A 142,969-nucleotide genomic window follows, 5' to 3' on the forward strand; every position below is an offset into this window, starting at 1 on the left:
GGTCCCGTGTGTTGTGTAATGCACGTTAAAGAACCCAGTAACACTTGTCGCTAAGAGGAGGGGGTTTGCCCCGGTGTTTCTGGCAGTGGCAGCAATTATGCGCCGCAGCACCTAGCAAAAAGGTGCTACATAATGGGTCTCATAATGTTCATATACTTCATTTACCTGGCTTTGGTTGCATTCTCCCCCAGCGCTTTGTATCCTCTGGCAAAAAGCGCTATATAAATACAGTTATTATTATATTATATTAAAATCTGAATAATCCAAATTGCACCATTCCCTACTTACAGTGCAGTACACGTGAAGTGTCAGTTTTTAGAGGTAGATAGACGGGTTACTTTGAATATTTCTGATTCTTTTGCACGGCGAGTAGAACTTCATTGCATGTTCCATTCCACTCTGTCAAATTTTCTGTCAAACTCGCTTTTTAACAAAAAAATCTGTCAAAGTTAGCCGAAGATCGGCGGATAATTTAATTCGTTATTACGGATTATTAATTCGTTATTACGGATTACTAATTCGTTATAACGGATTATTAATTCGTTATTACGGATTATTTAATTCGTTATTACGGATTATTTAATTACGGATTACTAATTCGTTATTACGGATTATTAATTCGTTATTACGGATTATTAATTCGTTATTACGGATTATTAATTCGTTATTACGGATTATTAATTCGTTATTACGGATTATTTAATTACGGATTACTAATTCGTTATAACGGATTAATTAATTCGTTATAACGGATTAATTAATTCGTTATTACGGATTATTAATTCGTTATTACGGATTATTAATTCGTTATTACGGATTATTTAATTCGTTATTACGGATTATTTAATTACGGATTACTAATTCGTTATAACGGATTAATTAATTCGTTATTACGGATTATTAATTCGTTATAACGGATTATTTAATTCGTTATTACGGATTATTTAATTCGTTATTACGGATTATTAATTCGTTATTACGGATTACTAATTCGTTATAACGGATTATTCTATTCGTTATTACGGATTATTTAATTCGTTATTACGGATTATTAATTCGTTATTACGGATTATTAATTCGTTATTACGAATTACTCATACGTTCTGAGTCATTACTCGGCAAGTATGGCACAGGAGTGCAAACGTTGTATGCAAAGATAGCGCCGCCTAGCGGCGCTATATACACAGGTCCCTGGTCACTTGTTCTTCACGTGTGAGAACATCAGACCTAATTCGTAATAACGAATTAATAATCCGTAATAACGAATTAAATAGTCCGTTATAACGTATTAATATTCCGTTATAACGTATTAATAATCCGTAATAACGAATTAATAATCCGTAATAACGAATTAATAATCCGTAATAACGAATTACATAATCTGTAACATAATTATATACTTGTAGTGGCGCTAATGGGCTTTCGTAGGCAATAGTACTTACATGGCGTTTCAAATAATTAACAATTCGTTATTATTAACTCGTTATTACGGATTATTCATTCGTTGTTACGGATTATTAATTCGTTATTACGGATTATTTGATTCGTTATTACGCACGAGATAAGAAAATAATTTTGGATGTCCCTTTAGGGGCTCCGTAACTTCATAAAACTCCGTTACTCCGTAAGATGTATCTCATAAAAACGAACTTCGAGAAAATGTATCTCATAAAAACGAACTTCGAGAAAATGTATCTCATAAAAACGAACTTCGACAAAATGTATCTCATAAAAACGAACTTCGAGAAAATATATCTCATAAAAACGAACTTGGACAAAATATATACTTGATGGCACTACAGGGCTTTCGTACTTTCCAACAGCAGCTCATTAAAGTGTCTGACATTTACGCCCAAATTTACGGACTCGCCGACAGCGAAGACCTTTTTTCATTTTCAAAATGTACTTTCGTTTCAAATTCAGCAAATGGTCAGTGAGGGATGCCAAACATAAGCAAGTGAAGATGACGTCATTACACGGCGCCCTCTTGTGTCACGTCTAAAAAGCAAATTTTGGTAAACCCTCCTATGCAAACATACATTTTGTGCCAAGTAGTCCTTTCAGTCCAAATCAATCAAGTGGCTGTTTTCAACAGTTAAGAATTCCCAGCCTACACTGGCGTAGATCCAGGGGGGGGGGGGTGTTTGGGGGTCCAAAAAAAGAAACCCAGCTCTGTCCCAAATTTGTTCCCATAGAAATTCATTAAAAAATGCGAACCCCCTCCCTTCGACACCCAAATTTTGTTTGCTTAGTGATAATGTCCGTTTGCAAAAAAAACGTACAGAGCCAGCTTGGTTAGGGGGCATATGTACATTATTCTGTGTTATAGTGAACATTAACAATCGTTGGATTTCAACAGCACCCCCATTGAAAGTTTTGTATGACCCCCCCCCCCCCCGACCCCCCCCCCCCCCCCCCCCCCCCCCCGAATCAGGTTTGTCAGGTAGCACTAAACATTTTGTCACTAGGTTTTGTCCATGTGGGTGGGCACCTCCAGCTTAACAGGGTTGTGGTGAGATGTTCAAAGTCTTGCAAATGTTTCAGCAGTCGATGCAATTCAGTTAAACTTAAAGCTAGATCAAGAATCTAGTCCTCCAAAAACAATTTACTTCGTCGGGAGAGTTGGACATCTCAAGTGTGCATCGACCAAATGCACTGGTACAGTTTGATCCCAAAACAGGATTTTGTGGTGGACGTTGAAATATCCAAGCAAGATAACTATAGCTGAGTTTTGAATCCTGACAGTTTGGATGCGGTGTTTGAGTGTAGCTAGCTGCCGCTGTCATTGTAACATTGTAAGGTTGTATGTAGACTGCAGCTAGGGGTTCTAGGCCCTTGGTAAATGGCAAATCCTTCCAGGCAGTAGACAGCAATCACACCTCTGGTTATATTATATTAACAGTACGGCCAATGCAGGCAGCTTAAGGTGCAGAACAAGCAAAGGCTTTGTATTCAATAGGAGGGTCTCTTAATGAAAAAGGAGAGGTAACCTAGCCATGCTAGCTGAAAGTCTGTGATTTTTGTTTTCACCCACCGTTAGGTAGTCGTTAAGGTCAGTGACTGGAAGTGATATCACGTCAGATCTGAGAATATCACGAAAAGATAGAAATTATATAATTTTCACCTCTGTGATCACCCTCGGTCCATTGTAATTGGTACTACATGTATTGGATTCCTGTCACCCGAAAATATGAGCAAACTTGGAAGGAAGTGTTCTTTGACTAGTGTTTACACAATCACTCATTTCTTTGCAACTACTGAACCAAATCAAATGCAGTTTTCACCAAAATGTAGCAAAGTAATTGCACTTTATGTTCCTGTTTGATTTTTTCAATTCTGATACTTATTTTTGAAGTTGCAATCAAAGTTAGGGTGTCATTTGTTTTGGGACACCCTGTACAACACAGTTTCCAAAAATGATTAGTTTTGCTAAAAATCCCCACAAAATGTGAACGAAATTATATATTGGGTGTGTGCTGTACGCTGTCAGCCAATCACTCATTAAAGACAATAAACAGATTGAGTTTGCCTAATAAAGACGTTGTCACTGAGGTGAGTACTCCAAACGAAATGAAAACAGGGGTGTGAAATCTCAGCTTTAAAGCTGATTTCAGCTTTTTTTGTTTTGGATTTCAGCTTTTTTCCTTCACTTGCTGTGTACAAAAGTATAGGAGATTTCCAAAGTTCAGCTGTTTTTACACCTTTTTCAGCTGTTTTTAGCTATTTTTATCAGCGGTCACTCACACCCCTGTGAAAAGCACCAGCAATAGTCCCATATCGCCATTATTCCTTTCACCTGGTGTGCTAATCCCAAGCACAGCAGGGCAGCACCAAATATGGGATTGTTGGTGGCAGTTTTTTCATTGGGTATTGTTGATAGAATTTGCATCAAGGTCTGTGAGAGTCAATGGTGGATGACCTGAGAATACAAACCCAATAAATGGGGTAGTGACGTTGGAACGAGGAATGCTGAACTTGAATAGATTCTAAGCACTCTGGCTCGCTGTAGGTAAACTATTGGTGAATATACCATTGTACAATCAACAATATAGTCTGGGTATTCAGTTTATTTCTCATAAACCGATTGTACGTGCTCTGTGGCGAAGCTTAAATTGTCAGAATAACCTCCCTGTGAAATTATTCTTTCTGGCAAGCTGTCATTTTAAAGAAATCAACCAAAGAAGGCCTTTCCAACGTCTTAAGAAGCACCGTTGGAAATTTCCGTTAACTAGTAGTTTGTTTATTCAGCGAAGCGCGTGCAAGCGTTGACACGATGCACACGCGCGCACAGTTGCTATAATTCGTCGGATCGGTGCGCAACATCGCGTGGCTGCAATCAGCTCAGTGAGAACTGTTTCGGACGCTGATTTCAGGCCCAATTCAAAACATGATTCAGCAACTTTTGATTGGAAATCCAGATCCTAGAATGTTGTTTTTCTCGAAATATACAGCTGAAGCTGAGCTGAAACTTCATCAGGTCAGTTGTTCAGCACCTTTCTTTAGATTTTGAGCACTTTTGTTGCTTCAAATGAACAGAATGCGCAAATTATAAATGATGGACTATATCTTTAACCATGTGCAAATTAATTCGTGAGATGTTCATGTACACGTGCAATGTAGGCTGCTAGTGCTGTTAGCCAATCACTCATTACCAAAGAAAAACATGTTTGAGTTTGCCCACGGACCATTGTGGTCCATGGTTTGCCTTTAAATACAGTATTTCTCGCTTAATAGGTGAGTGCTCCAAACGAAATGAAAAGCAGCTGCAATAGTTCCATATCGCCATTACACACATACACTCAACCAGAAAAGAAATCCCCCCAATACTTTTTGTCTCACTCTAAAACTACTGCGCATCTTTTGGTCAAATAATGACAAGTACAGAATTTCATTAGCAATCAGCCATGCTCTTTATATTTGGCACAAAATAGCGATAATGTGTACACAAAGTGTACAAGCAAGTTGAGTGTGAACATTTCGTCTCCAACGCAATCTTCCAACAAAAATTTCATAGAAATAATGTCAAGTTTTGTTGGTTATCTTTTTACCTTTTCCTTTACTGCAGAGTTGTAATGACTCGAGTCAATGACTCGACTCGAGTCCGACTCGAGTCACATTTTTTGGCGACTCGACTCGACTCGAGTCCCGACGGGTAAATGACTCGACTCGACTCGAGTCACTGCGAGCAAATGACTCGACTCGACTCGAGTCCCTCATCAGAATGACTCGACTCGACTCGAGGAAGGCTAATAAGACTCGAGTCCCAAAATAAAAGCAAAACTTACTTGCGAAAAATATTTGCAATGACTTACGCTGCGCCGTTCGCGTTGCCAGTTTTTGTTCACGTCATGTTAATGTTCGCGAATAATGTACGTTTATATACAGCGGCAGTCTGTTTCCTTCCTCCATAATGAAACAACAAACATACACCGTGTCGCGGACTCCCACCTTGTGGTTCTATAGCATGTAATGCTAAACCCGGAACCAGACTTAAAACGCATTTCTCAATCCGTGGTTTCATCATTGGTTTCGGGCGATTTTGAAGTTCTTGGTGGAACGCTGGCTAAATTCATGTCCCGATTTCACACAAAAAAATGGATACGGACGGGCCCACCTTTAAATAATCAGAAACAGTTTTGTATAATGCAATTAGGTTTTAACGTTGTCAGCGATCAGCGAACAACAAAATCTAGACCCGAAGCCAAACCAGTTATAAGACCGAAGTTTCACATCTTCTTATCTGTGACGTGAGCTAACTATGGAAACTGTTGGTTGGGTACCATACAGCATACTTTATGTCTTTGGATTTCCGTAATAGACTGGTGCCTTGTATTCTTTCTCTCTTGTGTTTGTTGCTTTTTATTGTAATTAAGTGTTCAAATATTTGTGACTCGAATTGACTCGAGCTAAATACTTGACTCGACTCGACTCGACTCGACCACACTCTGTGACTCGACTCGACTCGACTCGACCTTGTTGACCTAATGACTCGACTCGACTCGAGTCACTTCTTTAAAATGACTCGACTCGACTCGAGTCACAAAAATCAGTGACTCGTTACAACTCTGATTTACTGAACCTCAAAGAACATGCAAAGTACATTTATGCAGTAAAGGAAATGGTGAACAAATGTTAAGAAATCAATTTCAAGAATTTATTGTTGGAAGAGATGAAAGAGCGTTCGCGGACAAAATGTTCAAACTCAACTTGCAGGTGTACAAAAGTGCAAATTTGTTTCGGTATCATTTGTCATAAGTTGTATAAATGTGTACACATTATCACTGTTTTAGGGCCAAATTAAGAGTATGGCTGGATTGCTAAGGACTTTCTGTACTGATTAGTCGTTATTTGAGCGAAGTGTACAAGCAAGTTGAGTGTGAACATTTCGTCTCCAACGCAATCTTCCAACAAAAATTTCATAAAAATAATGTCAAGTTTTGTTGGTTATCTTTTTACCTTTTCCTTTACTGAACCTCAAAGAACATGCAAAGTACATTTATGCAGTAAAGGAAATGGTGAACAAATGTTAAGAAATCAATTTCAAGAATTTATTGTTGGAAGAGATGAAAGAGCGTTCGCGGACAAAATGTTCAAACTCAACTTGCAGGTGTACAAAAGTGCAAATTTGTTTCGGTATCATTTGTCATAAGTTGTATAAATGTGTACACATTATCACTGTTTTAGGGCCAAATTAAGAGTATGGCTGGATTGCTAAGGACTTTCTGTACTGATTAGTCGTTATTTGAGCGAGAGGTGCCTAGTAGTTCTTGAGTTAAAGACAAACAAACTTGAGGGGGGGACTTTTTTTTTTGGTTGAGTGTATACAAGTTTTACCTGCAGGGTGTGGCACATGTACGTGTATGTTATCCGTAAGGCATACACGTAAGCAGCGGGGCAGCACCAAATATGGGATTGTTTGTGGCAGCTTTTTCATTGGGTATTGTTGACAGAATTTGCATCAAGGTCTGTGAGAGTCAATGGTGGATGACCTGAGAATACAAACCCAATAATTGGGGTAGTGACGTTGGAACTAGGAATGCTGAACTTGTTAATGAATAGATTCTAAGCACTCTGGCTCGCTGTAGGTAAACTATTGGTGAATATACCATTGTACAATCAACAATATAGTCTGGGTATTCAGTTTATTTCTCATAAACCGATTGTACGTGCTCTGTGGCGAAGCTTAAATTGTCAGAATAGCCTCCCTGTGAAATTATTCTTTCTGGCAAGCTGTCATTTTAAAGAAATCAACAAAAGAAGGCCTTTCCAACGTCTTAAAGCTATAGTCCATCATTTGCAGCCATCCGAAAAGTAACTGGCGTAATTATTGTTGAAAAACAAACTTGGTTGAAAGATAGTAAGGGAACTAAACTCCCTGTGAAATTATTCCTTCTGGGAAGCTGTCATTTTGAAGTAATCAACGAAAGAAGGCATTTCCAACGGTGATTCTTAAGAAGCACCGTAGGAAAATTTAAATTAGTAGTTCGTTTTGTTATTCAGCGCAGCGCGCACAAGTATTGGAACAACGCACACGCGCGCGCGGTTGTTATAATTCGTCGGATCAGTGCGCTACGTCGCGTATAGCTGCAATTCAAAACAATTCAAAACATGATTCAGTAACTTTTGATTTGAAATTGAGATCTTAGAATGCTGTTTTTCTCGGAATGTACAGCTGAAACTTAGCTGAAACTTCATCAGGTTATTTGTTCAGTATCCTTCATTAGATTTTGAACCCTTTTGTTGCTTCACACGAACAAAATGCACAAATTACAAATGATGGACTATAGCTTTAAGAAGCACCGTTGGAAATTTCCGTTAACTAGTAGTTTGTTTATTCAGCGAAGCGCGCGCAAGCGTTGACACGATGCACACGCGCGCACAGTTGCTATAATTCGTCGGATCGGTGCGCAACATCGCGTGGCTGCAATCAGCTCAGTGAGAACTGTTTCGGACGCTGAATTCAGGCCCAATTCAAAACATGATTCAACAACTTTTGATTGGAAATCCAGATCCTAGAATGTTGTTTTTCTCGAAATATACAGCTGAAGCTGAGCTGAAACTTCATCAGGTCAGTTGTTCAGCACCTTTCTTTAGATTTTGAGCACTTTTGTTGCTTCAAATGAACAGAATGCGCAAATTATAAATGATGGACTATATCTTGAACCATGTGCAAATTAATTCGTGCGATGTACATGTACACGTGCAATGTAGGCTGCTAATGCTGTGAGCCAATCACTCATTACCAAAGAAAAACATGTTTGAGTTTGCCCACGGACCATTGTGGTCCATGGTTTGCCTTTAAATACAGTATTTCTCGCTTAATAGGTGAGTGCTCCAAACGAAATGAAAAGCAGCTGCAATAGTTCCATATCGCCATTACACACATACACTCAACCAGAAAAAAAATCCCCCAATACTTTTTGTCTTACTCTAAAACTACCGCGCATCTTTTGCTCAAATAATGACAAGTACAGAATTTCATTAGCAATCAGCCATGCTCTTTATTTGGCACAAAATAGCGATAATGTGTACACGAAGTGTACAAGCAAGTTGAGTGTGAACATTTCGTCTCCAAAGTACGAAAGCCCGTTAGTGCCATCGAATGTATAAATTGCTCTTTTGCAAGTATATGTTTGGTGAATCTTGATTTTCGGATGTATATGTTTGTGGAATCTTGTTTTTCGGATGTATATGTTTAGCAAATCTTGTTTTTTGGATGTATATGTTTAGCAAGTCTTGTTTTTTGGATGTATATGTTTGGCGAATCTTGTTTTTTGCAAGTATATGTTTCCCGAGTCTTGTTTTTTGCAAGTATATGTTTCCCGAGTCTTGTTTTTTGCAAGTATAAATTTGGCAAATCTTGTTTTTTGCAAGTATGTTTCGCGAGTCTTGTTTTTGTGAAGTCTATTTTTAGTAACAGTCTTGTTTTTTGCAAGTATATGTTTCCTTTTTGGGTTAGGTTTATCCGTAGCAGAATGAAGAGAAACACTATAGGGAATCATAGAAAAAAAATTGGGTTAAAAGAGTTTTCACAGTTTAAGTAAAGTTATTTTTTGTACCGAGTTTTCTTAACTACACGAAAACAAAGGAATGTCCACACAAGGTATGTAACGTAAACCTGGGTGGGTGTCTGGGTGACTACAAATTTGTATCCTTGTGGAGACACACACACAATAGGTAACAAAACATTGTAAAGGTCTCCACAAGGCAATTTCTATAGATGAATAGGTCTCCACAAGGTTTTCACGAAATAGATATATGGGTTTTACTCAAAAACTAGGAATTTCCAAGGTGGGTTGATACGTCGCAAATGAAAGAGTTTTAGAAAAGGGATATTAAGTCCAAATTTCAGCCCAGGAAACTAATTTTGGTTAAAATAAGAGCATTTTGAAACTTCACTTTCAAAATTGAACACTTTATTACACGAGAACAAAGGAATGTCTCCACAAGGATACAAATTTGAGAGTGGGTGGGTGTGTGTATGTGTCCGGACAAATCTTGTCAGCGCGATAACTTGAGAAATCCTTAACATTATGAACTTCAAAAATCTTGTATTTATTCTGAGATCATAGGGATTAGGGATTAATTCATATAAAACCTACAGAAGACACTAATGCTGTCAATGAACGTTCCCTGTGACCAAGGTACATGTAAGTTGATGTTAAAAGAGTGCTGTTATGTCATGGGAATAGTCACGGCGGGGCATTTGTGTTTGTAAACACACCTGACTTGTTTTAAGTCTGTTATAGCTGCGGTGTGCATCATGAGGGCGCTGTTGTTTGTGATGAAAGTATAGCCATGCCACCAATTAATTCGTTATTACTTCAATTTAGGCCTTAATTGCTACGAAATAATTGCATCACTTCTCGCAAACAACAATATTATCATCAGCAAACGGCATCTTAACCGGAAACTGCGAGTTTTAGGTCTTTTTCGGCGAAAAAGTTACACCGATATTGTAGACGTCGCCACCTTTATTGAAGGAGAGTTGCAAACATCCGGGCAACTGCATGGCTAGGGCCTATAGGGTGCACTGAACTAATTCAAGCGAGAATTTCTACGCCAGCTGATTAGCATAAAAAGTGCCCCCCCCCCCAACAATTTCTTTTGAAAACGGAGACCGTTTGGCTTTAAAAACGGTGGAATTGTTTAAATATACCCAAGGATCAACTCCCTGGTTTTAGGGCTTCCATCTGAGGGCAGGCTTGATAAAATCACGGATGAAAAAATGGGTCCTATTTGCCTGTGAAAGTGGAAGGGTGCCACTTGTAAAATGGCTACATGCAGGCTCGGGAACTATCACTTTTCGGGAGGTGATTTTATTTGGGTGTGAATATTTAAAAATGTAATTGGCTAATGTACGTAAAATTGAAAAGAAATGAAAAGATGAAAGACAAGACAATAATTTAATTTTTGTTTCAGAAACCCCAGTGATGTTGGCTTGCATGTTACTTGGCCCTGAACTTTGTTGATTTTACACTGTTTTCAATGGGGCTTGAATTAGTACAGTGGACCCCTATAGATGAATGCACTTGCGATGCGTTCAGAGTGGTATCATTGTCAAACTCGTTTTTTAACAAAAAGTTAGCCGAAAATCGGTTAAAACGGTCGCCATGAGTACTAGCTAGTACGACTATTCCAAAAATAAAAATAGGGGTGCAACAATTTTGTGTGGGGAGGAGCAGATCGGGTCCCTACATATATACTTCCTAAAAACAAGACTCGCCAAACATGTACTTGCAAAAAACAAGACTCGGAAACATATACTTGCAAAAAACAAGACTCGGGAAATATATACTTGCAAAAAACAAGACTCGGGAAACATATACTTGCAAAAAACAAGACTGTTACTAAAAATAGACTTCACAAAAACAAAACTCGCGAAACATACTTGCAAAAAACAAGATTTGCCAAATTTATACTTGCAAAAAACAAGACTCGGGAAACATATACTTGCTAAAAACAAGACTCAGGAAACATATACTTCAAAAAAACAAGACTGTTACTAAAAATAGACTTCACAAAAACAAGACTCGCGAAACATACTTGCAAAAACAAGACTCAGGAAACATATACTTGCAAAAAACAAGACTGTTACTAAAAATAGACTTCACAAAAACAAGACTCGCGAAACATACTTGCAAAAAACAAGATTTGCCAAATTTATACTTGCAAAAAACAAGACTCGGGAAACATATACTTGCAAAAAACAAGACTCGGGAAACATATACTTGCAAAAAACAAGATTCGCCAAACATATACATCCAAAAAACAAGACTTGCTAAACATCCAAAAAACAAGATTTGCTAAACATATACATCCGAAAAACAAGATTCCACAAACATATACATCCGAAAAACAAGATTCACCAAACATATACTTGCAAAAGAGCAATTTATACATTCGATGGCACTAACGGGCTTTCGTACCAACGCAATCTTCCAACAAAAATTTCATAAAAATAATGTCAAGTTTTGTTGGTTATCTTTTTACCTTTTCCTTTACTGAACCTCAAAGAACATGCAAAGTACATTTATGCAGTAAAGGAAATGGTGAACAAATGTTAAGAAATTAATTTCAAGAATTTTTTGTTGGAAGAGATGAAAGAGCGTTCGAGACAAAATGTTCACACTCAACTTGCAGGTGTACAAAAGTGCAAATTTGTTTTGGTATCATTTGTCATAAGTTGTATAAAATGTGTACACATTATCACTGTTTTAGGGCCAAATTAAGAGTATGGCTGGATTGCTAAGGACTTTCTGTACTGATTAGTCGTTATTTGAGCGAGAGGTGCCTAGTAGTTCTTGAGTTAAAGACAAACAAACTTGAGGGGGGGACTTTTTTTTTTGGTTGAGTGTATACAAGTTTTACCTGCAGGGTGTGGCACATGTACGTGTATGTTATCCGTAAGGCATACATGTAAGCAGCGGGCCAGCACCAAATATGGGATTGTTTGTGGCAGCTTTTTCATTGGGTATTGTTGATAGAATTTGCATCAAGGTCTGTGAGAGTCAATGGTGGATGACCTCAGAATACAAACCCAATAAATGGGGTAGTGACGTTGGAACGAGGAATGCTGATCTTGAATAGATTCTAAGCACTCTGGCTCGCTGTAGGTAAACTATTGGTGAATATACCATTGTACAATCAACAATATAGTCTGGGTATTCAGTTTATTTCTCATAAACCTATTGTACGTGCTCTGTGGCGAAGCTTAAATTGTCAGAATAACCTAGGGGTCAGCCTAATTTAAATATCTACGTGTGCACCAATAGGGTGCTATGTTCAGTGTGACCATAAGTGTGAGCAGGAGAAATAGGCCAATCAAACTACAGGGTGGCACAGCACAGACGCATGGCAACCAATGAGATATCAGAACCATGAGGCCATTGCCTGTCATCATCTACATACGTGTTTGAGGTCAGGTCTCCAGTCTATCCCTAGGTTTGCTAAAGAAAGTGAACTAGTTACAATTTTTGTGGGACCCGGAACCCATAGGGGGTCTGACAATGGACCGATCCAGTAAGCCCCTCCCACTGCGCACGTGGGCAAATTAACACGTGCTCCTCTCCAATGCCACACTGCATTTTCCTGCCGCGCGCATCTTACGCGCGTGCACGCATGTCGGACTTTTGTGCACGCATGTCGGACATAAATCGCGGCTGTGATTGGTCAGAACACCATGGGGCGGTGCTTACTGGATCGGTCCATTGCCCAATTCTGCCCATCCCTCGGAGTGTGACGTCAGCGGGACTATAAATAGGGGCTGGGCGGAAGTGGTTCTATCATTTGCGCACCTTCGCCCTTGAGAGTAACATGGATTCTGTTCTTGTCGATCCTGCACTGCACCTTTTTAGTATTGCAATCTTTGATTTGGTTTCTGGAAGAGTTTAGCATTGCTTGTTTGTGAGGCAAGCCACAGTTGTGTGTGTAGTGCTGTATACAGGGGAGGAGTTTCTGTAGGTGAGTAGCCATTCTTTCTTTTTGTGTGTGGAATCATTTAGTGACAATTCATGTAGGACTGCTGTTGCAGGGTCAGAAATGGGGTACAACGTTTGAGTGCAGTTTCCAGCTATTGGACGAGGGTTTGATTCGCCTTTGGATTTGGTACCAGTTACCAGTCACTTCAGATGACATCATAGCTAGTCGTATGCTGGTGTCCTGCATGAAGTCACCGTGACAAATTGGCAAAGGGTTTCAGGTTTAAAGTGTGATCGTGTATGGTACGAGAACTTGTAGATTAATGTGAAGTTTCAATTCAAATGCTGAGATGTTTGTTGTCACATGGGGTTGAACTCCTGTCAGCAGTATGACAGTCGAGTCCACCGGAGTTGCGTCCAAGCAGATCGAGTCCAATTCCAGTCTAGTCTCTTTTCAAGAAGTCAAGCTATTAAAGTCGAAGTTTTATGATTGAGTCCAAGCTAAATCCAAGCCTAGGCATGAAAACACATTCAGACCACATCACATACTATGAGCAGTGTTCAAGGGACAACATGTACATGTACAGCATAGGCATAGCCAGCAGGGGGGTAAGGGTTTTTTTTACCTACCCCCCCCCCCAATATTTTCTAAAGACTGCCCTTTTCCATTCAAATGCCTTTTTTAAACAGCGCTTACCCCCCCCCCCAATATTTTGTAAAGAGTGCCCGTTTTTAAACAAGTGCCCTTGAAAAGGCTACCCTGCTGAAATGAAAGCAGTATACTTCAAAAGATGTTACTCTATTCTGTAATTAGGACTTGTTTGATAAAAAAAGGTTTTACGCAAAACGGGATGTTTGACAACTTTCAAATTGTAGTTTGTTAGTTGCATGTATGCCCCGTTGCTCAAAAGGCAGTGAAGCAGTTCCAATTTTCGTGGTAAATACCGACCCACAGGGGGTCTGACAATTGCCCAGTTCTACTTTAATATCTCTCTGAGCATGATGTCAGTTTCTTTAAATTTCACCCATTCCTGTGACGTTTAAAACCGGCTGGGAAGATAAGTTTTAAACGGAATGCACATTTTCTTTGTTTTGATCATAATTGAACCACAGCTGGCCCTGCGTTGATGATGTGAATGTAAGCAATGTCATTTGTGACTGTTGGCAAGGGATGGATGGCCTTTTTTCCCTTGGCCCCCACTTACACATTTTTTTGTGAACACAATGGAGACATTGTGCTGTGGAATTCTCTCAATCCATCTCTTAAAAAGGTGTCAAATGTATCATTGTTCAAACGCAAATATAAAACCAAATTAATTAACAAATATGTGGTAGAATAATCTCTTTTTGTAAGACCAAATAATTTTAGTTTTATTTCGTATTACTAGCTCTGTACCAATATTTTTTGTTATTTAACTCCTATCGTTGTACTTGTACTTGTAATTAATTGTAACTGTAATTGTAATTGTTCTTTATTACAGAGGGGGTCTCCACTTGACAAGCTTATGCTTTTTGGATACCTCCATCCATCCATACACAATAACTCAAATGTTAAGTAATATTATATGTTCATGTGTGTGTTGGGAAAAACTAAAGATTTGATTGATTTGATTGATTGAGTCTGCCATGCATTTTTATACGGAGATGCTAACATATAGTGGAGTCAAGGCTTAGCAAGTTAATTGGCATGAACAGACGTGGGATACTTTAAGACAGGTTTCTCTTTGCGGCAATAAATCTTATCAACAGGGATGTTCTGGGCCCTGTTGGAATGAAAAAAAATGGGGTACTCTGTGTACTATAATTATATGCATATACCGGTACATGTGTACATGTCATAATAATTGATCAAGCCATCAATTACTATTGTAGGCCCTAATTATTTTACTAATATGAAAGTGAGTTCAGACTCTGCCAAGGATGCTAAGAAGTAATTTCCTGCATCAAGTCTGTTCACCATTTTCTTGTGACCCTACTTGTATTTCCTTTTGTAGACACCAGTGGGGTATATGGGGGGGGGGGGGGGGGGGGCTACATCCTACAACACTTGAGGGTGGGGAGGCGGGTGTGCATGTGGTTGTCCAAAGTTTGATGTGTTGCCATGGTTAATTCCCTTCCAGACAGTTTCTTGTGTTAAATGTACCATCAGCAAATAATGAGTATTGACATTCAGGCTCTGATACGGAGCATGGGGGTTAACTAGGAGAGGGAAAACATGGGCAGGGATGCCCCTCCCTCAACACTGCTGTTTTAGAGGTTTTTGGCACAATGCAGGTTGTAAAAATAGGGTTTAAGTTCCTTCCCACACAAAGTGAACTGTTATATCTTTATATCCAAACAGTAATGGACGTGTGAACTCCGTCGCTGCCACAGTCGGCTACAGAGTAACGCCTTTCATGGGTTAAAGGTGAGTGAACTAATAGACCTGCATGTATTAGACATCATGACGTCACGCTTTGTTTACTTGTGTGCTTTTCTATGGGAGCTTGGTGGCTCTCGTGCCCACCTGGCTTCCATAAGAAAGCACACATGTAGGTAAACAAAGCATGACGTCAAATTTGCGTAGGTAACGCTTGCAACGCGCGTAAAAAAAGGACCGCGTAGCTTTGGCGGGGGGGGGGGGGACTTTTCTGTGACTTTGCTGATCAAACATACATGTACATTCACTCAATACTCGAAGTGCTCCTAGAAAAAAATATCCATGTTAGTTACAGTCGAACGTCCTTGTTTAAAAACAGTCTTATTCAACGTGGTGCAAATTACTGGAACAGGCTTAGTGAGTCTATGAAAAAATCACCATCACAGGCTGTATTTGTCAAAAAACTAGGAAAACAACTTCTTGATGTATATTTATAACTGTACTGTTAATTTTTTTCCTTTTCTAACCTGAGGCTTTGGAGGATTTTTTTTAAAGGGAAATAAAGTCCGAATTTCATAATGTTCAAATTCACTTTTTTCCTTCTATTGGAAAATTTATCGTGCACAATAGATGGTAAATATTTTGAAAATGACCAACTTTTACACTAAAATTGACCAACATCATTCTGGACAATTTAGCTTTACCCAACATTATATTGCCCAACGTTTTTACAGTGTGATAATTATGTGTACTTCTGAAAACTCTTCAAGTTGGTGGGTGTTTGAGACACCCATCAAATTAAAGCTTATTTCATCATCTTTCATTGTCTGTTCACTTTTTGTTCAATTATAACCCGAAAAGTAGTCATGTGGCCCACCGCCATTTTGAAAATGATGCCTGCGCTCCATTGAAAAATAGAGCAAATTTAGGGCCCAAATTCATGCCAATTTCACAAACATACAATCTTACACTCCTGTGCACCGCTTCCAACCATCTTTTCTACAAACCTTAAAGTGCACAGCCGAACAAATTCACAAATAGCAAAGAATTTAAGAATATACAAATTGTGATTTGGCCCGCGTAGGCAATTCTGGGCCTATGTACAGGTGCACCCCTGTGGCCCATCGCCATTTTGAAAAATGATGCCTGCGCTCCATTGCAAAATAGAGCAATTTTAGGACCCAATTTCATGCGAATTTCACTGAAATACGAGCGTACACTCCTGTTCACTGCTTCCACTCATCTTTTCTACAAACCTTCAAGTTCATGGCCCACCAAATGCTCAAACAGAAAAGACTATAAGGGAATACAAATTGTGATGTGGCCTGCGTAGGCAATTTTGGGCCTATTTACAGCCTACAGGTCTGCCGCACCCATCCCGGAAATCACTGCGTATATCGCTATTTTCGGAGGTTTCAGATATACCGCTTCAAAGTTTGGAGAATAGTGCTTTAAAAATTGCCATAAATAGGCATCATTGTTGGAGAAACAGACGATCAATACGTAAGTAAAAGCTGTTTGGTTGAACTGAAAAGTTGAAGATATTGCAGCAGGTTGGGTCCGGAAATTGGGAACGCAATTTGTTGTCTCGCCTGAACTTTGTTCAGGAAAGAGATATGTACATGTACGTATGTGTGCAGTGTGTAACTATGTACAGCATGTATGTACATGTACATGTATATCGTACTTTGGGAAAAGTTTCGTAAAATTTGTCTCATTTCAAAAGTTTAAGTCCAATTGGAACCAAACTTGAATTAAAGATGCAACATGGGAACCAGTTCATATGATGATGGAGTCAAAGGTCATATACCAAGTTCAAAGGTCATCTGGGGTCAAGTTGTAACATAGGCTGAACATGTACAATTGATCTCATTTCAAATGTTGAAGTCTAGTTGGAACCAAACTTGGGTCATAGATGCAACATGGCAACCTCCATACTGATTAGTCACTCTTTAATCCCAAAAGCAGGCGAGACGCATGGTTCGAGAAGCATCTTGTTGATAATATGCCTACACGTAGGAGCCTATGCATGTAAAAAGTGTGCTGAGGCCAAGATTTCGGACGCCGTTTTTTGTTCGCTCTATTTTCCGATTTTATCCTTCTTAAATTATAGGCCAGTTTCATCTGTCACTCTTTCATTGTATGGTTAACCGATAGTATCGGGCACAAAACGTTTTTGTTTTACATATTAGTTCGAACTGTCGAAACTCCTGGTTAGCCGCGTGATAAAACAGCCCGTATCAGGTGTCAATTACCATGAAACAGTGTTAAAAATCGAGTCCTCAAAGCGCTAGCGGAGTACAGAGTTCTCCGAGTACTTATAGGGGCCGACCCACGGTCCCGGGCCTAGTTCAAGTACACTGTGACGAGTCCGAGTCCGAACTCCAAAGCACCAAGTACGTACATTAAAGGCCGAACACTGGGCCGAGTACCTGAGTCCGAGTCTGAGTCCGAGTACAATAGTAAAAAGTACAATAATAAATGAAATAAATAAATACATAAATTACATTAAAAGTACACATCATGCAATCCAATCTTTTTTACCAAGTGGTTAACACTAAGCAACTTTTATTAGTGTAAAAAAAATGTATTAAAAAAGGTAGTATTAAATTCATCAAATCAATGAATGAACTGGCACTGTTTGTTTTCACCATTTCTTAAAAAGAAGAAGTCATGGATAGCTGGGTAGACGCCTGAAGTATTAACAAAATTAACAAAACCAAACAAAAGGCGAGACTTCAATTGCAAGTTGTTGTTTTTTAACACAAATACATGTATTGAAAAAACCGTGAAACGACGAGCCATAAGAAGCATGAGCTTGGCTGGCTCCCGATTCACGAATCCTCAGCGCCACGACTTCGAATGTTAGTAACATTGGGGAGGCGGGAACTAGCCGTAATACAGGACAGCTACCGCGCCATCGTGCCGAGCATGCATTGCGTTCCAGGTTGAGCATATGGAATCGATTAAAAAGAAATTTACTCGTGTACTCCCTAGTACTGGAGTCGAGTACCGAGTACCAAACCATCGAGTCCCTGCAAAAGTCGAGTACAAAGAATCGATACGAGCCAAGTGCAAATAATTTTTGAGTACTGATAGTCGAGTACCGGCCGAGTACTTGTATGTACTCGGTGTGTACTCGAGTACGAGTACGAGTACTCCAACACTGCCATGAATACTTGTGTCAACAAATACCCAGACAGCTTAACCGCCTCACTGCGCGCGGCGGCTTTCAAATTTGAAGTGCTCTGCGCTCTATCTGACGTCCAATTATGTCATGCCAGCTAATTCTATTTTTTAATATTCATGATCCTACGTTTTTAGCCTTTGTTATTGAATTTATTGAATTCTGATAAGTGATAACTACATAGCCATTTGTTTTATCGGTTCTGGACTACATCTCTCTAAAACTTTTTAATGAAAGCCTATTTAAAACGAGATTTTGGTATACGGTGTTCTCCTCGAAAAAGGTGTCACATTATTTTGACGTTTATTTCCCGGGTAAATACTTCATCTTGGACGACAAAAACTGCACAATGCCATCTGTTATACCATGAGGTATTTATTTTTTAACAATTTTGGAACAAGTATATTTAACATAAGGAGTGGTTTTGCTTAAAGCTTTATGATTTCCGTTTTAGATTTCATGGGAAAAACCGACAAAATGGCACAAAACAACATTTGCGATTAATATGTCAACGGGTATAAGGCCCCTACGTCCAACCAATTAAGGTAAGTTCGCTCAGTATATTTTGTACTAGTCTATAGGCGATATTTAAAAAAGGCTCATTTAGGGCACGAAGGGGCATTTTTGAGTAGAAGTTGGTAACCTACCTTTTTTTTTGGAGGGGGGGGTGCTGAATCCGAAAATGATGCATACCAAGCTGAATTTTTAGTGGAAATATGCCTAATTTGCATAGATTGTTAATATCTGTCGTGTAATGTGTTTGTTCCCATATTTGGGTATATATTTTATTATTTTTTGATGAAAGGTTTATTTTGGTGATTCTACTTACACTTTCTTACTTCAAAAACATTTATTTTCTAAAGCACAAAAGTGACTGAATTATGAGGATAGGCCTATAGTAACAATAAAAAATGGCTTTTATATACCCTATTGCGCGCGTATACTTTTCCTCAGATCACCTAGTAGTCTCGCCAAAACGTCCGTATTGATGAGCTTCAAATTCACAAAGTTACTTACTGGCACAGTTACCCTATCAAATCATGGGAAATCATGTGAAAAAAATGATAACATCTTGATACTTAGGCCCAAAAAAGAAAACTGGGGGGGGGGTGAGGTGTTTGTATAGGCTGAAAAATTAGGCGAAGGGTTGCCTAACGTGGAAGACTTAAACAACTTCAAGAAAATCCCCCAAATGATATATATATCAGTTTTGCTTACAATGATTATGTCAACATCAAAAACGTTTTCTTACCAATAATTTTTGGAAATTCCTTGAGCCTGTACAAGTCTCCCACGTTAGGCAACCCTTCATCTACTTTTTAGCCCAATTTACGGACACCTCGTCTTTTCCCCGTTTAAGTTTGCTGGGCTAAATATCAAGATTTTATCATTGTTCACACAAGGTTTTCCATAAGGATTTAATAGGGTAACCGTATACGAGTAAGCAACATAGGGAATTTGAAGTTCATCAATACTGAGGTTTGGCAAGACTTCTTGCTGATATCTGGAGACCAGTGTTGTAGTCGAGGCCACAACCTCCGAGGCCGAGGCCAAGGCCGAGGCCACAACCTCCGAGGCCGAGGCCACAACCGCGAGGCCAAGACAAAGGCCGAGGCCACCACCTCCGAGGCCAAGGCCAAGGCCGAGGCCAGCTATCAAAACACGTAATAAAATATAAATCGCTAAAACAAGGCTAAGATTATGTTGGAGTTTTAACATATTTTTAGTTGAATTCACTGAGTTTTGGAGTGCCTGGCTTACAAATTTACAGCTTGCAATGGGTTTCCTCTTGTAGGGAGTCCGGCAAATTTTATTTTTTAAAGAAAGAAATCTCAAGTTTTGTATCACTGAAAATCAAATTACACAACAAAATCAATGGCGTTTGAATCAGGCTCATAGGTGTTTGCCCTTTGGAGATACAACAATTTAAATGGCCAAATTTTGAGTTTCTATTCTGTAATATTTACATTATTTACTTTTAGCATGTTTTATAAAATCTTATTTTAAAAACCTATCAAAATGCTTAATATCATAGGAATCTCAATTAAATTAACAACAACTTGATTTTTGAATCAGGTTTTTACCACTCATAACCAAAAAGTTACGATCCCCCCGACCTTCGCACTGCCCAGGCGCGCGCCGAGCAAACACCGCGATGCGACCAGACAATGCCAGACGGCCCGCCGTTACGCACGGGCAAAGCATAGTTCCAATCCCGCTCCACACAACGGAATAAGTGTCCACGCATTATCACTGTTAATACCGCGGTACCAGACAAAGTCTGACAACGGCCAATCCCGCTCCAAACAACACGGCAACAGGGAACATGCGTGCATGATATCACTCAGTTCATCAAAATGACCATGAATTCTCGGATCATCCGATTTGAATCCAATGGCTTCGAAGAATTTTAAGATCATGGCAAGAGGTAGGGAGTCCAGCGGTTTTGGCCGTATATCTGTAACCACGCAAAATTAGTCAACCGTGCTTATACATGTAATAAGTATCAACATGGCTCTAAAAATACAAAAAAGTATCCTGGTACCACGAGGAATACTGACTCCTATTAATAAAACATTCATTCAGAACTTTGCATTCATTTGGATGGAAAAACGAATTCTGAGTGCGCTTTCCATATCGACCATTTGCGCCAAACATTACTGTGTGAGCCAGAACTTTCATTTAAATCACCGTGTAAAAATCTACTTGATAAATCGTAACTGTTTTTATCATATCTTTATGAGAAAAAAAATGGTACGGACTAGTACACTCGATCGTACCCAGAGAATTCAGACTTTTACTGAAACAGTGGCCTACGAAAAGAAATGATTAAGCTTGCCGCACCTTGCCGCAAATCATTTTTAAAGGTCGGGGTACAGAGGCGACGAGAAAATTGTGTACAACACTGCAACCAGACTAGTCTACTACCACATGTTAATGTACGCAGATGGGATTGGTGCCAGACTTATGTAGTCTGGCACGCGGTAACAGTTATAACGCTTGCACGCACGTGGAAAGCTGAAGCGCAGGCTAGGCGAAGATGCTACGTGCGTGAGTACGTTCAATATTGCAACCATTTCCAGTTCATTCGTGCGTACATTGTATATGCGTTCGTTTCATGGAACCCACTGCGGCAGAATCTCGAGGGTTTGATACGGTAAAAATTTAAAATTAATTAGAATAGAAAACACCTCAAAATGGGCGAGGCCGGCCTCGAGACCTCCAACACTGCTGGAGACAAGGTAAATGCGCGCAACTTTATAATAATATAGCCATTTTGGATTGTTACTGTGTCCTCATAACTATCCAGTCACTTACATACTTTAGAATTGTATCACCAAAATAACTTTTCAAAAATAAAATAATAAAGAATAATCCCAAATATGGGAACAAATATATTACATGACAGGTATTAAAGATTTATGCAAATTAGGCATGTTTCTACTAAAAATCTAGCTTGGTATCCATCATTTTCGAATTCAGCGCCTCAAAATTAGGTAAAATAAGGGGTCCACGCATAAGTCCGACAGAATCTCATTCCCCAACCAAATAAAGGCCCGTAAGTCCGACGCCACAAAGGTCCGACGCCCCACAGGTCCGACGCCTCATAAGTCCGACGCCTCAAAATAAGAAACATCGTTTGTCCGTTCGGAATTATGAGACGTCGGACTAATGATCGAGGCGTCGGAGCTATGAGGCCGAATCCCTAAATCTAATGCCGCATAAATCCGATGTCTTATAATTTTGAAATTAAGGACGTACGAGGCGTTGGACTTACCATATACTGGGCCCCGAATAAACGTTCGGTGACTGATTTGAGTGACCTCGAAAGATGAAATATCATGTGGGGCTTTTTTTCTGAAATAACCATAGCGCTATATTAAATTTAATATAGCTCTATGGAAACAACTCGAAAACTAAAAGGGACAAATACTTGGTTTACTTTTTGTTACAGACATACAGGAAATCATATGCAGCCCATAGACGTAGCAAAAGGGGCCAAGAGGGGCCATGCCCCCCTCCCCTCGCTGTAATTTTTTTTTTTAAATATGTAATACAAAAATGGTAAAGACATTTTACCAAAAACCGACGCTAATTACGAGTACGAGTATAGGAAATACAAGTATGTGTATTTGGTTTTCCGAAATTCATGTAATGCCTTTTCTTCTCAATAAAAGTCTCAAACTTTTGCTCAATTAATTCAGGTGGAAAGGGGCTAGTGATCTCCTCAGATTGCACTACAGAGCATCATCCAAAATTTCCCGGGGCCCCTTGCCGTATAAAACACGTTCTTGACCAAGTTGAAGACGAAAGAAAAAAGTCTTTATACTGTGTTGCACGAAGTAAAAACAGGCAATATAGACCGGGAGCTAGGTTGGGTCCACCTCTTAAAATGATTCTCAGACTGTTTTGGATCTGCACGCCGTATTTCATGTTCTTATCACGAATTTGGGCATGGTTTGGACAAAAATAATGGGCCTAAGGAGCTCCACTATTGACCAGAATATATACGTGTACATTTGTATACAGTATGTCGCGGGGTCTATTCCAGTTAGGAAAACCCCAATGATATAATTCCAACCGGTTCAGTTCGACAAAATAATCAAAGAAATAAAACTGTTCAGAAATAGGTTTTATTTACAGTTCGAATTAAAAAGGACTTTTAATTCAGTTCACTCAAACACTCTTCAACTTGGAGTCAAAACAAAATCAAAATCAAAAAAAGTGGATATGTAAACACAACTGAAAATACACAGAATATTACAATTATTTATACAATGAAAGAAAAGGATAAGCTGTCAGCAGTTGCGTCTCCCATGGTCTTGTCCAGATCCAGCGATGACCGACGATTCGAATCAAATCACGCCCACGAACGCGCGAGTACTATGGAACGCCAAAGAGGCATTTAATGTGATCATCGAATCGGTGATGCACTTTTACAATCGGTAATGCATATTCACGATCGGTGATGGACTTCTGCGACCGGTGATCAACTTTTACTGGTGATGCATATTCACGAGCGGTGATGGACTTAAGCGATCGGTGATGGACTTTTGCAATCGGTGATGGACTTGCACGACCGGTGATCAACTTTGCAATCGGTGATGGACTTTAGCGATCGGTGATCAACTTTGCAATCGGTGATGGACTTTCGCGATCGGTGATCAACTTTGCAATCGGTGATGGACTTTCGTGATCGGTAATCAACTTAATTTGCAATCGGTGATGGACTTTTGCGACCGTGATCAACGACCGGTGAACCGTCATCGATTGCAAAGTATCACCGATCGCGAAAGTCTATCACCGATTAAATGCCTCTTTGGCGAAACAAGAACGCCAAAGAGGCATTTAATCGGTGATGGACTTTGCGATCGGTGATGGACATTTGCGATCGGTAATGGACTTTCGCGACCGCGTTATCAGTTTTGCAATCGGTTGTTGTGTATTGCGTCCAATCATTGACCCGTTTCACACTGATTTATCAGTTCTTTGCTCCATGATATCACTGACTTGTTATAAGAACTGGAGCAATATTTACAAATTTATATCATTTGTAGATTGTATTAAACTAGATAATGTAACCGATGGAATTTTCGGATCATTTTTTTTTGGCATCAATTAGTGATTTTAGCTGTATAGCCGACTACAGTTATTGACTTGCAGTTAAATTTATGAAGAAATTAGATTTGGTCCCATGGAACAGCATATAAGCTTCCTTTATTACAGTTGAACACAGTTCAGTATTGAAAACTGTTTATGGGTTGAAGACTCATGGGTTGGAGCAATGTTTGAAGAAATGAAGGTTTGATGGAAGATTTGATGAAAGGAAGGTTGTGTACGTAATTGGGGGTGTTGCCAAAATTGGGTGTCTAGGTGTATAAAATAAAAGCATGGATGTGTGTTAACTTGGACACTGTCACACTGGGAATAGGGCTAAAAATATGGTCAATCGAACAGTGCCCTAGCAAGATGAATTATAGTACACTATAGGGACACGTTTTAAATTTGGTCTGGAGTTGGGAGAGGTTGCCTGCGCCTGGAAGAGTGTTGAAGGTCGTCGAGGGATCGGGGACTGAAGTCAAGGGATCTTGCACTAAATTGTACAGACATGGTCTAAGCTAAATAATAAGGGAAAACATATTTTCTAAACCTAGAGATGATTATGGTACAAATTTAAGACAAAACATAAGAAAAGGAAAATAATTCACAACGTCCGCTACAAGCTATCTTATCGTTAATTTATATAATATAACCTGGATGCAGAGTTTTTAATTGCTTATATGTTTAATGTATCAATAGTCAATGGTATGTTTTTCTACAAGAGTTAAGATTATTTTCATTTTCAAAATTTGAAATTATTATTCATTTTTTCCGATTGTGTTCACTGTAAAAAAAAGTTGGGCAAAATCGGTTGCCTACTCTAGTCTTGGTCAAATTCTTCCCCGCCAATAGTTTGACAGTTTTTACCTAATTCAACCCAATATGAGGTAATTTCATGCTGTGTAAATTACCGTTGCCCAACAGTGGTTTATCCAACTTTTATGAGTATTCATTGTATGTCTAAGACCACTGTGGGAAAATCTGTTATTTTGCCCCTCTGACGAGACTACCAAAATTGCGCTCTGTTGTCATGGATCAAAATCGTTCTTAACTCATATTCCACGATAAAGTTGACTGGAAGTTGTTAAGTTTAAAACACCCCCCCCCCCCCCACACACACACACACACACACCCACACACACACCCCGTCGCACACATTTTTGTCACATGACGTTGGTTTTTTTTACTCGGGCTTGGCCTCCTAATATGCGGATAAATCACCTGTTGCTTTGTGTTATTGGCTTATCATTATTTCCTTGTAAACAAAACAAAAGAGAAAGGACTGAGCTCAATTATTGCACTTAACGCGTGGAAATTTGAACTCAACTCTGTGTGGTTGTGTTTACATTCCAAGATCTTATGGTAAAGTAATGTATTCCCTTGCTTGTATGACAGCTGTTGTTGGATTTTTTTCAGTAGCCCAGAAATATTAAACATGTACCCAGAGTCATCAGTATTGTGGCCGAGCTTTCTCAATTGTGGAGTGCAACCAAACAGAAAATACATTCGCTATTCAACCCAAATGGTTACATATTCTTTCACTAATAAATAATGATTCACCGGTGTGCATAGTCTTTTAATTTTCTTTGGGGGGGGGGGGGTACTTACACATCGGAGTTTTCAAAGAAAAATATTTAATAATGTTTTAAAAAAAGCGAAATAAAATTTCCGAATAGGATTACAACCACAACAGTAACCTATGTACCGACAAAATAAGTCTCTGCACATTCGCAATGGCCACATTAATGCATTAATTAGTTTAATAAAATCTACAAATGATGTAAATTTGTAAAAACTACTCCAGTTCTAAAGTTGGTGATATCATAAAGCCATGGTGATATCATGGAGCTAAGAACTGAAAAATCAGTGTGATAAATGCAAATGATTATAACGCAACACACAACTGATTGCAAAACTGATCACACGGTCGCGGAAGTCCATCATGACCGACATGACCGATCGCAAATGTCCATCACCGATCGCAAAGTTGATCACCGATCGCCAAAGTCCATCACCGATTGCAAAGTTGATCACCGATCGCCAAAGTCCATCACCGATCGCAAAGTTGATCACCGATCGCCAAAGTCCATCACCGATTGCAAAGTTGATCACCGATCGCCAAAGTCCATCACCGATCGCAAAGTTGATCACCGATCGCCAAAGTCCATCACCGATTGCAAAGTTGATCACCGATAGCGAAAGTCCATCACCGATCGCAAAGTTGATCACCGATCACAAAAGTCCATCACCGATTGCAAAGTTGATCACCGATCGCAAATGCCCATCACCGATCGCAAAGTTGATCACCGATCGCGAAAGTCCATCACCGATCGCAAAGTTGATCACCGGTCGTGCATGGGTCGTGCAAGTCCATCACCGATTGCAAAAGTCCATCACCGATCGCTAAAGTCCATCACCGTTCGTGAATATGCATCACCAGTAAAAGTTGATCACCGGTCGCAGAAGTCCATCACCGATCGTGAATATGCATCACCGATTGCAAAAGTGCATCACCGATTCGATGATCACATTAAATGCCTCTTTGGCGTTCCATATGGTCTGGACCCTGGACAGATTCTTGCACACAAGATCTACATGTACAAGATAAGAGCAGTGGCTAGAATGTCTCGTGTTTTATAGCTCCATGATATAACGGAGCGGGTGGACCCACACGTGGTCAAGCTAGCTTAAAGTGGCAGGACTGTGACTAGTGACTGTGATAATACGAAAAATGTGTTGACTAAATCATAGGCTAAATACACTTACAGTTAAAGGAGCAAACTAAGAAACTCGAATCTAAAGCAATTATAATCAAACCCAATTCCTACAATGAATGAATTGACATAATTCAGAATTAACACGATCCATACAAGTATCAAACATCTATTAAAACTTCAAGTTATATATGATCTAATCAATTGGAAATGCTCAACCAATCTAAAGATTAAAATAACTATTCAGCAATCAATAAGCAAGAAAAGTTTAAGTAAGTTTCAAAATGTTCAAGCAACCCTATGATGTGAAATCATAAACCAGCATCAACTTGAAAAGTTCAAAGCCATAGGTTGAACATATATCTTCATCAACTTCAATCTTTCTAATTATCATTCAGAAACTTGAACAGTCCAAACATGCCAAATGAAATATAAATGAATCAGATCATACAATATCTTTCACGAAATAAACTGAATCCATGGACCAATGGAAGTGATCCACTAAGATACTTTCATAACAGAAGTCATAAAGATCTATTCAGTAATAGAGCAGAATATTGTAACAAACATCATGAATTGGAATCAGACGCAATCAATAGTACAAGGAAAGAACTCGTTCAAATAAGTTTCATAGTGGAAAATAACTATCGACTCATCATCAAGCAAGGAAGTTGAGAATGAAAAGTAAATATTCTCTGAAAATACTCAAGACAATTAATAGTTCGCTAATGGTCTAATACTGATGATAAATATACTTAAATGAAGACAAATTTGGACAACTTACCTGTGCCAGGAAAATGATGGGTTTACAAATAATGAAAGTGTTCAGCGGTGATTCCAGTCCAGAGCAAGGAGTGATGCCGCACCCGCGCACAAACAACCCATCACTCCAGGCCAGGCTGTTGCCCCCGGCACATTGTCTTACATAATACAAGTGAACCATGCCTGACACAGGGCAGCATGCGTAATTTTTTATTCCTAGGAGGGTTAGGGGCAATGTCATGAATAATTCGTGTTTATCCATGAGAACGGACAATGACATCAACAGCATTGTTGTTAGTTACTCAACTAGTTACAATACATTAAAGCATGTTAAAGAACGGTTGTCGTCGAGCTACCACACAGTAGCCTAGTGGATAGCGAGATGAGCTTATGGATACAAAGATCCCTGGTTCGAATCCACGTCGTCGCTGCTCATTTTCATCAGCTATTTTTCTTCTCCAAATTTATCACTGAGATAATTTTAAATTAAGGGGAAAATAGAACGAGAACCCAAGTCTTGCAATGATTCAAAGGAAAAACTGAATTATTCATGACGTTGCCCCTAACCCTCCTAGGAAAAAAATTACGCGGGCAGCACCACAGAGGGTACATCTAGAAGAAATTTGGTGAGGCAGCATAACCACCTTGGAAACAGTAAACTTGCTCTAGTCATACAACAAAGTGTTAAAATAATGGCAAATTTTTGGGGGGGGGTATAACAAGTATATATAGAAACATATACAAATACATCATTCTTAAGTAACTTTATCCGACTTTTTCCGTTCTTAAGTAGCATTTTTGGTATCAGGATCTCAACACCGTAGGTCCAAAAACGGCGCCTGTGCGCGACATGTTTTAAACTCGAAATTTTGGACACTTGACAATGGTCACCTGACCCCCATCCGACCTAGGGCAACTTAAGAATGGCCATTTTGGAACTACCCCCCGACGGGCAATCGATTGGTACCATCAAACCTTTTGTGCTCAAATTGTGCTAAATTAAACTCAACCTAGCTCCCGGTCTAATACAAAGAGAGAAAAAAACATATACATGTAAGGCAAAAAGAAAAACTTAAAACATGCAATTAACAAAGTCCACTCGACATTTTCAAAGCAGGCAACAAGATGTTCGCTGGTAGGGGCAGATCCAGTGGGGGGTTGCGTGCGGGAACACGCCCCCCCTTTTTTTCCTTCAAAAATAAAAGCAAGATGTATAGAGGAAGAGAGACTCAAAAAGAGAAGAAAGGGAAGGGAGAGACACGATTAATACGGCAGTTTACGTCAGACCGTAGCCTGCTCGGATAAGTTGCACATAACACAACAATCCTTTGTTATTGGGGGTCTGCCATACTTTTAGTTTTACTAAAATTAAAAAGCGACGGGATCAAGAACTGCCGCAAGACAGCGCGTGACGAAACCTATGTTAAATATGTTGTACATCACATGAATATGCACCCAGACCTCTCTAGCATGGATGGCGCGCGGCGGACAATCATTCGGCATGGGCGTCCATCGGGGGGGGGGGGACTTCATCATTTACTGCTTGTTACTTTTCATGCCCCCCCCCTTTGGAAAACCCTGGTTCCACCCCTGGTTGGGGTTTGTAAAGGCCGGTCGGACTTGCCCCCCCCCCTCCCGGTTCCAAATTCCTGGCTACGCCTGAGTGTGATGCAGCCTTTCATTTTATACCATGACCTTTGGCCTTGGATGACCAAGCCTTAAATCACACAGTGGAGCTATAAAAATGATCACACTGACTATTATAGGGAAACTGACTTATTTTTGACAATGATGGGGGCAACCATAATTATGCGTCGTCTGCTGACGGTCTATAAGTAAATGTCATATCGTAATAATTTTATGCAAAAACTGACAAATCTATCGCCACAGTCAATCTTCATATAGGCCCCTATGTTACACCTGAAAATAAATCAAACTTTTCAATTGTTATTAATTTCAGATTGCTTATCATCCCTGTGTACTCTGCGTGTATCACTGCTTTGCACACGAATTCGACTTAAAAGCAAAATGGCGGCCCGCACTCCCGAATTCAAACCGGAAATTATAAAGCTTTTAATCGACATATATGAGTTTAGACAAGCTGTTGACTCAAAACTTGATGCTTTATCTGCATCAGTCGGTGCAGCTGTGCGGGAGGAGATTGAGAAGCACAGGAGAGCTGCTACAGACAATGTTCTTCAAATACTGAGTCTTCAAGTACTTCAAAGCGATCCTGATAGATTGGACCAACGGTATACAGTTGCCCTTGCTGCATACGCAAATGAAGGTTTTCTCCCCCAAGGTACTGTACAAAGCCCGACACGGTCTATAGATCGTTCCCAACGGTTAAGACAATTATACCTTGACCAGCAACATCTGCTGTTTACTCAATTACAAGATGCCTTAGATATGTATAATGTCAAAAGTAATGGAGATGGCGATCTCGTAATAACAGATACAGAAACCACTTTAGAAGTGGCCGAGTTTTGTGATATTTTAGATAAAATCACAATACGTTATTGCAATTACAAAGCACCAACATCAGTAGCAATAGCAATGACTGAACGGCCACAATTACAACAACTGGCCACAAAATGTAAGCTTATCTTGATGGGGCGAATATGCGGAGATTGGTCAAACAGCAATGATCTGTTAGAATCGGAAGACAGCTACAAACAATGGAGAATCCATATGTGGATTTTAGCCTCGTTTGCAGCTTTTCTTGTTGCCCTGGAAATGTATGGTGTAAAGAGTCACTCGTCATTGATTAATAATACATGAAGTCGAAAATAATGTATAAAGCTGCAAAGAGGCAGGTCAATCCGTAATATGCAAGTATAATTTCAGACCAAACGTGACATTATTGATGTAATACCTGGTTAGACGATGGCTTTTCCGTTTGCTTTTTGTCTCGCCTGGACAAATTTTGTTCAGAAAAGAGACGCAATCACTATTATATGTCTGTACTATATATGTATGTATACATGTGGTATTTGGGTTTAAGTTTCAAGGAATTACTCTCATTTCTCAAGTTTGTCTTCGATTTCCATCAAACTCTGGCAATCTGATGCATTTTGGAAGCCTCCGTGTAATTCTGATTCTGAAGGTCACATACTCGGGTCAAATGTCATATCTGAGGTCAAGATGTAATATAGGCTGAAAATGTACAATATTGGTCTCATTTAACAAGTTGAAGTCCAATTGGAACCAAACTTCAATCATAGATGTTTACATGAAAAACTTCATATGATAATGATGTTAAATACCAAGGTCAAAGGTCAGCTGAGGTCAAGTTGTAAAATAGGCTGAAGGGTTAAATTGGTGTCATTCGAATAGTTCAAGTCCAATTCAAACCAACCTTGGGTCATATATGCAACGCAGTAACTTTCATATGATGATGTCAAAGGTCACACACCAAGGTCAAAGGTCAACTGAGGTCAAGTTGTAAAATATGCTGAAAATGTAAAATTGGTCTCATTTTCAAAGTTGAAGTCCATTTGGAACCAAGCTTGGGTCATATATGCAATATGGAACCCTTCATATGATGTTGTCAAAGGTCACATACCAAGGTCAAAGGTCATCTGAGGTCAAGTTGTAAAATAGGGTGAAAACAAGGATAATCGCGAAATCAGGCGAGATGCTGTTCGAGAACCGCCTTGTTCAAACTATTACGGTTACTGTGTTTATAAGCTTACGATTGATCACAATAAGTATCTTTCTCTTGATAAGTGTGGTATAGACAATTTAGCTAATGCATGGTCCAAGTCTTAATTGAAAATATATCAGTTTTTGCTAATTTTTGTACCAATAGGAGCACCTCAAGGCTCTGTGTTTCGGGCCAATTTGGTTTTCATTGTGTATGAATGAATAAACAATATACCGGTATGTTCAAATGTTGCTGATGATATCATTATACTAATATAACAATAACTTTGATAATAATATTTATAACAATAATATTGTTATACAAAATAACGAATGTTTATGAGTGCAATGGAGAGAATATTTTCATGAGTTGAAAGATTGAATGTTCCATTAAACAAGGCAAAGCCGAGTTGAATGGAACATATTCCATCTTTCAACGAATGAAAATATTCTCACCATATTGCACGAATGTAAAACATTCATTATTTGTTTTATATAACATCCAAGTAGATCTGTGTCACCCGATTGGAGGATAAAACTTTAAGAACAAACAAAACTCACAAAATTGTATCATATCCACTAGGCTCCTTTTTTAGCTTGTTCAAGGCTTACAGTTAACGTTCAAAAGTCAAATCATTGACAATAATGAATGTTAACATTGTAAGTTCTTAAAACAATGCGAAAATCATCAAGAAAACTGCATGAACTTCAAAGGCAAGTTTTCTACTCTACTATGAACGCATGCTATGGTCTAAATAGCGCACAGATCGTAAAGCGCCGGGCCGCTGCGCGTTTTAACGTGCGCGCGGCGTGCAATAGATCAAAAGGGATGGGACGAAAATGCACGGTGAATGGAACCAAAAATGCACGGTCATGACGTAGGCCGTATGGTTCGACGGCGCGTTTCCTACAATCCTCCAATCAAATTACAGGGATTTACTTGGGTGTTATATAAATTGTTATATAGTATTTTGCTCATATTCATACCTGGGTCATTCACGATGTAAACTTGAAGAGAACACATATTTGGATAACTAGGTGAAAATTGCTGCCAAAAGCAGATTTTCTTTCTTTTGAAACGCCCTGTAAAAACTGCAGGCTAGAGCACAGTCGGCCACGTTTGACAACGATGCTAATTTGACAAAGCTATTTTCAACCCGGCAACTGACTCATTTATCCACGGTGTACTACATTTGCAGAGCTTTCCTTGCATAAAAATATGCTGACCAAGAAGCCCATTGAATCTAGAGTTTTGTTTATTTGAAAACTGAGGGCAACTTATACCAAGTCTTCTCCTGTGAGTTTCGAGCAGAGTACCGATATACATTTTTAAATTGTAATGTACATCACTATGGGAGGGTATTTCCTAGATACTCACAGTGAGTATTGTTCTGGTTTATATAATCGTTTTGTTAGAGAACTTGTGTTATTTTCAGGACTGAGGTGATTCATTATTGCCCTAAGTACTATGAGTGACGGGTGTTGAGCTGTTTGGGTAGAAATGTAATTATTAGTCTTAGGTGAAGGAAGTGGTTGAGTTGTCAAACGTTTTGTTCTCCCGGTGTGGGTGAGACTTTTTATTATTCTACCATTTTGCCTCCTTTGGGATGAACTAAACGTCCACTCTCAAAACGCTGGTTAATATTTTGTTGGTTAAAAAAGTTGGTTAAAATTATAACCAACGTTGTGTAAAATTGTCCAATTTTGCCCAACGTTTGCCCAACGTTGGGCATATTTCGTTGGTAATTTTTTTTAACCAACCGTTGGGCTGTTCACCTGTTAAGCAACAGTTGGTTAAAAGTAGTCAATTTACCCAACCGTTAAATTCGGGTACATTTAACCAGTATTGGGTAAAAGGACTACTTTTAACCAACTGTTGCTTAACAGGTGAACAGCCCAACGGTTGGTTAAAAAAAAATAACCAACGTTGGGCAAAATATGCCCAACGTTGGGCAAACAATGGGCAAAATTGGACAATTTTACACAACGTTGGTTAGAATTTCAGTAACCAACTTTTTTAACCAACAAAATTTTAACCAGCGTTTTGAGAGTGTTAGGAAAATATTTGGTTTTCTTACTTTCCACGCAAGAAGAGTGTACATTGTCAGCCACTTGTATTGTATACTACATTATACTTATTCTTAACCTTGAGTATAAACCGATTTTACCTGCCGATTTATATCCAATCGTTCAACTTAGTAAAAACTTTTATCTTTAATAAGATCCATGATAATGTGATTTGGATTTCATGACTTGTTTTTATATAAATATAAGATGACTTTACACAAAGTGTTGTGTGTATGTTACAACCACATTTAGAGGTTTTGACACGATCAGAAACCACATTTGTATTGTCAAGGACTTTCTATATTAACCACAAACAATTAATTCCCACCATGTATCATTGTGTTCAACCCAGGTTGCCCACATTTTATGCGTCCATTTTGGCATCGAGATTGGGTGGAAGATATACAAGGTGACCAAACAAAATGCAACCCTAAAACATTTGCCTTTTAAAAAAAGGGATTGGTGGGTTTTTATGTCTTTTGGTATCAGATTAAAGCTGAGAGTTTTTTCTTTCAAATACTGAAAAAAAGGCATGAAAATAGCACCTTGGGTTGCTGAGAATATGCCAATTATGTAAAAGTAGTCATTTTTCATCCTGTACATAAAAAATTACCACAGTAAGGGATTTTATCTGTTCTTATTTGTGCATGTCCTATAATAACAGCATGGCACATAATACTGCATGACAAGAGTACAACTGAATTTGATGGAAAAACCTTTATTTCCAACAGATATACCATCCGTTTAATCCTATTTTAAACCCTTTCAGCATCATAAATATGTCAAAATACTAAAGAAATTGCACAAATGAAGAATAATTGCAGAGCAGGTTTACAGTAAAATGTTTCACAGTTTCACATTTTGTCAGCAACCCAAAGTGCTATTTTCATAAGTTTTTCACTATTAGAAAGAAATATCTCTCAGCTTTAATCTGATACCTGACTCGGCTTTAACCTGATACCCGAAACATAAAAATCCATCGATCTCTATTTTTTTAAGGCAAATGTTTTAGGGTTGCATTTTTTAGGGTGTACACCCTGTCACTGTGCTTGTGTAGAGATCGTGACATAACCATTTCCAGACAAGTTTTGTTGTGGAATGTCATCCTTTACATGATGTGGAGCTGACTTACAAAAAGGGGTTTTTTTCAATGGAATATTGTGTCCACGTACTGTATGTCAGTTTCTATTTAAAGACTTTTTGACGGTTTAATGTATGATCGGTGTATACCTATATGTACATTGTATTTTCCTGTATTACTACATGTATGATTAATCATATGTAGCATTATTGCATTGAGCCCGTTTCAATTTAATGGATTGCATTTAGATATACGTACAAGTATGTAAAAGGTGCGAGTATTGTAAATTACCATGGGCGTCGCGAGGGGGGGGGGGCAAGGGGGGTACTGCCCCTCCCCTGGAAAAGCAACAAAAAAAAAAAAAACAGAGGCGCGAAGACAAAGTGGTGTAAATTTAATGAGTTGGGGGGGGGGGAAATGTCCCTGCCCCCTTCTAAAACTGATAAATACAATATAAATATTAGATGAGTTTACACTAAGTGTTGTGTGTATGTTACAACCATATTTAGATTTTTTGACATGATATCAGAAACCATATTTGTATTGTCAAGGATGTTCGATGTTAACCACAAACAATAATTGATTCCCACCATGTATCATTGTGTTCAACACTGGCTGCCCTCATTTTATGCATCCATTTTGGCATCGAGATTGGGTGGAAGATATACAAGGTGACCAAAAAAATACAACCCTAAAACGTTTGCCTTTAAAAAAGGGATTGGTGGATTTTATGTCTTTTGGTATCAGATTAAAGCTGAGAGCTTTTTCTTTCAAATACTGAAAAAGGCATGAAAATAGCACTTTGGGTTGCTGAGAATATGCCAATTATGTAAAAGTAGTCATTTTTCATCCTGTACATAAAAAAATTACCACAGTAAGGGATTTTAACTGTACTTATTTGTGCATGTCCTATAATAACAGCACAGCACATAATACTGCATGACAAGAGTACAAATGAATTTGATGGAAAAATCTTTTATTTCCAACAGATATCCCATCCTTTTTAGTCCTATTTTAAACCCTTTCAGCATCATAAATGTTAAAATTGCACAAATGAAGAATAATTGCACAGTAGGTTTACAGTAAAATTTTGCACTGTTTGAAGTGCTTGTGTACAGGATGAAAAAATGACTACTTTTACATAATTGGCATTTTGTCAGCAACCCAAAGTGCTATTTTCATAAGTTTTTCACCATTAGAAAGAAATATCTCTCAGCTTTAATCTGATACCCGACTCAGCTTTAAGCTGATACCCGAAACATAAAAATCCATCGATCTCTATTTTTTTAAGGCAAATGTTTTAGGGTAGCATTTTTTTAGGGTGTACACCCTGTCACTGTGCTTGTGTAGAGATCGTGACGTAACCATTTCCAGACAAGTTTTGTTGTGGAATGTCATCTTTTACATGATGTGGAGCCGACTTACAAAAAGTTTTTTCAATGGAATATTGTGTCCATGTGCTGTACATGTATGTCAGTTTCTATTTAAAGACCTTTCTGATGGTTTAATGTATGATCGGTGTATACCTTTAGTGAGTATAATGTACATTGTATTTTCCTGTATTACTACATGTATGATTAATCGTATGTAGCATTATCGCAGTGAACCCGTTTCAATTTAATTGATGATTTAGATATATGTACAAGTATGTAAAAGGTGTTAGTATTGCAAAACACTTAATTATTGGTAATTGTATAAAATCATTTCCAAGTCGCCTTTGTGTTTGTATTATTTGGGACAATTGGGTCGCGTGGTCTTAAAGTAGGTAACCTGTCAGCCTCGACTCCATGGGCGCGTGCGCGTTCCTTACACTAACGCAGGGCATGATGGGAAACAACATGGCGCAGCAAGATCGTACCCATGGGGAACGAGGTTGGGAACCTGTAAATTGAGACCAATTAAATGCGCCCTCAGTTTCCGTACGCCTAAAAGTTTTGCACGCGACTTGCATGTTTTCATGATACACTTTCATTTGTGTGACCATAATGCTTCGCGCGCAAATTGGGCAAGGTCAACTTGTATCAAGTCTACATGTGGGTTTTCGAGCAAAAAGAAAACCAATATAATTTTTCTCAGTAAATTCTCTCGATTTTGTATAGGGAGCATGGCTCCGGCCAGTAGGGCAATCTCCTATAAACTCCCATGAGAAGTTTTCTGGATTATATAATCATTTTATTAGAGAATTTGTGTTATTTTCGGGACAAAGGTGATTTATTATAGTTTGTAGCGTACGTACACGGCCAGCCATGTGCCATCTTTGACCTTCACGTTGTATTGCCGTTCCATACTAGTGTTGTCTTGTAAAGAATAAATTTAAGAGTAGATAGTCATCAAGGGAATTTTGGTGCAGTTTTTGTTTTTATGCTAAAGTACAAAGTACCAGTCGCCACATAGATGCCAACATGAAACAGTTAAGAGAAAATAAGATTTGCACGTGAATCTATTCGGATTAAAATGGTAAAAATTCACCTCGAAATCACTCATTTTCAGAAACTACTTTTAGATGGAAAAAACTACTGAAACTGCTCATCCCTTTTCAAAACAAATCACAATTTAAACGCAAATACCCTAAAAACTGTTTAGTACCAAAAAACTTATTGTGTATTCTGACTTAATGGCACAAAGACAGTGACACAAAATACCTGTTTCATCAAAATGTCAACAAAATAATGTAGTACACAATATCTTAATTAACAACCCTGGTTAGGCAAACCATATGATTTATATAATCCACTTTTCAAAAAGATGGGCCTTCAAAAGGACTTAGTTGAATATTTATAACTTTTAAACGGAGGTCTTATCGCCGGTGATGTTTGAAGCAGCGGCGGCGGAACGGGTTTGAAACTGGGGGGCATTACCAAAAAGGGGCACTTGCTCAGCATTTTTTTTTTTTTTGCACATCCGTGCTGAAAGGTCGACACGTGTTTTTCACCGGACACTTGGCCTCCGTAAAACCAAAGGGGGGGGGGGGGGGGGGGGGGGGGGGGGGGGGGGGGGGTACCATCTTCCAACATAGGGGGAGCTCTTCAAAAATGATGATTATAATTATGCCAACTATGCATTATGTGCCCCTGTGCCCCTTTTCAGGGCGTATTGTATGGGTTTTTTGGGGCTATGTTTTCATATTCCTCGTTTATATCAAAACTATCTATACCATTATTGGGAAATGGTTACCTCTAAGAAATAGACAGATATTTTAAGGGCATTTTTTTTTATCTCGAAGGGGCACTTTTATACTCAAAGCGAGGGGGCACATTTATGGCCGAAAAAGGGGCACTTGGGAAAATCGGGGGGGGGGGGGGCAAATGCCCCCCCCCCCCCCGGTTCCGCCGCCCCTGGTTTGAAGACAATTGTGACGACGATTCTTGAAATTGCATTTTTGGACGAAAGAGGCCGAGGTTCATTGTGTTTAAATGGTGATATTCTTTGAACGGATTGAGCAATTTCAGTATTTTTTTTTCTAAAAGTAGCTTATGAAAGTGGATTTTCCATTTATTATTATATTTGGTGCTACATATTTTTTTTTAATATGAAATACAATTTTTGGGGTTTTGGTTCCGCAATTTTTACTCGTCCTGTTGAGCGACGGCCAATTATATGGTGCCTCCTCGAAGGTGAAAGGGCAATACTGATCTACTTTATATGTGAACAAACAACTGAAATAAGTCAACCAAGTAGGTGAAAATTGCTGTCAATAGTGGATTTTGTTTATTTTCAACCACCCTGTAGCTTTCCTTGACCAATCAAATAGACTTTTATATAGAATGACAGTTTTTTTCCACATCCTTATGTTATGCGATGTTATGCAACTTGTTGATGAGTTTGCCGTTCATTTTTTAGTGGAGCAACTGCTCATTCGTCGACCTATGCTACCTCCATATTAGCGAAATTCCAGCACTTCTCAACATTTTTTTTTTCAGAGAAAAGGTGCGCTTTTAAATCAAGCAGTAAATAACGGTGTCACCATAAAGAATAAACCTGAACCTCATTTTGTTCTGTTCGAGTAATAAGACAATGAGAAGTCCGCGGGAGGACGATTTGCAGAGAGTTCTCATATAGCAAAATTGTTCCCGCAAAATTTCTGTGCTTAATGGTGACCATGGGCGTCGCGAGGGGGGGGGGGGGGCAAGGGGGGCACTTGCCCCCACCCCCCCCCCCCCCCCCCCCCGCCCCCGGAAAAGCAAAAAAAAAAAAAGAGGCGCGAAGACAAAGTGGTGTAAATTTAATGAGTGGGGGGGGAGGCAAAATGTCCCTGCCCCCCTCTAAAACTGATAAATCGAGAATGTGTTGAGAAATACAAGCATTTTTTGGCAAAACAATTTTTTGCCCCCCTCTAGAAAAAAATCCTGGCGACGCCCATGATGGTGACCAGAGGAGGTGACAGACTGAGTGCGCGCAAAGTTCTCCATCATGCCTTGTCGGATCCAGGGAGGGGATACAACTGGGGCCACTTGTTTTATTAGAAGCAGTAAGGTTGTCCGAGTATCACCTGTTGTCTAACGGAGCCCTCTGTCCATATCCATGCAATGTCTGATATATCAAACATGCAAATTTTATGTGACCCCGCCCGTCAGCCAATCAGAGTCGACTTTTGAAGCTGTGACGTCATTTCGATCAAAAATGTGGACTAAACTTTTGATTGGTAGTTGGCTGCCAAGTTTTTGAAATACAACACGAAACGGAAGACCCGATAGAAGGTGCCACTGAATGGTCAGAATCTAGTGGTCAAGACGCGGTGCCATTTTGCAATATTAATTGCCGAATCTGCGCCAGTGGCGCACGACGGGGGGGGGGGGGGGGGGGGGGCTCTCGGGGAGCCTATTTTTAAGTTGTACAATAGGGGTGTAAATGGCACCACCAATGTCAAAATAGTCTATCCCCCCAAACAAAAATTAAAATTTCTATGGCCAAAAATTGTGGGCAACATTTTTTGAAAAAATTCAAACTAATAAAAAAACTTGAAAAAAAAAAATGTGAGCCCTCCCCAAAGCCAAATCCTGGGTGTGCCACTGATCAGCCCAAATACCATAACAGACGGATATTCCATAGACTAGAGTGAAAACACCTTTTGTCTAAAATGTTCAGGAAATAGTTAAAACACTGTGTATCTCCCTCACAAGCCATCAGCTACTTTTAGTTTTACTATTACAATGTGGAAACAGCACATGATATTACTACATGTATACTTAATCCCCTTTCCATTTTTTTTTTTTTATATAAACACTTGTGCCCTATCCCCCCCCCCAAAAAAAATTATTTACCTTTCAACATGTAAGTACATGAACATGGTGAGCCACATAAGGATGTGTGTGAATTGTTTTTATTTTGCTGAAAGAACGCACACCTTTCTTGTAATCCGCGGACAGAAGTTTGAAACGGTGGTTGTGCTTAAAAAAATTCTTAACTTGAAAAGTACATGAGTGATTTGAATGATTCTTGTACTAAAAGAAAGCTTATGAATTCGGCTCACATATCCTAGATTTTGAAAGTGCTACACTAAACTTCACTAAAACAACAGTCCCGACATTGGGTTTTGTTTTTTTTACTCACCCTGAATACTGATTTTTCAAATGATTTGATAAAGCTTGTAACTTTGTTGAATGTGTACGACCCAACGATGCACATCGTTACACATTTTGACATGGAGTGAGGGGCACAAGCTTTTAGTTTTGAGAGGGCTCCTCTCTTCATCATATTTACATTAGATCTTTGCTTTAGCATACACCATGCTCCGTCTCCCTGGCAGTTTTTGGAGGCTGACCTGTGATCAAAGCTCGGCGACCTCCCGGTGGAGTCTTCCGTTTCGTGACAGCGGTTGGTGGCTGCAACCCGATTTCTGTCGATGTTTGAAGGCATTTCTTTGTCCTGATCTTTTGTCTTGCAGCAGGAGTACTATGCTTAGCAAATGAGCTCAAAGCAGAGGCAAGTGCGCTATCTGTGGCAATCGTCTCAAACTTTGACACAAAGCTCTGCAATGGGAGTCTGAATACCTCAGGATCATCCTCCAGCTTCCTACTTAAGGTGTCAAACATGTTCTGCAGCTGCTCTTGGACATCTTGGTCTTGAGTTGGCCTGCTACTTTGCCCACCATTTTGGAATTCCTTCTCAAGGTCAAAAACGGTCTCTTCTCTGGACACTTCCCCATAAACCTTTTTGAACATCTTGTGGTACAATCTGGTAATCAAAAACAAAAATGGTTTAAAAAAGAGGTTAGTTGAAGTTGAAATACAAGTACAGAAAATACCGATAGAAAAACATAAATCTTTCAAATCTGAATCCACAAACACTGGAGCATCTGAGTATCATTGCTGGCTTCTTTTCGTGTTTCTTTTCATTTTCAAAATATAGGATATGAAAGCCCAATTCATAAGCTCTCTTTTAGTACAAGAATTATTCAAATCTCTCATTTACTTTTCAAGTTACGGAATTTTAAACACAACCACCGTTTTAAAGTTCTGTCCACAGATCACAAGAAGGTAAGTGTTCTTTCAGCAAACTGAAAACAAATCACTATAGGATGTGTGTATGAATTGTTTTCGTTTTGCTGAAAGAACACACACTTTTTTTTGGTGATCCGTGGACAGAACTTTAAAGCGGTAGATGTATTTAAAATTCCGTAACTTTAAAAGTACATGAGCGATTTGAATGATTCTTGTACTAAAAGAAAGCTTATGAATTGGGCTTTCATATCCGTGATTTTAAAAGTGCTACATGCAGAACTTCACTGAAACAATAGTCCCGACATTTGGGTTTCATTTGTTTTTTACTCACCCTGTAGTATCACTAACAGCCTGGAGTACCTACCTGTAACAGAACTGAAGATCGGGACACACAGAGCGGTCCGCGGCATAAACATATTGTTCGCCATGCTGCTCTCGAAGATCGCACTTCAGAGCATCCAAAGCTGATGATGGAGAATGTCCACTCTCAAACAGGTCTTTCAGTTTACCGATGGTATCCTCCGACACAGCTCTTCTCCGAAGTGCATCAGCACATGACAGTCCATGACCATGCTGATGAATGTAAACACAAAAGTGAGAACAAGGAAAAAGGAAGGTTGAAAAATAGTTAAATTGAGGCTCAAAAATACCGACCTAAAACATTATGAGCAGGTTGAGAGTCATTGCATAATTATGTCACCAACTCAATCCAACATCATCTGTGGGGGAGCCCGGACCAACAGTGAGCGTCAAAGACTCGGGAAACCGAATAGGGGTGTTGGGACGGTGTGAGACCATCCTCCCCCCAAAAGAAATAAAATTAAACTGTACATGTACATGTACTGTCGCCCCACTTAATGTATGTATTCGCGTTTAGTGGATTCCTCTATCTACTGTCGCACCACCACCCTCTAGTGTCGCCCCACTTACCGATGATCATCACATTTAACAAGTCCTCTTTCTACTGTCGGGCCACCACCCTCTAGTGTCGTCCCACTTACCGATGATCATCACATTTAACAGCTAGAACCATGTAATTACCGTACTCTACACAAATGTCTCTCTTTAACTGCCAGAAATGCAAAATAATTAACATTTCCCTTCTTTTTCAATGAAAATAGACTGCTTTTTCACCCAGCTATTGCATATATATACCTGTCCTATGCTGTGACTTTCTTTGTGGTCCGCATCGCATGGGAGGCGTATGTAGACCCTCTGTTCCCACTTGGGTAACACCCCACTCTCCAGACGAGTGCGGATGGCCTTGCTTATTTTACGTTCTTGCCATGTAGTGCAGCCAGCCTCGACCTTAATAAATGTAAAATGAAAGTATTTGAATAAATCATTTAACTTATATATTTCCTTTGTATTGATCTAAACTTCATAGAATGCCTCATCATGACCCTCGCCTCATGACCCTGGCACTGAATACAAAACCTGTGGCATACAGTAGGCCTCATAACCACTTTATTCTGTGGCACCTGCATTATGAGAGGACTAGATCAAAGCAGTTCTGTAGTATATTATTGTGGATGCTTCTAAAAGACAGCTCGACAAAAGGTATACCTGTTGGTTGGCGTGTAGCCTTTTGCAACAATTGTATTTAGTGGTCACGCAGAACATTCCAGTACACATAGCCGTTACGTACACGTTAACATTATATACATGTACCTTGAACATTGTACACACTATACAAGTAGTGTACTTAGCGTATTTTAACCTTCAAAATGTAGACCCATCACCCAATGCACAAGTTCCTCTTGTGAAATACCAATAGATCTTTTTGCATGTACTGCTAAAGTGAACATGTACAAATGTCGAGAAATGCACAATTGGAAGCTTGGTCATTCAAGACCCATCCTACATTTCTTTTCTGCCAGCAAGTCCATGTAAGCAGCATTTTTTTGTTTTCAACTTTACCTTGTAGTCAACAAATCGAAACACCTCCTTCACAATAATGGCAGCTGGGCAGCCCCTTTTCCTTGAGGCTTGCAGTTTTCTGCAGTGCCTCTTAAAGGGGTGATCTTCCTGTCAGCAAGGGAACCAAAAATACAACAAAAAGCTTGAAAATGGATTATTTAATTCCTCAAATGAAGGTAGCATTAACTCGTAAATCTGTGAAATCTTAGGCACCACATATGTACATTATGCCTTATACAAGCAATGCGAAGCAAAACCTTACCAACTGTCTACACATACTGCACTGGAGTTCATCAATTGTTCAAGTGTCAGCCTCCAGACTGCGCACGGTTTATCCTGTGCATGTATGTGCACGCAGCATTCCGTCTGTGCATTTTTCAAAATTGCTGTTTTCATGTGCCGATTGTGGGCCCATACTAATTCTGACACAGTACCAATGAATGCTTACACTGCTTATTGGTACTTTGAGAGATGCTGTGCCATTAGCTGCCTCTATATTCCTAATGTAGTTAGGAAATGAACAAAAACCGAAAAGAAAGAAAAAAATTGCATCAATGTCAGTTTCGGAATCCTACCTTTTTTTTTAAGCACTTCTCTCGTTCTTCTTGAGCCCTCTTTCTTCTTTTTGCATGTTTGTCCCTCCCAAACATACAAGTCATCTGACTGCGAGAGGCAGTGATGAACGGCACACCATCATTCGGGACGACGTGCTCCTTGACATCCGCAAATCGGATCCGGTGTTGAAGGACTTGGGGAGACAAAACATGGCAACATCAACACGGAGAGGAAGACGCGCGACAGCAGACACGAACACGACAAAATAATTGGGGAATATAGTCTGGTTCCGTGACCGATGATGAATACTAATTAGCAGTCCCTGGGTCAAGTTGCTAAACTACAAAATGGTGTGACTCGAAACACCGGCTGTTTTCAAGTTCACCAGAGGCGGCTGAGAAAATTGCATTTTTTGTCCTGAAGTATTGGCAGAATTTTTCTAAATTAGACATGTTAGGATTGAAGAATGACTGCCAATGACTGCTGGAGTTCAAAATGTCATTTATCAATGTCATACGTTCATGACGTTGTGCGTGCGCTGATCTTCGCTTGACCTCAGCAGGTCAACTCTACGTTCAGCTCGACCATTTGGGATGGAGGGGAGATTGTATGCTTTGCATCGCGAAACAGTACGTCATGATGCGCGGGCGATGTCAGACAGGCCAATCACGAGGCCACGTGCATGATGTGTTAAACACTGCAGATAATGTGGAATCGCACTTACCATCCGGACATGGAGAGACCTCGGCATTTATGGCCTCGTGATTGGCCCATCCCTGGACGCCGCCCGCGCATCATGATGTACCGTTTCGCGATGCAAAGAATAATCTCCCCTCCATCCCAAATGGTCGAGCCGAATGTAGAGTTGACCTGCTGAGGTCATGCCAAGATCAGCGCACGCTCAACGTACGTAAACACAAATTAATGGAAAGATTTCCATATACGAAGTTCACTCAACACTCCGTGTACAAACCCTATGACTATATGAGAGTAGACTGAAAATTTTAAGTGTTTTCTAAGAATTTGCTTGTACTTTCTCACTGTTCATATTGACTTTGATGACATGAAATTGCTGTCTGGGGGCTAGTTAGTCAATACAGAGGAAAATTAGTGAACTTCATATAATTATGGAAATCTTATCCCATGATCCAAATGTCAATCATGGGAAAATTTTTACGCAGTGGCTATTGTTACGGCAGCCGTAACGCATTTCCCATTTTCTATCGTTACGGTAGACTGCAACTTTTATAAAAACATGACAAGAAAATATAAAATTAGAAGGAAAAAAGTGATTTTGAACATTATGAAATTCAGACTTTATTTCCCTTTTAAAAAAAATCCTCCAAAGCCTCAGGTTAGAAAAGGAAAAAAATTCGAGTGCAAAATTGAGATTCGACCCCGCAACTTCGCGGTGCAAAATCGTACCCTCTAATCGACTGAGCTGTCGCACTGTTCGCTTCAATATGTGGAAGCAAATTATTATATACCTGCGTGCGTATCAAAAAGTATCGTAGAGGGCGCTAAACAACGACTGCCGTAACGATAGCCACTTCGAAATATTTAAGATTAGTATTGATCAACATGGTCAACTTTTTGGGTGGACTTGTGTTTCAAAAAGTGGAATTTCAGACACAGGTATTTCGTTTATCAAAGGGCATTTCTAAAAGCCATAGAGTGCTGACTCCCTCAGAAGATACTTCTAAAATTAGAAGGCTTTTCTCCGTTTTAGAAGTACTCAGAAGGCGGCTCTCAGAAGGCTGACGGACGGAGAGAAGCCTTCTGAATCTGAGGCTGCGACTGCGAGGCCTACCTGTATGCGCGTCTGGATCGTGCGAAGCACCGGCGGTGTATTTCTGACTTTTGTCCGCGTTAAATTTGAGCGACTTGGCAATCTCAAACGATTCTTTTACTGACCAGGCTTGTTCTACCGTGGACACCCATCCACACAATTCGGGGTCTGATGCTCCACTTCCATCTTCTGATTGGGGAATGGGTGTCCACTTGCTCGTCCATAACGAAGAAGCACCGTTTTTGGCGTCACCTTCGGCCGCCATATTTTCGCGCGAGTGTGACGACACGTACGTATGGGCGGACGCTTCGCCCCATTTCCACGTCGCCCCATGTCACTTCGCCCCATCCCCACATCGCCCCATCCCCGCTTCGCCCCATCCCCACATCGCCCCATCCCCGCTTCGCCCCCATCCCCACTTCGCCCCATCCCCACTTCGCCCCATCCCCACTTCGCCCCATCCCCACTTCGCCCCATGTAGATTGGTTCCTCCAAGAGTGAAATTAGGATGTCAAAGGCATTGTCGTTCTCAGATAAGTGGGAGACGGGTTGGTATAGCCGGGTCTTTTAGGCCAAAAAAAAAAATATTCGGTCTCTGGTCAGACCACAAAGTTCCGGAATTGACGCGGCCACGCGGCTTTTTTTTTGGGGGGGGGGGGGTTCTTCCTCAAGCTTGGATTGTAGTACAGACAAGGTGGGGTACTATTTTGCTTTTTTGGTGTCCTCATGTACATTGGTGTCCTACATAATTTGCCTTGTTCATTTGGTGGGCTAATTCTTTCCGTTGGTTAGCAATTAGTGTATCTGTTGGAATTGTTTTTCAGCCAATAAAATATATGAGATTTTTTTTACTTTTTACATGTAACGGCTGGGGCGAAGTGGGGATGGGGCAAAGTGGGAATGGGGCGAAGTGGGAATGGGGCGAAGTGGGGATGGGGCGAAGTGGGGATGGGGCGAAGTGGTTAGGGGCGAAGTGACATGGGGCGACGTGGAAATGGGGCGAAGTGTCCGACATCCGTACGTATATGGCTGTGATGACGTCATGATATGCATATTCATTACCCGCTAGTTTGGCATGAAACCAGGAAATGCGTGGCACCAGTACGACTACGAACTTTAATACTGCAAGTGCAAAACAGTGACTAATTTCGAGATAAATCGTAGTACATTGATCCATTGATCATCCATCATGAGGTTGGTATGATGTGTCGTAGGCCCCCCGCCTATGGGCTGAGTAGGCTATGTCCGAATGTTAAAAAGGCGATAAGTTTGGTCCAAGTTACTGCTCGGCTAGCCCCACTAGTGTGGCCGTCGGTATGCTGCGCTGAACCTCAGGGGCTACTGCTCGGGGGTCAGACAAGTCGACCGTTGAGACAACTCGACTCGGGACAACTCGACCGTTGAGACAACTCGACCGTATGTGCGATAAATGGAAAGACAAGTCGACCGTTGAGACAAGTCGCCTCGCATGTTTTTGGGCCTAGTTTCGGGGATAGTACCGGGGATTTTTGACGGCGGCTGATCGCCGTTTGGGAGTGATGACACATGAGGTGTTTTTGTTGCATATAACAGAGCCGATATAGCGCAGCGTGATTGTTTTTGCCGGGCCTGTGCGCCCACTTGCCGCGCCGGTTGACATGCATGCCCGCGTGCCGGGTCGGGCCCGGTCCTCGCGGGCAGGGCGCGCCGGCCCAACGCGACGGCCACCGGATGGGATCGCCCTCTGTGCATCGAGTATGCCCGCGCCGCGCCCGGGACCGGTCCTGCTACAGATTTTTGCAACTTTTTCCGCTCCACGTGTATACATTTCCATTAAGTCGAGCTGTCTCAACGGTCAAATTGTCCCGAGTCGAGTTGTCTCAACGGTCGAGTTGTCTCAACGGTCGAGTTGTCTCAACGGTCGACTTGTCCCGAGTCGAGTTGTCTCAACGGTCGACTTGTCTGACATCCTACTGCTCGGCCTACTCGTTTTTATTAAACCGTACGAAGGAATAAACCATACGTACGAATTACTTACTCCTAGGAGTACGAATTACTTACTCCTACTAGAACTAGTATGAGGCTCCACATAGTGGAGCTACTACGTGGAGCCTCATAGTTCTAGGAGTACGAATTACTAATTCGTATGTACGAATTACTAAACCGTACGTACGAATTACTAAATCATACGTACGATGTACGAATTAATAAATCGTACGTACGAATTTATAAAGGCAGTGGATATTTTGACGGAGACGGCAAACCTTTAGTAAACGTTAGTTTGCCGGATATGCACTGAACATGCGCAGTTACTGTTTTTTGTACTTAAAAACATTTTCCAGTGACAAATTTTAGTCTGGCTCCATGCCAATATTATCGTTGTAATCTCGTATTCACAAGATGGGATTCAGACCATTTTATAATTTCGGACTTTATTTCCCTTTAAAAAAAATCCTCCAAAGCCACAAATCCAAAAAAGAAAATGTAAAATGTTTGAGACATGTTAAAATAATAAAAGAAGAATATTCTTATTTATGTGGGGATGGGAAAAAAAACGTTTAAAATGTGGCGGGGATTGGGATCGAACCCGAGTCATCCCGCTCATTAAAGCCTTTGCTTAGCCACTACACCAAACGTGCTACACAACTTTTGGTGGGAATTTAATACATCTTATTATAATTCAGCCCTATCTTAAAGAGTACAGCGCCCTCTGTTGATATGGATTGCCGCCGGCAAAAATTTATCGTCGCCGCTGCATTTCTCATGGGTGCAGCACGAGGTTTCACACGGCAGTTATGGCATAAACGGCTGACCGTGCAGCTTAGTCTGAGTATCATCCGTTATCCATGGAGCCAACTTTTCTTTATAACGTCTGATATGTCTAGACATGCAGATATATTCAAGCTGCGCTTGATATATTCAAGCAGCTTCATCATCATTAGAGGGACCTAGTTATCCTGTATTTCAGGCAAAAGTCGGACAACCTTCATGCAGAATGAAAACATGATGCGTCCATATTCCTGTAATCTGCTTGAAGTCGTATATGGGTCATGATACATGTACTCGTGGTTTCCGCTGCGCATGCGTCAACTTTACAAATGTGCATCGGTGGCTGTTACCTGTCATTCAGTATCGTTCTGAAGTGTGCCCGCATGCGTGCCATGTTGACCAGAATTGAATGATACAGTGTATATTGCCAGTCACTGCAAAATATCCCCCCGCCTTTCAATTTTTGCATTATTCTTCACAATTCCTTTCTGCAGATGCCTGTCAGGAGGAGTTTTAATTTGATATTTTCAAGACGATGAAAATTTGGTCGGTATAAAGTGGACTCACGAGCTATGTCGCAAACAACAGGTAAATTAAAAAAAATTTGATTTTTTTTTTTAAGGGAATAAATGTGTGCTTTGGAGGTTTTAATCACTCTGTTTAAGACCGCTTGGAGTTTGGGTGCTGATATTTCGGCTCCGGTAACTATCAGCACCCTGACTCCAAGCGGTCTTAAACATAAGCTGCCTCACTGTCAAATTTCTTGCTAGGATCCTGCATTCCCCTAGTCTATGGAATATGCGAGCTGATTCGGCTATTAATTATGCAAAACCACAACCTCGAGATTCTGACCATTCAGCGGGTGCCTTTTATTGGGTTACGGTAACCAGTTGTTGCATTACAAAAAATAATTGCAGCCAAACTGACCAATCAACAGTTTAGTCCACATTTCTGATCGGAATGACGTCACAGTTTCTAAACTCCACTCTGATTGGCTGGATCACGGGGTCGCTTAAAATTTGCATTGCTCACATATATCAGACGTTGGTTATGGAGAGGGCTCCGTTGTGATACTCGGACTAGCATTCCCCCTTCTGATATCTCTATTCAATAAAACAGTCAAGTGATTCTTTGAATTCTCCAACTTTTTAATTTTTCTTTATTTACTGCAGTTGGCAAATTATAAATTGGGCCTATTCACAGTGGACAAATCCTTTTGGTTTAATAGTATTTAGGGATTTGTTCCCATTTTTCTACACAGACGGTAGCGATGTGGTCCTAAAAGAGGGACAATGCATCAAAAAAAGTGGCAATAGGGGACTCTTGGGGAAATATAACTGGCAGAAACGATGGTTTGTTCTAATTCAACGAGACAAGACGGTTACTCTGTATTACTATGAGTAAGTACAATCAAAGCAAATTTTGTATTATGACAGTGTACAATTTTTAAAGAAACTTTACATTAGGGCTGTGCATCGGAACCGGGTCCTCGACTACCAGACCGTTGATGTCAGGAACCGGTCCCAGATTATGGGATCCGGTACCATAACCAACTTCACAAATTACTTAGTAACTTCTCAGACAATGAAAAAGACAGGTTTGGAATGTCATTTGTCGGGAATTTTCAATATGAAAACCAGGCAACATGGGAAAACAAACATATTTCACATTTATGACGCTCAGGTCAGTTGCAGTTTACACCATAAAGCTATAAAGCTCAATGTACACAATTGTGTTTTGCTGTTTTGATGCACAGATGTGGTAGCGTTATCGTGCAGACCTGTATGAACAATCTGAACAGCCACTTCTGAGATTCAAATTTTGGGTTTTTTGGGGTTTTTTCAATCAGGTACCAGTTCTGGTACTTTTATTTCTGTTCAACACATTCTTTTTGTGACTTTTCATGCGGATGACCATGCCTTTTTGTTCAAATCTTTCATCTTTGACAATTTTTCTTGATTTGCCTTTCAAGGAAAAGAGGTGCAAGAGTTCCTAAGGGAGAGATACAACTCAGCAATAAGTGTGAGTGGAGATTTTCCAGTCATGTGAACCTTATGCCAGAGTTGTGAAGTTTACATACATGTATACAAGTTGAAAATTTATTAAAAGAAAAAAAGGTGAATTTATCGAAGAGCTCAGGGAACGCGATTTCTGTTAGCAGAGAAGTCTTAGAATTGACACATGTGATACACATCAAGCTAAGCCTTCTAAATTCTTATACGCTTCCTTGTAAAATTGTGAACCTCAAAATGTCTGAAATTTCTTTCTTTGAGATGAAACGTCTAAACATTGACAACTGTTGTCGAACTTGAAATTTCCAAATGCATGTGCATTAATACGTGAATTTCAAATGTTTATTCTCAAACAGTAATTTCCGACATTTGTTCTGATTCTTAGTATAAGCATTTTGTAAACAGAAACTCGGAATACATGTTCATAGCATCTGCATAAGTATAAACACCGTCATTTTGCTTCGAGAGTTACTCCCATTGTCGAAGGTAGTTTCCGATAAATGACTACATGAATAAAAACTGTTTTTCATGGTAAACATTTTGATCAGATGTGACAAGGGAACCAGAAGGCATAGAGAAGGAGAGACGGAATTGTTTTGAAGTGGGACCCTTTGCGGAAGACGGTACAACAAGGACCTACTACATCTGCTGTGGTAAGACTGCTTGTCACTATAATGTTTTCCCTTCTTGAACAAAACCAGCGATTTCTGGAAACCTTTACGTAACTGTTATGTGCCGTAACTGAAGACCCGTCTTTGCTCCTTTGTGATACACATTAGTAGACACTCTGGACGTATTTGAAACTCCGTTCTTGTGTTGATTGAACACGAGGACTGGGTTTCAAATAATGAGAATCAACAGGTGTATGTTGTTTGCGAACAGGATCTTCACTCCCCCACTTGTTGGGGAGTAGATGAAGATTGTCAAGAACAAAATATGGCCGACTTACCGCAACCTACATAAATATTTTGTGCATAGAATTGAAGTGATTTGTAAAATAAAGTAAAATAGAATGGGATTGTCTTTGCCATTTATTTTTATAGGTGTTCCGGGATTTTAATTCTTTTCATAAGGTGAATAGTTTTCCCTCCTATTCATTTGGCATTTTAACGTGGCGGCTGCCATCTTGAATTTGCAGCTAGCGTACTTTCAGTGTTATAGAATACAAACAATAAACCTGTTCTCAGTGAGCTGTGTTCAAGAGGTCTACAGATTGGTGCAGTTGGAATTATTTTCACCTTTTGCCTCAGTGAACCAGGTTCGCCTCCCACCCAGGTTGACTTGCATTTGAGAATTGTTCAGTCCTTGTCAAATTCCACTTAGAGTTGGTCACAAATTTCCCCCGTTTTGCTCAGTTCCGATTGAGAGTGGATATGATTGGGCCCTTAAAGTCATTCCCATAGTTTGCATATCAAATGTGAGTTTCAGTCAATTTGCAAGGTCAGTTTTTTTTTTCCATTCAGAAACAGAAGATGACAAGCATGAATGGATGGAGGTCCTGGATGCTGCCATAGAGGGCACTACAGCCAAGAAAGCTTTGCTTCGCAAGCAGACGGCCTCCTTTAAAGCCAAGGTACAGTCTTGTAAAATTTAGGTGCATCCATGTTGACGACCACAAGGGTTCAATGGAAATGATTGCAGCAGCTTTTAGCGTGTGTACGACCTTCACATGAACATGGTACATGTACCCTCTGAGTAATGGCTCCTAATGGGCTCCGTGCACACACAAGAGAGGGCACTTTTGAGAGTCCCGTGGACGGGAAACACCATGTGCGCGAACTGGGATAATGTGATGTACTTACAACAAATTTTTTTTCAGAATGTATACAGAATTTTCTGAATGTTTATAATCGGCAATGCATCCGAATGTTTCTCCCAGTGGGAACAAAAGAAATTGACTTAAGTAGGGTTTGTGATCTACTGAGCTATCCAGCCCTATGTTGGCGCAACCTGACAGCTCCCCATTTTGTCATTGTCTTTGTTCAAGAGGCGTTAGTCAGAAGCCATAAATGCGTATGTGCTGTAGCCAGGGATCACGCCAATGTCACAACGCTACCGATATTAGCGATGCTGCAAATCTGGGAGATTCTCTGTGGTTTATTTGGGAAAAAAGTACATGTATATGTAAAGGTTCAATGATCTGTTTCTCTTCAGAAAAGGAAAGACCGGGAGAGTAAGAATTCCCTAATAGCCAAGGAGAACGAAGCCAGACGAGATATGTACTTGAGTGCAGACTGGAGAAAGCAAGTAAGTGTGAGGGTAGGGGCATAGTGTCTTAGAGGGGGGGGGGAGATGCATTGATTGTAATGCACCTATCAATAGGCCGATTCATTAAGCCCCGCCCATTGGACAACCACTCTTGGGCCTCTTCAATATCAGACAACAGCTGAATGTGTCACACGCATGTCGGACTGTTGTATTCGTATGTCGGACATTAGTAACAGTTGTGGTTGGCCAAGTCACCTCAAAATCCAGTTACAAGATCCAAACATATTTGCATGTATTCTCTCTGTTTAAATGTTTAAATGTATACTAGCCACTGGCTCAGAATTTAACAGGTTAGTTGTTGAACACCTTACTTAAGATTTTGAGCAATTTTGTTGCAAATGAAAACAATGCACAGAGACCACATGATCCTGTGTTCCTTTAATAGCAGTCAGTCTCGCCCTTGATCATGAATTTGTTCAAGGATCCATGAGATGAATTTTCTGAGGAACACATTTTGTACAACTTTCTACTACTCTTAAATGTAGAAAAACTATTTGCATCCTGTTTTTTGGTTAATTTTCTTGAAAAATGGACTTCTTTAAAGATTTAAATTTCCCATGCTTTTCTGGACAACTGAGGGTGCTGTTGCTGTGATGTCATTTCGGGAAGACGCTGTTCAGTTTTCTGTTCAAATTGTGAACCAAAAAATTTGCTCATTGAACACATTTATGAGAAAGGTTTGCTGGTGGGCTTACTGCCATGTACTGACACAACAAATCACCAAAGAAAAGAACATTTACGACAGCACAATATCCAAAATTCTGGCAACTCTTGGTGCTGAAATAGCTGTAAACATTGAGGTTTCTGCCTGAAATGACTCACACTTTTGCTCATGGATATGGACATTTGCATTAGCATAAAAAACAAAAAGGCACAAAAAACCTTGAAAATGCAAAACGAAAATTGAAAATTAGGTTAAATGGGACACAAAGATGCGTTTCCAATGATTGCATTAAAAATTACATTGTATGTGCCTTTTTAAAATGTATCTATTTTGATCTAATTAATAGCAATGGGCCAACTTGCTGGCTTTGGCAATCGGCAAGAACTGGAAGAAAGCAGACACCAAAGATGGGGTGACTGTCAGTAGAATGAGCTTCAGTGATCTGCCCCTTGCAGTGATCAAGGTAAGCGAGTAAAAATTAAGTCTGTCCCAAGCCAACATTGCCCATCAGGCTGGCGTTTATCTCCGGTTTCCTTGGCATTAAATGATTGAGAATATTCTATTCCCCCTGGATGGGAAGCTAGTCCATCACAGGTTACTCCCCGGCCCAGCTAATGCTGGTACCCACCCATCAGAGATGATATGGCTTGCCGAAGGTCAGAATCTAGAGATTTAGAGGCGGTTGTCTTGCATAATTAATCAGCGAATCTATTGTTTTGTTTCAGGTCGAGGGTTTGATTAATGCAAGATCCAAGCATGTCTACAGCTTCCTTCAAACAGCTATACAACCCGGTGGAAAGGTAGGTTTAATCATGTGTGTCAAGACACTGATATATTGTAAAAGGTGATATGCCACATTTGCAAGCATCAAATAACAAATTTTAAATGCTTTACTTGACTGTTAGTAAATAATATAGTCTCAAGCATCCTGTGAAATCATGGCACCTGGTTTGCTGTCATTTTCAAAAAAAAAATGAAATTTGTATCTATTTCCAACGATGGTTGGCCAACCATCGTTTTGAAAAAAAAAAACACTTCTGTTTTCAAATACTGCCCCATTTTATCAAAATAAGTTGGTCAGCAGTTTGTTTCAAGTTGGTTACACAAACTTAAACGGGTGCAAGCCAGCTAGTCTGGTTTGCTGATCTCACAATTCCCAGACGTCTATAAATGGCTCCATTTCATTTGAAGCAGGGTCAGGGAACCAGACAAGAAAAACAGCATATTTGAATACAAAACTCTAAACTGGTTACTAGCAAATAAGTATTACAAATATATTTATTAAATATAATAGTTCTGAAATCTTTCTGCATCAATGTCTTGAAATATTTAGTCGTAAATGTGTCAGCCAACAAATTTTAACTAAAAGACCAATTGCTTTTTTTCCACCCTACTCAAAAACATCCACCTTTCGGCAGCTGGATTTCCCGTTCAGAGGCATGGAGGACATCTTGGATGAGTTCACCAGCCCCCCGAGGGGTTCAGTCATGGATTGCTACAAGGAGATCAAGATCCTACCCAACACCAAACCCCGTGGTGTCACCCTGCTACAGGCGGCGGTACCCCTGCAGCTGACCCAGGGGGAATCCTGCGGGATTCTCATCATGTCTGTCAACCACCCAGACAGTCACAAGAGACAGGTATGCTTAATGGCAGGACATCAGAAGGCAATCACAAGCCAATTACAAGTTAATCACAAGTCAATCACGTCAATCACAAGTCCAGCACAATTAAATCACAAATCAATCACAAGTCAATCACAAGCCCATCAAGTCAATCATAAGTCAAGCACAGGCAAATCACAAGTCAATCACAAGTCAATCACAGGTCAAGCTCAAGTCACTCAAAATCCAATCACAATTCAATCACGATGCAACCCCACAATTCCATCGAAACACCGGGGCAAGTCCCTTCTCTTTCAGCATAAGTGTCCTGGGCATTACACAATGCACAGGACCTATAGTTTTACGTCCCATCCAAAAGACACAGGCTTGAAGGAGCCCAGGCAAGCCAACACATGGAATGGTTTCCCATCCAACTACTGACCACAGTCAATGTTGCTTAACTTGACAGTTCTACCACTAGCTCTTCCCTTGAGCTAACTGACTCTTTGCTTTCAGCAGCCATCTTTGAGGTGTGTTTTCACTATTTCAATTCATTCACAATGAAAGCACATGAGGTCCACTCATGCGTACCCCTGCTGAGCAAAAGCACATACCTCTCCGATGGCTGCAGTGCAAAGTGTCTATACAGGGTGGCAGACTAACCCTTTGATTAAAAGGAAGCATAAGCCGTGTCCAAATTACTTGGCGTACGGCTTGACATTACACACATGTCTATGGTAGCGGCTGCAGCCACTTCCTATAGACTCGTGTGTAATTTCTAACCGTAGCCAAGCAATTCGGACACGGCCTTATTCTGCTTGCAAAACAAAATTTGGATTGTCTTCCTCCAAACATCCTCCTTCCAGCAGGACGCAGTCACCTGCAACGTCGGCCTATCTGGTTGCATCATCAAACCGAAACGAAGCCTGCAGACCAACCCGGCACCGACCCATAACCCGCCCCCTGGAGACCAGGAAAGCAGCGCCAGCGAGGATGACGAGGACGACCTCATGTCACCAGGTCGGAGGGTTAGAGGGTCAGAGGTCACGCACCTGACATTACTGGGTCAGATCAACCTGCAGGGGTCGTTGCAGACCATGCTGAAGGGGGCCTACAAGTCGGGCCTGTTGGTGCACGGCATGCGGTCATTCTTCCAGAATCTTACCGAGCATATTAATAGCTATGTCAAGATTGTGGACGTCTGACGGAATGGGGCGAGGTCGGTGAGAAGCTGGCCCAATTTCAAGGCTCTGTTTACTGTTTGAAAAAAAATCCATGCTTACTGTAGCAGAGAATTCTGTGCTAAGGCCAAACACAAAAAGTCTCTGTTTTTTGGTCGGCGCGTGCATCGCCGTAGCCATGCGTGTCTGCAAATTTTTTTATTTTTTTAAATGCCAAACTCACTGGTTTGACTGGAATCCTGCTGCTGCACAATTTTAACATGTTTTTAGATAGGGTTACGATCGAGTATAGGCTTTATGTGGCCTCTCTGGGCTCGAATATATTTTGCACTACATTTAGTCGGGCACCATTTGCAGACGGTGTTGCAATTTTGTAATTGTGTTTCTCGAAGCCAGACTGAGAGAGCGATGGTCGTGTATCTGGAACCTGTAAACGCTGTTTAATTAGCGCAGCATGTAAGGGAGCAGACTGAAGACCAGCCTGGCAGCATATGCACAATGTCGATGTCACTGTTTGGCCTGACGTTACCGTTTTCTCTGACTTTTGTCTTGACTATCCAAATTTCCCAAAGAATGTTCGTGTCTGGTCGATATCATAAGTGGGTGCAGAATTCTCAAGCCTTATGGCCTTACTGAGGTTACCTCAAGCTGCACTCTGAAGGATATTTTTGAGAGTTTTAAGGGGATCGAAGCGTCATCTTGAACATCAGCAGACATTTGAAGAAAAAAAGTTGGGGGGAAAAAAATGCATCGCCACACCACTTTTGGGGCAAGCTCCATACCAAAAACCAGGGACTTTTTTTAGCCTTACTGTAACTGAAAATCTGTGCTAATGGTTACCTTATTTTACAGGTCAGTGATGAATTTTGGCGAGCGCATACATGTACTTTCATCCTGTAACTAAGGATTCTGTGCTGATGAACATCGTTGGAATCTGAAATTATTTTAAATGAAATCAAAGCTTAAAGTGTGATGTTTTAGAAAAAAAAATGCCATTTTGAAAATTGTTAAATGGTTTTCAGGTTTGCCAAATGTTTGCTAATGTCTGTAAATTTTGGAATTTGAATGGAAGAATATAATTTTTCAAGATTTTGTATATTTATAGGCCGACAATGCCCTGTTCGCAAAGCAATAGGTTATATTATAGATATTTTATAATTAAAAATTTAAAAATGAATACATAATATTCTTTCACTGTAATAAAAAAATGGCGAATACTCATGACAATTTCCATTACTGATGTTTTTATGTTGTATGTTTACTAATGTAGTGCAATTCGCAACAAACCATGCATATGTAGTAAAGCATTAAAAAGGAAGCCATAATGTATATTGAAACAGAGGGAATTGTTTTTTAGAAAAGGAACAAGTGCTCAGTATATTTGTTAGATGATTGGGGTTATATTTCTAATAAATTACTTTTTTATGCCCATGTTCATAATATCTTGATACTCCATTTTCAGAGTTTTCAGTATTATATCTATTTTTGTAAGGTGGATTTGCAGGCCTCACGGCAAAACTTTTAAAACCTCTAAAAACTTATATTTCAAATTGGGAGCCCATTTCTTTCTTACAGTAACCTATATAATAAACCTATAAAATCGGATTTGTGGTCTACGGGTAATTCTGCAGGTTGTGGGTTCGAGTCCAGCCTGGGGTCATGGTGCGTGTGCCCTTGGGCAAGGCACTTTGTCACTCATTGTTTCTCTTCTACCAGGAGTAAATGGGTACCTGTGAGGGCAGAGATGGTTATTGTGGTTGATTTAGCTTCCTTGCGCCTAACAAGCAGTATCGAGCTGTATACTCCCCAGGGAGTTAAGAAGGTTTCAGGAGTGTTTGCCCATTGAAACAGGGAAAATAATAATTGTAAAGCGCTTTGACACCCCGTTGCGGCGTGAAAACTCTATTATTATACTATTATTAATGTCAAAATAACACATTGTCAGTATACCTCTCTGAGATTTTATTCTACTTTTTATCTTTTTTTCTGTTGGTGACAAATTGGTTTTAGGTAACTTTATCTAGTGTGGAGAACTTGAGGTAAGCAGTTTGCTGTATATCTGCTACTTCATCCTGAAAAAAATGAACCTTAAAATACCTATTTTATTGTTCAGTCACATGAAAACCTTTTAAAAGCTAAATGTTGATTTTCAAAACCCATTGAGATAAGGGCACTGTGAGGCTTGGATTTGGTAGATTTTTGTCAAGAATACTTTTGGGGGGGGGGGATCAAACTGTAAGAATAAACTGGAAAATAATTTCATTTTTTTTTCTTAATCGGAATTTTGCGATAAACAGATGCAGTTTATATATAATACAGTACTCATGTTTAGATCACAAAGTAGACCAAAAAGAACTACATGTACATATACAGTTATGTAGTATCATTAGTTATATTTTTGTAGTTGCTGACATTTGGATTATTTTTAACTGCATTAAAAAAATTCAATTAAACTGACAAGAAATTGCTGCGTATTTATGAATATCATTGGTTCGTTGCTTTATTGTTTAACTGTACAAAAGAAAGTTTTGAAATGAAGTTTACCTCATTTAGCTATGGGTATAGACCATGTGACATTTGTTTACCAAATTGGATGTTGTGATCACGTGATGCCAACTTTCAGTACGCGATTCTCCGCACTGCATTATCTCTTGAAATATTAATGGTTTAAAAGTGTTGACATATAATACTGTTTAATGTGGAGCAAATAACATGTAACTGAGCTGTCCATGATGGTGGTGCCCAATTTGGCAATGTCTTTGTTCAAGGGCGCTATAGTCAGAAGCAAGGGCGGATCCAGAACACAATTTTTTTTTGGGGGGGGGGGTCCAAAAAAAATTTTTGGTCCCCCCAAAAAGTGGGTCTAAAAAATTACGGCGTGGGGTTCGGGACCCGCTTAAGGGCCCCGAAAAATTTTTGGATTCTAGATGCTCTGTGGTGCGATCTGAGGCAATGTCTGACCACTTTAACCAATTTTTTTTTAGGAAAAGATGGTGGTGTACTCATTGCCTGCCTTTATTGCGATGTCACATTAAAAAAAAAAAAAATTGGTTTCGTTTTGGGGGGGGCCATGGCCCCCTTTGCCCCCCCCCCCCCCTGGATCCGCCCTTGGTCAGAAGTCATAAACCCGCACATGTCTTGTCGTCGGGGATCAATTTATTTGTTCCACTTTAAACAGCCTTTTAAGTTACCCACATTTACCTAAACCAAATACTGCCCTCCTTTTGTGTCGGCCACACTAATAAAAACATGTTAATTCCAATATCCCCACATTTACCTAAACCAGATACTGCCCTCTTGTGTCGGCCACACTTTAAAAAAAAAAGGTTAATTCCAATTTCCCCAGCCCTATCTCGCATTGGACAGGGCTCAAAGTATCCACCCTAGTTGAGTTTGGGGTATTCACAGTCGTCCCCTTGGTACACCTGGATGGGTGAATTGACGGGCCCATTGAACCCAGTCAGCTCCATGTATTCCAACATCTCGTTGTCGTAGAGGGCGTAGTAGGTCTTGACGTCACGGACCAGCACGAAGAGGGCCAGCATCTGGTTGTCTGAGACGACGGAGTAGGTGTACTGGCCGTCGACGACGGGGCCAAGCTTGATAATCCAGTCTGTAAAAGAAAACGAACAGATCAATCCATTGAACACACAAAAATAATTGTTTTCAGAAATTTTGCCGATTTTGCCAACCTCCCGCCCTTCACCTGACCCAAAACTTTTTGATATGCTACTGTCCGCAAGCAATATAACTCATATGAATCATGGATGGTACCTAGGGTTTCTTTAGCAAATGTCTGTGCTTTTTATGAAATTGGTGCCAGATTACTTACAGGGACTATCGCCAGGTACCCCATCTAGCGCCACCCGGAGTTTGCCAGGATCACTCGGGTCAGGGATGAAGGCGTAGCCGTTGATAGAATCCTCAATGCCGTCCCGTGTCTTGTAGTTGTTGAATACAGTCACGTAGGTTTCGTTGATTTTGTTGTCTGCAAAACAATAAGCATTGAATCCAAAGTAAACAAGTCAAGTACAGTTCCAATGAGTCTCGATGTCATCGAACTAGGGGGGGGGATATTGAATACAGGGATGTATGTGAGCTCAGATATTTTTGCGGGAAATTTGAGGGGGGCTGTAAATGCTATTTGCAGTTTCAAAAAAGGGGATAAATTGTGCGACTGCAGGATGATCTTCATCATTGCGAATTATCCTAACAGAAATTGATTGTCCTTCATCAATCAAGACCGAGAATGGACTCATTTTTCCTGTTACGAAAGAGTTCCAAGTCATCGCAAGTCAACACAATGTAATTTGTGATCTGACTTGTGAGCTAACTAGCGATTTGACTGGTTGACTGGTTGACTGACTGACTCCCCGACTGACTGACTGACTTACAAGTTACAACGCTGGTTATGCATTTCTATATTTAGTTTAAATGGGGATTTGATTGATATATTTTTTTACAAAACAGTTTTATGTTTTTATAAATTTATGAAATTTTATATCATGTGTAATCCTTTTTTCGGGGTGGGGGTATGACGAGAAACTTACATGTTGCCGTTGTGCACTCTGCTTGTTGCGAGTCCGCAAATAAATTGGACCAGAAATTGCCGTACACCTGAAATAAAGTACCATAAGTTTGAAACGTTTAAATCAAAATAAAATGATAACCTTTCCTGATGTAACCACACAATGATTGTGCAAACATTCAAAACAAAAAAATGGACAATTTAAAATGCTGTGGATGCCATTATTGCTAACTTGTGCGGTAATGGCATCACGCACTGCAAGTGTGCAACCAAAAAATCATTGACTAATCAAGAAGAAAAAATACATGCGATAGCCACTGAATTTTTTATTTTATTTTTTATATATTATCAACTGAAGTTGGAAAATCTTATGGTGTTAGAAATCACCTCACCTGGTACCACCGACCCGTGTACAGATCCACTTTGACTTCTTTCATCGTGTCCAAAGCACGCGAGTCTGAAACCAGACTCGCCACCAACAAGACACAGAAAAGCAACGTCTTCGTAGCCATCTTTCAAGTTGTCTTGATGTTTGATACAATGGATGCTCCTGATACTTTGCTGTGATTTGGAGAATGTAATTGAACTTATAATTTATGATTGAGACATAACATCGATGGGTGTGTGTGTTCTGTTCACGATGGGGGATTAAAGGTCCAAAGGGGCGCTTTGGTATCTGATAAAGGGCTAGGGGTACAGATTAAGGCGTGTCCATTTGGGAGCTGGGTACATATAATGCATTAGCTTAAGTGATTGTGGTAATTATGGCGCAAACAAAATAACTATTTTTATAATATTTTGCAATGATTCACTAGTAAAAAGTTGTTTACTTGTTTTCAATTGTTCATTAGGCTATCATTAGTTACATAATAGTTAAGATGTTTGGTCACAACAAAATCAAAACAATTTTGGCGACTCATGATTACGATTATCTTTGTGTCATTCAGTACCAACGGTATTTCCGATAACTAAGGGCCTGCTTATCAGGAGTGGCGGTGTTAAAAATAGCAACATGGTAGCCATTGCAAGTCCTGTACCTTAGTTTTAAAAACCTTAATTTTAACACAGCCTTGAGTTGTTGGTTTCAAACCCAACAAATTAGAAATCGGCGCGCTTTCAAAAGTTGAACATTATTATCGAACATTGCAAAAACTTTTTGGGAAGTTTTCATTTGCTTTGGGACTTATTTTTCGTTGAAAAGGATTTTTATTATTTTGAAGAAAAAATATTGTTACGCAAAGATACCTGAGGACACTTGAATTATTCGTTTTGATCATAATAAGCCCGTTATTTGATCAATGTTTTGGTGTGCGTGAGTTACGGTCAGAAAGGCGTTTTCTACAAACCTTTTTAATTGGCAGGCAGTGAGAACGCCTGAACTGCTTGAGGTCTGTTGTTGCCCCCCCCCCTCCTCCACCCCCTTCCATGACCGTACTCAGAAATTGGAGGGGAAATTGAAAACAAAGTGCCCACCCCTCCAGAAAACAAAGTGCCCACCCCTCCAGAAAACGAGGGCCTCAACTGAAAAATGCCCCTGCTTTTGGGGGCCCGAGTTAATAATACGCTATCATTGACATACTGAGTCTCATAGGGATATGTTCCATTGTTTCGAAACATTTTGTTCATCGTTTTGGAGGGTAGGTGGCCTATTGTTTTAATCAGATTCGAACAATTATTAGAAAATTCTTGGTATTTCGCGGTCATCACATGGCGATTTCTCACTGCCTTATGCTTCATAACTGGCCTTTATCCGAATTATAAACCCCATGTTGGTGATAGCAACGCCCAATTCACGTGCAGGATGTCATGGTGCCATGTGACCATAGCGGATGTCGATTTATGGCCATCAAAATTTAAAATATTGTTCTAATGCCGAAATATTACGAGAGGTTTTTGTCGCTGATCTTCAAAGAGATAATGGATCAATTTCGTCGTAAAATCATTAAAATAAGAGAAAGATGGATTTTGTTTTAATTCTTGCTTAAATCGTCACGAATTCAGCGAGGCTGTTTTTGTAACTGTATGGTATGCATAAACATTATTATTAAAATCTAGGCTTCATATCTGAAATAAGATTATGCAGGATTAAGAAGTCCTAATTCGCCCCGTATCTATAAAAAGAGTCCCACCCGGACACCAAGTCAACGACCGAACCCGAAGCGGCCACACCGTCCAGCTCTGCCCGGCAACACCTCGCGTCAATTCACGGTGAATTCGTTCTTGGTATACCAAACACGCCGATCTCCGACCATGTTGTGCTTCATCGTCTTGGCGGCTTTCGTGGCCGGTAGCAACGCCTTGGGAACCGTTCCCGAGCTGGACCCTGGCATGTACATCGGCCGTTGGTATCAGGTAAGAAAAAAAATCTCCCAATGGAGTGGCTCATAGTCATACAATAGGCCCCTTGCATGGTGCGCCCTCGCCGAGGGTTGGTGACATAAATGGAAGTGTCTATTCATGCGTATCGAAGAGGAGCAAAAGATCTGCTCTCGGATGCGACGTCTGACGCAAGGGGTCTATATGAAATTGGATACCGGTACAAAGATAAAAGGGCTCTGCTCCGCAATTCTGGCCGATATGAGTTGGAAACAATTTTGCTGACAAAAAGGGCTTTCTCGATCTCGTGCACATGAAAGGGCAATATCTAGCCTACAAAAAGTCTCAAATTTGTCTTTCGTCTGAAATATGCATGGAAAATAGCTTCAAACTCTTTGATTTATTGGCACGGAGTTTGACAGATAATTATTTTTAGTTAGATTTCGAGTTAAAGAGAATCATCGTCACTACACCAGGTCAATATAAAATGTCGATTGAGTACGTGAATGTCATATTGGATGGATTGCCAGATACACTGTAAATTGAGCTCCATACTTTTCTTTATACAGAGAACGAACATTTTTATTCTCCCATTTCATTCAATGTTTCTTTGCTTATTCATTGATAGATGTACTCGAATGGATGGACGGATCTGTTTTCCAACTTGCCTAATCCCCAGTGCGTTACAGCCGATTGTGAGTTTTCAATTGAACTTAACAATTTGAGAATCTAGTACGAATACTATGATATCTTTTCTTCAGAAACAAAAAAATCAAACTCTCCTATACGTATTCTTAGCAATAACCATAAACCAGTCAATATTGTGTGTATATATCAATTTACCCATACAGTTTAAGCGGAACACAAACGTGATTTTTTTTTCATTAAAATACAACATGAAAGATGATTTCATGGCATATTTCGACAGATCCATGTTTAATTATGTTACAATAAAATGTTGGTAGGAGACGTTCCACCCCTCTACATATACCCGTGGACACATTGAGGATATTCTTATCAATTTTTATTTTTTTTTGACATTTGGGCGGGACAAACCTTTTTTTCTATTTCAGTTTTACATCAATAATGTTTGCCAAATTCATAGAGAATCCAGAAAAATGGAGGATCCAGGTTGCTAAAACTATGCGGACGGACAATAGAAAATGAGGACTTTATGTAATCTCTTCTTCTTCTTTTTTTCTTTCATTCGAACTGGATCGCCAGTTCGAGTGAAACATTGCGTAACTTGGGTAAAACTTCTGGGGCAGCTGGGGGCGCATAATTTTTGTTTCGGGGGCACTGAATGCAAATGATATACATGTATAGTTTTGTTCAAGTCACGATTTTAAACTGAGGGGTGGCATCCGAGGGGTTCGGGTACGCACGGACATCCGCTGGGGGCACGTGCCCCCCGTGACACCACCCCCCGTAGTTACGGCACTGGAGTTGCTTTATGGTTGGCAAGTGTGTTTCTTTCAATTTTCCCCTTGTAGATGGTGTCATCAATGCAACTTATATCACCGTTCTGAACCACAACTACAATCTTGAGGGAGAGGAGGGTGGTATCTCGGGTTACGCCTACGTGCCTGACGTCAGAGAGCCCGGCAAACTCAAAGTGTCGCTAGAAGGAGTGCCAGTCGTCGGAGATTGTAAGTCTCTTCCCCCCCCCCCCCCCCCCCCCACGGGGGGTTGAGCAAATTTTTTTCCGTTGGAAATTTACGGTTAATGAGGCGGTTCTCATAGCCACTTCGCTTTTTATTCGAGAAGAATAATTGAGAAAAAGGTGATTTGAAAATCAAGGTTATTTTTGAATTGCGGTCTTTAAGGCTTTGCTATTTTTTGTTTATTTGATGTCCTCGTGATGAAGCTTAAAAAAGAAAGATAGATGGATTTATTGTTTGAAATTAGGCGGGTTTTTGTTCGCATTTTGCTGCCAAGTTTTCGTTTGTATATGGTGTCTGTCAGTGTCTCTTAGATTTACAACTGTTGGCTCTTTGATTACGGTAACTGGTGTTGCATCCAGTTGTTCAAACTTCCTTCCATCGCTGGTAACCATCTTCATCTCTTTAATCGTGCAGACTGGGTCTTCAAGCTTGGTCCAATCATCAACGGGCAGTACGAGTACAGTCTGATCACCGACGGAGAGGCCACTAGGCAGCTGTTCGTGTTGGCCCGGGACCCGACCGACTTCAACGCCAAATACGACGCAGAGGTGAGTGTTGGTTTTGTCCCAAAATAGAGAACAAGAGTCCAATTCAAAAAGATGCGTACAAAACGTGATAAACAGGAACAAAATGTTAGCTTGTATCAATTTCGTGCAGTGTGTATCGCTTCTGACTGATTTCGGATGATTTTAGGTTAGCACAAAAAAATAGCAAAGCAATATTGGATGCCTAAAAGCCCGTGGCATAAAAGGTACGTGTGGGTGGGTTGGGGGAGGGAAAGAGCTCATTTTCGGAATGGCACTCGGTGTGTTTAAACAATAAAAACTTTACCTCTCCCATTTCGAGAGGGGAGGGGAGGGGGCAGGCATCGAGTGGGGAGAGGGGGAGGCCATTCCCCATTCTCCCTTAGTTAACACACTGTCAGTACCTCCATAAATTTAGAAGAATGCAGGTGCATGCGTTTAACCTGAGGTAGAATTCGATAAATTAGTTACCAACGAAAACGTGTAATTTTGTTGCTTCCATAGGTCCAGGAATACCTGACCCTGGTGGGATTCACAACGGGCCCCAAGAAGTACGAACCCGTACCCCAGGTTCCGGAGTGCAAGTACCTGCCATTGCCATAAAGGAATAAACACCAGCTTCGTCAGTCGTGTTTTTAAACCAGTGTTTGCTTCGTCTTTATTTTATTTCTAAATGTGATCTTCTCATTTTCCTTGTAAATAAACTCTGGAGAGAAAGTCTGAACTTGAGAGAATAAACTTAAAACATTGCATACATGCTCGTTAATTATTTCAATTATTTTCTACATTAACTCTTTTTTTTTTAAGTCAAGGTGGTGGCATTGCCTTAGACACATGTCCCAATGTACTTGTGAAAACGGTTATGTTCTACTTTTTTAACGATCCTTCCAGCGTTTCTTAAGAAACGCGTTTTAGAGCCCAAAATGACGCGGTGCAGAGCCCAAAAGGGCACCGTTCTTCTCGAAAGTGTCCCTTTATGTTTCAATTTTGTTCAAATAAAAGCAATACCATAAGTTAATGTCGTATTTTGCAGTTGTCTTGTTTCTCGTTGTTATGTCTTTACCAGATTTACTCCTCCCGATGAATATTATGTTGTCTTATTTTATTCAAGTGTTTCCTTTGAATTACATGAAATCGTTAATGGTTTCATCGATTTGGTTTCATCTGATAACAGCAAATCTAAAGTCAACAGGGTTATTATGTCCATATCTATATGCATTACACGTGCGAATTGGTGTTTTAAAAATATCAAGAATGCGACCATTTTTGTTTTGGCAATCGGAAGGAATATTGGCAATCGGAAGGAATGTTGAGGAAGAAGACTAAACCCTGGTATACAGTGGCGTCACCAGACTTTTCAGTCTGGGTGGCACAGGGGGGGCACCAACATTTGATTGGGGGGGGGGCACTAAGGTGGATACGGATCGCCGTCCTGGGGGAGGGGTCTAAGGGGAGGGGGTGCCCCCCTCCCCTTTGGAAATTTTTCGCATACGGAGGATGGGCTAGATGCAAAATGGTGCCACATTTGATGCTAAATTCGATCTGAAGATATCTCAAGAAATTGCTATTTTTGAGGTAATGATTTTAACAACGCGCAGAATTTTGCAGAGGATAGGGGGGCACCAGCATTTGATGGGGGGGGCACTCGGGGGGGGGGGGCACTAGGTTTTCCAGGGGGGGCACGTGCCCCCCCCCCTTCCCCCCCTCCCCCCCCCCCCCCCCCCCCCCCCCCCCCCCCCCCCCCCCCCCCCCCCCCCCCCCCCCCCCCCCTTGGCGACGCCACTGCTAGTGGTATATCCTTGGACCAAATTTGTCGATAGTTATATCCTCTGATGAAGGGCATGATGCCCCATGATACTCCCAACCCCACGAAGTCGATCTCTGGACATAACAATTATATTCCACTCCCAACACTGTCATTTTTTTTGCATAGATTGAACAAGATCAATGCCAATCGAAAAACAAAATTCAGGACACTTTTTTCCCCAGCTTTGGGATCCAAAAAAACTGGACAGGCAATCCACCCCTGTTGAACTAATCCTGCATAGATCTGCATCTATAGCATGTCTCCAAACTGGTAAAATAGACCCCTTGCATCAGACGTCAACGTTGAGGGCAGGTCTTCATTCTATGTAATAGGCATGAGTAGACACTTTGCCCTCAGTGAGGGCGCACTGTGCTAGCGGTCTATACACACAATTAAAAGTCACATCCGACCCTCGAACGATTACAAAGTTACCCGCAAAATGTGTCAATCTAACTGCAGTCCACTTTATTTTTCCAGGATTTGAACTTTGGACTAGATTCATTATCTCATATTACAAAACCACAATCAGTTTGTTTGCGTCCTTATGACGGATGACTGAAATGACTGGAATATTACCGTAATCGAGTTTCCTCTTTCGAGATTTCTTCTGGCTATATAAAAAAAAAAACAACTGGGATCACTTCACTTCTTATTCCCAAAACCATCTGTAAACATCTGAGTTTCAGAGAAGTGACTGTTGTAGTTATGTACTTTTTGAGCGTGTTTCTCTTGGCGGTGTTTACCGTGTGCCGCGGGGACATCCCGACCGTCAGTGAGCTCGATCTCAAGGCGTACGTTGGCCGCTGGTATCAGGTAAGCGATGGAGTGGTATATGGCTGATTTGTCGGTCTTTTTGAATAGATTTTTTACTAAGTATAATACATTAAGTAAAAGATCTGATCATAAATACTGCATAAATTCTAATTTTAACATTTGGCATGAGGGTACATTAATTCGGTTCATATTTTGTTTCCAATTTTGACAATCTAATCACTTTGGAAGATGAGGTTTATTTCAAACAAAGGAGATATTTTATTAAGTATAACAGATTAAATGAAAGATCTGAGCTCGATCTCAAGGCGTACGTTGGCCGCTGGTATCAGGTAAGCGATGGAGTGGTATATGGCTGATTTGTCGGTCTTTTTGAATAGATTTTTTACTAAGTATAATACATTAAGTAAAAGATCTGATCATAAATACTGCATAAATTCTAATGTACATTTGGCATGAGGGTACATTTAGTTCATATTTTGTTTCCAATTTAGACAACCTAATCCATTTGAAAGATGAGGTTTATTTTCAAATTCTCTTTTTTGTATGAAACCTATTTAGAATTTGATCAAAAATTTAATGTATTTTTCATTTTCTTGACAGCCCTATCAAAACAGATGGACAAAGATCACCAATTTTGATCTGGATTCTGTATGCACTACAGCAGATTGTAAGCGTCTTTTTGTTATCAATCTGAGAAAAATTAGCTGTATCTTTCTCCTTGCATATTATGTTCCTTCCCTGAAATACGCAAACTTTTAAACTGTAATACTTTTGCAATGCTTTCTAATATTAACCACTCAAAATTTGTCACAGGTTTTTTGGAAAAAAAATCACCTCGCTAAAAAATACCCCAGTATCTAAAAGATTTATAAATAACCGTTGGCGCCTGTCAAGATATAAAATAACGCTGCACTAATATGATTCCAATTTGGTACACCCTCAATAATAACACGGAAAATTGCGTAAGTTTTTTTTCATTGGAGTGATGAACATGTAATGAAATTTTCTTTTGACGGTATGTTCTTAAATTGCAGACAAAATCATCAACCAGACGTTCGTCTCGGTGTACAACGCCGGTCGGGAGGGCTGGCCGGAAGGGAAGCGACGTGACATTGCCGGCTTCGCCTACATCCCAGACCCGTCCAAACCAGGGAGACTGAAGGTAGTGCTGGAGGGAGTACCGGCTGCTGGCGATTGTAAGTTGACATGAAGTTATCGTAAGATTAAATGAAACCTTGTTTTCGTCTCTGGCTCCGGTTTAGGAACATTTTAGGAAACTAACTTGTAGGGGTGAATGTCCGGGAGCTTGAAATATGAAACTTTGAGGCTAATGTTTGGAGAATTCCACTCGTTTTGTGTACATGGATTAGTAAACGATCATGATGCTAGAAATGGAGCCGATATTCAGAAAAGAAGCCGAGGTTTCGAGAACACCTTCTAGGCAAGATAGTTTACTTTGATTCGCATTGTGTCTTGGTATATTTGACATTTGATAAAATGACAATTTAGCAGAATTGTAATTAAATCAGTCGCAAGGCAAGTTTACACAATATAGTCCAATCACAAGTCAAATCACAAATTTAACAGTGGAGAAGAAATGACAAAGTGAAACCTCAGTCGCGTTTTTTAATATCTTTTCATTTGACTTGAGACAGAAACGTTTTTGTAATGACTTCCGAAATCTGCACACTGTAGTGTCTTGTTGGTCAAATTATGCATGTGCCATAAAGTATTTTGACCCAGTGAGTGCATATTTCTGTTCGTTATATTGAACTCTGACTTGACTCGAGACTAGACATTACGGACTGATGCTGTCCACAAGTTCATAGTTTGTTTCAAACAATACACTTATCGAATATTATTTTATTTTTCTCCCTTCAGATCTCATCATCAAGATTGGTCCCATCATCGACGGCCAGTACCAGTACGCCGTGGTCACCAGCAGCGGTGACCGCGCCCTCTACGTCTTGGCCAGGAATCCCATCTCCTTTCTTGACAAGTACGCCGAGGAAGTCTTGAAGTTCCTAGACGAAAACGGGTACCAGGGATTCCTGAAGAAGCCGCAGCCACTGCTGCAGGCTACCAACTGCGGCTATCCGGAGACGAGATAGATTAGGGGTCGGCAACCATAGCCTTTGGGAAGCAGGTCCAAATTTGACATCTTAAATGAAGGAACATAAAATAATGACACTTGAATTTAAGCCCAAATACAGGCTCTGATGGTAACAAGTTGTACAGCTCATATCCAGTTGCATTTCTAAGTGGCTCCTCCCCCTCTGGTCATGATGCCTTTCCACGCCCATCCGATCCCCACTCCAACCCCATGTCTCCAATTTCTTCAAGTTTGACCCTGTAATAGATGCGCCACTACACCGTACAGCCAGATGAGTAAAAAAAAAAAGGAAACCCGAATGTCAGTACCATTTTTGTAATGAAGTTCTGCATGTAGCACTTTCAAAATCTAGGATTTAAAAGCCCATTTAAAAGGCTTTCTAATCATAGTACAAGAATCAGTCACATCACTCTAAACTTTCAAGTTACACATTTTTTTAACACAACCACCGTTTTAAAATAACTGTTCTTTCAGCAAAGTTGTGATCCGAGGACAGAAGTTTAAAACTGTGGTTGTGTTCAAAATTATGTAACTTGAAAAGTACATAATTGATTTGAATGATTCTTGTACTAAAAGAAAGCTTATTAATTTAGCTTTCATATCCTAGATTTTAAGGGTGCTACATGCAGAACTTCATTACAAAAATGGTACTGACATTTAGGCTTCTTTTTTTAGTCACCCTGTGCATACTATTTCTTGCACTATAAAGATCGCTCGGCTACCACCATCATTCCGATCCCATGCATACATCCAATAATGGTTAAGTTTCATTACTTATGGTGGCTGGTACAAAATACATGATGATTCACCATATTTCAATAAATTAAAATACTTCCTTTAGAGTTTATTTCTTACTATAAGAAAATAGTTTTTAATATGCATTATACTTTGTTATTATAAAAGGTATTATAATTATATTATTGGATTGTCGAAGATGAGCAACATAATTTAAGTGTCTTTTCCGTTTGGATGAAGGAGAATAAATGTTGTAATAACTTTATTCCTTGTCGTAGTATTGAATTCTTTAAAAGTTCTGAAATGTGAGCTTAAGACATCGCGAATGACAAAGAATAAAAGAGGAAAGCCACCGGACTAACAAGACAGAGGTTTGGAACCAAATCCTGATATACTATCTTGTAGTGTATTAGTGAAGGCGTTATTGAGATTTATAAAGTAGAAGAACTTTTTTTTAAATTCACACTTGATGAAAAATATTAAGGTCGAAGGCTGGTGTATAACTGTCGGCAAAGGGGGTGTTACCTCCCCCTCCCCCACGCCAGAGACTAGGTTTGCACTCCCACGCCAGTTCCGCCTCCCCCCACCTCCCCCACACCACCACCAACCCCCACCACCCCTACCCCTCCGCTCCCCAGCTAAAAAAAATGGAAAAGGCTAAATCAAGGGATTTTTGTAACGTTTGAAACCCATGGACTATACACTCCGGAAAATGTCTCCCCCCCCCCCCCCCCCCCCCAACAAAAAAATGCCCCTCTGCATCTTAAAATATCAATCTAGGTTTATTTGATGTTTTAAACAAGTTAAGGAAAATAGTTCCACAGATCAGACAATGTATAAGAGGACAATGTATCTAAAGTTGATCAAAGGAACCGGGGAACAAAAGAGTTCAGATATTAGGGTTTTAATTGTAACGTCGAAAACAATTGGATCAAGTTCACTATCGCGTCTGATATAATCGAGCCTTATATGGTCAAAGGGGGCGTGGAATGGAAGCTGCGTGTGTCTTTGTCAATGTCATTTGTGGCTTCCTATTCCACTTCAACTTGTGTGATTGTTGTACATGACCTATGATCAAAGTACATCGGCCGGCTTACAAAACGGGTGAAAAGTTTAATTTCGTTATGTAAAGGCTTTATATAGGTCAAGTTCATTAAGTATTTTGCAGAGACGAATAATATATTATAAATCTTTTAAAAGAACTGAGTCAACTTGAGATTGAAGTATTTTTCTAAAACTTAGGATATTAAAGCCCATTTAAATGGCTTTCTTTTAGTACAAGAATCAGTCAAATCACTCTTGTACTTTCAAGTTAAAGATCTTTTTTAACACAACCACCGTTTTAAAGTAAGTGTTCTTTCAGCAAAGTTGTGATCCGTGGACAGAATTTTAAAACGGTGGTTGTGTTCAAAATTCTGTAACTTAAAAAGTACACTAGTGATTTGAATGATTCTTGTACCAAAACAAAAGATTCTTGTACCAAAAAAAGCCAATTAATTGGGCTTTTATGTGCTAGATTTTGAAAGTGCTACATGCAGAACTTCATGACAAAAATGGTACTGACATTTGGGCTTCTTTTTTTTTTTTTTACTCACCCTGTGCATATACTCATTTCTCGTACTATAAAGATCGCTGGGCTACCCATCATTATTCCGCGGCCATGCATGCATTACTTATACATGTATTTGCTGGTACAAAATAAATGGTGGTTCACCATATTTCAAGAAATTAAAATACTTCCTTAAAGAGTTAATTTCTTACTATAAGAAAATAGGTTTTAATATGCGTTATACTTTTTTATCATAAACGGTATATACTATTGGATTGTCGAAGATCAGCAACCCAATTTAAGTGTAGTTTCCTTTTGGATGAAGAAGAATAAATTGATCTTGATTCCTTGTCGTAGTATTGAATTCTTTAAAAGTTCTGAAATGTGATTTGCGAATGACAAAAAGTAAGAGGCACGGACTAACAAGACAAAGGTTTGGAACCAAATTCTGATATAAATATTTTGAAGTGTAATTGTGAAAGCACTATTGAGATTTATAAAACAGAAGAATTTATCCTTTTTTAAAAATTCACACTTGATGAAAAATATTGAGGTCGAAGTGTGGTGCATAACTGTCGACAAAGGGGGTGTTACCCCCACCCCTAATGCTAGAGACTAGGTTTGCCATTCCCACGCCACGTCTGTCCCCCCCCCCCCCCCCCTCCCCTGCAACCCTCCCCACACCACCACACTCCCCCACCCCAAAAAAATGGAAAAGGCTTAATCAAAGGATTTTTTGTAACGTTTGAAACCCGTTGACTTCACTCCGGAAAATGACTTCCCCCCCCCCAAAAAAAAAGCCCCTCTGCATCTTACACCCTATAAGTTTTGCAAGACATATAATGAAATCATGAAACCTCGTTGACAGGAAAAACAGTTGCAGTTCATTAGGTTTATCACGCGAGAGTAAGACGGCAAGAGGACCGACGTTCAAACCGCCACGTTTTCTTCGTAATGATGGTCCTTTGAGGAGCATTTTAATTCATTTACAGAACAATTGGGTAAATGTCAGCGAGTGCCCCTGAGCTTTTCCTTGGTCAGTGAATGCAGATGCTGACGTCATTGTGAGAGGGGATTCCCCCAAATGTCCTTGCGATCACAAGATTGAGATCTTGTTTATTAAGGTTTCGAAAGAGTGATTTTTGTATGAGCGGGTAGCAAATCTTGGGTTTAGTTATCACCAAATACTTGTTACAACTCGCAAGTAGTTCAAAATGAAAAGGGCTGGCAAAAAGACACGACTTTCTTGTCTCTATATATCCCTTGCAGCATTGATTCTGAAATAAAGTAAAGTTGAAGTAAAAATGAATGAAAGTGGATCTGTTCTTTAAGAAAAACGATATAAAAAATATTAATATAGTTTTATTTGATGTTTTAAACAAGGAAAATATTTCCACAGATCAGACATTGTATAAGAGGACAATGTATCTAAAGTTGATCAAAGGAACCAGGGAACATAAGAGTTCAGATTTTAGGGTTTCGTAACGTCGAAAATAATTGGATCAAGTTCACTATCGCGTCTGATATAATCGAGCCTTATATGGTCAAAGGGGGCGTGGAATGGAAGCTGCGTGTGTCTTTGTCAATGTCATTTGTGGCTTCCTATTCCACTTGAACTTGTGTGCAACCTTTGACCAAAGTACATATCGGCCGGCTTACAAAACGGGTGAAAAGTTTAATTTCGTTATGTAAAGGCTTTATATAGGTCAAGTTCGTCAAGTATTTTGCAGAGACGAATATTATATTTAAAATCTTTTAAAAGAACCGAGTCTGAGATTGAAGTATTTTTCCTTTTTTCCCCCGTTCCATTGTCACAATCGAGCACATAATCTTGGCCTTGCTCCCTCATTGAACAAAACTGACAGGCTGGATGGGCATTTTTTTGGCAAAATGACTTCAAGGAACCCTTTCGAGTAAACACTAAAACTTAGCTAAATTTCTAAACATAATTAAAGAGCCAGTACAATTACCTAATAGCATACTACATGTAATTAAAACACCCCCTCTAGACTAGTCACCGTGAGTTTCGTTTTTGTTTTTCCGTTTTATTCGAGCGAGTTTCCGCTTGTTTATACCGTTCTGACTGCTCGACGAATGTTCTTTTACATCTGGCGTGTTATTTTGACTGCTGCAAAAATTACGTAACAAGATTTAAGCCAGGTCATTTCCCCTGTTATTATATGGTCAGATGATACCTGAACAACAACAATGTAGGTGGTTTTTGTAAGGACCACCTTAAACCAACTTTTACACATAAATAGGCCTTGTGTATTAAATGAATTATGCATACATAATTATATATCAGATTGATTTCCTTTTTTTGTTACAGAAGGCGTATTAACTGTGAGGGGGGGTGGATGGCACTTATAAGGTCCTCATTTTCTTTAAATAAGTATTTTTCGGCTTTGATGTATGTGGGAAAAGGGGTACAGGCCTCGTGCATCCTCCCTCCCCCCCCCCCCCCCCCACCCCCGACCCTCCGTTACGACACTAACATGGGATTGCAATCTTGCCATCGTGTTACTTATCTCGGATTATAAAATCGGCCTTTGACCTTCCATCTTTATAACACTACAGGGAAAACATGTTGATATAAAAGCCTAACGATCATCTTGATTGTTATCACGCCATCCCGGCGGGAAAAACCCGTGGTCTGATCTTCTGAATGAACAAGGCCAACCCTTTGCGGAAAATAATAACTTCATTGCACAATAAACCTTGGTGTTGTATCCAGGCGCTAACACGCACGTGACTGTGTTGTAAGGTTGTAAGGGAAAGGTGAGCCTATTTAAGCGGCATTTCTGCCCATTTTTCTCACAGAATAACTCAAGCCGAGAACCCGTCTGTTCAAGTTTGAGGCAAACAACCACTGCAAGTTTTTCTCCAATTTACGTTAAATTACACTGCACGGTAAGAAATCATGGACGTGCTCTTTGCAGCGGTGCTGGCCTTGTGCCTGGCGGGGCCAAGTCTCGCAGCTCCCGGCTACGCGTCCCCTCCAAAGACGGTTGGCGAGCTGGACCTCAACAGCTACCTCGGAAGATGGTATCAAGTAAGTTAAATTTGTCAGATAAGTTGTATATTAGTAGACCTGGGCTGAATGACTAGCTGCCAGGCATATTTTTGGCATAAATGTATGCTTAATGCCGTTGTAATAATACATGTAGTCAACTGAATATGAACACGATGTTTATTTTTGTTTCTACCAAAAAGATGTTTGCAGATCTGGTAGTGGATTCGACATTTGAGAGAAATGCCTATTGCGTCACTGCCGACTGTGAGTACATATCTATGGTTTTAAATCATACTTTCTGCGTGAAGTAAATTGGAGTTATTGGAATAATAGTGTCAGACTCTGACAAAAATAACAATTATAAACGTTTCAAGAAATGTTCCGTTCGAGATTTCATTGTGCATGATATTGTTAAATACGAAGATTAGTACTGTGTTGTGAAAGTTGGTCGAAGTTGGAACTGTCATAAACTTCAAACGTTCTCTGGATAGAAATTTATTCTTATTAAAAATACCGAATAAATGGCATTCACATTTTTTAATGATAAACAGTGAAGCAACGGCAGTACTGAAATGCATGTTAAAGCTTCTTACATTAATACCACAACTCTTGGAAACCCAAGTGAACTATTAAATCTTCCCAACTCCTTTGCTTCGAAAGACGCGAAACTACAAATACCTGCATACACCATCATAACATGTCTTTCATCAGTTACCTTTGTTTTAATATTCAAAATATCAGATGCTCTGAACCCTAACAAGACCATCTCCGTCTACAACGCGAACACGGTAGGCAGTCCTACCGGAGCAAGGAATGCCATCAAGGGGTACGCCTACGTACCCGACCCCAGTCAGCCAGGCCAACTCTTGGTCAAATTCCCGGTCACTCCCGTCGCCGGCTCGTGTAAGTTTTTACAAATTTGAAATCTGAGTTCATCTTTTATTGTATCTTAAAAAAATTACATCTTTAAGATAAAATACGGCATCAAGAATCTAATTTACATCCATATTTATTGCCAGGACGATTGTAGATGAAATTGAGGAAGTGTGGTCTATATAGTCAGGGTTTGTGACTTGTGATCAGGCGGTCAGAAGTTCGAATCCAGCCGTTGGTCATTTTCCTTGTGTCCTTGTGCAAAACACCTCACCCCAACACACGAGTATTAATGGATCTCGGTATTAACCGTATAGTCTCAGTCAATGTATGCACCGACGAAATGAGTCATTTGTAAATATTTCAAAAATCAAAATGCTACTTCACTTCTCAAGTTGATTTCAGTTGCTGAAATAATGATGTAACTATGTTCTTTTCTGGTTTTCTTCAAACAAAAGCTCGCGGGGGAGGGGGCAATTTAACAGTTCAGTATTCCTCAATCTTTAGTTAATTTTTTATTTGACCACTCTGAAATCCTCGGTTTTTAAAAAGCCTCATTTTTTTCTTCCTCCATGTTTTTTTTAAGACTGGGTAGTCCAGTTAGGTCCCAAGGAGACAACATGGCGCGACTCGGACCCCCAGTACCAGTACTCCATCGTGACCGACTCCCTGCGTGCCACGCTCTTCGTTCTGGCCAGGGACCCCGATGACTTCCGGTCTCGGTTCCAGGCCGACGTGCTCCAATGGCTCAAGTCCAATCAGTTCGATCATTTCTACAACAAGCCTGTCGAGACGGTGCAGACGGACGACTGCAAGTATCCGCCAATGGGCGGTAAAAAAGACAAACTGTAGTGTAATGGGGAAGGATGTGGTACTTCAGTCAAGGGGAAAATGTTTTGGGTTAGAAACTCTTTTAAGAAGGGAAGGCAAGACTGTATAGGATGGAATTAAGCGTTACTTACTGGAAGGCGCTAGCAAACGAATTTAAATTAGTATTGTAGTCTTGAAAGACATGAAAAATATTTCAATGGGACATGTACATGTTATTTACCTATGTTTGAATCAGGAACTTGAGACATATGAATTTGTTTTACTCAGAAATTTCAGAGTCATTAAAAAAAAGATAGGCATAAAAAGTACCCTTGTGGGACGTTTCCAGTATCTGTTCTGTTTGCAGGCTTGCCAACCATGGAGATGATGACGATAGAGGGCGCTGTTTTAAAAATATGATGTTTCATTCATGTAATTATGTGCCTAATATTGTAAATGTGGCATGTAAATGAAAGGGAAATTAATTGGTCATTTTGATTATCAGGTACTTCAAATTTTTAATGATTTGCAATTTCGTTTTGTCCAGCACACTGTAAATACTTCATTCTGAAGATACTTTTTTTGCAAAAGTAAATTTAACAGGTTTTGTAAATTTCAATGTTTCAAATTTCAAACTGTTAAATTATACCCAACAGATTATCAATGAATTGGAATATAATTTTTGAGGAAGGCCTTTTAAAAGTGAAATCAATTGGAAAACAGCTTTGTGAACTTTTGACCACCATACACCATTTTATTCTACCAATTCATAATAAATATCTGTATTTTAAAAAAGAATTGTAAGCATGGTTATTTTATTAGTAAGTCAATTTTTTGCCTGCTTTGGATATTTAATCAACGAATCAAATATTACTTATCCCAAAGAGTTTTTTTTTTTAATCTTAATGCAAATGTTAAACGTTAAATGTAAGGGGAAAAGTGGAAAAGGAAAATAAATATACATTGTATACCATTATTAATTGTTTGCTGGATGCATAAATTGTGTATCTAAAAAATGGATATTTAGCAATATCTTGAAATAATCAATATCTCGAAACAAAACTCTCAAAACTTGGGAAATAAGTTGATCATGCTCATCCCCAAACCACCGCCATTTTTTCAAATAAATAGGCATGGCACAAGATACTTCTGGGGCTTTAAAATGCCTCTTCAGGCCAACTTCTATAAGTAGTGTCAAGTTGGTGTCTTATATAGAGTGTTTTTTTTTACCGAGATGATACACCAGTTAAAATATCTGAAGTTATGCTGACGACTGATGAACAATGGAACGACCAACAGAGGAAAACTGAACAGCGAGTAAAACACAAATCTAGCAACATTTGCTGCTCAAGTAGCTGTGATAGTGCGATGAAATCACTCCTTTCCTCCTTACTACGAAAAATTGCCAAAATATAAAAACCAAAGACCCTGCAATACTTTCCCAACCATTTCAGTTAAGTTCAAGAGTTGCATTAAACCAATATGTAAATACAGAAGGCCCAAGTCAACCAAAATAAAGTTTCGTTTTAGACTGGAAAACATTATGTACTAATTGTCACTTCAATGGAGTCATTTGAATGCCATTCCGAAATTGGTTTTAGTTTATTCAAGGACTTAAAAGAAAAATACAACATTTGCAAACGTCAAAAAATAAAACGACCAAGTTTTTACGAAACACCTTACTAGGATGCTGGTGAATGACAGTGTATTATTATCACCACTGCTCCAAATTTACCATTTTCTTCAGTCCAAATTTTGTTTGCTATTGGTTTCATGTTCATGAATGGGTGCAGGCCAGCTAGACTGGTTCCCTAATACTGTACACTTTTCCGGCATCTGTAAATTGATCCATCTCATCTTCAGTGGAGTCAGGGAACAAGACTACTTGAACATTCTTGTTTTTCTTGGTTTTTCCAGCATTTTCGAAAACAAAACTTCAAACATGTCAGTGTAACAATAATTTGAGTATCATACTAACCCCTCAAATAGTTCATTTCTGAAAATTAAAGCAAAAGCCAATGATGTACATTCCCTTTAAAGGTAATATACAACATTTGCTTTTGCTGTGATTTTCAGAAATGGACTGATTTGGGGGTTAGTATTATATGGAAAATATTGACAAACTGACCAGTTTCAAGTTTTGTGTTCATAGATGCTGGAAAAAAAACAAGACAGAAATGCTCTTTTTGTAGTCTGGTCCCCTAACCCTATTTTTAAAAAAAAAACGCAGTAATTTTTTGACGTTAGGGAACTGTCAGGTCAGGGAACCAGACTAGCTGGCTTGCACTCCTTCAAGGATGTGTAACCGATTGCGAACAAAATATAGACTAACAACATTTGGTGAAATTGGGGCTGTATTTGAAAAAAAAAAGTTTTTTTTCCAAGGATGGTTGGCCAACCATAGCTGGAAATTGATACAAAAATTCCACTTTTCTTGGAAATGACAGCACACCAGGTGCCATAATTTCACAGGAGCTTGAGACTATTACCCACTCACAGTCAAGTAAGGTATTTCATAATAATTTGGTAGTTTTGTTTTTTAATGTTTGCAAATGTATATACCTTTAACCAGGCGTGCAACTGGGAATTTATAGAGAAAAAAACAAGGAAACTCCAAACCACATAAGACTTTGTACAGTGTTTTTCAATTTGTAATGGCATTCATGAGAAGTAAAAAAGGAGGAAATCTGCGGATCCAAGGAAAAGTTGCAAGCCCGTTTAACACAAAAGTAAATTGTGCACATAAGTGCATTTCAAGAATTCCATTTAAAACGTCTATTGCATGGCCCCCTTTAATGTACAGCAGATAAGGATTATCATTTTTCATTTGACTTCTTGGACCGAAAGGAAATGAGAGTAGTACCCCCGTGTGAAGTCCACCATCAGGTCTTGGGTGCACTCTGGTAGCTCACCGGCAATCACACCTGGGACAGAGGGAATGGGAAATATTGAGGAAAGGAAGACAAAAAAATAATGTTTGCCAGAATATCAGCCATTCTATATTGGCATTTATAACACCTCACCCACAATTTCTGTGTCTTGATTGGCCGAGAGCGAGTCACGTGATACTTACTATTTTTGCTATCTTTCTGTGCACGGCCAAAAGTACTATACCTGTAGCAACCAAAGTACTATACCATTAGCAACCAAAGTACTATTTCCACGGCGCGGTATTTGTGTGCAAATGCATGCCGGAGTGCCTGTTGCGCGTTGCGCGTAGCGCGTTTTGTTCCAAAGAGAGCGCGCCACAGATCTGGGTTCAAACATTTCGCGAAGGGGTAGTTTGGAAGAGAGAAATACATTTTCCACCAATTTTGTATTGAAATTGAAGTTTATTTCAACTGTGTTCAGATTTAAATAATTTAATATATTAAAATCAAGCAGAATCTGTGGGTGAAGTGTTATAAAACAAATATTGAATGCTTTATCTCGTGGTGAAGTACAACTAGCCTCCCTGGGTGATCCATGGAGCATTCTATTTTCCCTCGGCTTCGCCTCGGGAAAATAGAATGTCCATGGATCACCTCGGGAGGCTAGTTTTACTACACCACTCGAAGCATTCAATATTTGTATAATAGATACATGTTTTGCTATTTCCCAGGTTTGCAGCATTGCTAATGTTGCTAGCACCATGACTTTGGGCGTGATCCCTGGCTACATGGCATAACGGGCTTAAGGCTTCTTACTAGCGCCCCTTGAGTTGAACAAAGACATTGACACATTGGGGAACCACCAACGTAACGCTGGATAGGTCATTTGGTAGAGCATGAGAAGGGCAATCTGGAGGTCGCAGGTTCAAACCCTGCTCCAGTCAATTTCTTTGTTCAACAAGTGCGTGGGAATATCGAACGCACTGCCAACAATTCTTGACGTTCATGCGAAGACGCTGTGACTTGGTGCAAATACAGAACAAAATAAGGCCAAAAAAAAGAATAGATCTGCTTCCGGTTACCCGACCAACCCTATTTTTAGGCTGCGACCCTAAAAAATTTATCGGCAATTCAAAAAAAACAAAAAAAAAAAAAAAATTGAACAAATACAAATAAAATCTGTCTTTTCTGTCTTCACAAAATACCTCTCAACAACCCTTTTGCATCCAAAATGCTTGTATTTATTTGTTTTCTTACTTACATTCGCTTTTTTCAAAAGAAACCTCCGTTATTACAAATTCGCTTCGCGATATAACTACTTTGCAATTCAATGTCACGCACGGTGACTATAATCAATTGGCGACGACTGGTTCCCGCCACGCCGCGCAGGGGCCAATTTAGAAGACATAATGAAAATGCGGTAACCAGTCCATAGCTAGCTATGTGACCGATAGCGCGCTATCAGTACAGTGCAGGCCACTGTCAACTGGTCGGATTCGACATCGTAAAAATGCCAAGAAAACACTGATGGAGAAAGAACATTTTTGCAAGTTAATTTACAGAATTGATCTAGCTTGTCTGTGTATGTATTTTCTGTGTTCAAGAGTTCATTTTGAGATCGCACTACTCGTATTTGGAGTGATACATGCCGCGTGTTTCCCGAAATTGTTGACCGTAAAAACAGGTCTGTCGGCCCATGGTGGGCCGCTTGTCACACACGCACGCATCACACACCTCGGAGTTTTGGCCAGCTCCCCGCGTCCTGACTAGCGTTGTGCATATGGTGCGAACAGCCTGAATTTTCCATTATTTTTTGAAATTATCGAACGTAAATATATTCAGTTGACAATAATTAAAGGTAGGTTTTACTCACTTTGTTGCCATTTCGTGTATAGCTTTCGTAGTGCAATAGAAATAGTTCAGGCTAAAACTTCGCATATAATTGAATACCCCATTCAATCTGCATAAAAGAAATTGGCAAAAAAAAAAATTTCTGACCGACCGACCCTATTTTTGAAAGGCATGTAATCAGAAGCAGAACTTTTTTTTTTTTTGGCCTAAGCGGTGCGTACCAGGTGCAAAAACACTATGCACATGTGGTGTATCCTCCCCACTTTGAAAGTGGTCATAAAGCGCCCTCTATGTTCATGCATGAGTCCATATACAGGCATTCAGTGTGTTACATTGGCTCTAGTAACAACAAATACCACCCTCTAGAGTACTGGAGTAGATACCATAACCAACCTGGTTTTCCTGAGACCAGTGTGAATGGAGGAACCACGGTCTCCGGAGGCAAGTAAGTATTATCAGCTACGGCACAACAGTCCTTCAGTACACACTTCCTACCCTGTAAAAGACAAAAAAAGATTGTTAGTTTCCGTTGTTTCTTTTTTTTACTCAACGATTCTATTTTCCACCTGTAATCCAGGCCTTGAATTTGGGAATTTTTAGGGCAAGGCCACTTTGGCCTTGAATGGAGCAAAATTATAGAGGGCACCACGGCCAGTCGGGAGGGCACCAAGGCCAAACTAATATCTGCAGAAGGGGCACAGAGGCCGGCTAAAAGAAATGCGCATTTATATTAGCGATCATGTAGTTTAGGGCCCCCCTTTAGTTTCGATCAAATTTGAGCCAAAGGTGTTTTTATCATTCAAAAAAGTACCTTTTCAACCTAAAGCAGACTTCTCTAAGCTTATATTGCACCTGTTTTGTAATTTTGAACACCTTTTGGGGATAGAAATTACGTTTTTTAAAGCAGTTTTATGGTTGGTGACATGCGATCGCCATCTCTATTTTCGTGTTGCGTTTTTTCGTTGTCGTTTTCCCTCCAAATTCCCCTCAAAATTCGAAACCCTTCCCTCTATCTATAACCTACCTGCATGCTCTTAAAGTGGATTAAAAGTTGATTTTGTTCTCTTACGGGAATCAGGCCCATAATTAATACACGATCGCCATTTACAATGTCCGCTTTTGACAATCGGAATTCGGAACGCCATGTGCACGCGTGTTCTGACTATGCCCGGCCCCAAGCTCGTTTGCCTCGTACACGAACATCAATGCGTTCTGTACCGCGCATGCAAGCGCTAAGCACTGGGAAAAAGAAAGGCGGTTGACTGCACCTAAGATCTGCCGTACGTACTCCTGCTGGTATGTGTGTGTACGAATACTGACATATATTTTTGCGGCGGGGGTGTCGCTACTTGAAGTATCGGCACATACAGGAACTGGAGATTCAGTTGTCAGTGTACGTACATACAGAACGTACGTGTGTGTACATGTACATCGTACAGTGGGAATCGACGGCGTATGGCGGGACGGCCACGGCCGGCCGTACTGCGCGCGTGTGATTGATTCAGCGAGATATTAAGACAACTGATTGGGCTGGCATGGCATCGAAATACATTGTCAATTTGTGGAAAAACAACTGGAATCAAGGATTGTAGTGGTTTTAATAGGCTGACGCATGTTTTTGCAAAAAGGGCACGGCGGCCAAGGTAATTATGGGGCAAGGCAAAACTGGCCGTGAAGACAGGGATTTTTTGTGGGGCACCTCGGCCAGTAAGAAGGCAACGACGGCACTGGCCGTCGTGGCCGTCGTTCAATTCAAGCCCTGGTAATCTCCTGAAGTGATTACTCTGATCTATTTCAATCCAAATATCCAATGGGAGACTTTTGAGACGCTTTGCTGCAACAAACACAACTGTCCTTTACAACTGTTTACGTCATGTTTAAGCTAATGTACTCATGTTCAACATGACGACAAACGATAGAAAAGGGCCGGCATTTTTGCTGCCACCAAACGTCTCAAAAGACTCCAATTCTGTGAGATTAGTTTAGAGAAGAAACTCATGGCAAGTGAACTTTAAATCCAGAACCGGAAATTGTTGCATAATCAGAAATTCATTTTAAGTCTTAGAGCAAAGATGTAACATGTGAATGTGGTACTGAACCACAGACTATGAAACTATTGCTAAGCTGCCCTCAACTGGAGCAACCGTGCACAGCTGAAGACTGTACAATATACAATGATAGTGCTAAGCAATGCGTTCAGCTTTGGATGAACCATGTTTAGCCTGTGTGTGGACACGATAAGGAGATCATCACTTACTTTATTCAATCGCTACAGAACAGTTTCTATTTTGAAACCACCTTCAATGTTTATTTTTCTCCCAAATGATACCATGTCAGGCGGAACATTCCACAGGGTATTTGATACCAGTCCACTTTGAGTAAGCTTTCTGTCATTAAATCGGTAGGTACTTTTTCGGGTAATTGCAAATGATCTTACATGACATTAAGCAGGTAGGCATTGTGAAATAAAAGTATACTTACTATGACACAATTTTTTCCAATGTGTACATAGGAACCCACTTGTCCTGCATTAACAATGCAGTCTTCTTCAATAAACACATGGTCTCCGATGTGTAGAGGAAAGAATGCCACACTGAAAAATATAATCACACAAAAAAATGTTATTCCTTATCATACCTAACTATAACAGTATCATACTGGTTTTACGTCAAATCCTCCTGACGTATTCTGATGGATCAGAGAGAATTTGGGTTAACCTGATTAGTGATCTGATACACCGTGCCCTCTGGAGACATGCACACAATAGGGAACAAAAGATTGTATACATCTCCACAGGGCAATTTCTATAGATGAATATGTCTCCACAAGGTTTTCACGAAATAGATTATTGATTTTACTCAAAAACTAGGAATTTCCAAGGTATGTTGATCTGTCGCAAATGGTCGAGTTTTAGACAAGGGATATTAAGTCCGAATTTCAGCCAAGGAAATTAATTCTGGTTAAAATAAGAGCATTTTGAAACTGTACTTTGAAATTCGAAAACTTTAGTACACAAGAACAAAGAAATGTCTCCACAAGGATACAAATTTCAGTATGTGTGTGCCGAAACATTTGAAATATAACATGTTGAGATAAACAGTTCAACTAAAGCTAAACCTACTTTTTTTCAGATCATCGGGTGGGTTGGGAGGATTTTGGAGGATTGAGGAAGGTACGGCCTAGCCACTGGAACTTCCACAATCAATATACTGCTCTTCAAACGTAGAAAGAGTGTACAATTGAATTCTGATACAGGTGGATTTTGGTGGATTTTATAGGAAAGGTTCCTTGAAAACAAAAACGCCTAGGGAGTTTTATTTAAATACAAATTTTGGCCCTTGACAAAGTTTCTGCTGGGATTAGAACGTAAGGCTCTCAAATTTGTTTTGCCTTAAATCCAGTCAGCGAGCAGTTTGCAGCAGTTTTATTTATTTTTATTTTTCAAAATCTAAGTGTACTAGAAACAAAATCTCAAACACAGGTTTGATTTATTGCTTACCCTTTACTGAACTTCTTGAAGGGTGGACGGATGACTGTCCTTTGACCTATGACACAGCTCCGGCCAATTCGGACGTTGGCCAGGTCACCTCTGATGATGCAGTCGGAATGGATGATGGACTACATTGAAATTAAACAACTCAATGTTATACATTTGGTCCTTTGTTTTCATTTGACATTTGAGGGAAGGTGGCCAGGGAGGGAAAGCTGTGGATAGTTTGTCATGATCGTCATACATATGTAAAACAAAATTGGCAGAATGTTCTCATTCAGTATCAAGACTTTGGAAGAAAGTATGAGGTTTCGCCCCTATGAGCTCCGTGCGCTACCAAAAGAGGGCGCCCTTTCACCTAAACAACTACGTCGCATGGGCGGGACATTTCGCTGGAAGACGCGCACCGTTCCTTGTGTGTGACGCACGTACACCAGGGATGTGTACTAGTTACACGCAGTGGCCGCTCTTCGCGGCAAATGAATTGCAGTCAGGCAAGATGGCGTCGGTCGGTCACCCCCAACTGTACTTCCTTTGCCGGTGAGGGGGTACTTGTGAACAGATGGTACCACTGTAACTGTTTGACCTAACTATAGCAATGACACCAACTACAGTTACCTTGGTACTTTGTAATTTACCAATTCAAGTATCATAAAGAGTGACTTCATCTGATGTTTATTATTTGTTGGGTAGGTAGTTTGCTATTCATAATCACTCTTGGAGGACGACTGCATTAAGGAGTGCATCAGAATTATACAATCACAGATGTCAGATGTAACAGGGACAGGGAAAAAAGTGGACCCAAATTTGTGCGATTGGTTGGTCCTCTCGGAAATCTGAGACTACTTCCTTTTTCAAAGTAATCCTCTAGAGCCTTGAATAAAAAAGAAAAGGCTATTGACTGATGGCAGCGCAATCGACCGATAGCACAGCACAATCAAGCAATAGCACCCAACATCTCTGTGCAAGAAAGAATCACCTTGCCATTGAGTACTATGTTTTGACTGCCGCACAGGACCGACTGCCGGCTGACTTTGTTCCCTGATGCCTGGAATAAAACACAGTTAAATAATAATGTCATGAATGTTGTTACATATTTTGATGATGTGAAGATGTTGCAAAGACAATAACACTTAGGTTTGATTGTTTTAAAGGGAAAATACAACATTTGCAAACATCAAAAAATAAAACAACCAAATTATTTTGAAATACCTTGCTGGACTGTTAGTGAATGACAGTGTAAAGCATCCTGAAAAATCATGGCACCTGGTATACTGTCATTTTCAAGAAAAGTGGTATTTTTGTATCAATTTCCAACGCTGGTCGGCCGACCACGTTGGAAAAAACTGGCTTTTTTTCAAATACTGGCCCCAATTGACCATCACATTTGTTTGCAATCGATTATACACCTATGACAGGTACAAGCCAGCTAGACTGGTTCCCTGACCTTACAATTCCCCAATGTACATAAACTGCTCTGTTTCTTCTTAAATGGAGTCAGGGAACCAGACTACAGGAAAAGTATTGTTTTTCCTGGTTTTTATAGCATTCTCGAACCCAAAACCTCAAAAAAGTCTGTGTAACTATATTTGCTATATATTTCCAACCCCCCAATTCCATCCATTTCTGAAAATTACAGCAAAAGCAAATGATGTATTTTCCCTTTAAGCATCAAATTTAACATTGTGCATTGGTACGGCTGTTGCCCGTCATTCAGTTTTGGTCAAAAGTGCGCCCGCATCCATGCACTTTTGACCAAAACTGAATGACAGGCAACAGCCGTACCAATGCACATTGTCAAAATTTGATGCAAGCTAGTGAGGGTGCGATTATCACAACCCATGACGTCATGCAGCATGACGCTGTTGTGAACAATGGCAGCAAAAGTCGTCCGAATTCAACTCGAAATTAAAGATAACTAGACCTCTGACGGTGCAGAATTTAAAGTTCTGTTGCTATTAAGCAGTTGCAGACGGTATTGTGTGAGGATAAAGTGACAAAATAATTGCAATTTCAAATTGATTTTCGGCTCCCCTAGCAACGGACTGTCCGTGCACAGACCATATTATGTGGGATGTGTGACTGTAGATACGGAGGTAGTCCAGTATTTCAGTCACATTTATGGGACTATTCCCTACAGTGACCTATCAGCCATCAAAAAGGGATAATATGTCCTAAAAAAGTCAAATTTAGCAGGGGAAATATAGAAGCATTTACTGAGAAAACACTTAGAAATTGTCAGACCAGTCTCATGCAAGTGAGTCACAGGGTTTGTGCACAGAGTGACAAGTGATGTCCAGGTATGGGAATCTTTCCAATACTTTAAAAATGCACTCAACTCTCCATAGACTTTATACACTACCAAAGAAGTGGATACTACATTCTTTCCAATGATCGCTTAATTAATTAATCTGAAATTAAACTCAAGTTGTAGGCCTAGGAATAGGATAGAAAATAAAAAAATTGGTTCACTGCGCCACCATTGATCACCGGGTATCGGCAATGACTGGATTGTGCACACGAATTACCTCGCTTCGACGCTTTGCATTTGACAATTAATTTTCTAAAAATGACACAAAATATGACCACCATAATAAACTTAACTGTTTCTATGTACTCTGCCTTGACGTAAAATGCGTCTGGGGGTTCCATAGCTTCTTATAATGGTGTTAATTTAGAGCATTTCTCTTACAGTTCGCTGTACCTATCGAGCACTGTGTCACCGAAAACGGTAGCGTCAGTATCACACTGGGAGGAAGGTACACTTATCATAATTTATAGCGTCAGTATCACACTGGGAGGAAGGTACACTTATCATAATTTATGCCTACGTCACCAAGTCGATGAGCAGGTCGTATGACGTTGCTAGAACATGAATTATGCAGATCCGTGCCAACAACGGCCGAGGCATGCATGCGCCAGATGAAAGCGCTGGCTCGTATGCAAACGATAGCCTAGCAAAGCTGACCGTCAACTCAAGATAGCGGCGGTTTATTCCCCCATGGTCGAACTAGCCCGTTTTGGCGAGTCAAACATTATTAGTACAGCTACGGGCAAAGATGAAAAGAAAGGAAGGAATAAATCATTGCATTCAGAAAGCAAATCTGTTGCTGTATCAATTTATGGTTAAATAGATCTGTTTATTAAAACACTGACGAGATTGCCTTAGGATACTAAAAAAAAAGGACAACGCAGCGGGCAAGCACAGTAACCGGCCCTGATCAAATTACATTACATTTGAACGGCATAAAAACAAAAACGACATCGACAATGCATTTTTTCTTTCTAGTTTATTCATTTTTGTAGATAAAGGATCTTGATACAATATTATTCCCGTTCCTTTTTTACGAAACTTTCAGTTTTGATATCCATGTCCATGCAAACTTACAACTTGGAATTGTACGTGCCCGTAAAGTAGTTTAAAAACACTGAGCAATGTCAGTAATGTTCATCAACTTTTTCGTTTGCAACAAAAGTGCTAAAAACTTAACTTGGCCGGCCGGTGCTTAATTGAACAACTAACCTGATTGCAACTTCGTGAAACATCACCACTGAGAAATAACTTGAACCTCAGTTTAAAAGTTAAAAATATTCAACAAAGTTCTTTTGAAGGCCCATCTTTAAAAAAAAAGTGGATTTTATAAATCACATATTTTGTTTGCGAATTGCTAATGACTAGAGCTTGTTGTTGAAACAAGTATTCTGTGTCAATTTCTTCGTTGTTCCAAGCAGTCAGAATGATGCACAATAAATTGCTTTTTTTTGACGAAACAGGTTTCTAGGGTCATTGCGTTTTAATGGTGATATTATTTGAACGGATTGAGCAATTTCAGTAATTTCTTTTTTTATCTAAAAGTAGTTTCTGAAATAGGTTTTCCAGTCATTATACTTATTTTGGTGCTACATATTTTTTTTTAAATATGAAATATATTTTTGGAGGTTTTGGTTCAGCTTCTTTTTTTTTAAACTCACCCTGCACTGCTGTTTAATTTAAATAAATGAAACGAGAACTGTTTTATACTCGAGGCTTCTGCACAGTTTTCAGGAGCCGCGTCAGTCCACGACGCGGCCGCGCTAGTATAGTATAGCGCCGTGCATGCGATGCACGTGTTCGCAATAAGGTATGTATTATGGTATGCATCTACTACCATCATCCGGGACATCCATGTGCATACGTACTGCATAATTCATGTTTCCAGTGATGCTAAATGACATCCGTGGCGAAATGGTGACGTAAGCATAAATTATGATAAGTGTACCTTCCTCCCAGTGTGATACTGACGATACCCACCGAAAAGGATCGATTAAGATTGATAACCCAGTGGCGCTTGAGGGCGCTGTTGAAGCTGTCTGCATAATTTTTTTTGACAGGCCATGGCCTCGACTACTCGGACGCGCGTTGATGGAGAAAGAATCGAATAATTCGAAAGAGGAAAAAATGCTATCCTCCAAAATTGGCCAAGAAAACAACAGCACAGGTGAGCATCTCTTCGACTACATAACCATTTTGAAGGTCATATTATAGTGTTTTGTTTGTTGTCAAAGGATTAACACTTTTTTTTCTTCTTTCTTTTTGGACCGGAATGAATTTATCAACCAAAGCTAGGTCTACCGTAAAAAAAAGTTCCCGATTTCAATGTTGCAAGCACCCGGCCGGATACATCAAAGCAACGGAACCATTCAGAGACACTGCCAGAGGGAATGGTAACCGCCCATCCCCATGGGCACATCCCCCGCCCACCATCGACAGCCAAGAAGATTCCTCATTCAACCTCGGAACCTCCAGTAGGAGTAACCCAGGACCTGCCGTCTCCGAGTCAAGGACCCCTCACGAGATTGGCCGACACCCCTACCCCCGCCCCTACCCCTGCCCCTGATCCTACCCACGGCTTCGTTGCAAGTTTCAGTTTCGTCGGTACCATGCTGCTCATCTGTGGAACCATCCTCATCCTGATTTCATCCCCGTCGCAAAGAGCCTACCCAAGCCATCGGGACTCCAAAACATCCACCGTGACAAACGATGGAACCTCTCCGGGCATCCAGACAGTTTTCCCCGGTGTGACCGTCGGCATCGCCCTGCTGTGTCTGGGGATTTTTGCTTATGTAACAGCCGTCACGATCTACTTCAAAGGAAACTGTCTTCATCAGGCAACAGAAAATGAAGTGTCCCAACGAAATATCGACGGCGGTCTTTCGCCCCGTCACGTGCCGGCAGTGCAGGCAACGCCTTTGCGCCGCCCGTACATGGAATTTCGAGTTGTGCTAGTCCCGTTGAGAAGTTATCAAGAATATGAATTATGAAAAGAAAATTATTATCAACGTGAACCGAAAGCATCACTTTTGGCCTAAATATTATTTCCTTTCCAAAATACTGCGATGATATTGTGTTTTAAGTTGACTAATAACATTTTACATAATGACTTGTCAGACGCTGGGTTTAAAAAAAAACATTTAAATAGGTAACGCATTGAAACCGACTTGACGCCCAAAAAAATGAACTTGGATTTCTCTTTCTAATTCGCGTGAAGTCACGTGACCTTATAATTTTGTTTTTACAGCTCCACATTTCTACGTTAAAATTGAGTATTTAAGAATAAATTTAACCACTCATTATAAATTCATGAAACATTGTTATCTTTATTTTGTCATCTGCCGTTGGCTTCCAGCTATATTTAGCAGCTTGTGCTGACCGTCATAATTAACACGTTTTGTTCTATCGTAACAAAACAGCCTGGTAAGCTTTGTTTACATCACTGTGTTAGAGACATAGAGCTATATTAAATATAATGTAGCTCTATGGTTAGAGATGAATGTTTCATGAAATAAAAACATTGATACACTGAACGTTTGTGATGTAGGCCTAGTAAGATATCCATAGCAATACAGTATAGGCCTAAGCTTTTGTCAAACTGGATGTAAAATGATGAAAAAAATAATATGGACAATCGGGTCAGCAACAATAATATTAATACCGATGTGCAATGTAAGCGTTGATTGAGCTATGGGCGCCTGATAGGTCGTCACCGGTCTCTGGGCTGTAACCGCCCAGATAATAGTGGCATATTATAAGAAGGATCCAAAGGGGGCACTTATATATAGGGACCCAATTTCTGGAAGGGGCACTCAATGGGATTTTTTGGGGAAAAAAAACTTTTTTATTTCTCCAGATTCTGAGTAGGTAGGGGCACACGACAAACCTTTCATGTCTGTCAATCGAAAAACAATCGATCACGACTTTTGGTCAGGTGACCGAGGTATAGCTCGGTCAAACTCGGTAATAAGCACTGTGAGAAACAAACCAGCGGTGGGCGGAGCTTATGGCCTCGAGAGATGGGGCGTGCGATCTTAATGTCTCCTCTGGTACCTTTTACCAATAATCCATCAACCAAAGATGTGCACCAATTCCGGATTTTCAGGGCCAAAGGCATGCACTTTATAACCCTCTTAAAACAAAAACAATCTTGGAAAATGTTTCCCGTTGGTAAAAAAAAAAGTTCTAATTTGGAGGGATCGGTGCAAATATTGATGTTCACTGTTGACCCCTCTGATATTCTCTTGAGAGCAATAATTGATCAATCAAAGTACATAATCGATTAATCTAAGTAGTTCACTATAATACCTAGCGAGGGGCATTTGCAAGGGTATCTTCCAAAGCTTGGGTTTTGGTTCCCACAACATACACACGATCGAACGACCTGTTGCCAAGAAGGGGGGGGTAGCACTGCAGGCATTTGCTGTGTATTTCTGAGCGATTTTCCTATTTGTGTTTGCGGCCCAAGAGGGTTAAACCACCCCTCTCCTGCCCCTCTCCCCTCCCCCTCTACCCCCCCCCCCCCCCCCCCCCCCCCGTGTAGACCCGCCACTGCTATACGACAAACTTTATTAGTTTTCAAGGATGACCCGCAGGCGACTTAATCACCTTTTCTGGCTGGTATACTGACAGTTAAATCCGAACTTTTTTTCAAACTATTGTACTTTTATCTTCCAATTGTTGCTATTTTGGACACCATATCTATTTTTAGGCAATCACGTACTATAAAAGTAACTATTGAACGTTGGACTTGGACCGGTGTATTTTTACTGAACAATGTGGTTTAATAGTGGCCAAGTCTCGTCCCTTTCCGTTAATTTGCTTTCAAGGTAACCGAACTTTAGACGTTGTTTCGTTTGTCGAACTATTTTGTGGAACGAAGAGTTGAACTTCTGATTACTAATTGGTGGTAAAGTTTGGTCCCTCTAGCAAGTATTTAGTTTCATATCTGTGTAAAAACAGCATTTTTGGATAAAATGTGGATGTGAAAAAATTAAAGGCAGGAAAATTACTATTCACTATAGCTGAGGAATAACTGATGAAACGTCAGATAAAAAAGTGACGCTAATGAATAAAAAATCTGTAAAAAGTTCAAGGGCTTTATAAAATTATGACATCCTTTCTTTGCCCCCTTAAATGTGATCTAACCTGTCGTCCAACTGGCACCCACTTGAGTATGACCTCCTAATACCACTGGAAATATATCCGCTTTTCGTAAAAAAAAAATCAAGTAACCAATGCATCACTAGTAATACCATGCTTACAAGCCCTTGCCAAAAGGTAGGGTTGAGCTGTACAAACTCAACATCACAATTTTCAATTTGAGCGTCTGTTCTGTGTCTTTATTCAGAAGCACCGACCCACTAAATCGTTGACAAATATTTCTATTATTATAGACCTGCATTGTGCACTGACTGCCTTTGACACAAGGGCATCGAGATGAATATCTGGCTGGCGCGCGTTTTTTCCCCGCCAAATCTTACTATTAATAAAGTGAATTAATATGTGATTTTAACGCGTACGTTTAAAACCGGCTAGGGGCTTGGTCGCCGATGATAGCCCGACCCGGCCAAAGGGCCGAACAAAGGTTGACGGCCACGCTCATGTCGACGGTACGGAGTCTCGAGGCACAACACAAGCTGCATGGTGGGACACGGACCCGAGTTGTCGTCGGCGAGCGCTGGCAGTGAAGTGTTGCTACCGTGAAAATTTGTTTTAAAAAAATAGACGGAGAAAAGCAGACGAAAGTTTTACATCAACTTTTCGGGCTTGATCAAGAAGATTGCACTTACATGTATATTGCTCTTGTTTTAACGGTTTTAAATTACAGTTCTTTTTTAAGAATGGTTTTAAACATAAGTATTCTCTTGCCCCGAATTGACCTGAGCTTCAAAACTCACCCACTAGGGGGGAGGGGGGAAATTAGCTTCTTTTATTCAAATAAATACATTTTCAAATTATGACATCACCACCAAAATATATGGGAAAAGCAGACGATGTTTTTTACTTCAAGTTTTCAGGCTTGGTCAAGAAGATTACATCTTATAGCTTTCGTTGTATGGTTTTAAATAACAATTCACTTAAAATAGTTTTAAACATAACTTTCCTCTTAATTTAATTTCCCTGAGCTTCAAAACCCACCCGTCACTTTGGGGGAACAATCTAGTTTTTGTGATTAAAATAAAAACATTTTTTTTGTCTTCTAAATTGTGACGTCGCAGCAAAGTGCCGAATGTATAGCGCACTTAATGCGGAAGTAGACATTTGTCCTCGTTCAGGGGCCACGTTTGGTGCTGGATGGAATAAACACTCCTTACTGGTGATTTAACAGCAGTTTAAAACCACCCACGAGACAGGATCTCGACCAATCGGAACGGGTAAACTGTCTCAAGTATTGATTAGTGAACATTACAATACTAATGTCTCATGCAGCTATATATTTCATTGTATATCCTAACCGAATTGCATTAGTATTTTTGTGATTTATATGCAGTCAACAATCGGGGTCGGACTTCCCGTTCTAAGACACACTATTCTTATACAGCACACATAGTCTAGTCCTGGCTATAGTAGGTTCTATTACAGACAATACAAGCCCAGTAAAATTGATCCCAGGGTGCACAACTTCTATTCAATTGATTCAGAATGATTATTCACTTGAAGTCTTTTCATGCATCTGGTGTACACGACGGACCGGATTTTGGCAATTACGGGGTAATCCTACAAGATAGCACTGCCCGGGTCCCTTCACCATCCAACAACCACGCTAAGTCATAAGTGACAGTCGGTCATACACTCTAAAAACAACTCAATCAAAACATTGACTGGTTTTCCTTATAGTTTCTGAGAATTGACTAGGAATGTATAGTTAAACATGCAAAGTTTCATATTATGACTAGAAAAAGTAGTTTGGTTCGACTCCAATTTCAGTTATTTGCATATCTACTTTTCCAAAGTGAATAATACTGACTGGAAAAATTGAGTCAGATTGACTGATTTTTAGTTGCACCCAGCTGACCCTGAATGGCTAGTCAAATTTAACTAGTTTCTAGTCAAATCTGACTGCATGTAATACTTTTTTTAGAGTGTACGTGACAGTCAGACAGTGAGTCGGGGAGACAGTCAGTCGGGGAGTCAGTCAGTCATACGGACGCGTACGTAAAATAGATACGTTTTTACTTTGCCTTGCAGCATTAAAATTAAAAGTTCATCAAACCTTTTCACTTAATTCGTCCCGGTCTGGTCAATTTCAGCGGCTTAAGGTGGGCAAGTCGACCCTACCAAACTTTTTCAAAACTATTGGACCACAAAAGTTTGTTCGAGATTAACCGTGACCTCTAGATGACAATAGCCGACGTTTGTTCAACATCGTATCAGCACTTGTCAAGAGGTTTATCAAACACAGAATGGAACGAGGTGTTTGTTTAACATCCATTAAAAATTCCATTGTCGTTTTAGAATAGAAAAATAACCTGGTATATTTTCCTTTATGCGTCTTACTTGATAAAGTTTGCTGCTATATAGTCTGGTTACCTTCCAACTTCCGTACTGGGCTATTGTGCGAAGCAGAGCAGGAAGCAGACACTTAAAAATAACCTTATCTCCGGCCCGCAGGATAGGTTTAAGTTATTAATAGAACGTTTCAACCTTTAAATAGTTGAAGCGAAGGGAATGAATTCTTTGTTGGCATTGTTAGTCGGTAGAGGTAACTTCTCTATAGCCAGATCTGCTGCTGGTAACACTCGCTGAGGAGCATTTCTTGTGTTCTGGAAAAGAACTTGCTTTCGTCCTTGTTGCAAAATGAAGAAGAAATCTGCCGCAGGTCGCCTGAGCGACAATGGTACCGAGGCGACTCCTGCGCAAACCCCTGGCCAGTGGGGACGGGCATGGTAAGTCACTTTAATCATTCTTCAGTAGTTTTAAACCGTCGTGTGTTTATGAAAAACTTATCAAGAAATAATGTGGAAGAATAAAAGTTGAACGGCCCGCCCACAGCCTTACACACAATAGTCTTGTGGGAAGACCTTTGTTTCCCTTCTTTTGTTTTCATTTGTTCCTATTGAAATCTCAATCCCCATAGCGTTTCCCTTGTGAGGTAGATTGATTTCTAAAGACTTCCTTATGGGGTTTACTGTTCTATTGTGGTCTCTACCCCATGATGAGCCCTGTACATGTCCCTCCGATCTTCACGTAGGCCTATCCGTTAAAACTTTGCTCTGTGAACTCGTGCCCTACAATGACGGTTGTCTTCTTACTTTTTCTTCAGTCAATCCGAAACTTTCGGTCAAAAAAAAATCATATTCCGCAAGTCCCTTAGCCAAATAACATTGTGGTTGCTGTGCATGGGTAGCTTGAACGATTGACCACTTACCGTGGTATTTACCGCGTCCGTATTACAGTGACACGCGTACCTATGGGAAGTAAGCTTGCAGTTACACATAGGCTCATGTGTAACTGCAAGCCGTAGCCGTAGCCTAATGTTATTTACATCTATTTCCAGGACTGCGGACTTTCTGACCATGGCTGGCGTGCTATTCATCCTGACCTGTTGCCCCGTGCTGGTGTTCTACTTTCTCATCTCATGCACGCACTACCAATGTGAACTGACTACCCCGGCCATCAAGCTCTACACTGGTGACGTCACGGTGACGCAATTGTGGGGATATGTCCCCTCCCTGACCCTTAAAGCCATGGTGGTCTACCTCTCTTGGTTTACTTTTCAGGTAAGAAGGAACAATAAATGTGTCAAGAATTCTTTAAAAGATAAAAAAAATTATTGTTGACGCATTGAGTGTGGTTACTGTGTAGCTTTTACTGAGCTAATATCCAAATTTAATTAAGCAAAGCCTGCCAGTAAAGCCTCACTATCAAACCGACAGTACAGAGCATACACATTCGTTTATTTAACTCATTTCAATGTTATCTCCGTTATGCAGGTGTTCTTGTGGTATCTCCCTGACGTCTGCCATTACATCATCCCTGGCTACCGAGGCGGGGTCTGTCTAGGCGCCATCACCCCCGCAGGCAACCGTCTCAAGTACGGCGTGAACGGCCTACAAGCCTGGATCATCTCCAACGGGCTCTTCCTGGCCAACGCCGTCCACTTCCGCTGGTTCTCCCCGACCATCATCGTGGACAACTACGGTCCCCTCCTGGTCATGATGAACATCATGGGATACAGTGTGAGCGTCTTTGTCACCGTCAAGGCCTACCTGTTCCCATCCTTCGCGGAGGACCGGAAGTTCAGCGGGAACCCTTTCTACGATTTCCTGATGGGGATCGAGTTCAACCCCCGCATCGGGAAGTGGTTCGACTTCAAGTTATTCTTCAATGGCAGGCCGGGGATCGTTTGTTGGTCTGTCATCAATATGTCTTACGCCTGGAAGCAGTACGAGCTCTACGGCTACGTGACCAACTCCATGATCTTGGTGAACGTCCTGCAAGCCATCTACATCGTGGATTTCTTCTGGAATGAAGCTTGGTATCTCAACACAATCGACATGCATCATGATCACTTTGGCTTCATGTTGGGATGGGGTGATTCTGTGTGGCTCCCCACTATGTACACGCTGCAGGTATGTGGCAGTGACAGGGACCTAATTGTGGTATGGACGATGACACTGATGACAATGACAAAAAACATCTCGGATCAAGTTGACTAAAAGTGAGGTCGACAAATATGACACACGTGGTGTTAAGCATGGCGGCGATCTGATGACAAAAAAAGACGACAATTATGAACTTAATGACGACTATGAAGATGACGACAGTTACCCAGGTTATTGTCCCCTTTCTTACATCTTGCTGTTTCCACACCCCTTTACCACACCCCTACCACACCCCTTCAGAAGCAAAACAAAATTGTAAGCAAAACAAATTACTGTTTTGATGGTAAAATTAACGATATTATGTAAGATGTTGGCGATGATGAAGATGATGATGACTCTCATTCTCCTAGCTCTCTTATTCCTGCCCTCGTTATATTTACTTTGAAGATACCATTTAACTGCTTTGTAATAATCTAGACCCATATTTTTTTTTCTCCTGGTCACGTTATCTAGGGGTTCTTCCTCGTGTTCCACCCCGTCCAGCTCTCCCAGGCGGCCGCGGCCGGCATCCTCGCCCTAGGCCTGGGCGGTTATTACATCTTCCGTGCCGTCAATCACCAGAAGGACTCTTTCCGCCGTACGGACGGCCAGGCTAACGTCTGGGGCCGCAAGCCGGAGTACATGGAGGTGGAATACTTCAGCAGCGATGGCAAGAAACGCCGCAGCAAGCTTCTCCTGTCTGGATGGTGGGGGATCGCAAGACACATGAACTACACCGGAGATTTGATGGGCTCGCTGGCATACTGTCTCTGCGGCGGAGTGACGCATCTACTTCCGTACTTCTACATCATCTTCATGACAATATTGTTGGTGCATCGATGTCTGAGGGATGAGCATCGTTGTAAGGCCAAGTATGGTTCATCGTGGGATGACTATACCTCCAGAGTCCCGTACAGACTCATACCAATGCTCTTCTAATTGAAAGACGCCCAAAGAGCAGTTGCTTGCTGTTGAGTGTTTAAGAACAAAGATAGAGGGGGAAAGCCATGATAGTGTGCATGGATACTCTTTCGGATATGACGTTTTCTTTTAAGGGGAAAACCGATAGAAAGAACTGTACTTTTACTGATCAATTGCTTCCAAGTTTTTTTTAGAGACTTGCTTTTTTAATCACGAATCCAACATACTTATTTTAAACTGCGGTTTATGTTACTGCATGCATTTCTTAATAATATTTTTTTTTGAAATTTTAAATCAAAGCATGCATGATTACCGTATAGTTTTATGTTATAAATCTTGTAGAAATAACTGTGGAAACATCACAATTCCGGAAGTGACGTTTTTATTTGAGAAAAACCGACGGGAGAACTATTATTACCGATTTTAATTTTTTTAAACTTCCACGAATCCATATATGAATGATGTTATCGATTGGCGTGGGTTTCCGGCCTATATGCCCACTCTCATCATTGCAAATCCAAAGAAATAACGGTAGTTCTCTTCCAATTTGCAACAGTATTTATATTTTGGTAGTTTTTAAAAACTGTATTAATTTTGCCGATTTACAGTTTTCATATTAGGGTCATATGACTTGTTACTTAGTAAAATTGATGCCCTTTGACCCTATACAGCGATAAAGCCCAGCTATCGGATTTTTATTGGACTTCGGATCACGAACCAGCGTTTTCTGCTCTATTTTAATCATCTTGAAAACCTGCAAAATTTCAACATAAAACTATTGGACTTCGGATCACGAACCAGCATTTTCTGTTCTATTCTAATCATCTGGAAAATCTGAAAAATTTCAATATAAACTATAAAGCTATTATTTTTTTCTCCAGCACACTGCAAACTGTGCTCTGGATCAACTTTAAGGAGCATCTAAACTACATGATGAACATCGCTTTAATTTACCTATAGATCAATTGATAGACCTGTTGCGATCACCTTTCCCATATTAAATTGAAGCATTTTATATCGATGTACTGGAAGACTCTCTTGAAATCATTTTTGGATTGTTCGATTGTGGTATTTGAATGAACCCCAACCGTATTACCAAATAAAACAGCATGTTTCTGCAGACTTTGTTCCCATAAGTAATTCCCTTAACAATGACTGATACTTGAAAACTGACTAAAGATCCCTGTAACGCGGGTATGTTTGCCTTATCGTGGTATAGTGCAGCGTGGCTTTGTGTAAAGTTGCCACGTCGAAACCGACCGGTCCCCCCCCCCCCCCGTGACTCGGACTGCCTGGAGCGATGGCTCGTACTGCGCCCATGAGCCGAGATAAGGCATCAGCGCCGTATCGCATCGGCCGCTCACAGCCCGTGCTTCTCCCACGGATATTTAGCACAAACACGGTAAACTCACCGATAACAAACTACCGTTTAGTATGGGAACTATCAAGTTAATTTTCATTAGTTTGGATCTAGTACACGTGTAACATCACACCTCTTTGTACCATAAATGTGCAAGAATTTGAAATTACACAGTACATAGTTATTCATTGAGACTTTTCGTACAATATTTCAAGTTACACTATATTACCAGCGTAAATTTGAATCCTGCTGCTTTCTCGTGGCCGGCTGCACACAAAACAATTATCAAAAATGAATCTTTTAAAAGTTATGGTTCTCTGCATTTTTGCTGTATCCGTAGTCTGCGCTGAAGATACAAAAACAAAGGATAGTGTAAAAGCAGAAGACTCTAAAGATGTTGACGGGGTCTGTGTGAGCAAGGAGGATTGCGCGTCACAGTCGCAAACGGAAAAGGACGAAGAAGAACCGGAGAGTAAGTACACGAAGGAGAAACAAGAAGAGACACCAGAGAAGGAAGACGTACAGCCCAAGGAAACGAAAGAAGATGAGAAGGACAAAGACGAAGCAGCAAGTGGTGAGGAGGAGGGCGGGGAAAAGAAAGAAGAAGGACCGAAGAAGGGGGAGGAGGAAACACACCTGGTGAAGATTGAGGTCCTTGAGGAAGGCAAGTGGTGTGAAAAGCTCAAGGCGAGCAATGACGATGCGGTCACGGTACATCTACGGGGATCCAAGGTCTCAGATGGCAGTGAATTCATCACCACGTGAGTATTGTACCGATAACACTGGTCTATTAGCTCGCAAGAGGGAGAACATATGACTTGAAGTTTTGCATGGCGGATGACATAAACATATACAAAATTGAGGGTAACACAATCTCTTCTTGGAAGAAGTGTGTTTATTTAGGGAGAACATTAATATGCGGGTGAAAATATCGACAGCTCAAATTGGTTTCCACTTTGCCATATTTGTTTAAGGGTCTGAAATTGCTCTACGTGACTTGTGTCGGACATGATGTCTTAGACACATATTGATCGACAATATCAGACAATATTCATAAGATCGCATTTGCGTTTGGGTGAAGAACACTATACTCAATGTGTTACCTAGTACCTTCCTAGTGAAAGTTGAAAAATCACTCGGGTGGGACTCGAACCCACGACCTCCTGCTGCTGGTGCAGACGTCTTGCCACTCAACCACCGAGCTTGCGGGATCGGTTGGCTGGTTTGAATTTGATGTAAATATAGTAGCGGGTACCGCAATTAATATATTCAAAACATGTGATGTAAATCAATAATTATGTTTTGTCCTTCACCGACGTATAAACACTGTATTCTCAGTGTGTTATACCTCCGAGTAAAAATTGGAAAACTTGTTTTCTAACTTTCACTCGGGAGGTAACATACTGAGTATACAGTGTTATACGTCAGTGAAGGGCAAAACCTATTATTGATTTAACATCGAACAAAATCACAAAGTTGAAGCAAGAAAGAACCAAAATGGCAACCAGAAAGAACCAAAACTTGGTTACAAAATGGACCAAAATGGTTACCGAAAGAACCATCATGGTTCAATGAACAAAAATTGTAGCTAGAAAGAACCAAAAATGGTTGCCAAAAGAACTAAAATGTTTACCAAAAGAACCAAACTGGTTAAAAAGACCAAAATGTTCACAGAAAGAACCAAAATGGTTCCAAAAATATACCAAAAATAACGGAAGGGCCTTAATTCTAAAACGATAGAACCAAACTGTCCAACAGAAAGAAAACAATGGTTAACAGAATGTAGTGTGAACAGGGAACAAGATGAACAAAAACAACAAAATGGCAAAATGTCAGCCAGGAAGAACCAAATGCCAATTAGTAAGAACCACATGTTCATTAAGGTCCGATATCCCCCGCTCCCTACTTGCAGGTACAAAGAGGACGGCTCGGAGGGTCTATCCATCCCGTTCCGTATGGGAGTAGGAGATTCCATCAAGGGTCTTGAGCTGGGAGTTATCGGCATGTGCATTGGTGAACTACGCCGACTGACCGTGCCAGCCTCGCTCGTCAGGAACGGGCGGGAGGAGTTCAAAGGTTGGTGATCTCACCCACTTGGGCGATTAATAACTAATATGAGCAATTTGTTGTATAGGCCCGTTTATGGGTTTAATTGAGTTGCAATAAATCATGATGGAGTTCCGAGTTGAGACATGATAGACAGGACCATGATTATGATGTTTGGATAGGAGACTGTACGGTTCGAAAAAGTTGATTGTGAAATCAGGACTGTGTGTGATGTTTCATGTGAATCTTACATCACAATGTTGTGATGTAAACCTCATACATGGGCGTCGCGAGGGGGGGGGGGCAAGGTGGGCACTTGCCCCCCCCCCCCCCCGGAAAAGCCAAAAAAAAAAAAAGGAACAAAAAAGAAAAGAAAAAAGAAAAGGAATAGAGGCGCGAAGACAAAGTGGTGTAAATTTAATGAGTGGGGGGGGGGCAAAATGTCCCTGCCCCCCTTTAAAACTGATAAATCGAGAATGTGTTGAGAAATACAAGCATTTTTTGACCAAAAAAAATTTTGCCCCCCTCTAGAAAAAATCCTGGCGACGCCCATGATTTCATAGGACCACTCTTGGGAAAAAAAACAGTAGGAGGTTTGATGCCAGTGGGGCGCACTGTAGGAGACTAGTACATGGTTAATTGCCCGGGAGATCACTGGCTAAATACTGAATCTTCCTGTAGGATGCTAGCTCTTATCGAAGATATCCACATACATTTTGTAGTTCTTTCTGTGTGGTTTTGTGTGTGTGTGTGTGCAGGAGATAAGATTCCTAGAGGAGAGGACCTGACCTTCGAAGTGCGGCTCTTGGGGGCCGTACCCAATTACCAGAAGGGCATGCCCAACATGTTCAAGTCGATGGACAAGAATGAGGACGGTGTCATACAACGTGAAGAGGTGGGTGCAACCATTGATTACTATATATCACCTTTAAGTTGTTTTGAGTTTTCCTCCTTACCAATTTTCAATTTCAGCGTTTTATTTAAACGGAAAACTGTTGAAAAAGGATGAAACTGATGTTTTGAGATGTCTTTATTTTACAGATTTACGATGCAATTGTGGGTGACGGCGAGACGTTCCCGAGAGGAGCGCCGGTAGTAGACGAGCTGGCGGACGAACAGATGACAAATTTGGACAAGAACAAAGATGGCGTCATCCAGTGGGAGGAATTCAACCTGCCGAAGTGGGATGAACTTTAACTAAGAACTTTTTGAGACTTTTCATTTTTATGTTGTTTTCTGAACTTTGATTTTTTTTTTTTTAATCTACTTCATGACAAAGCCTGTGGGGTTGGATCATGGTCGGATGGATCGGTAATGTAATATCCATAATTTGTTTGGGGGCAATAAAACACTCTTACTAGGTGTGTTTATAACACGGACGTAAAAAAAGCCGTGTGAATTAGCATCAAGTGAACAAGTCTTTTAATGATGCTTTTTGTCAATCAGTTTTTAGGAATTTTCACCACACCACTCTCTGCAAAATTTACGTGTTTCCAAGCACGCTTATATTTTATAAAAAGGCAGGGTTACTAGGAAGGTTTATCGCTTTGATTTTGATTGCTGCATGGCAGAGTTGTTTTGACAGACTGAAAAAGTGATAGTACAAACACACACGTCAATTCCAATCAAACACTCTTTTTATTTGATATCAAATCAAACAATTGATAACGTAACAACCAAATCAAATGTACACTCCACATGGGAAAGTGGATTTTAAACCGGTGATGGGTTCCGACCGATGAACAGCTTCAAATGCGAGTATCGCCCCGTACATCAGTCATATTAAGATACATATCATTCAGTTAACTAAATTTTAGTTGGTTATCTCTTGCAATCTACCCATTTTCACACAATAAAAAAAAAAATAGGGGAAAATTCTTATTTAATGCATCTAGGTTCTCAAATTGGAGAGACGTTGACTGGTGAACTGAACAAAGTTCCCCTTTTTCAAATATGACAAGATTTTGTTTAGGTATGATGAAATGGGCAGAAAATAAATAAAATGTTGAACTGTGCAATCAATTAAAAGGGTTTCTAAAGTATTGGACATATTTTAACCAGACATAAATTGAAACAATTTCCTCCCAAATCACTTCAAATTAAGATCAATATTATGAACATATGTATACATAATAAAAACACACTGGTGCCTTTCAAAATACCAGTTTATAATTGATTCTCAGTGTATTGGTAATTTTACATTCAAATCTCCCAAGTTCCCTGTCCAGTAATGATCCCCAGTTCAAACAAATACCAACGTAAAAATTTTGAAGCACAAACTCTACCAGCGCATCAAGCAATGTGGATGGAGATTTCATCAGATTCAAAACAAATGACTCAGATTGTCAGATTGTCAATTAACTTGTTGACAAACAGCACCAATTAAGACTTGGGCAGACTTTGGAGAAATTTGCCTGACTCTCAAGATGATTTTCCTAAACACAACTGTTCTGAAACAGAAGTTCCCACTTTCTGCTGTCATCGTCATTGTTTTCCCCGAATCAATTCCAAACGTCTCCTATAGCATTTTCCTGTACAGAATCCTACTTGAGGGTTAATTATAGAAGTATTAATGATGACTATGCACTCAGTAGCTGATCCAGATAAGGTGTGTTGTCTAAGTCTCCGCTAGCTGCCATGGATAGCTTGCCATTGAATATCCGCTTGGCCACCTGATGCACACACAAATCCAATACGGGAGTTAAAAATTGGATTTTGAACATTAATTCACCCTTCTTGAAAAAAAGCTACCACCCTGACTGATTTTGAAGAGGAGAAAATGACCCCTGTTCATCAGGCTATGAAACTTTTGTTATTGCAGCAGCTCAAGATCAGGTCATAAGAGAGAGGCAATCGTAGTAAAGTGTCTAGCCCAAGAACACAATCATCATGTTCCCTGTCTGGTTCAAACCCACGTTACATTGCACGAGTCCAACACTGTAACCATGGGACCATGGCACTCCACACGTAGGTCACGTCGTGGGGTAGGGGTTGGGGTGGGAACAGGGTGGGGGTTGTGGGGTTGGGGGTGGGGGTTGGGGGGGGGGTCGGGATGGGGGGCTTGGGGGGTTGGGTGGGGGGCTTGTGGGATTGTGGGATGGGTGGGGGTGGGGGGGGGGGCTATTAGTGGGCTGGGCTGGGGCGAATGAAGGGCAATCTAAGCCTACCTTGAGTGCATCTTGTCCAGTGATGGCATCTACCTCTGCCATCATGGCTGCTGGTGAGACATAGTCCCCAGTACACAGGGCCTGCACTCCGATGTCTTCGAAGACAGTAGACTGGTTCTCAAGACTCATCAGGATAGAGGCTTTCAGCTGGTTCCTAAAAAATTACCAATGGCTAACCCATTAACACCCACACAAATACTTAAAGAAAATCATTTACTGCTTAATCAGTCTGATAAAAATCTTACAATTTTTCCAATGGAAAAAGACAATTTTAAATTATGGTGTAGTCCATTTTGTCGGCTGTGCCCTTTTTCAGAATTTTGACTCTTTGTGGAAAAAAGAAGAAAAATGATGCAACTGTAGACAACAAGTCAATATATACGCTCAAACTACACAATGTAGTATAGGCGCTTATGAGTTAACCTGGGGCCAATTTCATAGAGCTGCTTAAGCACGAAATTTGCTTAAGCACAAAAAAGTCTTGCTTAATAAAATCAGGATACCAGCCAAAACTCCATGCGTTTGTTGTGTTAAGTAAACAACAGCTAAATACCAGTCACAAGAAATGTACACCGCATGGCATTTTGGCAGGTAACCTGATTTTACTAAGCAATGTTTTTTTGTGCTTAAGCAAATTTTGTGCTTAAGCAGCTCTATGAAATTGGGCCCAGGTGTTGGTTTTTGGGCAGATTTCGGTGAGTGAAGGTTAATGCAGCAACTTGTTAATCAATCTAGTAACGTACTTTGCTCTGGAGAGGTCCTTGTCATCAATGTTTCCCTTGGTGACGGCACCCATCTGACCCATCATGGATTTCAGCATCTGACAAATACAACAACCATCAAGACATAAACAAAGAAACCTTCAATAAAATAACACCTATGATTTTCACAAATTTCTTTTTGAGAAGGAAAACTGTTCACTGGTTAGTACTTATTTTGTCGGCAGTTAGAGATCAAATGATGCTGGGTGTTCCTAAACCTCAGACACAAATTAGACAAACCTGGTGTAAGTGCAAAAAAAAAAAACCTTGAATTTCATTCTAAAAGAGCGATTCTAAAACAACGATACTTACAGCTCCCATTTGCTCGGCGTGGGTAACGGCAAACATTCCAAAGAGTCCAGAGTCAGTGTATGACATGTTGAAACAATTTGCCTGGGGGGGGGGGAGTTGAGGGGAGCGAAACAACACAAAATTCCATCAATCTCTTGACTACCATAAAACGGTCTTATTAGGAAATGTATATTCGTATTTCGGTTAAGTTTTAATCAGCAATGCATTTGAATGTCTCTCTGTGGTCTCCCCAACTCTCTCCTATTGGACTATTGAGGGGGTACTTGTGTACGGAGGCCTCAGTGGCTTATCTGTACCTCCCTCAATCCTGCACAATCCTCCTAAACCCCAGATGGATTTTGATGGATCTGCGAAAGTTAGGATTAAAATTAGAGATGCATTCCCTTTGCTATTTTCGAGTTTCACCACGGGAAAAAAAATGGGCTTTTTTTTTTCAATTTTATTTTTTTTTTAACCTAGCAATATCAAAGTTGTTCATTTTTTAATGAGACATCAAACAAGAGTAAGAATTGTTTAGTTACTGGATTATTTCTTCCCAAAATTTGAATTATTGTCTGCCAGACAATAATTCGGCTCTCGTAGGGCGGGTTCATTTGTGTGCTTTCAGTCCTTTTTTAGAGGGGTGCCGACGCCCAACATTGGAATAAAGTAGGTTTTTCGTTAAAACTAAACATACGATTTGAAAAATCTTTAGGAGAAAAATGTTGTATTCTGAAAAGCACAGGATTTACAAAAAGTTCTCGCCGATGAAAACAAACAAATAAAAAACCCACACATTTCATCAGAAGTCAAGAGAACGTACCGAGAAAGGGACCGTGGTTGCCTTGCTAGCGGCCTGAGACAGCTTGGACGATGCCAGCTGACTGCCCCGCTTGATGTAAGGTCCAGCACCCATCAGTTGCTGCAGGACACCCAGGGTCAGGAGTTCTTTGCTGCTCAGGGCCGCGCCTTGGACGCCCACCGCGACGTACGAGTACGGGGAATCTCGCTGGCTGCGAATCTCACCTCCTATTACAACAGAAAGGCCAAAATATTCTATCATAAATTTTTGTTTTGATTTTTGTTTCAAATCTGCCAACCAACCCCTGTAAACTTTGTGTGCGAGATGTTGAGACATCGGCACTAGTAAGCAGGAGTTTTGGGTTCACATCCCATCCGAGCAAGCTTGTGGGATTTTTTTTTCGCAAGCTCTCAAGCACTACAGTGGTCATCAAATTGTTGTTGTTGTTGTTGTTGTAAACAATTCTTATATAGCACACACACAAAATGTCTCTATGCGCTTCTGAAAGCATTAAACAAGTGTGGCTTAAGCTGTGATTTGAAATTTTCCAAGGATGGGCTGATCTTCATATGATGAATCAAATTTACCTCCATGAGTAAAACCATATACTGAACGTAAGGAAAAGTCTTAAAACAATATTTTTTTCCCAAGCATCCACTTTGTAACGAATCATGCAGAGTACAATGCAGGGAAACAATGCAGGGTACAGCCTACGACCTTGACGCAATGCATACTCCACATCAACGGACACTTTTTTGGCCATTCAGCCTCAATCCTACAAAATCCTCCAAAACCGCCTGGTTGATTTTGGAGGATGGAGGGTTGAGGGTAACTACATGTATACACACTGTACAATATGGAATCCGCACATGAACAGGGAATGGCACTTCCTGACCACTCTGAATGCAAGTCACCCGTTTGGTGCGAAGTATGCACCATGATTTTTCGTGCGCACAAACCCATACCACTTTTGCATGAACGCCGAGCATGCAGTGGGGATGCATTCAAGCGTCCTGTCTAATTTCTTGTAACTGTTGAGTGGATACTTATGCAGAGTCTATTCTCGTATGCAAACACCAATTAATCTGAACAATGGCGGAATCCCTTTATCCGGCCTAACTTACCTGCATAGTTGGCAGCTGGAGCTACTGTCTTAAAGCCTCTCTTGACGTCAAACTTCTCCCCAAAGGCCTTCAGGTCGCCGTGGTCAACACCTAAAACAAGTCAATTTTTGTTATCAAGAAATTCTTTAAGTCTTTGCAAAGACAGTGGCGACACTACTGAGTTTGAACTTTCAATTGGAAAGCATGGCTTGAGGCTCTAAAACACGTAGACCACAAAAAGATAACAGTTGGAAAGATAAAACAAAGGAAGAAAATGATTTGTTCAAAAATACACAACTATGGCATCAACACTAGCAGAGAAGAAATTTTAGGCTAACCCAAAAAATCATGGACTTGAAATTCGAGCCATTGGATAGCTTGTTTTGATTTCAGTCACACATGTTTTAGGACAGTTTTATCAACAATGTTCTACGTTGGAAGACATTATGTACATTTCCTGTCACCAGGACTTTTGAAATATTGTTAGTAAACAATATTTAAAAAACCTTAAAGCTGATGATCTCCGAATGATGGTGTACCATAAGTGTCTATTAATCGCAACTTATATGTCAAAATTGACCTCTCTTATGGGAAGTCATAATCCAGAGCAATATGTAAAAACCCTTTAAAACCCAACAGGTTAGTGTCAAGTGAAGGGATATGATGTGTTACAGTAACTGTGTCACACAGAGAGTCACTGCACACAAAACAGCACTTTGAGAGCAGTGAAGCGTGACTGAATCTGCCTGCTTGCCCTGAGCTTAACCACACAAAAGAATTGCGCAGGGATTTGAAGTGTTATCCCTACTCCATGGAAGATTGCTTCAAGGGAATTTGAAGTGTAGGTGTTTAACTCTATTAGCAAAAGTGGTTTAGCAAAACTTGAATGGTTGTGAAGTGCAGAAGACTAGGAGGATTAAATACATCACAATTACACCAGGAATTTTGACTTGTACTTACCCACTCCCACTAGAGCCATATTTTCGGCCGTGTACATGTTGTTGACGTACTCCAGCAGCATCTCGCTGCCTATCTTGCCCACCATGTACTCCGGAGCATACAGGGATCGGCCCAAGGTAGTTCTGAAGGCAGCAGCGTGCAAGTTCTCCAGAACCTCTGTTGAGTCAATAGAGCAGCAAAAAATTGTCAATACTTCCAGGATGATGAAGATAATATTGAAACTTTCATGTCATTTTCGAAGGGTTTCTAAATTATAAAATCAGGAATTTTAAAATTAGTGTAGGGCTGTCCAATTTTGGTAGGTACGGTAACCAGAAGCAGAACTTCTTTTTTTTAAACCTAATTTGGACGTGACCTTAGTCACTTTAAATGGTGTGAAATTCTCCAACATATGTAGTCTTGTTTAATTTGGGAGTCAGCAGTCAGGTTTCTGCATTGGTTCTTTCCTCGCCTTAAACATCTGTGACCCAGGTTCGATTCCAGCCCTGGTCCACATGTGGATTGGCTTTTCAGTCCCTACCTGATTCCCTGGATTTCCCCTGGAATAAACTTCTGGGGTTTTCCTCCCACCCCTAAATTAGTACTTTCTCCATTGTCTTCTCCGAGACAGGTTTCTCCAGGCTGGGGAGTGTCTAGGGTGATTTTGAGGAATCCTTGGTCTCATTACTAAGATAAATAATAATTAAAAAATGCTTATATAGCTATAGACAAAGATCTAGAAGAAGGCAACGTTTGAGGAAGTGGCCCCTATTTGATTTACCGATCTGCAGTTGGTCTCTGACGGACGCCAGATCAAAGAAGAGTCTTTGCCTGTTGTCCTTGATCTCCCAGGGTCTGAACTGCTGACCGGTGGTTGCTGCCTGCAGATAGGACGCGGCTTCATCTCTACAGGATATCAAGAAGAAACAGGAATGTAAACTGTGTGTTATCTCATAAAACCCACACAGATATTGCACAATAGTGGGGCGTTCTGGCAAAATGAGATGGAACTCGGCACAGGCCATAGTGGAGAAAAATGCAAAAAAAAACGAATGGGGTTGATTTTTTTTTGATTTTCCAATTTATTGAATTTGTAATCTTTTATGTCTACTATACATATTTTAAAGGAAATGTTCATCATTGGCTTTTGCTGTAATTTTCAGAAATGAACTATTTGAGGGGTTAGTATAATAGATCAAATACTGTTACACTGACATGTTTGAAGTTTTTTGTTCGAAAATGCTGGAAAAACCAAGAAAAACAAAAATGTTCAAGTAGTCTGGTTCCTTGTTTCCACTAAAGATAAAATGGATCAATTTATAGATGCCGGAAAATTGTAAGGTAAGGGAACCAGTCTAGCTGGCCTGCACTCGTTCATGAACATGTAACCAATAGCAAACAAAATTTGGACTGAAAAAAGTGTAAAGTTGGAGCAGTAGTTGAAAAATAGTTAGGTTTTTCCAACGGTGGTCGGCCGACCACCGTTGGAAATGTATACAAAAATACCATTTTCTTGAAAATGACTTCACATCAGGTGCCATAATTTTACAGGATGCTTTAGACTGTCATTTACCAACATCCTAGTAAGGTATGTCGTAAAAACTTGGTAGTTTTATTTTTCGATGTTTGCAAATGTTGTATATTCCCTTTAAAGAAATAGTATAATAATCATGGAATAAAAGTGTTTCTAAGGTAAAAACTGTTGGCATCTTTCATATTCATGACTACACAAAAGTCCAAGCTGCGGTCTTTTTCTCAGCGTTTTACTTTTTTGACATGCTGAACTTAGCCATAACTTGCCAATGGAATGTCCGATTGAAGTGCAACAAACAGTATTGTACGGAGAATTTTATTTTCTTTCCTTGTACCCGCAAACCCTCATTTCGTCCTCTGCCCAGTTATGCCTCATTTCGTCAGAACGCCTCACAATTGTGACCCTCCAGCACACAACTAGTCACTTGGACAAATTTTTAAAAACTGGGATTTTGCGCTCATTGGAAAGAACATTGAGTAAGCTTTCGAATTATGTATAGAATATGGGAATCAGACAAAATCTGAAGGCGTCATAGATGTTCCCAATTTTCGTGCCTTGAAAAGTTTGAAATAAAATCAAGAAATATGTCATTAACGTTTCCCAAAATGAACTTCTTAGGAAATTTACAAATTAACTTCATTAAAAGTGAAATACAGGCCTATTTATTATTTTAGCTTCTCCTAAATCTAAATTATATTAGATTATATAGACTTACAAATGAGTTCGTAGACATTGCATGGAGTAGATCATGAGATCTCGAGTGGTAGTGGCTTCAAAACTGGCACCGATCTCATCCAAACCTCTTGTGATCTTAAAAGTCGTTGCATTACTTGTTGTCTGAAGGAAACAAAAAAATCTCCTTGCAATTGTTGATGGCAGAGTTGTTATTGAGTCAGTAACAGTCGGTTACAAGTCAATCACAGATCAGTCGCAAGTCAGTCACAAGTCATTCACAAGTTAATCACAAGTCAGTCACAAGTCAGATCACAAGTAAATCACAAGTCAGTCACAAGTCAGTCACCAGTCAGTCACCAGTCAGTCACAAGTCAGTCGCAAGTCAGTCGCAAGTCAGTCGCAAGTCAGTCACAAGTCAATCACAATTCAGTCACAGTCAGTCGCAAGTCAGTCACAAGTCAGTTGCAAGTCAGTCGCAAGTCAGTCGCAAGTCAGTCACAAGTCAGTCACAAGTCAAACCTAAAGTCAGTCACAAGTTAGTCACAAGTCAATCACAAATCAGTCACAGTCAGTCGCAAGTCAGTCACAAGTCAGTCACAAGTCAGTCACAAGTCAGTCACAAGTCAATCACAAGTCAGTCGCAAGTCAGTCACAGTCAGTCGCAAGTCAGTCACAAGTCAGTCACAAGTCAGTTACAAGTCAGTCACAAGTCAGTCACAAGTCAGTCGCAAGTCAGACACAAGTCAGTCACAAGTCGGTCGCAAGTCAGTCACAAGTCAGTTGCAACTTTTCAGTCACAGTCAGTCGCAAGTCAGTCGCAAGTCAGTCACAAGTCGGTCGCAAGTCAGATCACAAGTGAGAAGCCCTTGAATAATACCTTAGTCCAAATTAACTTGAATAGGTTGTGACTTGATCTATTAACGATTTGATGATCTGTTATTGACTTGTTTGTGATTGACTTGTGATGACTTGTGATTGACTTGTGATGACTTGTGATTGACTTGAGATTGACTAGAGATGACTTGTGATTGACTTGTGATGACTTGTGATGACTTGTGATTGACTTGTGATGACTTGTGATTGACTTGTGATTGACTAGAGATGACTAGTAATTGACTTTTGAGTGACTTGTGATGACAGGTAGTGACTTGTGATCGAATTAATTATAATTCTGTACGATTTCAAGCCGATTGACTTGGTAATCTGATATATTCACGTCATTAGCAACAACACGTTGAACTAAATCACGTTTTGGGATGTGAATTAAGGAAAATCGTGGCTTGAAACATGACGGCTGCTCACCAGGTTGGCATAACTGCGGAGACAGTGGGTAACACCAAGATTCTGACTGGTCTCGTAGCGGGAACCGGCGTTGACCATCAGGCCAATCCGTGAGACCGGGGAGTGGTTCTCCAACGAGGCTACCGTCAAACCATTGTTCAGCTTGGAAACCTTCGAAAATGCAGAAAGATTAGTTAAAAATAACCTCCACAGTTTACATTTTTATACAAATGTGATAACATTTATAACTTTCTCATATGTACATCTATGGGTAATTACAATGTAATGTTCGTGACAGAGCCAATTATCTAATTAATGAATCAGAGAAATGATCCAAAACTCCCGGTCTGTAATGTCTTTGATCATAAGTACATGACGGATGTACATGTATAAGATTTCAAAAAGAAAATTCAGATCTAAAAGGCTGAGCTCTAACAGCTCTGTCACGAACATTGCATTTTCTTCCATAATACTGGTATTACCCCTAAGAGAATTTTTTCAGTGCTACAGTTAAATTTAATCTTCTATTATGAAAAGATTGCTTTTTTAGGAATCCATACTAAATGAATCTCATGCAAGCTTGGAGCAATTTCTTTCATTTCAGTGTTCATACTAGTCCGAAAGTTTTGGACTCTCAATACCGTGTATGAGAGTCCCAAACTTAAGGTACTGAAAACATGCAATACAAGAAAATAGACTGGCATCTGAAACAACCAGTCCAACAACTCTTCAGTTCTGCATCAATCAACTGTCAGCTGACTGTGCCAAAAGAAATATCTAGGATGACGGGTACAAGGTTCTACACATTTCTCCATAGTCAGGCACCAGACTAATGACAATAAACGAAGAAGTCAGTCTTGTCAAACAGTTGCACCATGGATGGACATGTACCAGTCTAGTCTTTAGCCCCATTTTGAAATCACTTGACTTCCCCTTCATGTTCAAGCCACTGGCAAATATTGAAGAAAAGTCTCCTTTAAAAATTGAATTGAGTCTTTAAAATTGGTTGGTGAAATTCAAACTTTTCTTTGCCCTATGACAGTTGTGGAGAAATGTGCTGGTTAAAGAGTGAGTAAAGTTGGCCGGATTTTATTGCATCGTTTTGAGCACTTAAGGTCCCAGTCTTGCTTCATACCTGCACAGATTCTTGTGGGAGAGGGGCTTTGTCTGCCGACTGTGTAGCTGTAGCCACCTGGGCAGCATACAGTCTCCTCTGTAAATAAAATCAGAAAAACATCAAAAGCATGTAACTGCTGTACATTGATGTCAGTTGTCAAATAAACCAAAAAAGGGAAACTTCCAACGTGCATTATAATAATTTTTAAAACTTGAACATAGAAATTGACTGGAGAAGGGTTAGAACCTGCTACCTCCAGATTGCCATTCCGATGCTCTACCAACTGAGCTATCCAGGTAATGTTGCTAGCATAGTGACTTTGAACGTGATCCCTGGCTACACATGGCTTCTGACTAGTGCCCCTTGGACAAAGACATTGACGTTATGGGGAACTACCAACAACGGGCTGGATAGCTCAGTTGGTCGAGCACCGGAACGGCAATCTGAAGCTCGCAGGTTCAAAACCCGCTCCAGTCAATTTCTTTGTCGAACTTTTAAAAACACAACTTACTTTTTAAAGACAAAACACAACTCGAATATAAAGATGGCAATCACTGCAATGTACCGTGAACGCGCAAGGCGCGTTGAATCGCACCAGCACCAACTGTAAACAGCGTATGATAATCGTAATACCCCAAGAAACTGTTCCAAGAAAATGGTGTCATAAGAACTGACAGAAGTTGACTTTAGGTTGGAAAGGTCATTTTTGATTGAATGATAAAAAAAAACCCAGCCTTGACTTAATTTGATCGAAACTAAAGATGGGCCCGTAACTACATGGTTGCCTTTAATAAACTAAGTATGAACTGGCATGACAAGTGAAGCTTTGCCTTTGTGAGTTTTGAGTTTGACTTCTATAAAATTCTGCAGAAATTTGCTAAATTTAAAAAGGACACTTTTCTGTCTGAAATTTAACATAAGTTAAGGCAACATTAACAAAACAAGTTTTTGAAATTTGAGTTGAGACACACAGTGACACACTATCATGCACCAAACCTGACAGCGGCCATATCATTCAGCTTAAGACTTTGTGTAATCGAAATTTTAAGCATAACATTTTTTCACGTATTTAATTCAATGTAGGATTAGGCCTACTCAACACGAACATTTCATCAAAAACATACCGGCGTTTCTAAATGCCGCAACTGAAACGAAGTATTGATTAAATCGCATTATTAACTAAACTTATGAAATAACTAAAACCTATATTTCAAACAGACATTTAGATCTTTCAAGATACTCACCGATAACCCGGCAAAAACTGGCCGTAAACCTGACAAAGACATCATTTTTTCGGGCAACCACACAGCGCAGCTCGTGTAAAATGGCGAGCCGAAACGGCAGTTGCCGCTGGCGGCGCTGTGCGTGTTGGCGCCCTCAATGCGTGAAGAGGCTTCAAAAACTTTTCGCTCGTACCCTCCACTGCAACCTCGTTCCCATAGGTACGAGATCTTGCTGCGCCATGTTGTTTCCCATCATGCCTTGCAGATCACCAGCCGGTCTCACCAATATGGCGTCAAATTCATTTCTTGTGCGGCTCATTATCCGCTATCCAGTCTTTATATAGAGATCAGTGGTACCCCCCTCTCCCCTCCTCTCCCCCCCCCTCTCCCCCCAGTGGCGTCACCAGACTTTTCAGTCTGGTGGGGGGGGGGCACAGGGGGGGGGGGGGCACCAGCATTTGATGGGGGGCACTTAGGTGGATACGGATCGCCGTCCTGGGGGAGGGGTCTAAGGGTGCCCCCCTCCCCTTTGGAAAATTTTCGCATACGGAGGATGGGCTAGATGCAAAATGGTGCCACATTTGATGCTAAATTCGATCTGAAGATATCTCAAGAAATTGCTATTTTTGAGGTAATGATTTTAACAACGCGCAGAATTTTGCAGAGGATAGGGGGCACCAGCATTTGATGGGGGGGGGGGGGGGCACTCAGGGGGGCACTAGGTTTTCCAGGGGGGGGGCACGTGCCCCCCCCCCCCTGGCCCCCCCTTGGCGACGCCACTGCCCCCCCCCCCCCCCCCCCCCCCCCGCAAACAGGGCGCTGGGAAGGGCAAATGAGCTTCATTCGCTCGTACCCCCCGCCCTGCAAACCTACGAGCGAAATGAGCTTCACCAACCTCGTCCCCAGGGCTTACTTTATTTCCAACGTTGTTTCCAATAGTAAGGTAGTGGTGGGCGCGTACTGCTCGACATCCTGGGGACGAGGTTGGAGCTTCACAGAATGTTTTGAAGGAAGTGGGGATGGCATTCTGGGTAATTTATCATGAGCTATGTATAAAAACATCTGGCTTCAGCTGTGACCGCGTTTAGCCAAAGCGCGCAAATGCTATCCGAATAGTTTGCCATAGCCTGCATACACACCATACCGGATGTGATTTCTTTTTCATTGTGGACCATGAGGACAAATTTTTAGCGTCGAATGATATGCATTGAATTTGAAACGGAGCCTGAGCAACTGACGTTGAAAATTTACAAAGCAACTGGAGTTGAAAATTTACAAAACAGATAAGTTTTACAGATTTTCCTAACGTTAATTTTATGCTTTTTCAACCAAAAAAGGGCGCCGCGTTTATGAATGGGAATAAAAGAGTGATGAATGAATCAGTCTTAACGGCCGTTTCAAACCTTGCAGGATCGTGGTCGTGATGACTTGCAGGTCACAGGTCATGCAAATTATATTCAATCAGAGCGTTAATTCGTCAGCCCTTCCCAGCGTCCTGTTTGCAGGGCGGGGGTGTACGAGCGAACAAAAACTTTCGTACGTTGAACTCAGCCTGAGTGCATGCTGCAGCACTAGCTGCTGGCTCGCGGTATATACGGTTGGCACTCTAAAACTTTGGATTCTGGAGAAAAATCATTGTTTGTGCATTGAAAACAATCCTAGCTCCGCCATTCGGACACAGTGCTCGTCATAATACGATTCACCCCCAAAACTTGCAATTTGTCACAGTGAGAGGGCGGGAGATATCGTCACCTAAGTCGGTTTTTAAACAATGTGTACCAAAATAATAAATAAATAAAAATCCTGCAATTTCAGTGACAAGTAAGGAAAAGCGAGGTTGTCTTTAAACCTAGGCAATCATTGCATAGGTCCGGTGGTAAAATTGGGTAAAAGTAACGATATTAAAATGCAGCACGCTAGTTCTAAAAGCGTACTCCTCCTTCCTTAGCCTATATCTTGCAATTTGTCTCCTAAGTTTCATACAATTCTACCTTACTGACTAGCACGGAAAGGCCGTACAGTCTTCGCAAGAAGCCGTCAGTTGTGAATGAACATGTTTCGGTAACGCTCCTATAATTGTGGCCTACAATATGATTGGGGAAGGCTAGGCTAAGGTTCCAACAAGTGTTTATTTATCAACGAAGAAGGAACAATCCGGCGACGATATTCAAAATGAAATTCAAATAAACTGTACCAGTTTATAATAGTCACTAAATGTATACGGTTAACTTGGTCTTGTAATGTTACATGAAACGTAAAGGTTTATTTTTTTAAAAAATAATAAATTATCTCATAGCTACGTAGTCATGATTCGTCGCAAACAAAGCAGTGCAATTAATTTCACAAGGTCCTGGCCAACTACGTTTTTATTTGTGTTGGTTTGGCAACGTGCAGTCACTCCTGATATCAATTACCTCGCTTAATGGCTAGTCCCTGCCTTTATTGAATTTTCTTCATAATTCCCCGGGATGTAGAGTTCCCATAGACACAAGTTGCTCTCATCATTCATAATTTTCGAAGGACGCTGAAATGATGTGACCATAGCAACAAGACCTTTGTCTCCTGTCTTATGATAATAATAATAATAATAACGGAGTCTTATTTAGCGCACGTATCTACCAACAATTAGGTACTCAAGGCGCTGGTTCTTATGTCTTATGACAGCAATATTTTGCGGCAGAGAAAACTCGCGTCATACCACGACTGCAGTTTTCATTGCAGTTGACTTCAATGCTGAGACAGTAGAAGGTTGTACATGTACAGGGAACACATCTGACCCTCTTCAAACTCTGCTACCGAAGGACTATAACGAAACATCATGTACTTGTTCAAAGTTTTTAGCATTGTAGCAATTACTTCAGCGATCAATGCTCAATTTAGGTCAGGTTCCTGCCACTCTCGGCTCACTGTCCAATGCTCTTGCCCGCCAGAGTGGCAATTGTGGGGGAACGAGTGTTATCGCCTCACTCCTTCACCGCATACCTGGGATGACGCCAAGACAGCTTGCCAAGACATGGGAGGCAAGATGGCTGCTCCTTGCTCGCTGGAGGAGTTTAACTTTATAGTGAAATTGGCTCGAGATGTAGGCACCAAATTCTACGCCTGGATTGCTTGCAATGACAAAGAAATTGAAGGAACTTGGGAGTGTGACGGTCAGGAAGGAAGCCAGCCCTTCTTTGAATGGCATTCTGGAGAACCTAATAATTTGGGAGGCCAACAAAATTGCGCTAAAATGGGCCAGGTTGGAATGGATGACGTATCTTGTGATTCGTCAAACAGGGCTTTTTGTGTTCGTCAAGCAGCCTGCACTCACGGCCTATTCCAAATCCGTCACTAATGCCACTCTACCGACACACACGGCCGCAGTCTCAACTCAATCTGCCTCCTCGACCACAACATTCAATGTTATTCAATGTCACTCAATACGGAATATCAATACCATTTCATAAGCTGATGAGGCCGCATATGAATTCAATTTAAATTTTCCTTGATTTCTTGAATGTAAACAATTTACATTCGTAGATGTGACTGTAAATGGATTGTATTTCTTTTTCCGCGTCTATACGTGTAAATTTGCATGAAATTACTGAAGAGATTGAATTGGTTGTATGTGTTTATAACAATAAAAATCGTAACTAATACTTCGTTGTCAGATCGGTGTAGTCAAATTAGGTTTTGCCCTTCACCGACGTTCAAACACTGTATACTCAGTGTGCTACATCCCGAGCGAAAGTTGGAAAAAATCACTCGGGTGGGACTCGAACCCACGATCTCGTGCTTTCTAGTGCAGATGTCTCACCACTCGACCACCGAGCTAACGGAATCGGTTGGCTGGTTCGAAGCTGAAGTACGTAGCAGCGGGTACCGCATAAACTATTATAAGAATTTTGCGTCGGGATGATATGAATCAAATTTGGTTTTGCCCTTCAGATTCGAACCAGCCAACTTATCATGATGGCCTTTGTTTATTGAACATTTAGTTATTTGAAAGTGTCTGAAAGCACATTTTACGATCCAAGCTTCTTTTAATTGTGAAATATTTATGCTCGTTAATATTATTATGGTAAGTGAAATAAGTATTGAAGCTATTTAGCGGCATCAGTGCCTTTTACATCTGCAATGCCCATGCTGTATTGCATGTTTGAAATGTTGACAAGTCAATCTAGTAACAAAACGTGCCTAAACATCGATGTTTTTTTGTTTTTTTTAAATTTTAAAAACTGCTTTGAAAGTAATCAGTGTTGTAATCGCTTTTATCGTCAATTTTGAATCACGTTTGTTAAAGATTGCATTCACTTTTAAAGACCCGCACCCTTTGCTATATTGGTTTCCATCTTCTAGATTTTGTTTAACAGAAAGGAAAATTTCAGTTTATTTTTGATCGCACTATCACCAATTTCAAAAATCTCATACTCAGTACAAATGTCATGGATTATGTTGAAAATTATTAACCTTTCAATAAAGCGAATGTATTCTCTGCAAGGGCGGATCCAGGGGTGCAACGGGCCCCCCAAACGAAACCATTTTTGTTAAATTTTAGTCGGGTCGCAATAAAGGCAGGCACTGCGTACACCACCATCTTTTCCTCCCATAAAATTGGTTAAAGTGGTCAAAAATTGGCTCAGATCGCACACAGAGCATCTAGAATCCAAAACATTTTCGGGGCCCTTAAGCGGGCCGGCTCCGAACCCCAAGCCATGGGGACCACTTTTTTTTTTGCCCCCCAAAAATTGTGTTTTGGATCCGCCCTTGTTTCTCGGTCACTTTACTGCTACATAGTTTAATCATCTCAACATTGTTCATTTTGTTACTGCCCCCTCTGCTTTAAAAAAATCCTTTTTTTCCCCCGAAGCTCATTAGATGGTCTCAATATTTATTGGACAAGTTCGAACTATAATGAAAATTTAACCATTGAATTATTTTGTTTCAATTGCAACAGTTTATGAATAAAATAATGTTTTGTGTTATAGTTACAGTACAAAGAGCTTGTGTTTCCTGATAAGATTATTGTAACTTTAGCGATTCAAGTTAATCATGTCGATCTCTGGAAACGGGGAGTTTCACTCCATTGTATTTGTAGGAAATGTTACAACATCGTCAACTGAGACCAGGTCTGAGGTCGTCATCCAATACACGGGGTGTCCCAAGAAATGTCCCTCTGGAGGGAATACAGAATTTTTCGCAATTTGGGGGGGGGGATCAAATTCAATTATTAAAACGACGAGCCGAAGCATTTTTCTTTCGTGCGTGAAGTTTTCTTTAGATTCGGTTCAGTGGTTTTGAAACAAAGGTCCTTAACCCTAAAAATGCCTGGGCGGAATCCGCCCCCAACTTTTTCCGCGATACCCTTTCAAAAAAATTCCGACCCCGAGCTTTCCTGACTTTTTAGCCTCGACTCTTGCGCATCTTTTGATACCGAAAACATACAATTCTCATCATTGGTTACCGCGCAGCGAAAACATTTACGGCGCCGCTGCTGATGTTGCCATGAAATAGCCCCACCTAGTGTCAGATGTCAATAATATAAATATCGGATAAAAAGCGCCACAAACGTCACATAATAGGGAGGTTTCGCAAGCGAACGGATACACTTACACTTACGCTTAGCTATCCGTATCCGTTTTCTACTTACGTGTAGCGAGCGAGATATGCGTGTCGTCTGCACGTTTAGCGGATAGTGAGTGGCGTATGACGTCATACGTGCAGACGACATGCATATCTCGCTCGCTACACGTAAGTAAAAAACGGATACGGATAGCTAAACTTAAGTGTAAGCGTATCCGTTCGCTTGCGAAGCCTCCCTACTGTCTAACCACCTCCCTCCCATCCCCCATCGTATTTCTGCACGAAATTGTTAATTTAATAACACAATGACTTTCGATTGATATTCTTATTTTCATTTTCATTTTATAGTTATATGGGTTTTTTCTATAAGTAAGTGAGGTTCAGGAGGTCAAACGTACCAGCTGTGGGCACCGTCCCCCTCCCCCTCAAAACATTACACGTAAAGGCTTTGTCGACGATAGAGGGCGGTCGACGACTGGACCATAATCGCGTAGCTGCACTTGGCTACGGCAAGCAATATGAAGTCTAAGGGAAGTGGCTGTAGCCACTAGCCAGTGGTTCCAGGTACGGGTGTGCGTGTTAATTCCAACCACAGCCGAGTCATTCATCGGGCCGAGGATAATGTTTGTGCGCTGCCGTTGTCATATGAAAATCCGACTACTATGAAATTCGGACCCTTTCCCTAGATAATTAATCCCTCGCACGTAACAGGTCACTCTCCCGTATGTGATCCTAAAAATAGCGCATTCTCGACTTACGCATGCGCAATACTACCAATGAGTCCACATTTCATGGAGTCGGGTATTCTCGCTACACCGCCTGTAGCGAAGTGATTATGAATTTAAAAACCATTCCTCACTGATGATGGATGCAAAATATCACGATACTTAAACAAAAACGTTTCCTATTGTGACTTACACTGACTGTCAGTGTTTATCTTTCTCCCGGGGGAGGGAAAGGAACAATAGAGGACTATAATCAAACCGAAATCCAAATTAACTGTGCCTGTTTATAACTCAGTATTTTATTATTAAATGAAAAGTGAAGATTTAATTAACTCACTTTACCTGGTACAGGTAGCAGATTTCGCCAGCACTGCGGTAAAATATTAATTTCAACCGTCATGGCCAAAAACCTATTTGTGTTGCTCAGTCGAGCAACAGGCAATATCAAATATCCCGCTTATCGGCCAACTAATTGAAAATCTTCAATAATACTCGATAGAGGTTCCCATAGAAACAAATTTCCGCTGCTTTATTTGTATTTTCAAAGGACGCTGACAAAGTGTGACCATGGCAACAAGATCCATTGTCTGCCGTCTTACAATAACCATTTGCGTCAGAGAAAAACTAAAATACAGTTTTTATCGCATTCAACTTCAATGCTAAGACACTAGAAGGACGTGTACAAGGAACACATCTGATACTCTTAAACGCTGCTACCGAAGTGCCAACAAACCATCATGTATTTGCTCAAAGTTTTTAGCATTGTAGCAATCACTTCAGAGATCAATGCTCAATTTAGGTCAGGTTCCTGCCACTCTCGACTCACTGTCCAATGCTCTTGCCCGCCAGAGTGGCAATTGTGGGGGAACGAGTGTTATCGCCTCACTCCTTCACCGCATACTTGGGATGACGCCAAGACAGCTTGCCAAGACATGGGAGGCAAGATGGCCGCTCCTCACACCCTCGAGGAAATGACCTTCATGGTGGTATTGGCACAAAACAAGAACAGTCACTACAGGGCCTGGATTGCCTGCAATGACAAAGAAGTTGAAGGATCCTGGGAGTGTGACGGTCAGGAAGGAAGCGAGCCCTTCTTGGTATGGGATGATGGGCAACCTGATAATGACAAAGGCAATCAAGATTGTGCTAGAATTACCGCAACATATCAGGACAGAATGGACGATGAATCTTGTGATTTATCATTCATGGCTTTCTGTGTTCGTCAAGCTATCTGCACTCACAGCCTAATCCAACTTCGTCAATAATGCCTCTATTTCTACCGACACCCACGGCCGCAGTCTCAACCCCACCTGTCTCCTCCGACTACGACATCCGGGAGATTATCACCGAGGGCGTGGCCACCTGTGGCTCTGCGTCAAGAAAGCCGGATGTCGTTCCTTCATCGACGAGAAAACTCAAGAATGAATAGGATAATCAGCAGAACAACAGGAACAAACTTTCAAGACAAGGACACATTTCAAAACACTGGTTATTTCTGTCGCTACTCTGAAGGGCGCATCGGCTAGTCAGGAAAATGGGAACAATCTCAAAATTGTGGTCTACAAACTTGATCATGACACTAATATTTACGTACCGGTACGTGACTTTTGTTTTCGGGAATTTCGTGACAATAATTCGCTTTTCCGTCAATTAAGAAAAAAGAGTGGCCGAGGCTTTGTTCAAGTAGGTAAGGTAAGCCATCATCGTTTTAATTACCAATTAGACGAGATTTGAATGTAAATGGAAAAAAAATAATCTAAATGACTTAGGCCTCAATCTGATTTTTTTTTTTTTTAAAGAGAAAAAAATGTGGTATTTTAAATTCCAAGTTTCTGTGTCATTCAATACCGAATATCAATACCATTTCAATATCAGTAACATTTCTTAAGATATTATAACCGCGCATACATTTACTTTAAATTTTTCATAATTTCATAAAATAATATAAAATAGTTCACTTTCGTACATGATGTGGCTGTAAATGAATTGCAATCCGCATCTGCTTGTAAATTCGCATGAAATTACTTAAGAGCTTGTTTTAGTTGTATGCGTTAACAATTAAAGTGATAGATTCAGTCTTAACGGCAAAATATCAAAACTAATACTTCGTTGTTAGATCGGTGTAGTGTTATGCATGAAACACTTGGAAGGATTGTCACACAATTTTCCTTATTTAAGACAAACATTTCTTGACAAAAAAATCCCAAACTGAGCCAACAGCCGATCATGATGGCCTCTGTTTATTGAACATTTAGTTATTTGAAAGTGTCTGAAAGCACATTTTACGATCCAAGCTTCTTTTAATTGTGAAATATTTATGCTCGTTAATATTATTATGGTAAGTGAAATAAGTATTTAAGCTATTTAGCGGCATCAGTGCCTTTTACATCTGCAATGCCCATGCTGTATTGCAATGTACAAGTCAATAATAGTAACGAAACGTGCCTAAACATCGATGTTTTAAAAAAAAAAAAAAAAAAAAAATGCTTTGAAAGTAATCAGTGTTGTAATCGCTTTTATCGTCAATTTTAAATCACGTGTGTTAAAGATTGCATTCACTTTTAAAGACCCGCACCCTTTGCTATATTGGTTTCCATTTTCTAGATTTTGTTTAGCAAAAAGGAAATTTCAGTTTATTTTTGATCGCACTATCACCAATTTCAAAAAATCTCAGACTCAGTACAAATGTCATGGATTATATTGAAAATTATTAACCTTTCAAGAGCGGATCGGGGGGGGGGGGAACTGGCCCCCCAAACGAAACCATTTTTTTGGTTTTTAGTGAGTCGCAATAAAGGCAGGCACTGCGTACACCACCATCTTTTCCTCCCATAGAATTGGTTAAAGTGGTCAGAAATTGGCTCAGATCGCACCACAGAGCATCTAGAATCCAAAACATTTTCGGGGCCCTTAAGCGGGCCGGCTCCGAACCCCACGCCATGGGAACCACTTTTTTCTTGCCCCCCAAAAATTGTGTTCTGGATCCGCCCTTGTTTCTCGGTCACTACACCGCTACATAGTTTAATCATCTCAACATTATTAATTTTGTTACTGTCACCTTTCCTTTAAAAAAAGAATATTTTTCCCCCGAATCTCAATAGATGGTCTCAATTTATTGGACAAGTTCGAACTATAGTGAAAATTTAACCATTGAATTATTTTGTTTCAATTGCAACAGTTTATGAATAAAATAATGTTTTGTGTTATAGTTACAATACAAAGAGCTTGTGTTTCCTGATAAGATTATTGTAACTTTAGCGATTCAAATTAATCATGTCGATCTCTGGAAACGGGGAGTTTCACTCCATTGTATTTGCAGGAAATGTTACAACGTCGTCAACTGAGACCAGGTCTGAGGTCGTCATCCAATACACGGGGTGTCCTAAGAACAGGCACGGTTCTAGAACCAATATTTTGGGGTGGCTAGCACGGTGGATCCAGAATGTTTTCAGGGAGGCGTGCTAAAACGTTGACCAATTACCAATGAGACGAGATTTGAATGTAAATGGAAACAAAATAATCTAAATGACTTAGGCCTCAATCTGATTTTTTTTTTAAAGAGAAAGAAATGTGATATTTTAAATTCCAAGTTTCTGTGTCATTGAGTACCGAATATCAATACCATTTCAATATCAGTACCATTTCTTAAGATATTATAACCGCGCATACATTTACTTTAAATTTTCTTAATTTCATAAAATAGTATAAAATAGTTCACTTTCGTATATTATGTGGCTGTAAATGAATTGCATTCCGCGTCTGCTTGTAAATTCGCATGAAATTACTTAAGAGCTTGCTTTAGTTGTATGCGTTAAAAATTAAAGTGATAGATTCAGTCTTAACAACAAAATATCAAAACTAATACTTCGTTGTCAGATCGGTGTAGTGTAGTGTTATGCATGAAACACTTGAAACGATTGTCACACAATTTTCCTTATTTAAGACAAACATTTCTTGACAAAAAAATCCAAAACTGAGCCAACAGCCGGTCATGATGGCCTCTGTTTATTGAACATTTAGTTATTTGAAAGTGTCTGAAAGCACATTTTACGATCCAAGCTTCTTTTAATTGTGAAATATTTATGCTCGTTAATATTATTATGGTAAGTGAAATAAGTATTTAAGCTATTTAGCGGCATCAGTGCCTTTTACATCTGCAATGCCCATGCTGTATTGCATGTTTGAAATGTTGACAAGTCAATCTAGTAACAAAACGTGCCTAAACATCGATGTTATTTAAAAAAATAAATAAATAAAAAAAACTGCTCTGAAAGTAATCAGTGTTGTAATCGCTTTTATCGTCAATTTTGAATCACGTTTGTTAAAGATTGCATTCACTTTTAAAGACCCGCACCCTTTGCTATATTGGTTTCCATCTTCTAGATTTTGTTTAACAGAAAGGAAAATTTCAGTTTATTTTTGATCGCACTATCACCAATTTCAAAAAATCTCATACTCAGTACAAATGTCATGGATTATGTTGAAAATTATTAACCCTTCAATAAAGCGAATGTATTCTCTGCAAGGGCGGATCCAGGGGGGCAACGGGCCCCCTAAACGAAACCATTTTTTTTTTTAAATTTTAGTCGCCTCGCAATAAAGGCAGGCACTGCGTACACCACCATCTTTTCCTCCCATAAAATTGGTTAAAGTGGTCAAAAATTGGCTCAGATCGCACACAAAGCATTTAGAATCCAAAACATTTTCGGGGCCCTTAAGCGGGCCGGCTCCGAACCCCACGCCATGGGGACCAAATTTGTTTTTGCCCCCCCCAAAAAAAAATTGTGTTCCGGATCCGCCCTTGTTTCTCGGTCACTTTACCGCTACATAGTTTAATCATCTCAACATTATTAATTTTGTTACTGCCCCCTTTGCTTTAAAAAAAATGATTTCCCCCCCCCCCCCGAAGCTCATTAGATGGTCTCAATTTATTGGACAAGTTCGAAGTATAATGAAAATTTAAAATAATGTTTTGTGTTATAGTTACAATACAAAGAGCTTGTGTTTCCTGATAAGATTATTGTAACTTTAGCGATTCAAATTAATCATGTCGATCTCTGGAAACGGGGAGTTTCACTCCATTGTATTTGTAGGAAATGTTACAACGTCGTCAACTGAGACCAGGTAGGTCTGAGGTCGTCATACAATACACGGGGTGTCCCAAGAAATGTCCCTCTGGAGGGTATACAGAATTCTCGCAATTTATGGGGGGATCAAATTCAATTATTAAAACGACGAGCCGAAGCATTTTTCTTTCTTGCGTGAAGTTTTCTTTAGATTCGGTTCAGTGGTTTTGAAACAAAGGTCATTAACCCTAAAAATGCCTGGGCGGAATCCGCCCCAACTTTTTCCGCGATACCCTTTCAAAAAAATTCCGACCCCGAGCTTTCCTTACTTTTTAGCCTCGACTCTTGCGCATCTTTTGATACCGAAAACATGCAATTCTCATCATTGGTTACCGCGCAGCGAAAACATTTACGGCGCCGCTGCTGATGTTGCCATGAAATAGCCCCACCCAGTGTCAGATGTCAATAATATAAATATCGGATAAAAAGCGCCACAAACGTCACATAATAGGGAGGTTTCGCAAGCGAACGGATACACTTACACTTACGCTTAGCTATCCGTATCCGTTTTCTACTTACGTGTAGCGAGCGAGATATGCGTGTCGTCTGCACGTTTAGCGGATAGTGAGTGGCGTATGACGTCATACATGCAGACGACATGCATATCTCGCTCGCTACACGTAAGTAAAAAACGGATACGGATAGCTAAACTTAAGTGTAAGCGTATCCGTTCGCTTGCGAAGCCTCCCTACTGTCTAACCACCTCCCTCCCATCCCCCATCGTATTTCTGCACGAAATTGTTAATTTAATAACACAATGACTTTCGATTGATATTCTTATTTTCATTTTCATTTTATAGTTATATGGGTTTTTTTCTATAAGTAAGTGAGGTTCAGGAGGTCAAACGTACCAGCTGTGGGCACCGTCCCCCTCCCCCTCAAAACATTACACGTAAAGGCTTTGTCGACGATAGAGGGCGGTCGACGACTGGACCATAATCGCGTAGCTGCACTTGGCTACGGCAAGCAATATGAAGTCTAAGGGAAGTGGCTGTAGCCACTAGCCAGTGACTTCCAGGTACGGGTGTGCGTGTTAATTCCAACCACAGCCGAGTCATTCATCGGGCCGAGGATAATGTTTGTGCGCTGCCGTTGTCATATGAAAATCCGACTACTATGAAATTCGGACCCTTTCCCTAGATAATTAATCCCTCGCACGTAACAGGTCACTCTCCCGTATGTGATCCTAAAAATAGCGCATTCTCGACTTACGCATGCGCAATACTACCAATGAGTCCACATTTCATGGAGTCGGATATTCTCGCTACACCGCCTGTAGCGAAGTGATTATGAACTTAAAAACCATTCCTCACTGATGATGGATGCAAAATATCACGATACTTAAACAAAAACGTTTCCTATTGTGACTTACACTGACTGTCAGTGTTTATCTTTCTCCCGGGGGAGGGGAAGGAACAATAGAGGACTATAATCAAACCGAAATCCAAATTAACTGTGCCTGTTTATAACTCAGTATTTTATTATTAAATGAAAAGTGAAGATTTAATTAACTCACTATACCTGGTACAGGTAGCAGATTTCGCCAGCACTGCGGTAAAATATTAATTTCAACCGTCATGGCCAAAAACCTATTTGTGTTGCTCAGTCGAGCAACAGGCAATATCAAATATCCCGCTTATCGGCCAACTAATTGAAAATCTTCAATAATACTCGATAGAGGTTCCCATAGAAACAAATTTCCGCTGCTTTATTTGTATTTTCAAAGGACGCTGACAAAGTGTGACCATGGCAACAAGATCCATTGTCTGCCGTCTTACAATAACCATTTGCGTCAGAGAAAAACTAAAATACAGTTTTTATCGCATTCAACTTCAATGCTAAGACACTAGAAGGACGTGTACAAGGAACACATCTGATACTCTTAAACGCTGCTACCGAAGTGCCAACAAACCATCATGTATTTGCTCAAAGTTTTCAGCATTGTAGCAATCACTTCAGAGATCAATGCTCAATTTAGGTCAGGTTCCTGCCACTCTCGACTCACTGTCCAATGCTCTTGCCCGCCAGAGTGGCAATTGTGGGGAAACGAGTGTTATCACATCACTCCTTCACCGCATACTTGGGATGACGCCAAGACAGCTTGCCAAGACATGGGAGGCAAGATGGCCGCTCCTCACACCCTCGAGGAAATGACCTTCATGGTGGTATTGGCACAAAACAAGAACAGTCACTACAGGGCCTGGATTGCCTGCAATGACAAAGAAGTTGAAGGATCCTGGGAGTGTGACGGTCAGGAAGGAAGCGAGCCCTTCTTGGTATGGGATGATGGGCAACCTGATAATGACAAAGGCAATCAAGATTGTGCTAGAATTACCGCAATATATCAGGACAGAATGGACGATGAATCTTGTGATTTATCATTCATGGCTTTCTGTGTTCGTCAAGCTATCTGCACTCACAGCCTAATCCAACTTCGTCAATAATGCCTCTATTTCTACCGACACCCACGGCCGCAGTCTCAACCCCACCTGTCTCCTGACTCTCCTCCGACTACAACATCCGGGAGATTATCACCGAGGGCGTGGCCACCTGTGGCTCTGCGTCAAGAAACCCAGATGTCGTTCCTTCTACGTCGAGAAAACTCAAGAATGAATAGGATAATCAGCAGAACAATAGGAAAAAACTTTCAAGACAAGGACACATTTCAAAACACTGGTTATTTCTGTCGCTACTCTGAAGAGCGCATCGGCTAGTCAGGAAAATGGGAACAATCTCAAAACGTGACTTTTGTTTTCGGGAATTTCGTGACAATAATTCGCTTTTCCGTCAATTAAGAAAAAAGAGTGGCCGAGGCTTTGTTCAAGTAGGCAAGGTAAGCCATAATCGTTTTAATTACCAATGAGACGAGATTTGAATGTAAATGGAAAAAAAATAATCTAAATGACTTAGGCCTAAATCTGATTTTTTTTAAAAGAGAAAGAAATGTGGTATTTTAAATTCCAAGTTTCTGTGTCATTCAATACCGAATATCAATACGATTTCAATATCAGTACCATTTCTTAAGATATTATAACATTTACATTTACTTTAAATTTTCTTAATTTCATAAAATAATATAAAATAGTTCACTTTCGTTTATGATGTGGCTGTAAATGAATTGCATTCCGCGTCTGCTTGTAAATTCGCATGAAATTACTCGGCTTGTTTTAGTTGTATGCGTTAAAAACTAAAGTGATAGATTCAGTCTTAACAGCAACAACATTTAATATCAAAACTAATACTTCGTTGTCAGATCGGTGTAGTGTTATGCATGAAACAGTTGGAAGGATTGTCACATAATTTTCCTTATTTAAGACAAACATTTCTTGACAAAAAAATCCAAAACTGAGCCAACAGCCGGTCATGATGGCCTCTGTTTATTGATCATTTAGTTATTTGAAAGTGTCTGAAAGCACATTTTACGATCCAAGCTTCTTTTAATTGTGAAATAATTATGCTCGTTAATATTATTATGGTAAGTGAAATAAGTATTGAAGCTATTTAGCGGAATCAATGCCTTTTACATCTGCAATGCCCATGCTGTATTGCATGTTTGAAATGTTGACAAGTTAATCTAGTAACGAAACGTGCCTAAACATCGATGTTATTTAAACAAAAAAAACAACAACAACAAAACCTGCTTTGAAAGTAATCAGTGTTGTAATCGCTTTTATCGTCAATTTTGAATCACGTTTGTTAAAGATTGCATTCACTTTTAAAAACCGCACCCTTTGCTATATTGGTCTCCATTTTCTAGATTTTGTTTAGCAGAAAGGAAAATTTCAGTTTATTTTTTTGATCGCACTATCACCAATTTCAAAAAATCTCATACTCAGTACAAATGTCATGGATTATATTGAAAATTATTAACCTTTCAAGGGCGGATCCAGGGGGGGGGGCAACGGGCCCCCCAAACGAAGCCATTTTTTTGGTTTTTAGTGACGTCGCAATAAAGGCAGGCACTGCGTACACCACCATCTTTTCCTCCCATAAAATTGGTTAAAGTGCTCAGAAATTGGCTCAGATCGTACCACAGAGCATCTAGAATCCAAAAAATTTTCGGGGCCCTTAAGCGGGCCGGCTCCGAACCCCACGCCATGGGGACCACATTTTTTTGCCCCCAAAAAAATTGTGTTCAGGATCCGCCCTTGTTTCTCAGTCACTACACCGCTACATAGTTTAATCATCTCAACATTATTAATTTTGTTACTGCCCCCTTTGCTTTAAAAAATCATTTTTTTCCCCGAAGCTCATTAGATGGTCTCAATTTATTGGACAAGTTCGAACTATAATGAAAATTTAACCATTGAATTATTTTGTTTCAATTGCAACAGTTTATGAATAAAATAATGTTTTGTGTTATAGTTACAATACAAAGAGCTCACACGTTTTTGTGTTTCCTGATAAGATTATTGTAACTTTAGCAATTCAAATTAATCATGTCGATCTCTGGAAACGGGGAGTTTCACTCCACTGTATTTGCAGGACATGTTACAACATCGTCAACTGAGACCAGGTCTGAGGTCGTCATCCAATACACGGGGTGTCCCAAGAAATGTCCCTCTGGAGGGTATACAGAATGCTCGCAATTGATGGGGGGATCAAATTCAATTATTAAAACGACGAGCCGAAGCATTTTTCTTTCTTGCGTGAAGTTTTCGTTAGATTCGGTTCAGTGGTTTTGAAACAAAGGTCCTTAACCCTAAAATCAAACAAATTCCGACCCCGAGCTTTCCTGACTTTTTAGCCTCGACTCTTGCGCATCTTTTGATACCGAAAACATACAATTCTCATCATTGGTTACCGCGCAGCGAAAACATTTACGGCGCCGCTGCTGATGTTGCCATGAAATAGCCCCACCTAGTGTCAGATGTCAATAATATAAATATCGGATAAAAACGTCACATAAATGTCTAACCACCTCCCTCCCATCCCCCATCACATTTTTGCAAGAAATTGTTAATTCAATAACACAATGACTTTCGATTGATATTTCTTATTTTCATTTTCATTTTATAGTTATATGGGTTTTTTCTATAAGTAAGTGAGGTTCAGGAGGTCAAACGTACCTCCTGTGGGCACCGTCTCCCTCCCCCTCAAAACATTACCCATAAAGGCTTTGTTGACGATAGAGGGCGGTCGACGACTGGACCATAATTGCGTAGCTGCACTTGGCTACGGCAAGCAATCAATTCTAAGGGAAGTGGCTGTAGCCACTAGCCAGTGGTTCCAGGTACGGGTGTGCGTGTTAATTCCAACCACAGCCGAGTCATTCAGCCGGTGTCATATGAAAATCCGACTACTATGAAATTCGGACCCCTTTCACTCTCCCGTATGTGATCCTAAAAATAGCACATTCTGGTACTTACGCATGCGCAATACTACCAATGAGTCCACATTAATTTCATGGAGTCGCATATTCTCGCTACGCCGCCTGTAGCCAAGTGATTATGTGATAACGATCCAGTCGTCGACTGCCCTCTATCGTCGACAAAACCCTTATGGGTAATTTCTGGGGGAGACGGGGAGCTGGTATGTGCCTACAGTTGGTATCTCTGTAAAACTAATAGGTGAGGAAGGTTATGCAAACAAAATATTCATTCCCTGAAAGTTTAAGAAAGCCGGGGTTTCTTTGGGGGGGGGGGCTGGACGAGCACAATCCGATCACCATTTTAGAATTGTTTGGATAAATCTTCTTGCTTCTTTCCGGTTTTCTTTCTTTCTTTTTCGACAATAATTCTACGCGGGTTTTTCTCTATTAGTAAACGATTAATGGTATAAACTTGTAACTCTGAACCAACCCGTACTTGATCTGATCTAAAGGTGTGCATACTACTTTGATGCCAGAATGACATCACTAAGTATCAAATAACAAGTGATTTTAGTTTAAAAAATGACTATAGCCACTGAAGGTCAAAATTTGGAAAATGTCAATCACCTATCGCCGGTAGAATCGCGTTAGAATCGCGTCAACGCGTACGCAGCTGGTGAAATATTGTTCAATAACATGATATACAAATGTACGCGGAACGCGCAACATTTGAGACAAACCAAAGTTGGAGTACAAAAATCCCATAGGGTTGTCTAAGGGGCGTGGCTATTAACTCGCAAACGGCGTTCTCATAATATTGCTAACATTGACCCGGGCAAAATTGATTACCAAGAACAAAGCCATTCGACCTTAACTTCCGGTGTTACCGGACTGCAATAATAATTGAATATAGGAATTGAATTTGAAAACGAAAGCATTTTACCATTGTGCAAAATAATGATCAATGAGGAATGTCTAACACAAACATTGACATGATGACGTTATCACCCGAAAGGGCGCCGTCTAGCGGCACGACAAAGATAGTTAAAACTTTTGAATGTAAAAACCATTCCTCACTGATGGATGCAAAATATCACGATACTTGAACAAAAACCTTTCCTATTGTGACTTACACTGACTGTCAGTGTTTATCTTTCTCCCGGGGTATGGAAGGAAATCAAATAACAAGTGATTTTAGTTTTAAAAATGACTATAGCCACTGAAGGTCAAAATTTGGAAAATGTCAATCACCTATCGCCGGTAGAATCGCGTTAGAATCGCGTCAACGCAGCTGGTGAAATATTGTTCAATAACATGATATACAAATGTACGCGGAACGCGCAACATTTGAGACAAACCAAAGTTGGAGTACAAAAATTCCATAGGGTTGTCTAAGGGGCGTGGCTATTAACTCGCAAACGGCGTTCTCATAATGTTGCTGACATTGACCCGGGCAATATTTTGATTACCAAGAACAAAGCCATTCGACCTTAACTTCCGGTGTTACCGGACTGCAATAATAATTGAATATAGGAATTGAATTTGAAAACGAAAGCATTTTACCACAGTAATATAAATTGTGCAAATGATCAATGAGGAATGTCTAACACAAACATTGACATGATGACGTTATCACCCGAAAGGGCGCCGTACAGCGGCACGTCAAAGATAGTTAAAACTTTTCAATTTAAAAACTATTCCTCACTGATGATGGATGCAAAATATCACGAAACTTAAACAAAAACGTTTCCTATTGTGACTTACACCATGGAGGAAGGAATTCTGTCAGTGTTTATCTTTCTCCCGGGGAGGGGAAGGAACACAATCAAACCGAAATCCAAATTAACTGCATGTGCCTGTTTATAAGTCAATAAACCTTCGTTTTATAACTCAGTATTTTATTATGAAATGAAACGTGAAGGTTTAATTAACTCACTACCTGGTACATGTACAGGCAGTAGATTTCGCCAACAATGCACGGTACAACAATAATTTCCAACGGTCGAGGCCAAAAACCTATTTGTGTTGCTCAGTCGAACAACGGGCTATATCGAACTCCCTGTAATAAAGTCCCCGACTTTATTAAAACATTTTCTTAGATAAGACTCGATAGAGGTTCCCATAGCAATAAGTTTCCGCTACCATATTTGTATTTTCAAAGGACGCTGAAGAAATAATGTGACCATGGCAACGAGATCCATTGTCTGCCGTTTTGTAATAACAACCATTTGCGTCAGAGAAAAACTCGCGTTTATTCGGCCGCAAAATACGGTTTTTATTGCATTCGACTTCAATGCTGAGACAGTAGAAGGATGTACATGTACTGGGAAAACATCTGATCCTCCTCATATAGCAATCACTGCAGCAGTAAATGCTCAATTCCTCTTCAAACTCTGCTACCGAAGTGCCAACAAGCCATCATGTACTTGTTCAAAGTTTTTAGCATTGTAGCAATCACTTCAGCGATCAATGCTCAATTTAGGTCAGGTTCCTGCCACTCTCGACTCACTGCCCAATGCTCTTGCCCGCCAGAGTGGCAATTGTGGGGGAACGAGTGTTATCGCATCACTCCTTCACCGCATACTTGGGATGACGCCAAGACAGCTTGCCAAGACATGGAAAGCAAGATGGCCGCTCCTCGCTCGCTCGAGGAAATGACCTTCATGGCGGAATTGGCACAAAAGGAGCAAAGTACCTATCAGACCTGGATTGCTTGCAATGACAAAGAAGTTGAAGGAACTTGGGAGTGTGACGGTCAGGAGGGAAGCGAGCCCTTCTTGGTATGGAATGATGGAGAACCAAACAATTGGAATGGCGACCAAGACTGTGTCTCAATGACCGCACACTCTGGGGACAGAATGGACGATGAATTTTGTCATCGCTCATTGGTGGCTTTCTGTGTTCGCCAAGCTACTTGCACTCACGGCCTAATCCAACTCCGTCAATAATGCCTCTCTACCGACACTCACGCCAGCATTTCTTAACTCAACCTGTCTCCTCGACCACACCATCCGGGAGTTTATCAACGAGGGCGTGGCCACCTTGGCTCTGCTTGCGTCAAGAAGCCCGGATGTCGTTCCTTCAACATCGAGAAAACTCAAGAAGGGAGTAGGATAATCAGCAGAACAACTGGACAGACTTTCAAGACAAGGACACATTTCAAAACACTGGTTATTTCTGTCGCTTCTCTGAGGAGCGCATCGGCTTGTCATGAAAATTGGAACACTGGTTATTTCTGTCGCTACTCTGAAGAGCGCATCGGCTAGTCAGGAATCATGGAACAATCTCAGAGAAGTAGTCTACAAACTTGCTTTTAATACTAACATTGACGTGCAGGTACAGGACTATTGTGTTTCCGGGAAATTTGTGACAGTTAATTCACTTTTCTGGCAATTAAGAAAAAAGAAGCAACCGACATTATGTTCAAGTAGGCAAGGTAAGCCAAAACCGTTTTAATTACCAATGAGATGAGATTTGAATTTAAACGGGAATGCAATAATCTCAATGACTTAAGTGTGACTTTTTCTCAACTGAATAGAAATGCGGTCTTTTAAGTTTCGATGTCATTCAATACTGAATATCAATATACCATTTTGTAAGATATTGTAACCGCGCATAAATCACTTGACATTTTCTTAATTTCATAAATGTAAGTAAATCACTTTCGTAGATGTGACTGTGAATGAATTGCACATGAACTTGTATTTCCGCGTCTGTTTGTAAATTCGCGTGAAATTACTTAAGAGCTTGTAGTGGCTGTATGTGTTAACATTAAAATGATGGATAACAAAAATATCGAAAATAATACTTCGTTGTCAGATCGGTGTAGTGTTACATGAAGTGCATTTCAAAACATTTCGGAGGACTGTGGAATACTTTTTTGATTATGACAGGAACATATCTTTACAAAAACATTTCAAACTGAACCGACCGCCGGTCGCGTGATGACCGAAGTTTGTCCAAATATTTAATTAGTTGAAAGTGCATGCCCACCTAATTTTGGTTGTAAGTTTGTTACAATTTTGTTGTGTATAAAAACTATGATTGAAAACATTTTGTGGTAGGTTAAAATAAGTATCGAAGCTAACTGTATATTAGTTTTAGCGGCAGTGTACATTTGCAATGCCCATGTTTTAGTTGCATGCTTGGGATGACGCCAAGTCAGCTTGCCAAGACATGGGAGGCAAGATGGCCGCTCCTTGCTCCATCGAGGAAATGAATTGCATGGCGGAATTGGCACGAAATGCGGACAGGGAATACTACGTCTGGATTGTGGTATTTTATATTCTAAGTTTATGTGTCCGTCATTCAATACCGAATACCATTTCAATATCAATACCATTTCTTCGCGCGCTTAACTTTACTTTAAATTTTGTTAATTTTGTAGATGTGACTGTGAATGAATTGTACTTGTATATATTTCCGCGTCTGCTTGTAAATTCGCATGAAAAGAGCTTGTTTTAGTTGTATGTGTTAAAAATTTAAATGATAGATTCAGTCTAATATCAAAATACTTAGTTGTCAGAACGGTGTAGTGTTACACAATTTTCCTTATTTAAGACAAACAGTTTTAACAAAAAATCCAAAACTGAGCCAACAGCCGGTCATAATGACCTCTGTTTATTGAACATTTAATTATTTGAAAGTGTCTGAAAGCACATTTTACGATCCAACCTTCTTTCAATAGAAATTGTGAAATATTTATTATTATTAACATTATTTCGTGGTAAGTGAAAATAAGTATTGAAGCTATTTAGCGGCATCAGTGCCTTTTACATCTGCAATGCCCATGTTGTAGCGCATGCTTGAAATGCTTTAAACAAGTCAATCTAGTAACGAAACGTGCCTTAACATCGATGTAATTTTAAACAATTTTTTTATTGTTTTGAAAATCAGTGTAATAATAATATAACTCGCTTTTATCGTAAATTTTGAATCGCGTTTGTTGAATATTGCATTCACGTTTAAAGACCCGCATACTTGATATATGGATTTCTATCTTCTAGATTTTGTTTAACAGAAAGGAAAATTTCAGTTTATTTTTGATCGCACCATCACCGATTTAAAAAAAATCTCATACTCAGTACAAATGTCATATTGGAAAAATGATAATCTTTCAATAAACCGAATGTTTTCTCGGTCATTACCGCTACAAATATTTTAATCATCTCAACATCATTATTTTGTCACTGCCCCCTTTGCTTAAAAAAAATGATTTGTTTTCGAAGCTAATTCGATTGTCTCAATTTATTGGACAAGTTGGAACTATAATGAAAATTTTACCGTAGAATTGCTTTGTTTTAATTTGACTAATTTGTTTTATGAATAAAATAATGTTTTGTGTTTTAGTTACAATACACAAATCTCACCCATTTTTGTGTTTTCCTGATTTAAGATTATACTTTAGCAATTCAAGTTATCCATGTCGATCTCTGAAAGCCAGGGGCGTTAATCCGGGGGGGGGTTATATATATATCCCCCCACTTGACTAGGGGATGGGCTATGAATCATCTCCCCCCCCCCCCACACACACACACACCCACCCACACGACATGCATTTTCGTCCCCGAATAAACATTGTAGCCGACATAATGATTTTATAGCTCAGAATGAAGCTTATTCAGTAACTCGAAAATAAAGTTTAAACGATGATCTTTTGCTCACACAAAAAATGGTTTAAATGGTCAGAAATTGCCTCAGATAGCACCAAAGAGCGTCTCCCAAAAAATATTAAGCGGGCCCCGGAACCCACTTTTTAGAAGCGATTGACGCCCTTGCCTGTGGGGGGGGGGGGGCCTCAAGTCCCCGAGGCCCCTCTTCCAAGGGGGTACGCCACTGAGACGGACGGAACAACTTCACCGTCTATAGTATGACGATCTTTAATCCAAGCTTTTTTTTTGGACAATGATTCGGGAGGTCACATTTCATGCATTTGGGATGAATGCAAATGATAGGTGTTTTGTTCATTGGTGCCATAATCACGGCACTACCCGCATTTTCTGGCCTCTCCGTTAGCCGTGTATAGCGCCCTCTCTTGGTGACAATTGGTAATCCACGTGTAGCCACCAAAATGGATTCCGAGCAGAAAACCACCGTCATGGATCAAGAAGAAACGAAGCCTGAAACGACAGAAAGCAACGGTTCTTACACCTTAGAGGGTATCCTTTGTAAATATAGTAATTCGGGGTTGTTGTAATAGTTATTTTTATCGATGTATGAGTCCTAGAAACCCCTGTAAATTGATAGCCAAATGTGGCCGATTGTGAGTAGAATGAAAGTTCCATATGGTGTGCACAATGTGGACATCATTGACATTGGCAGCCATTGGGTTTGGTTTCAACATGGAGCTCCATGGTTTGGGAAAAGTTCCATACTCGGATGTCAATTTATCTGCTGCCAAACATCTTTATTGTCACCTCACCTTGTCATTTGAACCAAAAGAAACCCAGGAAGCTGTGTAAAGGTGAAAAAATTTACTCAAAATGTGTTTTTAGAGCACATTTTGGATGCATACGTCGTGCAGAACTAATTCCTTCCTCCATGCTTGAAGCAGCCGGTCAAAATTGATTGTAGAGGCTGAAAAGACAGCGGTACGTTAAACACGTGACATCAACAACCATGACGTCGCATGAGCCTGCCAATGATAGTGCAATACGTCATTATGAATATTTATTTTCTCATGAATATTTAGTTTATTTCAATGGATACTTCAAATACGTCCAAAGATTGATGATTGCAACAGCGATCGTGCGCGGCCTAGCGGTTAAGAGTCTCGTGTATCAAGCAAGCGTCAGAGGTTCGAATCCCGATGAAGTAACTGACTGATTAATAAATAGAAATTAAGGAAAGGAGAGGGTGAGAGTAGAGGAGGGAAAGTGGAGGAATAACCATAAAAGATGTAACTTTTGGCGCTAGAAAATTAATTGAAAAAAGTGACGTCCGAGTATGGAATTTTTTCCGTCTATGGAGAGTCGAGGGAAAGAATGTAATATCCAGATGCCACTTCACATGCTTCATCAAGTTCATGTCAACATTTCAACATTGACCTTTTTCTTTAGGAGTAGGCCTAATTGCAGAATACCCCGCCACGCGAAAATTACCCCCTAAAAATAAATGGCTACGCAGTCGGAAAATGTTGCAGAAATGTCCAAAGTACATGTAGATGTCAGGAAGTGGATAAGCGGATACAATATACGGGGTGGAGTTGAGCGCTGGAGGGTCTAAAGAGGGCGCTATTTCCCTGTAATAAGAAATGCGGCTAGCAGGGATATTTGAATGGGGAGCAGGGGTTAAATAAATCTAAGTCCAAAGAAGGTGCCAGGAAACGGATACGGGGATACGGGGTGGACTTTCTTTTTAGCGGAGGAAAATATTTTTGAGAACGAAGCATCCATATCCATGTTGGAAAATAATGAAGGCAGAGACAACGTGAGTTGAATGGGGAGCAGGGGAAAAATGTAAGTCCAAAGTAGGTGCCGGGAAGTGGATACGCGGATACGGGAATTCGGGGTGGACTTAAGCGGACGTGCACGCGTGTGGTTTTGGTTGAGTATCCAAGTGACGAGGTGGGATAGGTGAGTGGCGAGGTATTCTGCAATAAAAGAAAAAAGTGGTGTCATATGTCAGGTTGCAAGTTCCGCGTCGAGTGCATTTTGAAAGTATTTTCTAACAAATTGGAAATGTTTCTCTGTCCCAGATTCGTGTCTGTTTAACATGTTTAAAGTTCATTGAGCATTGTCGAGACAATGTATCATGATGAAAAAAGTGGCGTCAGGCATTGTCAGGATGCAACATTCTTTCCTCGTCGACGAGACGAGACGTGTGGAACACAGACAGAAAGAATTAGTCCAATAACCTGAAGGTAGATTTTTGGTTCTCTAAGTTATAGGAACAGGGCACGTGACTACACAGTTCGGGTGATTCACACTGCAGTGCGCCACCAAGAGTTTGCCATGGAGAGTCCATTTTTCAAGTTTACGGTTGACAAAACATGGCCCATTTGAATGAGTGTCAGTAGACAACTTGAGCTAATATGTTATAGATTGGAGCACAGCGTTCTGCCGCCTTACAGAAAACACCATATCGATCAGAAGAAAAGAAAAGAGCAAACAGATACTCGAATCATATGCTTACGAAACTACTGACCGGAAATAACTAACAATTTCAAATGTCCCGCGCTGCGAATTTGTCGTCCATCTCCCACAATGCACTGGGAAAAATTAACTCTCCGTGGCAAACTCTTGGTGGCGCACTGCATTGTGAATGGCCCGAATTGCCCAAATTCTGGTTGTTCACAATGAGCAATTCCATATGAGCTACCATGGAATTGCCCATGTATCATTTTCAATTCCATGTTGTTGTTTCTCTTTGTGCATTTGTTTTTTAATTATTATTATTATTATTATTATTATTATTATCTATTCGACCTCAACAAAGAATTACAAACAGTGATACAAAACCAAACAATAATTACACAAAAGTGGTTGAAACGCACAACAAAAGAAACGTATAAACATGTAATTTAAATTATCATTCATAACCTGATAGATTAATTTTAAAATTTGTCCAGTTACCTCGTTTGTGAAACATAGTAATTTCCTTGATTCTGACAATGAACAGTTTTGCATATAATCAAAGAATCGCAGCAGCAGCATGGTTTGCGGCACGGTGACTACCAAAGATACAGGTAAAAGGATCGGTCCAGTAGTAGATCATTTAGTAGGAGAAGCTGGGCTACATGTAGATGCCCAAACCAATGCAATAGACCTTTATCATGCTGCCACCATTTCAGTCATGTTCCCTGTCTCCAATAACAGTACTGAATGATATTTTGTGCAAAAAGGAAGCAGACTATTTCTCCTTCCAACCTCGCTTGGGTTACGTTGATTTGAATGGGAAAAAAATCAAGATGGTCCCAACATGATCATGGTCTATTAATTAAAGGTTTTAACAACACAATATTGAGGGTCACAAATTTCCTGCGGCCAACTTGTTCCCCAATATAAATGCTATTACAAGGCAATGGTTTTTACTTGACGATCAAGGATTTACGTACATTGTTATGAAAGTAACTTTACAAGTCCAGAAAAAAACCTGTCCTCAGGTTTCCATGTCTCCAAGTCTTCATTAACCCTAACCCCTTTCAGAGCACTTTTATTAGAAAGTATCCTGAATCCGCCAAAATCCACCAATTTTGTCATGCCAAAAAAATGTTGGTGTCCTGAGTCCATCAGAATCCACCAGTGAGTCCATCAGAATCCACCAGTGTAGTACATATACCTCGTACACACCAGACATATAGCCAAGGAGTTAAACTGTTGAGATCCTGAATCCATCAAAGTCCCCCAACTGCTCAATATGGAGGTATCCTGAATCCATCAAAATTCTGCAGTACCGCTAGGCTTTCTGTCCTGAATCCATCAAAATCCCCCAACTTTTTCAATATGGAGGTATCCTGAATCCGCCGAAATTCTCCAAAACAGGGGTGTGGATTTTGATGGATTCAGGTACGTTAGGGTTAACCCTAACAATCCCCATCCAGTCAAACTCCAACACCAGGGTTTGTTGGAATCTGTCAGAGTGAGTACTGCACTAGTAAACTGATCATGCTTTACATGGTGTCAGGCATACCACCATAATCAGAGTCCAACAGTTTGGGTGTTGAGTTTACCATATGGTGTTGGAATTTGCAGGAGTGAGGAAGGTGCCTGGTAAATCACTCTAGGGGGTTATGGTTAAAAATTGGAGTCTGCAACATTGGGGTCCAGTACTTTAGAGCCAGTATAATGTACGATTTCTGTACATGTCAATGTGCAAAGGTTTTTTAGGAAATGTGAGGCGATAAAGCTAAATGAGTTGTTTGTCGGGAATTTTTATTTGGAGATACAGGCCAAACTAGTGCCACTTCATCACATCACTTCATCATATCTCTTGTTCTCCAACTTCATAATTTTTGAACTAAAGATGGTATCAGCATGCAGTTTTCACAGAAGTTATGCTGAGATTGTGCCCTTTTCAAATCTGTAATAAAAAAAAATTGACCAGGGTCGATAAACGACTCATGTAGCTTGATCGCATCACAAATATGACAATCGTGGTTGTCAAATTATTAGTGAGTTTTATCTTTCAGTGTTTCCACCCATCAACTCTCTTCCCCTTATTTAAATTTGTTATGTCATGATGTATCTCCTTTTGCCCTATGTGTTACTGAGCCCCTGCTATCCCCACTGGGTGGCTCAGCGTCAACTGGGCATACAGCAATACCTGTGTGTTATTAGTGCGGCGAGTAATAGAATGATATTTACAACGCTTAAAAAACACACAGACATTTCAACTTGACAGTACCAGTACATGATGAACGTTATCTTGAAAGAAGTATGGAGCAAGTTTACATAAGAACAGTGCTTAGCCATAGTTAACTTAACTTGTACTTTGATTGTTTAAGTAAGCTAACTTATACTCAACTGTTAAAAGTTTACGCTAACCCCAATCAGATTTTTTTTTTAGGTACCATGCTAAATACAACAAAATCAAATGCAGTTAAAATGAGAACCCTAAAATGCAACAAATTGCAACAGTGGGTTCTGCTGTGTCAACCTTGGCACTACAAGCAGTTACCCTGCTAAATGCAACAAGATGCGACAGTGGATTTTGTTGTATCAGCCTTTGCACCGCACTATGAGCAGTTACTATGCTAAATGCAACAAGATGCAACCAGCCTTGGCACTATGAGAAGTTTACCCTGCTAAATGCAACAAGATGCTACTGGATTCTGTTGTATAAGCCTTGGCACTATGAGAAGTTTACCCTGCTAAATGCAACAAGATGCGACAGTGGATTTTGTTGTATCAGACTTGGCACTATGAGCAGTTACTATATGCTAAATGCAACAAGATGCAACCAGCCTTGGCACCATGAGCATTTTACCCTGCTAAATGCAACAAGGTGCGACAGTGGAATTTGTTGTATCAGCCTTGGCACTGCACTATGAGCAGTTACCCTGCTAACTGCAACAACATTGCAACAGTGGATTCTGTTGTTTCAGCCATTGCACTATGAGCAGTTACCCTGCTAAATGCAACAGTATGCAACAACTTTTTACCATTGTTGCTTTCTGTTGCATTTCGCAGGGTTAGGGTCTGATGTTTTTCTTCCCTTTCTTAACTAAATTGAATTGGCTCAAAGAAAACAATGTGGACGAGGGACAGATGTCTGTTTTTCCCTTGGCTTAATTCCTTAAAATATTTGCTCCATTACACCCTCCAATTCGCTTCAATGTTTGCCAAAGTGATCTCTATATTTTGTTTGGCACTGCCCTCTATTATCTGGCACTGTACCAAGCACCACTGGTACCAAGTCTAATGTTCAGAACTTAACCCTAACCCACCTCACTCCTCCAAAATCCTCCTGGCGGTTTTGGAGGATTCTAGAGGATTGAGGATGAATGGTGATTGAATCAAATGAGGATTCTGGAGGATTGAGGATGAATGGTGATTGAAGCACATGAGGATTTTGGAGGATTGAGGATGAATGGTGATTGAAGCACAAGAGGATTTTGGAGGATTGAGGATGAATGCATTTTGAGGCAGGACTGTCTGATGATTTTGAAGGATTTGGCGTTGGGTTATCCTTCATTTAAACACGAGTGCAAAATTTTGGGACGAGGAGGATTTTGGAGGATTGAGGATGAATGCATTTTGAGGCAGGACTGTCTGACAATTTTGAAAAATTTAGGCGGAGTTGCAAAATTTTGGAGGATTGAGGAGGATTGAGGATGGTTGTAAGCAACAAGGGCCTAGGGGATTAGGGTTAATGGAAATAAACAGACTGAAGTAAACAAGTCGGTAGTGAGCTGCCTTGATCATCCTAATCCCGCCAAATCAGGATATTGCTGACTGACAGATAAGCCCCCTGACGGCATTTTTGTGTAATCCGTAATTCACCAGGCTGGTGAGTCAAAGCATCCTCCGATGCACTTCATCAGGAAAGTATTACCATGTCTATCTAAACTTCTCCAAATTACACCAAAAGAGCAATGGTGAAAAGTCACTTAACCCTAACCAACCCAATCGCCATCAAAATCCATCCCCCCATTTTGGGGGACTTGGTCCAGAATGCCTGGCGTGACTAAATATTGATGGAGTATGATGGACTTGGGCTTAATGGCCTGAAGCAGTGCTAGGGGTATCCGATTGATTTTGCCTAGCTTCCTGTACTGCTATTGTATTGGGATAAAAGCCATGTGTAGCAAGTCCATGAATGTCAACCAGTGCATCAGTGATGGATTCCATTATGTTATGTACAGTTTTGTATTGGATGCACAGTGATTGATGGATTTTGATGGACTTGGCCCAGTTCCTAGTAAAAGTCGCTAGGGAGTTAGGGTTAACGTCTCTCATACAGTGACAACAATCCTCCCCCCCCCACATTGTTTGACTTTTTATAAGTGCAGCAGAATATTTTTGCATGTTTGTACTTTGCTTGGCATCTGCAGAAGTTACTGTTCCCGGAGGCTGCGTAGAATACGAAAGTCTCTCAAGTTTAGCTACGGCAACAGGAATAAGTACGTCCCGCGGAAAATCAAAGAGGAGACCATTACAGATGTTAGGTGGGTACTGATATACAGGATATGAATTTACCAATTAATCATCATAATAATAACAACAGGCATTTATATAGCGCTTTTAAACC

The 142,969-nt window shown here is 40.3% G+C and overlaps 11 protein-coding genes across 14 annotated transcripts in view; 7 read left to right on the plus strand and 4 right to left on the minus strand.

The window, feature by feature from the left end:
- Positions 1-39,904: 39,904 nt before the first annotated feature.
- LOC119737634 lies at positions 39,905-45,330 on the minus strand. Its single transcript, XM_038212103.1, has 6 exons — positions 45,062-45,330; positions 43,272-43,444; positions 42,697-42,804; positions 41,932-42,084; positions 41,141-41,349; positions 39,905-40,510 (listed from the first exon to the last, which is right to left on the minus strand). Exons 1-6 carry the CDS (start codon positions 45,303-45,305, stop codon positions 40,051-40,053), a joined length of 1,347 nt encoding a protein of 448 aa, XP_038068031.1. The 5' UTR covers positions 45,306-45,330; the 3' UTR covers positions 39,905-40,050.
- Positions 45,331-46,124: 794 nt separating this feature from the next.
- Positions 46,125-55,718, plus strand: LOC119737636. Of its 3 annotated transcripts, none has more exons than XM_038212104.1 (11): positions 46,125-46,234; positions 48,283-48,376; positions 49,050-49,188; positions 49,761-49,810; positions 50,349-50,453; positions 51,264-51,373; positions 51,955-52,047; positions 53,079-53,195; positions 53,458-53,532; positions 54,151-54,372; positions 55,203-55,718. In XM_038212104.1, exons 2-11 carry the CDS (start codon positions 48,361-48,363, stop codon positions 55,539-55,541), a joined length of 1,266 nt encoding a protein of 421 aa, XP_038068032.1. In that variant the 5' UTR covers positions 46,125-46,234; positions 48,283-48,360; the 3' UTR covers positions 55,542-55,718. The 3 variants fall into 3 exon arrangements, with proteins under 3 accessions (XP_038068032.1, XP_038068034.1, XP_038068033.1); XM_038212106.1 differs by having other exon boundaries at positions 55,206-55,718; XM_038212105.1 differs by lacking the exon at positions 46,125-46,234 and having other exon boundaries at positions 48,206-48,376.
- A 2,986-nt stretch (positions 55,719-58,704) lies between these two features.
- Positions 58,705-60,686, minus strand: LOC119738440. Its single transcript, XM_038213336.1, has 4 exons — positions 60,438-60,686; positions 60,068-60,134; positions 59,350-59,505; positions 58,705-59,130 (listed from the first exon to the last, which is right to left on the minus strand). The coding sequence occupies exons 1-4, from the start codon at positions 60,555-60,557 to the stop codon at positions 58,901-58,903; spliced, it is 573 nt and encodes a 190-aa protein (XP_038069264.1). The 5' UTR covers positions 60,558-60,686; the 3' UTR covers positions 58,705-58,900.
- A 1,482-nt stretch (positions 60,687-62,168) lies between these two features.
- LOC119738874 (apolipoprotein D-like) lies at positions 62,169-65,567 on the plus strand. The gene is made up of 5 exons (XM_038213849.1): positions 62,169-62,397; positions 62,990-63,056; positions 63,855-64,010; positions 64,440-64,573; positions 65,054-65,567. Exons 1-5 carry the CDS (start codon positions 62,296-62,298, stop codon positions 65,150-65,152), a joined length of 558 nt encoding a protein of 185 aa, XP_038069777.1. The 5' UTR covers positions 62,169-62,295; the 3' UTR covers positions 65,153-65,567.
- Positions 65,568-66,883: 1,316 nt separating this feature from the next.
- On the plus strand, positions 66,884-77,018 carry LOC119736785. The gene is made up of 8 exons (XM_038210795.1): positions 66,884-67,169; positions 67,731-67,797; positions 68,165-68,326; positions 69,012-69,238; positions 74,442-74,579; positions 74,741-74,804; positions 75,282-75,443; positions 76,000-77,018. Exons 1-8 carry the CDS (start codon positions 67,062-67,064, stop codon positions 76,263-76,265), a joined length of 1,194 nt encoding a protein of 397 aa, XP_038066723.1. The 5' UTR covers positions 66,884-67,061; the 3' UTR covers positions 76,266-77,018.
- A 1,844-nt stretch (positions 77,019-78,862) lies between these two features.
- On the minus strand, positions 78,863-87,160 carry LOC119738538 (dynactin subunit 5-like). Its single transcript, XM_038213443.1, has 6 exons — positions 87,039-87,160; positions 85,414-85,482; positions 84,444-84,562; positions 83,426-83,537; positions 81,338-81,440; positions 78,863-79,147 (listed from the first exon to the last, which is right to left on the minus strand). Exons 1-6 carry the CDS (start codon positions 87,084-87,086, stop codon positions 79,047-79,049), a joined length of 552 nt encoding a protein of 183 aa, XP_038069371.1. The 5' UTR covers positions 87,087-87,160; the 3' UTR covers positions 78,863-79,046.
- A 1,663-nt stretch (positions 87,161-88,823) lies between these two features.
- LOC119738609 lies at positions 88,824-90,055 on the plus strand. 2 transcript variants are annotated; one of them, XM_038213515.1, is made up of 2 exons: positions 88,824-88,912; positions 89,037-90,055. In XM_038213515.1, exon 2 carries the CDS (start codon positions 89,136-89,138, stop codon positions 89,733-89,735), a length of 600 nt encoding a protein of 199 aa, XP_038069443.1. In that variant the 5' UTR covers positions 88,824-88,912; positions 89,037-89,135; the 3' UTR covers positions 89,736-90,055. The 2 variants fall into 2 exon arrangements, with proteins under 2 accessions (XP_038069443.1, XP_038069444.1); XM_038213516.1 differs by having other exon boundaries at positions 88,838-88,912; positions 89,041-90,055.
- A 4,203-nt stretch (positions 90,056-94,258) lies between these two features.
- On the plus strand, positions 94,259-98,278 carry LOC119736912 (7-dehydrocholesterol reductase-like). The gene is made up of 4 exons (XM_038210939.1): positions 94,259-94,634; positions 95,246-95,468; positions 95,682-96,320; positions 96,807-98,278. Exons 1-4 carry the CDS (start codon positions 94,546-94,548, stop codon positions 97,269-97,271), a joined length of 1,416 nt encoding a protein of 471 aa, XP_038066867.1. The 5' UTR covers positions 94,259-94,545; the 3' UTR covers positions 97,272-98,278.
- A 440-nt stretch (positions 98,279-98,718) lies between these two features.
- On the plus strand, positions 98,719-102,835 carry LOC119737813 (peptidyl-prolyl cis-trans isomerase FKBP7-like). The gene is made up of 4 exons (XM_038212428.1): positions 98,719-99,374; positions 100,526-100,689; positions 101,418-101,554; positions 101,701-102,835. The coding sequence occupies exons 1-4, from the start codon at positions 98,905-98,907 to the stop codon at positions 101,854-101,856; spliced, it is 927 nt and encodes a 308-aa protein (XP_038068356.1). The 5' UTR covers positions 98,719-98,904; the 3' UTR covers positions 101,857-102,835.
- LOC119737812 (cytochrome b-c1 complex subunit 2, mitochondrial-like) lies at positions 102,279-113,722 on the minus strand. Its single transcript, XM_038212427.1, has 12 exons — positions 113,574-113,722; positions 112,348-112,425; positions 111,234-111,383; positions 109,972-110,093; positions 108,504-108,628; positions 107,744-107,899; positions 106,805-106,894; positions 105,702-105,907; positions 104,900-104,980; positions 104,570-104,646; positions 103,827-103,980; positions 102,279-103,331 (listed from the first exon to the last, which is right to left on the minus strand). The coding sequence occupies exons 1-12, from the start codon at positions 113,616-113,618 to the stop codon at positions 103,239-103,241; spliced, it is 1,377 nt and encodes a 458-aa protein (XP_038068355.1). The 5' UTR covers positions 113,619-113,722; the 3' UTR covers positions 102,279-103,238.
- Positions 113,723-136,305: 22,583 nt separating this feature from the next.
- LOC119737826 (signal recognition particle subunit SRP68-like) overlaps positions 136,306-142,969 on the plus strand; it is a 17,802-nt gene continuing 11,138 nt past the window's right edge. Inside the window, exons 1-3 of the mRNA XM_038212443.1 lie at positions 136,306-136,437; positions 138,899-138,965; positions 142,773-142,886. Coding sequence (XP_038068371.1) covers positions 136,350-136,437; positions 138,899-138,965; positions 142,773-142,886 — 269 coding nt within the window. The 5' untranslated portion in view covers positions 136,306-136,349. The remainder of the gene's footprint in view (positions 136,438-138,898; positions 138,966-142,772; positions 142,887-142,969) is intronic.

This window comes from Patiria miniata, unplaced genomic scaffold (assembly GCF_015706575.1).
Source record: "Patiria miniata isolate m_02_andy unplaced genomic scaffold, ASM1570657v1 HiC_scaffold_3, whole genome shotgun sequence".
NCBI lineage: Eukaryota > Metazoa > Echinodermata > Asteroidea > Valvatida > Asterinidae > Patiria > Patiria miniata.

Excerpts from the sequence above, each read along its gene's own strand:
- LOC119737813 (XM_038212428.1), top strand. The coding sequence starts at position 98,905 with ATGAATCTTTTAAAAGTTATGGTTCTCTGCATTTTTGCTGTATCCGTA. Across the intron at positions 99,375-100,525 it reads GGCAGTGAATTCATCACCAC|GTACAAAGAGGACGGCTCGG; the intron begins GTGAGTATTGTA and ends CCCTACTTGCAG. Across the intron at positions 100,690-101,417 it reads CGGGCGGGAGGAGTTCAAAG|GAGATAAGATTCCTAGAGGA; the intron begins GTTGGTGATCTC and ends GTGTGTGTGCAG.
- LOC119738609 (XM_038213515.1), top strand. The coding sequence starts at position 89,136 with ATGGTAACCGCCCATCCCCATGGGCACATCCCCCGCCCACCATCGACA.
- LOC119738874 (XM_038213849.1), top strand. The coding sequence starts at position 62,296 with ATGTTGTGCTTCATCGTCTTGGCGGCTTTCGTGGCCGGTAGCAACGCC. Across the intron at positions 64,011-64,439 it reads AGTGCCAGTCGTCGGAGATT|ACTGGGTCTTCAAGCTTGGT; the intron begins GTAAGTCTCTTC and ends TTAATCGTGCAG. Across the intron at positions 64,574-65,053 it reads ACGCCAAATACGACGCAGAG|GTCCAGGAATACCTGACCCT; the intron begins GTGAGTGTTGGT and ends TTGCTTCCATAG.
- LOC119737634 (XM_038212103.1), bottom strand. The coding sequence starts at position 45,305 with ATGGCGGCCGAAGGTGACGCCAAAAACGGTGCTTCTTCGTTATGGACG. Across the intron at positions 43,445-45,061 it reads CGATCCAGACGCGCATACAG|TCCTTCAACACCGGATCCGA; the intron begins GTAGGCCTCGCA and ends TGTCTCCCCAAG. Across the intron at positions 42,805-43,271 it reads AGAAGTGCTTAAAAAAAAAG|GAAGATCACCCCTTTAAGAG; the intron begins GTAGGATTCCGA and ends CCTTGCTGACAG.
- LOC119736785 (XM_038210795.1), top strand. The coding sequence starts at position 67,062 with ATGTACTTTTTGAGCGTGTTTCTCTTGGCGGTGTTTACCGTGTGCCGC. Across the intron at positions 69,239-74,441 it reads GCGGCTATCCGGAGACGAGA|GAAATCATGGACGTGCTCTT; the intron begins TAGATTAGGGGT and ends ACTGCACGGTAA. Across the intron at positions 74,580-74,740 it reads ACCTCGGAAGATGGTATCAA|ATGTTTGCAGATCTGGTAGT; the intron begins GTAAGTTAAATT and ends TCTACCAAAAAG.
- LOC119737812 (XM_038212427.1), bottom strand. The coding sequence starts at position 113,618 with ATGATGTCTTTGTCAGGTTTACGGCCAGTTTTTGCCGGGTTATCG. Across the intron at positions 111,384-112,347 it reads TCCCACAAGAATCTGTGCAG|GTTTCCAAGCTGAACAATGG; the intron begins GTATGAAGCAAG and ends GCATTTTCGAAG. Across the intron at positions 105,908-106,804 it reads TCCAGCTGCCAACTATGCAG|GAGGTGAGATTCGCAGCCAG; the intron begins GTAAGTTAGGCC and ends CTGTTGTAATAG.
- LOC119736912 (XM_038210939.1), top strand. The coding sequence starts at position 94,546 with ATGAAGAAGAAATCTGCCGCAGGTCGCCTGAGCGACAATGGTACCGAG. Across the intron at positions 95,469-95,681 it reads TCTCTTGGTTTACTTTTCAG|GTGTTCTTGTGGTATCTCCC; the intron begins GTAAGAAGGAAC and ends TCCGTTATGCAG. Across the intron at positions 96,321-96,806 it reads CCACTATGTACACGCTGCAG|GGGTTCTTCCTCGTGTTCCA; the intron begins GTATGTGGCAGT and ends CACGTTATCTAG.
- LOC119738538 (XM_038213443.1), bottom strand. The coding sequence starts at position 87,086 with ATGGAACCCCCAGACGCATTTTACGTCAAGGCAGAGTACATAGAAACA. Across the intron at positions 85,483-87,038 it reads AGGCAGAGTACATAGAAACA|GCATCAGGGAACAAAGTCAG; the intron begins GTTAAGTTTATT and ends GTTTTATTCCAG. Across the intron at positions 83,538-84,443 it reads TTCAAGAAGTTCAGTAAAGG|TGTGGCATTCTTTCCTCTAC; the intron begins GTAAGCAATAAA and ends TATATTTTTCAG.
- LOC119738440 (XM_038213336.1), bottom strand. The coding sequence starts at position 60,557 with ATGGCTACGAAGACGTTGCTTTTCTGTGTCTTGTTGGTGGCGAGTCTG. Across the intron at positions 59,506-60,067 it reads AGAGTGCACAACGGCAACAT|ACAACAAAATCAACGAAACC; the intron begins GTAAGTTTCTCG and ends ATTGTTTTGCAG. Across the intron at positions 59,131-59,349 it reads GGTACCTGGCGATAGTCCCT|ACTGGATTATCAAGCTTGGC; the intron begins GTAAGTAATCTG and ends TTTCTTTTACAG.
- LOC119737636 (XM_038212104.1), top strand. Across the intron at positions 50,454-51,263 it reads GACCTACTACATCTGCTGTG|AAACAGAAGATGACAAGCAT; the intron begins GTAAGACTGCTT and ends TTTTCCATTCAG. Across the intron at positions 52,048-53,078 it reads GTGCAGACTGGAGAAAGCAA|CAATGGGCCAACTTGCTGGC; the intron begins GTAAGTGTGAGG and ends TCTAATTAATAG.